A 144,179-nucleotide genomic window follows, 5' to 3' on the forward strand; every position below is an offset into this window, starting at 1 on the left:
AAAATAGAGATTGAATGTGAAAACATAACAATGAGCATAATTAATTGAATGAGGAGAAATCTAGTTCAATTTATTTAGGGTAGTGCTATCCACACATTTATTTTTACTTCTCGCACACTCTGCTTAACTTTCGGTCATCGGATCTAATGAACTGAAGAAGATCAATAGATAAAAATAACAAAGTTGTGTGGAAGGTAAAAATGAGTGTATGAATAGCACTATCCATTAAGGACTACTCTTGTTGTGTGGAAGATAAAAATAGGTGTGTAAGAAGTAAAAATGGTGTGTGAATAGCACTACTCGTGTTTATAATCCCAGTAAGGAAACAATGTTCGCATACAAGTAATGCCGACTCTAAATAAGAAGTAATAAAGAAATAAAAATTGACCGCTACAATAGGATTTGCGGGTATGCTGTCCCCGAATGCCTTTCCCAGAGGGTGTATCCTATCTAATTTTTTGACGGACCATGCATAAACTGTGGTCAGTAAGAACATATAGCACCGGTCCTTTTTTTACTCCCACGCTTGCCATAATTACTTTCATGTCTTTGATAGCAATTTATATAGGACAAGTATACCATTATGATAGGATTACGTTATGATAGGATTACGATATGCATTGCTATGTAAAGAAAAATTTAAACACGAGTTATAGGTAAGGCTTCCATTTCCTTCCTAAGTAGCTTATAAAGGGAGCTTCCCACCAAAGGTTGATTGCTTTTACTATGAATGTTAAATATCTGTATTTCCTATAATTATTGGATGAGTACCTTAATGAAAATATATATTAGGGTTATTGGAATGTAAAATAAGAATACTGTTGCTCCTAAGTAATGTGGAGTAAAAAATAATCTAAAAAATCCAGAAGGCAACACATGGATTTTGACTTGAGAAAGACACGATTGCCCTTATTAAATGGGCATGTCATATTTATATTCCCGTGCCTAGCTAAACATCCTTGGAAGCGTAGGTAGCACACTACGATTGCTCAAGGCTTTCCTACTCGTGGCATGGAAAAGTCAAAGGCATTAAAGATATGATTAATTACTAAATCTTATCTTTAAAACATTCCCAATTGAAAACCAACTATATCAGCAAGGAATCCCTATCACAATCAATTAGTGATATTCCCATCATCATTCTAAGATATTATCTCCTAATTAATATCTTGAAAATTATCCTTTCCTTGCGCATCCTACAGATGACATAACTTGGCCAATAGGAGGCCGCCATGTGTAGGGCAAAATCCTACACCATGGTCGGTCGCTACCTCTTATAAATACCCTCATTACCTCCAGATTTTGGTAAACTTTTCGCTATACAGAAAACCCTAAACATTCACCAGATTTAGAGCTACTAAGTTAGGCATTGGATATACATTGGCCAAACCCCGCCCCCCAAACCACCTTGGCGCATGAGGATTTGGTCTTTGATTAAAGGTGTTGACTGTTTTGTAGGTAATATTTGTCAAGAATGAAGACAGCGAAAATTTGTTACCACAAATTGGTGCTTTTATTGAGAGCTTGATTCCAACACTTGAAAAAGGCTCTCGCATTCAACGTTTCAAATTTTTTGTTTATATGTGCATTTACCCACACGTTCATATTCTTATAATTTGTATTTCAATTTTTTGAATAGCCCTGAGGAAGAAACACGATGACGAGAAGTTCTGAAACCACGACAAACGAAACATCTTACATTCAAGGATTTGGACCAAAAGATGGAGATTGTGACATGGCCCCACGTTGTCACTCCTCGAGGGTCAGCTCGGCAAAAGCAGCAACCTTACCATCACGGGGTGCCACCGTGTGCCAGTAGCGGCAACCGCCACTGCAATGGTGCACGGTGAAGAAACTTAGAGCAGTAAACCCACGGTGCAGGGGTACCAGTCCAGTAAACACATGCCCAGGCAGCTGTAGACTTACGACAACAGTACCTAACGCCTGCCCAAGCCCCAGGCGAGGCCCAAGCCACTGCCCTAGCAGTGCAAGCCCAGCAAAGGCAGCCAAGGCAAAATGTGGCCTAGGCCCAGCTTGGGCCTCGCACCTATGCGGCCATCTCGCTTCTACGACCCACCTGACGCTTCAAATTGGTTCAACCCACACGACTCTAGGTTCTTGGACCAGCTACTGAGCTGGGGGTATTTTCTCCCTTTTTTTTACAGATTTAACCCGTCCAGACTTAAATTTTGCACCCGATATCCATTACATTTCCACTACTCAAGGAAATGGCTACCATCCAAGCTATTCCACCCTGAATGGCGAACAACACTTGTCTCAACATGTTGCAAATTTGACTATCACCCTTGTGCATCAGACAACCTTGGTGAATCAACTCTTGCAACACATCAAGATAGCACACCCCAAACGACATGTCTCGAAGCAAGACAAGGGCAACTGACAACGTTTCTTTCCAACAGTGTCTCGACAAGTAGTATGAAAACCTGTATTTTGAAAATATATTTTAGAAGAAATATTAATTATTTACAAGGATAATTTTGATTTTCAATTATATATTTTATTCCAACTCATGTTTTATTTTGTTTCAACTTAATATCTATTATGTACTTTAGATATATGTGTGTGTGTGTGTGTGTGTATATATATATATGTCCTATACATTTTACACGTATGGTTTCCTTTGCATCCTTATTCCTATCTTTCATTATGTTGTGCTAGAAGTGCCTAATAAGCACTCTAGTTGGTGACTGTTGGGAGCCACTACAAAAAAAAGTAGTCATTACCGACGAAGATTTTCTAACGGCCCTAAAAAACCGTCGTAAAAAGCACATTTTGCGACCATAAAATATGAGTCATCAGTAACATGGTATGAAACAAATTTTTATTACCAACACACATAATGTCATCGGAAAAAGTCTCAAGTTTTGTTGGAAATGCACTTCTGTTTGGCGGGAAGAATTGGTGCCAGTTGTATTAACGACGAGTAAAGTTCATATTAGAAATAGAATGGTTATTTCCCGCTGACCAGTCACTTTTCAGGCTATTTTCCGCCCATCTCCGGCAATCATTGGCTTCCAAATAGGTATAATCTTGTTCTACACTTTCTTATCTTCATTTTGATATATTATGAGTCGAATTTGGTTAAGAATCGATTGAGTTACGAAGCTTTGAAAATTGCCCAAAGAGTTTTTAACGGAATGACCAAAATCATGGATGGTGGACAATCTCAGGAACAATTTCTATTGATTTTCAATCTCAGGAATCATTTCTATTGATAATGCAAATCTCAAGAACCATTTTGTATAATAACCCTTCTTTTTATTTCCACACTTTCCATAATTACTTTCAAGTCTTTGAAACAATTTATATAAAACAAGTTCATCATTATGATAGTATTACATATGTATTGACATGCAATAGAAAAATTTAGTGATAATAAATTATTAAAATGAGATATTATGTGACAGTAAATTCATTTGATACATATGTTAGGAAACGAGTTATGGGAAGGGTTCCATTTCCTTCCAAGTAACTTAAAATATCTTTATTTCCTACAATTATTGGATGAGTACCCTATTGAAAATACTTCGGTTATTGGAATGTAAAATAAAAATATTGTTGCTCCCAATTAAGTAGTACTAGACATAAGTTGGGGCTCTACTTAAAAGGCAATTTGTAATATTAGGAATCATCCAACTTCTTATGAGCACATGCAAAAGATTGATAATTTCTTTTATGTGTGAGATATTTCTTCACATTATTACGGTATTAAGTAGATCATAGGGGCAATACAAAACATTTTACTTTGAATAATATTTAAATTACCTATCAACAAGAGTTGAAAAAAAAAACTGGAAATACATAAGGATTCATACATCCATCAAACCTTCACAATATATTACTTCAATCTTGTTGCTGCAAATCATCAAATCACATTATTTCTACAGCTTAATAATTAATAAATGCCCATGCACATCATGATATCATAACAAAGTACTTCAAAGTTCAAAGGCATTGGTAAAGCTGAAGAGGAAGGCGTGGAGCAAGCAAAACCTCCAGTGGATTTGCTTTAGGCAGCGCAAGCCCCAATCCTTCCTTCATATCCACCGCCCCATCACCAACTCTACTCATATCAAATCCCTGAATCAAACGAGCCAGAACCAATTGCACCACATGCAACCCTAGTGTCATACCAGGGCAAGACCTTCTACCTGCACTAAATGGAATATACTCGAAATTACTTTGACCTTTGAAATCCACGTCAGCATGAGTGGTCATGAACCTCTCAGGTTGAAACTCACAAGGGTTGGTCCACATGCGTGGGTCCCGCTGCAACTTCCAAATGTTAACTAGTAAACGAGTGCCTTTGGGGACGAAGTAACCACCGAGATGACAGTCCTCCATGGCCTCACGGAGGCCTGTGATTGGGCCAGGTGGGTATAGGCGTAGGGTTTCCTTAAGAATGGCTTGGAAGTATCTGAGGTTTGTGAGGTCTGATTCTTGAACCCATCGGTCTCTTCCTACGTGGATGTCCAACTCTTCCTGGGCAGATTTGAGGACTTTTTGGTTGTTGAGGAGTAAGGAGATTGCCCATGTTAGCGTCACAGATGTGCTTTCTGTGCCAGTTATCATTAGCACCTGCGAAAAGAAGGAAAATAGAAAACAAATTAATCCAAGTTTTCCAATCCTAACTTATACGATATAACTGATGCTTATTTATTTGTAACAAAAAAATTGACATGTTATGTGTCATGTCAATTGGTAAAACAAATTAGATAAGAGTTCGTTTATGTAGTATTATACTTGGCACATGTCACTTAGTATTAAATTGTTTATGATCACTGTCAAGTGTAACCTCAGAGTGCATACTAATTAATTATAATTCTACAAGTTCAAACAACCTTAGTAATAACAAAGTTTACAGTGTCTTTGGTGCACCATTTTGTATTTACAGTTAGGTATTAAATATGAACATGTGTTATATTCTAGTGGACTCGTAACACCAAGTAAACCATATGGTTTGTACCATATACATAATTATATATTACACCAATCAAACTTACCAGCGCTGTTGCCTTGATGACATTATCACAGCTATGGCCATAAATTTCATCCTCCTCAAAGTTGGATATCATAACATCCATCAAGTCACTCTCAACCCTATTATTCTTGCTTTCCAATCTCCTTTGTCGATGTTCTTCGAGCCATTTCCCAAGTACGTAGTCCAGTTCCTTAAAACATTTCTTCATGGAACTCACGTGACCAAACAAACCGTCCAGCCACTCAAAACATGGCATAGCATCTGACCAGACAAAAACACCAAAGAGATGCAAAGTCTCTTTTATCGCCTTCTCAAAACGCCAAACGTCCCCGTGTTTCTCATTATACTGGTCAGCCGTCAATCTCTTCCCAGCGATCAACTTCAAGTTTATGTTAAATGTCAAGTGCTCTAATAACTCACTCATATGCACTGATGACGACGATGACGGGGAACTTGGATCCACATTATCTTTTTTGCAAACTAGTGAGTGCAAAGTTTTGATGAAGGAGTCAACTTCTGAGGCCCTGACGTGGCTCGAGGTTTTAACTCTTCGGCTCGAGAGAAGCTCCATGGTGGCCATTTTGCGGACGTTGCGCCAGTAGTCTCCGTACGGAGCAAGGGCGAAGATGGCGTTGTCATAGCCCAAGTACCTGCCGCCGGCTGTATTCGCCCGGGTGGCGAAAACCCTGTCATTTTTGGTGAACAATTCCTGGACTTGTTCCCAAGCGCTGAGAACAAGCAGTTCGTGCTGGCCAAGCTTGAGGGAGTAGATGGGTCCGAGTTGATCAGCCATGGCTCCGAGGATAAGTGCAACTGGGTTTTCATCACGTAGTAGAGGGAGGTGACCTACGAAGGGCCATGCTCCGGAGGGTTGAGGGACTTTAGGCATCATGGTCTTTTTGTTTGTTGTGTTCTTCTTAGTGTTTGCTGTTGCTATGACTCTCAAGGCACCATAGAGAATTAGAGAAGCTAAAATTGCATGAAAGATTTGGAATGGAGAAATTGTTGAATCCATGGTGGTGACTGGTGAGAGAGAGTTAAGTGGTAGTAAGATTGTGTGGAGGATATATAGACTAGTAGATTTTGGGATGTGTTGTAGGAAAAGAGGCGTGCAGCACGTATTCCATGAAAGAATTGAGTTTCACTCAGATAGCATTTAAAATCCACGCACGTGACAAATATTCATTGTACTCTTGCTGAGCCCTTCAAACTAGGCGGGTATAGTTTATATGCGCATAACATATTCATTATATATGTGTTTTTAGTAAAAGACGAAAGAAAAACAGTACTGGGAAGACCCATTTTTTAGGGACTCTGTTACGGTCCATACGTTTGAAGTGTCACACCATGTGGAATACAAATGCATTTTTTGAAGTGTCACACTACATGTGGAAAAGAGGCAAGAGCCACATACTTGATACTTGGCCTTTTCTACTCAAAAACCACATTTTTTTGTTACTCTTTCTTTCGGTACCATGATGGCCATGGCCCACAAGTAGTGGCCTTTTCTACTCAAAAACCACATTTTTTTGTTACTCTTTCTTTCGGTACCATGATGGCCATGGCCCACAAGTAGTGGCCTTTTCTACTCAAAAACCACATTTTTTTGGTTACTCTTTCTTTCGGTACCATGTTTTGCATGACTGATAATAAGTCGATATTATACTATATATTTTATCTTAATTTTAGTTATAATTTAGTGGTTTTTTTTGTGAAAATTTTAATGCTTTGATTTATATTCTTAATGTAGGACATTCGACTTCCTCTGGAGCAAAATATGATGAAGCGGACGATTTTTAGAGTGATTCAAATTGAAGGACGTTCATGTGTCTCTCAACTTGTTCGTATCAAAGTTTCATAATTTTCTATCTAGCGGTTTATTTATGGCAATGAAATATAGGGTTAGGGTGCAGTGTTGTCACAATGATGTTTTGGGCTTATTTGGGCTTTTTGGTGTCTAAGATGATGATGTCTTTTGGGTTCGAGGCCATCTGCAATTATGTTTGGGACATCTGAAGCTTTAATTCTAGAGAGTTTTAACAAAACACTCCCGATACTATTCACTTTTAACAAAAAACCACATTTTTACCTTTTCCTGATACTATTCACTGCACCTTTATTTGTCATTTTTCATTAAAACTAAAGTTTTTTTGGAATTTTCGTTAGTTTTCCTTTAATTCTAGTCATTTGGGCCTACTTTAGAGCCTTGAAAGTTCAAAAAGTGATTGATTTGTGGTTGGACAAATTTCCCATGTTTGATTAAGATTATGTTTCCTAGTTTCTTTTAAGTTATTATGTTTCCTAGTTTTATTCTAAGATCTTTTCTAGGTAGGGTTTTATTTTCTAGTAGTATAAATAATGCTATTTAGCCATTAGAAAGTGAGGGGAAAAAAAGGCGTAGAACACACTACTTTGGAGCTTTTAACAATTCAAGTTTATTTATATTTTGTTTATGATTGTTAGTAACTAATCTCTTTTGCAGGACGAGGCCACGAGTCTTATCAAGAATATGTAGCTTCTTTTCAATTTACTTATGATATTATGCATGTAGATTTGAATTATTAATCATCGGTTTAAACTATCTAATTGTCTTGATGCTTAGCTACCATTAGGATCATTAGAAAAGTAATTTGATGCAATTTTGATCGAAGGTCAGTCCCTGAAATTGACGAAGGCTTCTTGTGGTTAATATGTGGAAGTTCACTTAGGATGAATACCACGTCTTAAGGGTTGCATGTTTTTTCAAAAGGTTTCACAAAACTGAATGAGTCATGTATGTTCAAATTTGATATGAATACCACAGACAGATTGTATGTTTGATATATGCTCTATGTTGGGGGTCCAAGTAGGCATATATTAGGAAAACTTAACCTTCAAATATGCATGCGTAATTCATAAGTGGAAGAACTACATAGGATTGTTAAGGTGACGACGGAACCCTCGTGCTTTCACAATTTAATTTTTAAAAACCATTTTCTTTTAGTTTATTTTATTTTGCCAATTTATTTAATTATTTCTCTTAAATTCGTTTTTATTATTTTAAATCACCAAATCAACCTTTTCTCAAACTTTGTTTTACATAAGTAATTAAGATTTAATTTTGACATAAATATTCATTCAATCCTTGTAGAAAACGACATTGCTAGAGCTACTATACTACGATTACCTTGTACTCTTGCAAGTATTTTAAGTGTTTTTGTACTTTTGCAGGTGGTAAATATCCCATCAAGAAATTGGCGTTGTTGCCAAGGGTTGTTTTAAATAATTTGTGTACATCAATTCTTAGTTAATTATTTTTGTAAATATTTTTTTATTTACTTGATTTTTTTTAGGTAACAATTTGTTGATTTTGGGAGCATTGCAGCAATGGATTGGTTTGGATTCTCACAAGGAGCACCTACAATTTGTGCTCTTTGCAATTTGAATACCCATGATATTATGTATTGTCCTCAAAGCCAGTATTTTCTAGAGTTTGTGCAGCACCATATAAATATGAGGAACAATTTCAGAGGCCTAGGTGCAACTCAAAATTTTCCAATCCATCTTGGCCAGAGCATAAAAATCCTATGTGGGAGTGTATTAAACAGCCTTTTGAACAGCCTCATGCACCAGCAAAAGCTGATTGGGAGGTTGCAGTTGAGAATTTGGCAGACAGTACCCGTACAAGGCTTGATCAAGCCGATCAAGAAATTCATAATATTCATAAATCAATAAAAAAAAATCTGGTGCATCAATGGAAAGAACAGGAGGAAGAGGAGTTTCCTAGTCAACCAATTACTAATCCACAATGTTCAGAGGAATGCTGCATAATTCAACCATCCCAATGTGTGGAGAGCTATTATAATTACATGCTGGGAGATATTGAAATTAAAGAGCCATCAACGTATGACTTGTGCACAATGGAGGAAAAAGCACCTAATGATCCTGAAAGTTCAACAGAATTTGCTCCTACCAAGGTCTGTGTGCCACACATACTATTTCAAAGGGCTGCAATGCAACCCACGAAGTTGCAGGAACACGTTGAAACTGACGGGTTGGACAGTGTTGTTCAAAACTAGTCAAAATTTGATGATTCCCATGATAAGATTTTGAGCTCTAACCATTTGGATACAGGGCAGGCTATTGATAAAAAAAGTTTTGGTTGTTGAATTAAAAAAGCCAACAGTAGAGCCCATAAAAAATGTCAGGGCCAATTTTATAAACAGGCTAAATTCTACAAGGGCAAGCATGAAGAGCTTAGTGACAGCCAAATTCTTCGTCAAGAAATTCAGCCAGTGCAGGAATTGTGAATGTTAAATACAAGGTTTAAGTCAATTCAACGGATACATAAGTCTCATTGTAGGGGATTCTATTTGATTACAAAGATTCATTCACAAAGAAGGCTGAATATGATGGATTCAACCACTCCCTTGAAACACATAATTGACAAACATCTTATTCCGTACCTACTGTTGCCTTACGATGTTGTTAAAACGTGGTTGATCTAAGAGAGCAAGTGACATGATTATCAATTCCTTCCTCTATGTCTAGCTATATACGTTAACTAAAATGCTAATCGGAAGGCAACCCAATTTTTCTAAACTCTTTTTTTTTTAATTTCATTCATTTTATTTTCTTCCTTTTTAGTCTTTTATCACAAAAATAAAAAAAATTATCAGAATATTGAAAAACACAAAAACAACCATTTTTTTAGTTAATCAGTATTTTATTTTGGGTTTTATTCTAATTAGTTTTTTATTGTGTGATCTTTGCAGGTTGCATTGGAAGCAATTCAGCCCTAAAAATCCACTAAGCGCGCACATTCATCTGAATCATGCATTCAGCAGCATTTATACATTCAACTCAGCACTCATCAGCATTCATCATCATTCATCATCAACGAAAAGTGCAGAAAATTAATCGAATGCAGCAATATGCACAGGCAGTGTTCCAAACATACTCACAGTGGGGTGGGTGATGAAGCCCAAAAATCGCAGAAGGAGAGTGAGCACTTTTACCTGCCATGGAGGACAAAGATCCCAGTGATGGCTGTGCTGAGATGTGATCAATCTGGGCTTGCGGCTTTAATTTCCCAAACCCGAAGTTTGGGGGTTGCAGGTTGCATTTCGAACAACAGTTACGGCCTTGGACAAAATGGCTATGGTAGCACGGCTAGAAAGTAGAGATAAGGAGCCCTCACCGCTCTGGGCTCGAGGCTGGAGAGAGAAGCGGCTGAGGGTTTCGACGCTCGAACTAACAAATGGTAAATGAAATGGGGGTGTTCTAGTTTTTATTATGGTGCACGTGTGCACTTGCATGCCGAAGCCCGTTGGGTTGATCCATTTTTCGCTGGATTGGGCTCAGTCTTGGCCCATTGCGTTACCTCATGCTGTTTAGCACATGTCCACAAATCACGGCCCCATGGTTTTCATGCATCAGGACACCATGTCGGGTCCAGGTACCATCTTTCCTTTAAGTTTTGTTTTATTAAGAATTGTATCTCTTGTCTCCTATTATATTCCTCATTTTAGTTTTTACTAGCAACGGTGCCGCGCGTTGCTGAGGGATTGAAAATTATATTTAAGATTATGCAAATTCATTTACTTCATAAGCAATGTTTGAGTCAAGAAATGAGCATTACAAATGGAAAAAAAAAAAAAAAAAAAAAAAAAGTGACAAAGAGGCCTCAATGATCTGGCTCAATTCATCATTCAAGACTTGGTCGAACTGTGATTTGCTCACTCTATCCTTAAACAAAAGAAAACCAAACCAAGTTCAGCAAGAATTATGCACGATCCTTGTGAAACTATATAACGAATGATACAACATTGTTAAACAAACATGGGCTGGAGCTGATCTTAAAATTCATATAAAAGGTAGTGGTTTTCTTGAGAGTTTGTAAGTGTCATCACCCCAATCTTGTACTTGATCATATACCAAGGTGTTGAAGCTAACATTTCTAATCTAAAAGCCTAGAAATCATAAAGCAAAGAACAAATATTTTGTCTTGTAAGCAACCATGCCTATATAATCGAATTTTGCTTACCAAGGTGGTCTAACTAATATTATTCATAGAAAAGAAAAATGAATAAAAAGAAAATAAGATAGACCAAAAACTTTTTTTGGATTGGATAAATTAGAGCAGATTAAATAAAATAGACAACGGGAGTGTAAAAGTCATTACCTTTTGATTTGTCATATCTGTGATTTATAGAGTGGATACCAGAGCTCTCAATCGTTGACAGTTATGGCATTTTGTTGATTGATTTGTCTAATCTGGGATGAACATGTCGAGCGACATTTCTAAGCCAAAAGCTATTGAGGGGCTTCCTAGATCATAAATTGTGTCGAAGATAATATAGAACCAAGGTTAGGAAGCACAACACAGAAGAAGAAAAATGTAAAATCAAAAAGTGGATTTAGTTTTCTTATTTTCCCTATACTAAAGTCCATGATCAACACTACTAAAATTTGGTAAAAAATTTGTTAATCTTGTAATTGTGTGGTTTTAGACAAATTACGTTGGTTGGATTTATTTTTTACACAAATGGAGACATTTTTCAAATAGGCATCAAAGGTTACATTTATTAAGATTGGAACTTCTTGTTTCAATTTTTTTTTTGCTATTTCAATTTTATTTCCTTTCTCTGTTGTTTCAAATTGTAGAGAATCACTAAAAAACCACACAGCTTAATCCAACTATAGACTATACCCTGCAACGAATTATACTAATCTCAACCCAACATCCTTATTTATACAGATGATCTACCACTGTGTTTATCCTCCCTCTGTCTGCTGCTAAATTAAAAAGGTCATGTTTCTGTTTTTGAAAGATGCAATTACATTGCAGAAAATGACATGTTATAAAAATTGAAAAGAAAAAAAAAGAAATCCAAGATTAATACATGCAAACAAAAAGAAAGGAGCAAGGAAATCAAAATATTTGGAAGTAAATCACGAAATCTCCTCAATTTTTTTTTTCCTAGAGTTATAGCAATACATTATATTTGCAATTGCACAACCATGAATAACAAAACAAAACAAAAAATATATAAGAACGGGATCAAGTTCGGATTTTTTTTTTTACACCAAAAAAATCATCATATCAAGTAACTTATTTTTTCATATTTAATTTTGACATAAACCTAATTTATGTCAGTAAACAAACAAAATCCACCATCCCTATTTGTTAATATAATTTCAGCTATATCTGTATCTTCTCCATTTTTCTCAGTAAACAAACAAAATCCATTTTCCTTTTTTCACAGCTATAATTACTGTGACATCCCACATCGTCCAGGGAAGTGATCCTTATATGTATATTCTCATCCCTACTTAGCACGAGGCCTTTTGGGAGCTCACTGGCTTCGGGTTCCATCAGAACTTCGAAGTTAAGCGAGAAGGGGGCTAGAGCAATCCCATGATGGGAGCTCACTGGGAAGTTGCTCGTGAGTTCCCAAAAACAAAACCGTGAGGGAATGACAAGCCCAAAGCAGACAATATCGTGCTACGATGGTGAAGCGGGCCGGGGAAGTGATCCGACCTGGGCCGGGATGTGACAATTACATCATTGGAAACAACATGTAAAAAAACATAGACAAAATTGCGCCCAAGATTAATAAACACAAATGAATCACCAATTAAGAAGTTGAGAAACAAATGACCATACTTTCTTAATTTCCTTCTAAGTTATAGCAATAGACATTGTCAAGGTTTTTCAATTTGCTTTTAAGTTATAACAACAGATTATACCTACAACCACAGACAGCAAAACAATAAATGTAAAAGTAGAATTAACACCACATTTTTCTTCCACCCGAGAAATCATCACATTAAATAATCGATTTGCCTTGATATTCATTTTTAATAGCCAGTTGTTATTCTTTTTAGGAGTTTATTTTCATGTCTTTTGTTTATTTTTCCAAGGACAATGTGATTTAAGTTTGGAGGTGGAAAATAAGATTTTTTAATTTTTTTAATTTTTTTGTGTCAATTAAAATTTTTTCGTTTTTAAGTTAATATTCATAGATTAATTTAAATGTTAGAACAAATTGACAGAGTGAAGATTAATCTCATAATAGAGTTTTTTTATTTATTGTTGCTTAGACACTAATTCATGACTTATACTTTGAAAATTTGCACATCCACACCAATATGGTTTGTGGGGGAGTGAGATTGAAACACTTACTTTTCATCAAGTTAATTATTAATTTTTGTTCTAAGTAAAGTAAAGTTTAGTTCTTGTTATGAATAAAGTAATAATTGTCTCACCCAAGGCATTACTTAATAGCCCAGTCAGTCTTACCTAATCAGTAGTGATTCTCACGTCAAAAGGTAGAGTTTTGGCATCAGGCATGGTGGTTAGTTGGTTTCGTAGCCTTTTCAGCTTGAGTTAGTAAGTCTTTAGGGGTGTTCTACATCTAGTACCCTAAAGTTCATGAATTCTTTTCTAATTGATTCTAAATGGCTTAGACTTTGTAGTGGGTTTGGTTGGAACTTTTGGAAAGATGATCTAATTTTTAACGTTCTCTATGGATTGCGACTCAAAGGTGAAATTATTTGTGTCTTAGTTAACTTTTGTTTAAGTTAGTTAGTTTTTCCTTTTGTATTTTAATTTTATTTTGCTTAAGGACAAGCAAAAAGCTAAATTTGGGGATTTGATGAGTCGATATTATACTATATATTTTACCCTATTTTTAGTTATAATTTAGGGTAAATTACATTTTACTCCCTCAGATTTATGCAATTACAACTTCATACAACATCTTTAACACATTTCAATCTCATACATTACCTATTATTTCATTTCAATTTCATACACCCGTTAGAAAATTTGTTAGGTTAACCGTTAAGTGATGATGTGGCACATATGGAGCCCACATTTTTGCTGATGCGATATGCCATGTAGATAAAAATTAAATTATAAAATAAAGCTTTAATGATTTCCAAGATGAAATTAAATAAAAACAAAAACATAATGAAAAATTTGTGAGCGCAGATGTGCACACCAATGCCCACCTTCACTGCATGTTCTTCTTTTTCTGTCATTGAGCTGTCCCTCGATCTCATATGTCTATCCATCTTCTTCCTCCCATCATCTCTCTTGCTCCCATATCTTCTTCTCCACCTAAAAGGCTTGTTAACTAAAGATGGTGTTACAGAGGTCATTGAAATTGGGGTCCCAATGTTTGAACAAATTGAAGAATGAAAGGTGTTGGCCACGAGGCCATTGTCGAGGACGAATGTGCAGAGGCCGTTAGAGCCTCTGTGGCACTCTAGGATTTCCTTCCATTGGTGGTCTAGGATTTCCTCTCGTCGGTGGTCGAGGATTTCCTCCATCCCGACGGCTTAGAACTCAGCGTTGCGTCGAATTTGAGGGATCTGAATCGGGTAACTCTGCAATTTTAGTTTCCAGAGATGATAAGGGGGTTTGGTCATAGTGGTTCGGGAGAGAAATGAGAAGAGGACTCCGTCGACGAAAAGGTAGAGCTTGAGATGATGGAAAATGACCTAGATGCCACTAGTTTTCACCAGTATCTGGGTTTGTTCCCTCACTTCGATCTGCAGCAACACTCACCCAAAACGAGCATGTAATTTATCAAACACCATCTACACAAGACGACGGTTCAATTTAAGGTAATATCAAGGCTTACCATTATCAAAAACGATGAGAACTTTGCCAAGGGAAGTCGAGTTCGAGCCGAGGCTCTTCAATTGGGTTTGAAATTCACCAAGCACATACTTGTGTTTGTTCCATGAAAAACATTGGCTCATGGTGGTGGTCTGACATCGACAGGGAACGACAATGAACGACGATGAAACGGATGAATTTTGGAGTGATTCAAATTGAATGACGTTCATGTGTCTCTCAACTTGTTCATCAAAGCTTCATAATTTTCTACCGAGTGGTTTATTTATGTCGATGAAATAAAGGATCAGCGCACAATGCTGTCAAAGTGACGTTTTGGGCTTATTTGGGCTTTTTGGTGTCCAAGATGATGTCTTTTGGGTTTGAGGCCATCTGCAATTATGTTTGGGACATCTCAAGCTTTAATTCTAGTCATGTGGGCCTGTTTTGGAGCCCTAATAATTCAAAGTATGCATATATAATATCATAAGTAATATGGTTGCATCTATGTGAACGAATTCTTGTAATCAAAGAGAGTCCCTTCAAGCGAGGCTTGCATCTCCGTTGAACTGACTTAGACCTTGTATTTAACACCCACAATTTTTCCACTGGCTGAATTTCTTAACGAAGAATATGGTTGCCATTAAACTTTTTCTTCATTCCCACGTAGAACTTATCATGTTGGTAGGACTCATCTTGAATTTCTTTGAGTTTAATTGGCTGTGCAGGTGCACCTTCTGTTACAACAGCAAAAATTATTTTATCTTTAGATATTTGCCCTGTATCGAAATTTGGTAGATTTGTCAAGTGCTGGTCATGTGTCGGATCAGATTTTGAATTTGTATGAATAACCCATTCGAACATGTTAGTTTCAATGCCTTCATGCAACTTTGTTGGTTACTTTGCAGCCTCGGGATATTGTATGTGGGGCGTATAGGTCTGGGTAGGAATGGGTTCCAGGGATATGTTAAGATCAGCAGGTTCTATTTCCTCTATTGTGCATGAATCAAGCCTTGATGGCTCTTCAATCTCAATATCTCTCAGCATGTTATTAGAGCTCTCCACATATTCTAATGTACAAGTAGCCCAACCGTCCTTTGAACTTTGCAGCACATTAGGCTGCTCAAAAGGCTGTTGAGTGCCTGCCCATCTAAAACCAAGATGTTTTTACAAATCTAGAGTGTAGAAATCAAAAGTGGATCATTCCAATGCCAATGCGAGTCGTTCCTCATATTAATATGCTCATTCACATAGTCTGGAAAATATTTCTTTTCAGGGCATTGAATTTCATGGGTATTTGAACAACAAAAAGCACAAATTGTAGGATTAAATCCACGGAAACCTTGCTTTGTGAATGAGACCCATAAAGGTGGTCTTTCTAGTGGCGGTAGTTCCCAGCCCACCATTGCCGCTGAAGAATCCCATAAAGTTATGGTCCGGCTGGTGATGGCAGTTCCCACGCCATTGTTGTACTCTTCTCAGAATTAACAAATTGTAACCCACAAAATAAAATAAGCAATTAAATAAAAAAATATGTACAATAATAATTAACTAAGAATATTGTAAACACAAATTATTTAGAACAATCCTCGGCAACGATGCCAATTTCTTGATATTATTTTTACCACTTGCAAAAGTATGGATAAAAACACACAAAATACTTGCAAGAGAACAAGGTAGTTATAGTATAAACGGCTCGAGTAAGGTCGTTTCCACAGGGATTATTTAAAACAATTTATGCAAAACCAAAATCTTAGTTAATTACTTGAAAACAAAGACTAGAAAAGGTTGATTATTTTTTTAAAAATAATAAAAACGAATTTAATTAAAATGATTAAAGAAATTAGCAAAGTAAAGAAAACATTTTGAAAACCAAATTGTAAAAGGCCTAGGGTTCTGCCGTCTCCTTAACAATCCTATGTAGATTTACCAATTATTTATGAATTACCCATGCAACTTTGAAGGCTAGGTTTTCCTCATCCATATTCTACTTGTGGCATTCAAGTTAGAACGTATATCAAACATTCTATCCATATGTGGCATTCAGATCAAATATAAACATGCATGACTCATTACGCTTTGTGAAAACCCCTTGAAAAACCATGCAACCCCTAAGACATGGCATTCACCCTAGGTGAACTTTACAACTATCAATCACAAGAAGCAAAACTCAATCCTCTGATGGCATTCCGACCGAATTGCATCTAATTACTTATCTAAACATCCTAATGGTAGCTAAGCATTAAGGTATAGAGACAGTTTAAACACGGTGATTAATAATTCAAAGTATGCATATATAATATCATAAGTAATTGAATAAAGACTACATATTCATGCTAATGCTCAAGGCATCGCCCTAGCAAACGGAAATTAGATATGAACAACCATTATTAAAGTAGAAAAAGGATAGAAAACACCTTGAAATACAAAACGTCAAAACCTAGCTAAGTTCTCCAAATTGATGCCTCCGGTCTCCTTATTTTAACCCTAATGGCTAAATATCTTTATTTATACTACTACAAAATAAAATCCTACCTAGAAAAGCTTTTCTAAAAACTAGGAAACATAATAGAATAAGATAACTAGGAAATAAAACGTTTCCTATTTAAACTGAAATTCAGACTTCTCAGAAAATCAGACTTTTGACCGACCAAATCAACTTCGATTTGATCCCAATATCCCCAACAAATCCTGAAAAGAGTCTTCCTTAAAATATGCCATCTTGACCTCCAAAATACTCAAAACGTCCAGAAACGTCAATTTGGGAAAGCTGCGCTAGGCCTTTATTTCATTTCCACAGTCAAACGGCTTCATAGAAAAATCTGGAATTTTGACATGAACATCTTGACACACTCACGAACATCCTTCAATTGGAATTACTCCAAAATTCATCTGTTTGATCACTTTTTGCTCCAGAGAAAGTCGAATATCCTACATTGGAAATATATAACAAAGTATCAAAATTATACCAAAATAACTAATAAATTAATACCAAGAATAAGGTAAAATATATAGTATAATATGAACTCAGCACCACACACGCATGATGGAGACTTCTCTGAAAAACATTGGCCCACGTGTAAACAATTTGATCTACCTAACTGAATTATATCCCTTGTGATCAAGGACGGATCCACATAGGGACCAGGGAGGTCCCAGGACCCGTTGGCAATCATAAATCGTTGCTATAAATTTTCCGGGGACCCCTCGTACTCGAGCATGAGGTTTGTGTAGGTTGCAGTGGCTGTCTTCTTCTCGGAGAAGATGACCGCGCACGGAGAAGAAAGAAATAGGGACCCTTCTTGCCTCTCTCTTCCTTGCTTCTGCCATGGTCTCATCCGTCGGTGCCACCCACTTCTCCTCCAACCTTTCTCTGTCGTCTGGCGGGGGCAGTACATGAGCCCAAACTTTCCCAAATTATTTCAACCATCTTAGTAATTTTTCTTATGGGTGAAATTTCCCTCATAAGGTTAGATGGATATGATATGTCATGGGTTGGTGAAATTTGGTGGTGGAGCTACCATGGCTTCGGGAGAATGGGGAGGGAGGCGGTTGGTGGAGGTATGGCAGCTTTGTTCTTAGTGAGAGAGAAGGTGAATATTTGGAAACTAGTAAAAGAGAAAAATGGTGTGTTTGGTTAGAAAGATAGTGGGAGTTTGGGGAGAGTTTTATTTGACCGGTGTTTTAAATTGGGGTGTGCTATCCACACACCCTTTTAATTTGCGGCCGTCGGATCGACTAAATTAAAGAAGATCAAATGACAGAAATAAACAAAGGGTGTGTGAGAAGCAAAAAGGGGTGTGTGAATAGCACACCCCTTTAAATTTAGTGCTTCATATTAGATAATCAATAACTTAGGTACTCCCTAGTAACTTATGAAACCTCGTAATGGACACTTGAATTATGATTTTATAATTTGTAATATTGTTTTGCATATGATTTTTGAATGAAATGTGTTATATTTAAATTTTCAATGTTATTTTTGTCTATAATTTTTTTGATCTTTATAATTGGGACCCCCCGAGTTTAAAATCCTGGATCCGCCACTGCTTGTGATACATATTTTATCATGTCCAATGAACTTTTTGGCCTTGGCGCCCAGAGCTTTCTATCACCTCTGGATTTACATAAGGTCATTGACAAGTAGGATGAATGCTTAGGTTCATTATCCCATTTGTAAAGTGAACTACACTATGTTCAAATGAGGGATGTATGAGTACCAATGAATTTAGAACAATTTAGTTAGAAATGAATACAAAACATTAGAAAGATGAATTTGAATCACACTACAAAATAGTAGAAAGAGGGGTTGAAAGGAGTCATTTGTAAATCTCTTTCAATGCATTGCATACGGTCATTTTAAATTCCTCCGTAATATGTTTTGTGCTACATTTCTAACTCATGCTAAATCCTTTGGCATTTGCAAATCCCTCCATAGATTCATGGATGTTATATGTGCAAATCCCTATATCTCAATTATTTCAAGTAATTGGATCAAAGAATAAAAAATGATGATGGATGAATAGTACCTCACTTTGTTAGAGCACTTCCAACAAACTAAATACATACTTGACAAACTGCCCTAAAACCAGTACTACAAACTAACTATCCACAAATCATTTTTAGGTTTTTTATTTTTTTATTTTTTTCTTACAAATGTGGATATAAATGTTTTTAGTTATCATAAAACGCTTTTAATCGTAGTCATAAAGAAACTCATAGTCTCACACGTAAAATTAGCTCTTTTTAAATTATGAACATAAAGGTTTATGCATGCCTTTCAAACTCTTATTTATATGCAACGAAAAAAGTTTTCAATTTTCCAATAAGAAGTTGCGTATTTTCCAAAAATTTATTCTATTTTGTCATATTTTATTGATCGACTCAAAGGTAATTTTTTTTTTTGTTTTTTTTTGAAAGGAATATGACCTTAAAAATTTATTGTATAGAATCTAACAGTTAATGAGATGCATATAAAGTTAAGGAAGTGATTTCCACATAATTTTTAGCTTCTTACACACTTTTGTTTAATTCTGGATGTTGATTCTATTTGATTCATTCAATCTGATGATTATAAAAAAGAAGAGTGTGGAAAGCTAACAATGCGTGAAAATCACTTATTTAAAGTTAGTTCTATCCTTTAGTGGTGGTCAGAGATTTCACAAAAAATCATGGTATATAAGTATATTCCAAAGGATCAAATGTTAATTAATATGGGACGATCTTGGTATAAGAGTGATGTTAGATGGCATAAGGTTTATATTTTATTATGACTAACACAATTATTAAGGAATCATGGATGCTTAAAGAATCACACACACACACACACACATTAGCAACTGGAATTTAGTCACGTGATAATTATCTAGTTAAAACTAAAAGAAGTTTCAAGTTCGAAGTCATCCTCCTACTATATCTCCAACTATTTTGAAGTAACTTAGGTTGAGGGTCCACGATAGTAATGATAACTTTACCTCCCAAATCTCCCCACCTTTGTCCAATTTCAAACAGGGTTCATGTTTTTTTTTATTTTTTATGCAAGCGATATTGTGTGTGAAGAGTCATTTGTGACCTTGAATACAGGATATGGAGCCAGTTCACTTTGTGACATTCAACCCCATATATATGACTTTGCACGTCTTGTATTAGTGGTTTGGATGCTGCAATGGTTGTAATATGTTTACCTAAGTATTTCTCTGAATATATTAGTAACTGCCTACAAGTTTTGTTGCAATTTCATGTTTCTATTCTCATTTTGAAGGTTTATAGAAGTGTCTTATGTTACTGTAATAGCAGAAAGCAATTATGTTTATGAACCATGACACGGGTTAGATCTCCACTGATCCCCCTCCCCTTTAGCAACTAACAGTGTTACACTAATGCTATCGTTTGTAAAATAAAATAAAATAAGGGAAGTGTTATTGGCACTCCAAAAATCTCATTCTACATTTCTCATAAGTGTATTTTTCTTTCCTAATATAAAAAGTTTGGAATGCTAATAACAATTCCCTAAAATAAAAATAAAAATAAAAGCCCATTTAAACTTGTATGAAGAATTATTGAGTTGGACCAAAACAGCCGGACCTAGCCCATTTGGCCTTTCAACCCATATGTAGTTCGGATCTTGAAAACTTGATTTCGCACCATCCTGCTGCCATTGCCGACTAGTCATCCTGCAAAACCCATGGATCCTCCACATGGAAGCAGGCCATGGAGGCCATGCTTACTCCACCATCCCCACCACCACCTCCACCATCTCCACCACCATCACCACCACCACCCTTTATTCCTCTGCCCTCTCCATCACCGCCACCACCACCAGGTCCACCACTTCCACCATCTCCGCACCAATTTTGCGTCTTTTCCGCAGAACCCAGAACCCCCAGCTGCCGCCGCGACTCCTTTCCCAACCCATTTGAATTCAGAACCTTCTGAGCTCAAAGAAGAGTACTACGACGATCCTACCGCTCAGTAAGTAGCTTCAACTTCTTTGCTTTAAGGTCAAAGCATGATTTTGGTCCTTCTGGTTTCAGTTAATTGTGATGAATGCATTTGGCGTTTTAATGCCGCAAGAAACTCCAATTTAGGTTCACACGTTTGGTCACAAGCTTTTTGAACATTTTCTTTTGATTTTAGTTTTGTTTCACGTTTTGAGCTTCGGCAGTTCAAGAATTTGATTTTTCATCATCTTGTTAACAGGACACTGCCGGAGTACGGTGAGATCGATGATGGTGGGTTGGAAGAGGAAGAGGATGACGAGCCGGTTTTCGTCTTAACAGACGAGTGGATGGAGTTTTTTGCAAAATCTGAAGCTAAGAGAAAACTGGGTACTCTCTTCTCTCTCTCTCTCTCTCTCTCTCTCTCTCTCTCTCTCTCTCTCTCTCTCTCTCTCTCTCTCTGCTCTCTACCCTCTCACTTCCCTTGCATCTCGAGAACACCGACTTCTATGATATGACTCTGTGCTTGATGCGTGTAATTACAGAGAAGCAGCAGGCCAAGAAGAAGGGAAAAGCTAGACAGAGTCAAGAGTGATACGAATTCATACGTTGCCTTCGGTTACGAGTCTGTAACTTGTGAGTGGTTTTTTTTTTTGGTAATATTGGCAGTGATGAAACGTTGGAAGTAATGTCTGTAGAAAAATGTATCAATCAAGCCGGAGAAAACCCTAATGCGGCTCAAAATGTTCATCGAAATGTTGGAAATGATAGATCGATTGATGCACTCAACTTCTTGAAAACCCATAATAAGAATCTTACATGATAGGTTACTTACAACGGAGTCTTTCTGATTTATACAACATTATTGCACTTCCAGGAGGGTGAAACATCCATTGATAGAGTTTTTCATACATCGACCGGCGATGGTTTCTCAGTAGCGTTAGCCTTCTCCGGCCATCTATGATTTGTAGGGAAGCTTATTGAGAGCAGAATTAAACCTCTCATCTGGGATCGTTCGGTGGTTTTCGTAGAAATCTAGTATCTCCATTGATATGTTTTTCACCTGTCAAAATATGCGTTATAATTAATTCCCAGGGTACAAACAGAAAGAAAGCGCTACACTTGTTATTACCAACCCTGGAGTATGGTGATACACTAAATGCAGACGCAAGAACTCTATTCGATCAGAGAAACTTGATTTATAAACAGATCCCTCAAGAGTAGGATGATATGCTAAATGCAGAAACAAATAATCTTTTACCACGTTATACAATAATCTACAAGTGACATTGCCAGTGCGCATGCTGGACCAAACGCAACTATATTTTTTCCCCAGTTTCAAGCCATTTGTACAGAAGTTCCCGATCAATGCTCCAAATATCAAGTAACAAAGGCCAGGAGGGTTTTACTTTAACAAATGCATAGCCAGACGTTGTAAACGAAATCAGCATTTGCAATCGAATGACAAACCCAAGTAGGGTTGCGCCTTAAACAGACAAAAGGTCTTTTTATGTTTTTATAGATAATCATAAGGAAACGATGCAGAAACATCAGGAAGACTCACCACATTCATGTCCACACGGAGCTCTTCAAACCATGCTGTGGTATCTTTATCTCTAAGCACGCTAGCAATGTATATGCAAGCTAAAGCAATCAGGTGTGGAGGATGTACAAGTGCAAGGTCCATCTTGTACGTGTCATTTACAACTCCCCTGTGTATATCAAAAATGTCAAGGTTACCTCACGTTTAAGTTCTAGAGAGCGCGAGAATGTATAAATACAAATACTCATTTATCAGAAACACCAATGAGGCATTTCTGTATTAAAACTCCTTCACAACAAGCAGTGCCCTAGAGACAGAAACCCCTAATAACAAGGTTACGAGTTCCAGGTTTCTGAAGATGATGTATAAATAAATAAATAGCCGCTAAGTAAACATTCAGATACGTATAACAATGTGAGAAAATAAACCACTTGGGAGATTGGGCACTTACCAAGTTAACTGAGTCATACTTATATCGCTTAAGCCTGCATCCTGAAGCAACCTGGAAAGAAATGGAGTGAAATTGTTTTCAAGTAATAATGGAGGGACGAAAGAGAAAATTACTGTACTTAGAGCGTTATCAAGGGGGAACTAAGCGGATAAAGAGATATTCATCTCCGCAATCATCCGTTCATCAACACTGACAGAGAAAGTACTTACTGAGACAATGACCGATACGGATGGTATACAACCAAATAATAGTTGAGAGCTTCTAAAATCTTCATTTCCATTTCAAGTATGTCTTTGATCTCATATCTATACTTATCATCGTTATCTGTAAAAGAAATGTTTCAGATTGTCCGTCAGTGCTTCAATAATAAAGAGTGGTGCTATCCACACACCCACATTTACTTACCACATACCCTTTGTTAATTTTTTCCCTTTGGTCCTCTTCGATTCATTCGATCTGACGGCCGGAAATTAAGAGGGTGTGTGGGAGGTAAAAGAGGTGTGCAGATGGCACCACCCATAATAAATAGAACAACAACAAGTAAATCATAACAAAAATTGGAGAAAGGAATCTGTTGTTTTCAGCAACCAATACTTACAAATCTTTCTTATGTAAAATACTAGAAGTTTAGCTTGCACTGTGCTTTCTTCTGCTTTTGATGCCAGGTACAGGCAGGTTGGAGCTACAAGACGTGGATCATACTCAGACATACTCTTCCTGAAGCAAAACGAGACGTTATGCTTGAAAAGAAAAATCACATCTAAAATTCAAAGTCCTGCAACGATAGACTACTAAACGGCAAGCCCAAAGAAGGGAATGTCAACACTAACTGTATAGTGAATTGAGACAAAGTTACGTTGTGAACCCATAATACAACACATAGGAACAATGCAACCATAATAGAACAAAGATAGAACATCCATATGCATGCATACATTGCACTGAACTTTTTGAGGGAATAAGTACTAGAAATTTGATAATAAGCAGGGTGAACTATATGCAGATGAAAACAAACAAACAACAGGCACGTAAAATCATGATTGACAATCAATAAGTCGAGGATATGCCTAGGTTAGTAGTTATTGTGATAATCAGTTCAGAGGCAAAAAAATGTAGCTTAGCTAAAGAAATGAGAAACTTAACAGATATGAACTCAATTATGAAAGGAAGGATTTGGGGGTTAAGTTTAACAGTCTCAGGACTATCAGAAGAGAACAACCACAAATAAGGAATAAACCATGCTAGTGACTGAGCATTTCTCCTACAATAAGATAATTAGTTAACGTACTTGGTGTACACTCGTCTCATATATGTAACTGCGGTAGCTACAACCCTGAAAACAGTAAATAAGAAATCAGATAGATAGGCAGAAGTGAATTAAGAATTTTCCTGAACATAAAGTAGATGAGCCCGACCTTTGTCTCACTTTTACATGTTGGGCCAATTTTGATATATCTGAAAGAAAGGAAAAGGAAAAAGAGCAAAAAATGAATAATTTATAGTAAAGCAGATATGAAAAACATAGTGAGCGATCAGCAGTATTATGCATGTGTATGTGAGCAACATACATTAATCTTGCAGCAGAAGCTCTATGGCGGAGAGTCCCATCGCATCGAAAGAACCATATGACAAACATTTTAAGGAAATCGCTTCAAGAAAGAAAACACAAGCCAAGAACACCAACGCACCATATGACAACTTCTAAGGGAAATTACTCTAGTAGAGCAACACACACACCACCACGTGACAGAAGAACAATTTTTTTCTTCTATTGTTTGAATTGAGGTAAAAAAGTCCAATGGTAGATTGCATTTCATCATTTAAGAATTATCGATGAATCCTGTTAAAAGTTACAGTCTTTCCAAACATTAACCAGACAATAATTCCCAATTAAGCACGTCCGGAAATCCATAGTACTATTCCGAATTCCTTCTATCATCATGAAACTAGAATCTGTAAATTTAACCACTCGGACGATTTAAGTAGCTCTGTTCATCCCAACGCTCTGAATAACTATAGCTGAAATATTAAATTTTAAATCTTTTGTATCGATTAGTATGCGAAATTCAAATGCAGCTGCCGAGTCATATCTAATGAAGTTCATAAATGGAAGGGCATAAGAAGCTCAAACGAAACCAAGAAAGTTCAACAGAAACGTAACAATTCAGCATCCACCACAAATTAATTCAACAAATAACAAAAACCCAACCTGGAAAACACATTCAAAATCCTCAAAAAACAAGTAAAACAAAAACCCAGTTCATACAAATCAAAAACACAAAATGGGGAGAGAGAGAGAGAGAGAGAGAGAGAGAGAGAGAGAGAGAGAGAGAGAGAGAGGAAATACAGTTAGCCATTTGCATCTTTATGAGCTTGAAATCTTCAAGAGTTATGCCCTTCTCTCTATCAAGCGGGGATACGACATCCACGTCTTCCTGATCCAAAAGCTGTTTGCTGCGTGAAACAAAAAACAGAACCACATGATCAAAACCTACGAAAATCAAGCAAACAACAAAAGACAGAAACATGGGACACAATTTCGGGTTCGAAAAGAGCATACTAGTGGGACGAAGTCCAGAAATTGGCAGCCATGTTTTCTTTCCTGGTAGATTTACAAGTTTCTGAGTTCCCCCAATCGTCAATTACTTAGTCGTTCAGACCTTCGGATTCTGTTTTCCGGGAAAGTACAAGTTGGACTTTGGATTGAGCCCATTTCATTGATCATGGGCCTTGCCACCCATCTCGTTCACTTCAAAGCTTGACTCGCCTGACTAATTTTTCTGTGCGTCGTATTGTTATGTGGTGTTTGGAATTTTGAATATCTTTTTTTTCCGCATTGTTATAATATGTATATCTTTTTCTTCGTAATGTTATAATATGTATATCTTTTTTTCGTCATACACATCAGATTTTTGAAAAACTAAATCCTATCAGATTTTTATTCGTCATAAACATCAAATTTGAAGAATTGTACCATATAAGCTGTTTACTTATTCACATAAATCGGAATAAAAATCAATGTGATTACTAAAATGTCCATATTCTAGTAATTTATTTTATATGCTAATTCTTGTTTATGTATTTATCTTTCGGTGAAATTTTATTTTATTTTAATTTTGTGAGAAAAGTTGTAATTCTTTTAATTTTTTATTTTTTATTTTTTATTTTCCTTTTGAGAGAATATAATTTGTATGAGTCCCATCAAATTTTTTTTATTTCTCAATATTTAGTAGCACTGGAGTAAATGTCGTTTTCCAAATTCAATTTCACTTTTTTATTCCACTAACTCGTAAATAGATGTGACATAAATGTTGCCCCATTCCGGCACTCCCATCTTCATTTGACTATTGTAAGCATTGTCATTGTCAGCTCCTCTGTTTTTCGTTTCTTTACGTACAATTATTTATATGTATTAAGGTAGGGTGTGTCACATCCCCGTCCGGGGCGGATCACTTCACAGGCCTGCTCCACCACCGTAGCACGATATTGTCAGCTTTGGGCTTACCATTCCTTCACAGTTTTGTTTTTTGGGAACTCACGAGCAACTTTCCAGTGGGTCACCCATCATGGGAGTGCTCTCGCGCGCTACTCGCTTAACTTCAGAGTTTCGATAGAACCGGAAGCCAGTGAGCTCCCAAAAGGCCTCGTGCTAGGTAGAGATGAGAATATACATATAAGGATCACTCCCCTGGGCGATATGGGATGTTACAATCCACACCCTTAGAGGCCCGACGTCCTCGTCGGCACACCACGGCCAGGGTTAGGCTCTGATACCAAATTGTCACATCCCGGCTCGGGGCGGATCACTTCTCGGGGCCACTCCACCACCGTAGCATGATATTGTCCGCTTTGGGCTTACCATTCTGGTAGATTGTAACATCTCACATCGCCCAGTGGAGTGATCCTTATATGTATATTCTCATCCCTACCTAGCACGAGGCTTTTTGGGAGCTCACTTACTTCGGGTTCTATCGAAACTCTGAAGTTAAGCGAGTAGCACGCGAGAGCACTCCCATGATGGGTGACCCACTGAGAAGTTGCTCGTGAGTTCCCAAAAAACAAAACCGTGAGGGAATAGTAAGCCCAAAGCAGACAATATCGTGCTACGGTGGTGGAGTGGGCCCGAGAAGTGATCTGCCGCGGACCGGGATGGGACAAGGTGAGAAAGGTATCATCCACCTAACAAATGGTGCATAAAAATGTGGTTAGTAATCTAGGACATATAACATTAGACCTGTTGTAGAACAGTAATTGTCCACTCAAAGAATTAAATAATGGATCCTTCCATTGTCTACTGAAGCTTGTTGCACACTACTCCCATTTTCTATATAAATACAAACCCCACACAACACCAAATTAGAGAGACTCACGACAGAGAGAGAGGAAGGAAGAAGAAGAAAGAGAGAGAGAGAGATGAAGAAAAGAGGAGAAAATAGTGGGAGTTATATTTGTAACCTTATTAAGTCATAGCGTCTCTGCTGGATGACCATGTTTATTCCATAAGACACGCTATCTGATTCGGATATAAACACAATCAGATCAGATGAGTCTTAGAGTTCTTACAATCTAGGAATTTACATGCACTGTAAGTAATAACAACTCCCAAGAGGATGTAATATCTATTTCAAGATATTCTCTAGGACTCTTCCAGCTTAGAACGAGGATTCTATCCTGAACCTGTCTATCTCCCCTGGTATAAGTACATCCATCTACGGTTCATCTAAGGTAACGTAATCTAAAAGCTTGAATTCTCTTACCCACTGCTTAAGTCTAAAATCATTCACAAATTCAATCATCGGAGAGCCTTTGGCTAGCACACCTCCCCCCTCCCCCCCCCCCCCCGAGCGGGTTTTAGGCTTGCTTACAGGTGTTTCACTATTTTGCAGGTTGCTCGGATTTACGCTCAACCATCGTTGACAGAGGTGCGCGAATTTGGTTCCAACAATTGGTGCTTTCGTCGAGAGTGAATTCATATTTCTCTCGACCAGATCACTCTGCTAGTCAACATGTCGGAAAACTCAATTAATCACATCGGCTTCACTGCCTCTCAAAACAGTATCTATTAGGGGTACGACAACGTCGCAGCCATTGACGAGACGTGGGAAAACATCATGGAAATTTGTTTATCTCTAGAAGGTGTTTGATGAAGCTCTCTGGCTAGAGAACCTACCTGACTCACTGACATAAAGGTACACATCAAAAACCTCAAGGAAGCTGTTACTAGCTTAGAAGAATTGGTCGCCCAGAAGATAGAGGTAATTGATTTAACGTCAAAATAATCGTCTCAACGCCCTTTCCCAAAGAGGCGTCCCAGAAAATCCTGAAGGCTTCGAGGTCTCCACCCTATCCAGTGCTCAGGGGAAGAAGCAATGAAGCATCATCTGAGGTAAACTATATATATGGTGAGTAAAAATATCTAAGAATCACCCAAAAAGAAAGAAAGGCAGCTTCCAAGAAACCAAGAATGGTGGCCTACATCAATAAACCACTGGCAATCGATTCCAACATCCTAATGTTCTCAACCAATGATTTAGAAGACATCTCTTCACTTCATGGCAACGCCCTCGTCGTCAAGGTCCAAATCTCCAACGCGTTGGTAAGTCGCATTCTGGCCGACAACAACTTATGAATCAATGTTCCATTCAAGGGTGCTGCCGAAAAGATGGGAATTCTCGACAACATTAACAAAGGGAAAACAACTTTTCATACCACTAATGGGGAACCAATGCAATCCTTGGGAACAATGAAGTTAGCGGTCAGAATTCTATAATCACTTGGTCACTTTCCACGTAATGGATTGCCCGACCCCCCACAACACCATTCTTTGAAGTTGAACATGATTTTTCAAGGCCGAAGTAAGTCTGATCCGAATACTGTTACCTCAGAGGTCGGTCATAGACTCACCAGTTCTGAACGGAGCTGTATCAGACTGAGTAGGGTACCACCATCGCTCTACTCTAGGGCACTAGGTGGAATGCTACAACTCCGTTGGATGACCATGCTTGTTCTATAAGACACGAGATCTAATCCAGATATGGACACAATCAGATCCTAAAATTCTTGAAGTTCTTACAATCTAGGAATTTATGTGCACCGCAAATAATCACAACTCCTAAGAGGATGCAATATCTACTTCTAGATATCCTCTAGGATTCTATCCTAAAAAGGTCTCTCTCCCACGGTATCAATACACTTATCTAGGGTTCATCTATGGTAACACAATCTAAACACTTGAATTCTCTTGCCCACTGCTTGAATCTAAAATCATTCACTAAGTTGACCGTCGGAAAGCCTTTGGTCTGCAAACCCCCTCCCATAGTCTTAGGCTTGCTAAAGGTTGTTTCACTGTTTTGCAGGTTGCTTGAATTTACGCTTGACCACCATTCATGAAGGTGTGGGGAATTTGGTTCCAGCACTCAGTAATCCTTTCAGCAATAATTCTAGCCACCTTTGGAACAGCAAGCTTCGCAGGCTCAAATTCAGCAATCTCATTTTTTACCTTTTGGAGAAGTTAAATCAATGACAAGCCTCTTGGCAGTAGGCAAGCCCCCGCAAGCAACAGAAGAATTCTTCGACATTTTCTTAACCAATGACACTCGAGCAGGTGACGAAGGTTTCTTTTTTCCACCTCCACTGGCAGCAGGCTTTACCACTGTGATCAAATGAGCAATCGCCTCCTCCTTGATCTATTAATCTCTTTTCTCGAAGGCAACCCACCTTTCTCCCAACGAAGAGGGTTAAGCAATCAATGCGATTCATGATGCTTAGCAGGGATGCCTAGGCAATGTGCATCTTCTTCATATCTGGCAAAGTCTTTGGAGTTGAGCCAAATTCTGAATCGATCTACACTAGGCAGTCATCTTATTCACCTCTGATCTCGCCTGGGCCCTTGACAGGCGACGACGTGGCAAACGTCCCCTTCAAGTCCCTAGTTGAAAAATCAATGCGATTTTCATTTGGATTCGTATGATTCAATGGAAAGTTAAGGTCTTAGAAGGGTTTTCAGCTGGGTTTTTGGGTTCTAATGATTTATTGGAAAATTTCACTTTTGGGTTGAGAGTTCTGAGCTTAATTAAAGGATTTGAAGGAATTATTACAAAATTTTGAATCAATTTTTTCTGAGTTTAAAGGATTTGATTTTCTTTTTTCCAGTTTCCACAAGTAAAAGCTTTGCCCTTTTCGTTAGAGCTCACAAACTTTTGTGTGCATGAACTAATTTTTTTGTTTGAGATTTTTAATTTGGTGAATTTGCATCTGGGTTTTGATCATTAAGCAATGAGGGGCGGTTGATCATTCAGTTTTGATTATTATTTTTTTTTTTACTTTGGTTTCTAGATGTAGTTAGATTTTACAAAAAAATTTGTTACATATCATAGGGTTCTTTTTTCCTTTTTATAATTATCATGCTTCTTAGTCTGTTACACATCAAATCTTTCATTAAATTAGTCCAGCTTAATTTTTGAATTAGTCCAATTCAAAATAATCCGATGCAATAACGTACACTATTTACCTTAGTGAAGTGAACTTGCTCTAAGGATTAGTTCCCTTTCCAAACCTACCACCAGAAGGTTTTCATCGTGAGGTGACTTCCTGGGAGCCCCCAAACAATTATATAATATCTTGATTACAGAAGTTCAACATGTTGCCATCATCTTCTTTTCTTTTCTTTTCTTTTTTTCCACCAGAAGGTTGTCATGGTGAGGTGGGTTCCTCTAAGCCACCAAACGATTATACAATATCTTGATCAATGAACTCTTCATCCAACGGTGATAGAGCAATCAGTCAACGAATCCTCGGTCCTCCATAGAACGGTGATCAAATTCATAGTCAACAAGTTTTCTTTCATTGATGACGTGGACAGAGTTGACAAGTCTTCCTTAAATTATGCGGTAAGTATGTTGCATCAACAACTTTCATATGAGGGCAAACATTTTACTTTGAATAATATTTAAATTACCTATCAACAAGAGTTGGAAAAAAAAAAAACTGGAAAAAAAAAAATAATAAGGATTCATACATCCATCAATCCTTCACAATATATATTTCAATGTTACTGCTGCAAATCATTAAATCACATTATTTCTACCGCTTAATAATTAATACGTGCCCATGCACATCATGATATCAAACCAAAGTACTTCAAAGTTCAAAGGCATTGGTAAAGCTGAAGAGGAAGGCGTGGAGCAAGCAAAACCTCCAGTGGATTTGCTTTAGGCAGCGCAAGCCCCAATCCTTCCTTCATATCCACCGTCCCATCACCAACTCTGCTCATATCAAATCCCTGAATCAAACGAGCCAGAACCAATTGCACAACATGCAACCCTATTGTCATACGAGGGCACGACCTTCTACCGGCACTAAATGGAATATACTCGAAATTACTTTGACCTTTGAAATCCACGTCAGCATGAGTGGTCATGAACCTCTCAGGTTGAAACTCACACGGGTTGGCCCACATGCGTGGGTCCCGCTGCAACTTCCAAATGTTGACTAATAAACGAGTGCCTTTGGGGACGAAGTAGCCACCGAGATGACAGTCCTCCGTGGCCTCACGAAGGCCAGTGATTGGGGGGTATAGGCGCAGAGTTTCCTTAAGAATGGCTTGGAGGTATTTGAGGTTTGTGAGGTTTGATTCTTGAACCCGTCGGTCTCTTCCTACGTGGATGTCCAACTCTTCCTGGGCAGATTTGAGGGCTTCTTGGTTGTTGAGGAGTAAGGAGATTGCCCATGTTAGTGCCACTGATGTGCTTTCTGTGCCAGCTGTTATTAGCACTTGCGAAAAGAGGAAAAATAGAAAACAAATTAATCCAGGTTTTCCAATCCCAACTTATATGATATAACTGATGCTGATTTATTTGTAACAAAAATACTGGCATGTTATGTGTGATGTCAATTGGTAAAACAAATTAAATAAGAGTTCGTTTATGTAGTACTATACTTAGCACATGTCATTTAATATTACATTGTTTATGATCACTGTCAAGTGTAACCTCAGTTTGCATACTAATTAAGTATAATTCTACAAGTTGATACAACCTTTGTAATTAATAACAAAGTTTATAATGTCTTGGGTGCACCATTTTGTATTTACAGTTAGGTATTAAAATATGAACATGTATGATATTCTAGTGGACTCATAACACCACATAAAACATATGGTTTGTGCCATATACATATTATATAGGGTTATTATACAAAATGGTCTCTGAGATTTGCATGATCAATAGAAATGGTCCCTGAGATTGCCCATTATCCATGATTTTGGTCCTTCCGTTAAAAACTCTTTGGACATTTTTCAAAGCTTCGTAATTAAATCGATTCTTAACCAAATTCGACCCATAATACATCAAAATAAAGATACGAAAGTGTAGAACAAGATTATATTTATTTGGAAACCGAATGATTGTCCGAGATGGCCGGAAAATAGCCTGAAAGGTGACTGATCCGCGGGAAAACTGCAAAACTTGCCAGAAACTGGGTAAACTTTAAACGTTCATAACTTCTTCAATACTCAACGAAATCAAGTGATTCAAAAACGAAAATCATACTTTGCTGGAATGCATGGAAATGAAGGAATAAGTGCCCTTAGCCCGGTATTCCACCCAAGAAAGAGAAGCGCAGATTCCACCATTGAATCCTCCACGAGACGGCTCAACCATTTAATTATGGTATGATAACTGGAAAACCATTAGATCGTTCCACTTGTTTGCATTCGTTGATGCCTGCGTCTTCGAAAATACAACTCCCACCCAGGGTGAAAGCTTTCTTCTGGTTGTTGGGGCAGAATAAGCTGCTCTCGACGAGAGGAAGAGAATGGTATCTTTATTTACTGCTAAATCGCTGTGGTTTGGCTGGAAAACTACTCGAAAGTGGCCAACTCGAAAATGGTTAGCCACTTTCGAGTTGGTGTCTGACCAAACCACAGCGAGTTAGCCTTCGAAAAAGGTATCATTCTCTTTGTCTCGTCAAGAAGTATTATTTTCATTTTTGAATCACTCAATTTGGTTGAGTATTGAAGAAGTTATGAACGTTTAAAGTTTACCCAGTTTCCGGCGAGTTTTCCAGTTTTCCCGCGGACCATTCACCTTTCAGGCTATTTTCCGGCTATCTATGGCAACCATTGGGCTTTCAAATAGGTATAATCTTATTCTACACTTTCCTATCTTCATTTTGATATATTATGGGTCGAATTTGGTTAAGAAACGATTGAGTTATAAAGCTTTGAAAATTGCCCAAAATCGTTTTTAACGGAATGACCAAAATCATGGATAGTAGACAATCTCAGGGACCATTTCTATTGATTTTCAATCTCAGAGACCATTTCTATTAATCATGCAAATCTCAGGACCATTTTGTATAATAACCCTATTATATATTACACCAAACAAACTTACCAGTGCTGTCGCTTTGATGACATTATCACGGCTATGGCCATAAATTTCATCCTCCTCAAAGCTGGATATCATAACATCCATCAAGTCACTCTCAACCCTATTATTCTTGCTTTCCAATCTCCTTTGTCGATGTTCTTCAAGCCATTTCCCAAGTACGTAGTCCAGTTCCTTAAAACATTTCTTTATGGAACTCACGTGACCAGACAAACCGTCCAACCACTCAAAACATGGCATAGCATCTGACCAGACAAAAACACCAAAGAGATACAAAGTCTCTTTTACCGCCTTCTCAAAACGCCAAACGTCCCCGTGCTTCTCATTATACTGGTCAGCCGTCAAATCTCTTCCCAGCGATCAACTTCACGTTTATGTTAAATGTCAAGTGCTCTAATAACTCACTTATATGCACTGATGACGACAATGACGGGGAACTTGGATCCACATTATCTTTCTTGCAAACTAGTGATTGCAAAGTTTTGATGAAGGAGTCAACTTCTGAGGTCTGACGTGGCTCAAGGTTTTAACTCTTCAGCTCGAGAGAAGCTCCATGGTGGCCATTTTACGAACGTTACGCCAGTAGTCTCCGTACGGAGCAAAGGCGAAGACGGCGTTGTCATAGCCCAAGTACCTGCCAACGGCTGTATTCGGCCGGGTGGCAAAAACTCTGTCATTTTTTGTGAACAATTCCTGGACTTGTTCCCAAGCGCTGAGAACAAGCAGTTCGTGCTGGCCAAGCTTCGTGGAGTAGATGGGTCCGTGTTGATCAGCCATGGCTCCGAGTATAAATGCAGAGGGAGGTGACCTATTAAGGGCCATGCTCCTGAGGGTTGAGGGACTTTAGGCATCGTGGTCTTCTTGTTGGTTATGTTCTTCTTATTGTTTGCTATTGCTATGATTCTCAAGGCACCATAGAGAATTAGAGAAGCTAAAACTATATGAATGATTTGGAATGGAGAAATTGTTGAATCCATGGTGGTGACTGGTGGGAGAGAATCAAGTAGTGGTAAGATTGTGTGGAGGATGAATGGAAAACTGATTGAGGTAGTAGGCATCATAGACATATTAAATTGAAGGAAACTGAGCCACACAGAAATATCATGTGCTTGGCAATTACAATCCACACACGTGTTCCTAGATACGAATATCTTAGATACTATAAAACTGAGCTACACAGAAATATCATACGCTTGGCAATTACAATCCACACACGTGCTCCTAGAGACGAATACGTTAGATACTATAAAACTGAGCTACACAGAAATATCATGCGCTTGGCATAAGGTCTTTGGGCGACGAAAGTAGCTGAGTCGCTCATTAGGTCTTTGCGCGATGCATCTTGCTCTTATTGTCGCGCAATGATTGGTGCGCAATGCAGGTATTCTCGTTACACAAACTAGTGCATGTTAATGAAAAGTGTATGAATGTAAACTGAAAATACATTGAATATATGCTCACTTATAGCGGTTAGGTCGAGGGCACCGATCATTATATTTTAGCATTTGCATATCCAAGGCTCATAGTATAATGTTTTCCTCCAACTCATTTTTGAAACGAACAGCCTGCGTAAAAATGTAGTGCAAGAATAAGCAAGAAAAGGTGCACACGCAACATTAACTGAAAAAAAAAAGAAAAAGAAAAAAAAAGGAAGATGGAAACAATTAGTAATGATCACCTGAACACCACAGATTGCTTTTACAATGTTGACTTGCCATGAGCCACATGGTCATAGTGCTTGAAATGAAAATCTCACAATCCATGAAGCATGCACAACGAGATAAACCGAAAGGTTGGCAAAGAGAGATGGGTTGAAGATACTGATATCAGAAACGTAACTTACCTCCAGCTCCAGGCCATTGTCAAGGAAACCCTACATCTATACCATACAGCCCCACTCTCAGTCCCACATGAAGCAATGGAAGATTGCCAAGTTTCTGGATTTCACGTTCCAAAGTATATATAGAAAAAGGACCAACGTTTTGGAGAATAAGTGTCTTCAGTTTGGCTGAAAGTCTTAATGATATTCTCATCGTATATTGCTGTCTTTATATTTACAAGAGTAGACTTCTGGAGTCCTAATTACAGAAAGTACAATAAATACAAATTAATGATAAGATAAAGTCAATCACTCCTAGAATAATATGGAATCCCTATGAATGAGGAGTTTGGGAATGATCAGTGGCTGTTGAGGACGGTTGCATAATTCCAGGAACTGATGGTTGAGGTGAGATACCATGATTCTCGTCACCCGCCCCCAAGCAAGGCAAAACCTAGTGGAGTTTCAGCTTGGGAACAAGAGAAGAAAATATCTCACTAGAAAGCCCCTTAGTGAACACATCTACAAGCTGATAAATTGCTGGAACATAGTGATAGAAGCATATTCATGCGACTTAAATGGCTTGTTCTCGTACATTTACGTTATGTTTCTTTAGTTATTTTAGTCTTTTATGCTTCTTTTGTGTGTTTTCAGGTTCTAAGGGCTTAAGGAGCAAAGAAGTGCATTTAGGGGCCTTTTGGAGCACTATTGGGCTAAGGATGCATAGCTTATGCTTGGAGCCAAAGTGTTGGATGAAATTGAAGGTCTTGTATGCACTTGAGGACACAAAACAATGGCCCTAACACAATTACACAACTTTGCCATGGGCTTAACCATATTTCCCTTCCCTTGCCATGCAAACCACCCTATTTTAGGCCCATTCTATGTACTTAAACCCTAGTCCTTTAACCTTGCAGCCCTATTATGATTTATTCACTTCCATATTCTTCTTTAATCCACATGCATTCATCATCATTCACCCTACCTTGCATTTCCACAAAACACATTCTATGCCGTGCACCTCCCTTGCAATTTCAGCTATCACACTTCATCATTGCAGCCACCATTCACCCTAGTTGTCACTCACATGCATTCCCATTCTATATTTCAGCCACATGCACCCATAATTACACCAAACACATCATTGTCGTGCCTATCCCTTGCATTTCCAGCATTCCCATTTGCATTTTCAGCTTTCCACCAACCAATCTAGTTGTCATTCCACATGCATTCCTTTCTTTAATCATTCCTAGCTGCCATTCACATGCTCTCCCATCCATTCTCTCCCTATAAAACCATGCAATGCATTCATACAAACCATTCCATTCACCACAAAACAAACACACAACACACAAACACAAAATCCCCATTTTGTGCCGTGCATCCCCTTCCATTTCCTGCACTTTTTCTCCTCCATTGCAGCCACTCCAACCACTCCCCATCCCTCCAAAACACTTCACACCACCCCAAAACCTATCCTTAGACCTTGTGCCGCAACAAAGAGGAAGAGAAGAGGGCCTAAACGTTCATACAATTCAAGTTTGAGTTGTTGGAATGTTTAGGTGTTTCTTTGATTTCAATGTTTAATTTCAATTCTCTTTGTTTTGTACGTATGAGGAACTAAACCCCCTTTAGCTAGGGGGTGATTCGAAACCATGTTTATGCTTGCAATATGAATTGATTACCTTTGGTTGGAATTTCATAAGTTGTGGATTCAATTTGTTTAACCGTTTCATTGATAACTTATTTATGTATGTTTATTGAGAGTGCACGCTTAATTTTCATGCATGAATATGACGCTAGAATATAAGTGAGTTTCACCTAATAGTTATGAACTTATATTCACAAGTAGTGGAGGTTGCTTATAAACAATCGCGTTAAATGAATTCTTGGCACTAGTTTCATGCTCATCATAGTAACGAAGGCCTCGTCAACACTTATAGTTTTCATGATGCTTAATGATCTTTGATTGTATCTTTATTGTGCTTTTCACGTAAAGGACTTTTGGAGAATGTTGTGAATTGCGTTGCGCAAACCCATCCAATTCATTAACTTAAAGGAGAACTTGACGGTTAATTTAAGCGGACCTAATTAACCCGGGGTGTTGAGTTTCATAATTTATCGAAAGACCAACTGAAAATCAATCTTGTATGCAAGTGTAACATGTATGGAGAATAACCTCTTAGCTATTCCATCATCCATATTTTTCATCACATTCATATTTACATTTTGCCCTTAATTATAATCTGTCCATTTAATTTAATCTCGTCCAAACACAATCCCCCCATATTCTGTTGAGTCGTAATCATTCGTATTTGTTTTATTTTGTGTCTTTAAGCATTTGGAGTCATAAACACTTTCAAATTCGTCCAAATTAAGTTCTAGTTTTTGTTTGAGTCAATTTGATTGTTTTAGGCAGTTTGAGTGTTTCAAAGCTGTTCTGAGTCATAGTAGTCTTGTTAAGAGTCTTTACGTTTAGTTTTTATGTTTTTGAGTCAATTCAAATTAGATTAGCACCCCTAGTTAATCCCCGGTTAGAACGATCCCTACTTACATCATTACTACAATTGTCAAAAAGAGGGTTTAATTTGTGTGCGTTTAATTCTCGCATCAAATTTTGGCGCCGTTGCCGGGGATTGGCAAAGTTGCTAATCCTTTGTCTTGAGTCTTGTTTAAATTGTTAGTCTCTGTTTTGTTTTAATTTTTGCACCGTGTGTATGTGTTTTGTTTTTGTGCCGTGTGTGGCAACTTGTTTTCTTACTTGTGCCGAGTCTATTAAGTTGGTTACTTATCTTGTTTACTCTTGTGTGTAGATACTAGTTTATGACCCGTAGCTCACAACCTGTTTGTGAGCATATCTCCGACTTTGACGGTGATTTCGAGAGGACTTTGAGAAGGAAAAAGAAATCACAAGCGTCTAATCCTCCTAATCCCGAACCTGAATTTAAAGAGGAAGTACCAACCATGGCAGTGGACAATCAGACCATCAAGGAGCTTTCTGCCTCGGGTTTGGCCAATGCAGCCCCTCTTTGCATCCAATACCCCAATGCAGCCCCTGAGAAGACCGATGAGTTTGAACTTAAGTCTAGTTTATTACATCATATTTCTAAATTCCATGGGTTGTCCATGGAAGATCCTAACAAACATCTTAAGGAATTTGAAGTAGTTTGCTCAAGTATGACACCCATCAACGTTGATGGGAGTATTTTGAAGATGAAGGCCTTTCCATTCTCACTTATGGACAAGGCCAAAGATTGGTTGTTTGAATTGTCCCCTGGAACTGTCAATTCTTAGGAAAGTATGAAACGTGCATTCTTAGAGAAATTCTTTCCCACTGCAAAGATCATTCTCTTGAGGAAACGAATTAGTGGCATCCAACAAAATCAAGGTGAGTCGTTTCCATCTTATTATGAACGTTTTAAATCACTTGTTGCTTCATGTCCACAGCACCAAATGAAGGAGGAGCTGCTCATTCAATATTTCTACGAGGGACTCCTTCCCATGGAACGTCAAATGCTAGATGCTTCGGCGGGTGGTCCATTAGTGGACAAGACTCTAGTGGATGCCAAAGCTCTAATTGCCAACCGAGCACACAACGCTCAACAATATGAAGGTGTTGGACAAAGAGAGGGGCCACGACAACAAAGTGTGAATGAGGTAAGTGCAATTTCTGATATTCAATCACAATTGGCTAATCTTACTTCTCTCGTGTCTCAGATTGTCAAGGGGTCAAAACCACAAGAAAACCAAGTGTGTGGCGTGTGTTCAATGCAAGGGCATCCATTCGAGACATGCCCTCAGTTGATAGAGAATGGAGGATGGGAATCTGCCAATGCCGTGGGTTATGGGAATCAAAACCAACCGAGGAATGATCCATATTCTAACACATATAATCCAGGTTGGAGAGACCATCCAAATTTCAAATGGCTGGATCCTCAACAACCCCAACAACAAGGAGGATTTAGGCAGCAACCACCGGGCTTTTATACAAAGCCATTCATCCCTAATCAAAACCAAGTGCAATCTGCCCCAACAACCTCAGGTATGTCTTTGGATAATGATCAAGTTGTTAAGTTACTTACTACTTTGACGCAGGAAGTACAAACTCAAAATAAGGAGAGACAATTCCAAGACAAACGGGTGGATAATTTGGAGAAGCAAATGGGTCAAATTGCCGAGTTTATGGGGCAAATTAGAGAACAAGGCAGATTGCCTAGTTCAACCGTTATGAACCCGAAGGGAGGATTTGAAACCGCTAAGGCCATCATGTTGAGAAGTGGTAAACAGGTTGGAACGGACTCAAATACATCCAAATCAAGTCAAGATGAGGAGGACAAGTTGCTGCAAGAAGAAGCACAGGGAGCGAAGCCCACGGCCAAGGATGACCAAACCTTGCCGAATTCATCTAGTCCTCCTAAGCCGTCCCAAACCACCAAGATAAGTCCCAATTCGACTTTTTCTAGTTCTACTCCACTAAATGTGCCCTTTCCTGGCAGGTTTAGGCAATCAAAGAAGGAAGAAGCCGAGAAGGACATTCTAGAGACCTTTCGGAAAGTTCAAGTCAATATCCCGCTCCTTGATGCAATTAAGCAAGTCTCGAGGTATGCTAAGTTTTTAAAAGAACTTTGTACAACAAGGAGAAGGATTTCAAACAAAGAGGTGGTTCAAGTAAGTGAAAATGTCTCTGCTGTGTTACAAAGGAAATTACCCCCTAAATGCAAAGATCCGGGTAGTTTTACAATTCCGTGCGTTATTGGTAATACTAAGTTTGAACAATGCATGTTAGACTTAGGGCATTCGATTAACGTTATGCCATACTCTATTTATGCATCTATGAACTTAGGTGAGCTTAAAAATGATGGTGTGATAATTCAATTAGCCGATCGTTCTAATGCATATCCAAATGGTGTTTTGGAAGATGTTTTGGTACAGGTTGGTAACTTGATTTTTCCAGCGGATTTCTACGTGCTTGACATGGAGGATTCACCCCATTCCACCCCATTGCCGATTCTATTAGGGAGGCCCTTCATGAAAACAGCCCGCACCAAGATAGATGTGTTTAAAGGAACTTTAACGATGGAATTTGATGGGGAAGTCATTGATTTCAATCTTTCTGAAAGTATTAAATTTCCTAAGGACGATCATTCTTGCTTTTCTATTGATATAATTGATGATTTGGCGCAGGAATTTCTCGATTCTTTGGGGAGGGATACACTTGAAACAACAATTGCACAAGGAATTGGGCAAAAATCTGGTTTAGCCGTGCCTAGAAGTGTGGAGGAGGCCGAGATAGTGGCTGCCCTTGAGTCACTACCTCAACACCATGGTAAGCCTTCTAACCCAATTTCAATTTCAGTTTTCACTAATAAGTTGTTACCCTCAGTGATTCAAGCACCCTTACTTGAGCTTAAACCGTTGCCCGATCATTTAAAGTACGTCTATCTGGGAGACAACGAGACATTGCCCGTCATTGTCTCCTCATCACTCACGGCCATAGAGGAGGAGAAGTTGATCCGAGTGTTGAAAGAGCACGCCACTACCCTAAAAACATCCAATATGGCCGTGCCTTGTGCTAAAATTGGCGAGATGGTGACTGCCCTTGGGGCATTGCCACAACATCCTAGTAAGTCTCCAATTCCAATTCCGATTCCCATTTCAACTAATAGGTTGTTACCTTCTTTAGTGCAGGTACCCAATCAATTTCAAGGTGATGGGAGCATGTACATGGACGTTCAGAAACAAAACATCACCATCAGGGAGGATCGTTATCCCCGCCCATTCAGTAAGCCATATTATGAAAGTATTCAAGGAGCATACCGTGGAGGACATACCCCTCCATACCGTGGGCTCTAAGTAAGAAATGAAGGTTTCGTCCGGCTGCAAGACGTAAAAGAAAACGCTACTTGGGAGGCAACCCATGCATTCAACAAAGGAAGACCTAGAAAGCACTCCAATTCCAGATTTGCATTCCTAAACTCTTCTCTTTGTTGCTATTTCGTTTCTGCCATGTTAGGTTGTTTAGTTGTTGTTTTGTTTGTTTGTTTGTTAATTGTGTGAGTCCATGATTGGAACATTGAGGACAATGTTTGATTTATTGATAGGCACGGCTAGAAAAATACAAGCAAAGAAAGATGGAGCCTTCACAAAGGTTGTTTACTTGAAGCCCCACTACTTGGCAAAACTACAGAAGCGGGAGGCATCAAAGAATAAGCCTCAATACTTGGTGGAACGCTAGATGAGCCAGGAAAAATGTGCCTCTGGAAGAAAGCCGCAAGCCTTTGACGGTCAATTTGAATTCGACCATTGGATTCTTGCAGCTCATCAAGCTTCCTCTTCATGCCCGTCGAATAGTTATTTGCAAGCACATGCAAACTTCTATTCTCGTGCTTAAGCTGTTTGATCTCTTACTTAAGAGTTTCCACCTCCGCCATCAATGATTCCACTTGGCGGGATCGAGCAAGTAGGCGTTGGCCCATGTTGGACACAGAGTCTGCGCACTGAACACTGAGAGCTAGGGACTCTTGAACGGCCAACTCATCGGACCGTTCTGAAAGCAGCCTACTATCTTTTGGAATGAGGAGGTTCCTAGCTACTATCGTAGCTGTTGTTGCGTCCTTCATCACAGAGTCTTCACCTGTTAAATGGCCATTAGAAGATAAGAAAGAAGGGCATCATACATTTACCTGATGCGGCGCACTCGGATCACTGCTGAGACTCAAGTCTAAGCAAATGTTAGATGGGTTAGCCATTGTCAAAGGGTTAAAAGAGAAGGGTGGATGTAGTAAAATCTCAAAGGGCCGGAGACGATTTTCAAGAATGGGCAATCTTCAAAGTGTGCATGTTGGAGGTGATCGATACCTCTATAAAAAGCCAAGGCGACACGACCACCGATTCAAAAAGCCGGATTTTCCTGCGTGAAGTTCGGCGACGCTCTCTCGGCTTTTCAGAAAACGTGTTCAACTTTGTCAAAAGATCTCTGACAAAGTTGAAAACACGTGGAGGTCATCATCGCAACTACACATTTTTGCCGACAAGCGTAAAGTTCGGCGACGCTTTCTCTGCTTTTCAGAAAACGCGTGCAACTTTGTCAAAAGATCTCTGACAGAGCCGCTTCCGCACTACTACTTGCCGTTCAGAAATCGAAGAGGCGTTTGTTCAGAAATCGAAGAGGCGCTAGCTCAGAAATCAAAGAAGCGTTCGTTCAGAAATCGAAGAGTCATCACTCTTTGTCAAAAAGCCTGATTTGCTGGATCAAAACTTTTGTCGACAATGGTAAAAGAACAGTACCACCACTTGCTATTGGGAAATCCCTATATATGTCGACCTTCATCTTTTATGGCAAGGCAGACCTGAAGAAAATGCCCTACTCTTCTTCACCTCCGAGGGCGCACTCCCAGCAAAGCCTCTTGAATTACTCAATTTTTTCTCCTCCAAAGAAGATACCAGATACCTGGAGTACAGATGAGGCAGGAGGAAACGGTAGATCGAAGCATGTGGAGACAACCACAACAAATACATGTGCTGATTCATTCGCCGCTTCTTCAAAAGCAAAGGTATCTCATATCATCAAGGTCAAAAGCAAAAGTATCTCATATCATGCTCTTTCCCTGTCTTTTCCTTTGTCCTTGTTCTTACTCGCATAGCAAAGTGAAAGAAAGCAATCAGCCGGCACTTGGAGTCAGTCTTCCGATCTGGAACCGATTGCCTGGAATCTATTCCCTGGTTGCTTACCTAGCGTTGCTCTCGAGTAGTCATCTTCAACGGTTGATACACTTCCAAAGAAGGGACCACTTCTACAAGGGGAGCAAGTAAGGCAAGTGAAAATGATACATTGAAGCATGTGGAGACAAACGCAACAACTGCATAGGCTGAGTTATCCTCTAACCCTCTTCAATACGAATTGGAAAGATTGAACAAAGAAACAGATAAAAGGGGTAAGCTCAGACCTTAGGGGGAGACCAAAAGAATCCTCCAGCCCAGTTTAAGAATAAGCCTGTGGAATCACCAAGATCAAGCCTCAATGCAATCACCAAAGAGAAGATGGAATTTACACTCCATAACCAGATTTGCGTCCCTAAACTCTTCTTTTTGTTAGTTACATTCTGCCATGTTTAGTATGTTTAGTTGCTGTTTTTATGTTTACTTTTGTTTGGTGTGATTTTTAAGCTTAAAACATTGAGGACAATGTTTGATTCAAGTGTGGGGGGGTAACTAATGTTGTTGATACAAATTCGTGAGATTTTATCACCCATAACTTCCAATGTTGTTCCTTGCTGTTTTTAAGTGTTTTTAAGCCATTTCAGAATGTTTGAGAGTGTGTTGACTTATAACTCCGAAAAGCACATAAAAATTTGAAAAACATGTTTTGAAAAACCTAAAAAGAGTGTTTTGAGTCGTTTTTGTGTGTTTGTGTCTTAGAGTACCTTCCAACACAATGATGAGGATTTGGTTTGTAATTGCATGGCTGTTAAAAAGAGTTATAAACATGGATGAAAGTTTGATTTACTCTTGGTATATGCTTGGTTATGGTTATAATGTATGACTTCACATGCAATCATAAAAGAAAAATTCGTTTTTGTAACATGCTTGAAGGAAGGAACTCAAACAAACGCTACAACCTTGTGAGACTTGAGCCTAAACGTTCTTTGGAGAGTTATAATATGTGATTCTTTGTTTTCTAAAGTTGTTGCATGATCTCATTATTCCTTGCTTGGTTGCTACTTAGAATGCAATTGTATCATGATAGAACTAAATGCTAGAACTTATATCCGTTTCATTCAAAGCATGACATTGAATTGCATAACATATATCAAGATGAAGTTGTGTAGTTGCCACCATAGCCAAATAGCCTTACTTCCCATATTTCGTATATGTTGTAAGTTTAAACCCCGTTGAGCTTTGTTTAGCCTTTATTCTTTGTTAACCCACATTATCCTCACCTAGCCTAGTTTAGGACAATCCACACCCTTGTTCTTAAAAAGATAGTGAGCATGACTTAAATGAATTCCTTTTGAGTTACATAATGCAAGAAAATGAGTGTGGGGGAGTAAAAGTTTGTTCTTAAGTTTATATGTATGTTTTGAGATTCAAAAGAAAAAGAAGAAGAAAAGAAAGAAAAGGAGTGAAAATAAGTGAGAATGAACTCACAAGCGTTGATGGTTGAAGAAAGGGTCCAAAAAGTTGAATATGGCCCTAAGTTTTGTGTGATTCCCCCTTGGGTGATCAAAGTTGACTTCTGCATTCTAAAGGGAATTCTAAGTGCCTAATTCAAATACTTTGCTCACTATTGCTTTAAGAACCTTTGTTTTCCATATCCCTTCTTTGTTAGCCAATACCCCAAGCCTCTTTACAACCCTTGACTTCTATCTTGAGTGTTATGTATTTCAATTGTGGAGTTTGAACTTGGTATGAGCATATGGTGTCACTGGTTCTCGCATCTAAGTAGTAGCATTCCATTCATGAGATCATACCTAAACATGCTTATTAACTCCAGAAATTGCTTTCTTTATGATACATATATGTGAGTGTTCGTTTTCATGTTTACATCAATCTTCTCACATGTAACTAGTTTAGGGTGTGTAGTCAGAAAATCTGAGTGAAAATTGAGTGCATATCTTGTAGGGAATTGAGCAAATTCTCTAAGGCATGTTACTACATTCAAAACATGGTTTTAAGTGCTTAATTGTGAACTAGTATGTGGTGACTATGATTAAGTATGTACTTAAGTATAAGGATGACTAAAATCTATATGAGTAATGTTCTTTTAACATGTCATGTGCATTAAGAATCCCTGAGACCATTGTTGGAAGGTTTAAGATTGTCTTTGGTTTGTTTTGTTTCGTTTCGTTTTGTTTTGTTTTTCTGTTTTGCTCGAGGACTAGCAAAAGCTAAGTGTGGGGGAATTTGATAGGAGCATATTCATGCGACTTAAATGGCTTGTTCTCGTACATTTACGTTATGTTTCTTTAGTTATTTTAGTCATTTATGCTTCTTTTGTGTGTTTTCAGGTTCTAAGGGCTTAAGGAGCAAAGAAGTGCATTTAGGGGCCTTTTGGAGCACTATTGGGCTAAGGATGGATAGCTTATGCTTGGAGCCAAAGTGTTGGATGAAATTGAAGGCCTTGTATGCACTTGAGGACACAAAACAATGGCCCTAACCCAATTACACAACCTTGCCATGGGCTTAACCATATTTCCCTTCCCTTGCCATGCAAACCACCCTATTTTAGGCCCATTCTATGTACTTAAACCCTAGTCCTTTAACCTTGCAGCCCTATTATGATTTATTCACTTCCATATTCTTCTTTAATCCACATGCATTCATCATCATTCACCCTACCTTGCATTTCCACAAAACACATTCTATGCCGTGCACCTCCCTTGCAATTTCAGCCATCACACTTCATCATTGCAGCCACCATTCACCCTAGTTGTCACTCACATGCATTCCCATTTTATATTTCAGCCACATGCACCCATAATTACACCAAACACATCATTGCCGTGCCTATCCCTTGCATTTCCAGCATTCCCATTTGCATTTTCAGCTTTCCACCAACCAATCTAGTTGTCATTCCACATGCATTCCCTTCTTTAATCATTCCTAGCTGCCATTCACATGCTCTCCCATCCATTCTCTCCCTATAAAACCATGCAATGCATTCATACAAACCATTTCATTCACCACAAAACAAACACACAACACACAAACACAAAATCCCCATTTTGTGCCGTGCATCCCCTTCCATTTCCTGCACTTTTTCTCCTCCATTGCAGCCACTCCAACCACTCCCTATCCCTCCAAAACACTTCACACCACCCCAAAACCTATCCTTAGACCTTGTGCCGCAACAAAGAGGAAGAGAAGAGGGCCTAAACGTTCATACAATTCAAGTTTGAGTTGTTGGAATGTTTAGGTGTTTCTTTGATTTCAATGTTTAATTTCAATTCTCTTTGTTTTGTACGTATGAGGAACTAAACCCCCTTTAGCTAGGGGGTGATTCGAAACCATGTTTATGCTTGCAATATGAATTGATTACCTTTGGTTGGAATTTCATAAGTTGTGGATTCAATTTGTTTAACCGTTTGATTGATAACTTATTTATGTATGTTTATTGAGAGTGCACGCTTAATTTTCATGCATGAATATGACGCTAGAATATAAGTGAGTTTCACCTAATAGTTATGAACTTATATTCACAAGTAGTGGAGGTTGCTTATAAACAATCGCGTTAAATGAATTCTTGGCACTAGTTTCATGCTCATCATAGTAACGAAGGCCTCGTCAACACTTATAGTTTTCATGATGCTTAATGATCTTTGATTGTATCTTTATTGTGCTTTTCACGTAAAGGACTTTTGGAGAATGTTGTGAATTGCGTTGCGCAAACCCATCCAATTCATTAACTTAAAGGAGAACTTGACGGTTAATTTAAGCGGACCTAATTAACCCGGGGTGTTGAGTTTCATAATTTATCGAAAGACCAACTGAAAATCAATCTTGTATGCAAGTGTAACATGTGTGGAGAAGAACCTCTTAGCTATTCCATCATCCATATTTTTCATCACATTCATATTTACATTTTGCCCTTAATTATAATCTGTCCATTTAATTTAATCTCGTCCAAACACAATCCCCCCATATTCTGTTGAGTCGTAATCATTCGTATTTGTTTTATTTTGTGTCTTTAAGCATTTGGAGTCATAAACACTTTCAAATTCGTCCAAATCAAGTTCTAGTTTCTGTTTGAGTCAATTTGATTGTTTTAGGCAGTTTGAGTGTTTCAAAGCTGTTCTAAGTCATAGTAGTCTTGTTAAGAGTCTTTACGTTTAGTTTTTATGTTTTTGAGTCAATTCAAATTAGATTAGCACCCCTAGTTAATCCCCGGTTAGAACGATCCCTACTTACATCATTACTACAATTGTCAAAAAGAGGGTTTAATTTGTGTGCGTTTAATTCTCACATCACATAGCAAGTGCGAAGGACACCTTGGGTGAGCAATTCACGAACAAAATGATAGTCAATTTCAATATGGCGTGTTCGAGCATGAAAGATGGAGTTAGCGGCAATATGGAGAGCAGAAACGTTATCAACAAAAATGCACGAAGGGATGCGTAAAGGTACTCCAAGTTCTCGAAACAAATAGCAAAACCACCGAATCTCAGCCATTGTAGTAGCTAACGCACGATACTCAGCCTCAGTGCTAGATCGAGACACGGCTGATTGCTTTTTAGCTTTCCAAGTGAGGATGTTAGGACAAAGAAAAATACATGCACCAGTGGTGGAGCGCCTATCATCAACAGAACCAGCCCAATCGGAGTCGGAGAAGCCATGCTCAAGGGTTCCCCTTATATGCCGAAAAATTCGCTTAATCGTTTGAAGGTGAGTGGTGCGTGGAGCATGCATAAATTGTCACACCTGGTTGACCATATATGCGATGTATGTTGGAGAACAATTCAGAAATAAATAAAAATAATAAAATTTGAAATATTAATTCTTTATTAATGAAAAATACTTGCAGTATAGAATGAAATAATAGAGATAATTACATGAAATAAAATGATCCTAACTTGATTGAGTCGTAGATAGAGGCTAGTGCAAAAGCTATGTCTTTCGAACAATATTTTCGTCCCACTCTCTTATGCTTGTGGTTTGATGACGTCTGCCCCACCAGAATACAACTATCTAATCCTACAATCCGCATTGGATTATAAAACTCTGTCAAATTGTTTTGTGTGTTTACTCTCTGTAGGTTTTGTATAGGAGAAATAGAAAGGAAAAATGATGATTTACGTTGGAACTGAATCTTCAGTTATATAGGCTATTTCATACCCTTTCAAGTATCTTTTGGATGTATTTTCACCCTTTTAATCAAAACGTTTTTAATATTATTAAAAAACTTAATTCGAAATTATTAATTTTAACTTCCTACGCCCCAAGTGCCCAAGGTCCTTGTCTTGATTAATTAATATTATATAAATTACATATTAATGAAACCTTTTTGTCAACCAAAAAAGGGTGAAAATATATTTTTGTTTTCTATCACAACAAAAAAGTTAAGGACAACAACGTAATTTCCCAAAGTAAAAAATTTTTGTTTTTTGTTTAAGCCTCACCTACAGGTGATTTTATCATCTCTAATTTAAAAAATAATAAAAATAAATAAATAAATCTCTCTCCCTCTCTCCCCATTCCCACCTTCTCTCTCACTCACTCTCTCTATCCTTCAATTTAAAAAACAAAAGTAAAAACTTTCACACACTTTGTGTATAGGCATATACTAGTATTAATATTATGGTACAATCATCACAAGCCTAATCCACACAACCGGTGACCCAAACCTCAATTCTCATTTCAAATAGTCGAATTTCTAATCACTACTAAAGGTGACTAAACTAATATAAAAGGCTTGTAAGGAACTTGAGTTTCGCGATGTGGGACAATGGAGGCTTAAAACTCTTAACAATGTCAGGACGAGAAAGTGTGAGGTATTGCAAACCACCAACCATACTTCGATAAGTAGACGGATCAGATAATGGGTCAGCACCCAAACAAGAAAGCCTAGTAGAGGAACTCAAGGGTGTAGGGCTCGGTTTGCAAGACTCCATGTTGTACTTTTTGAGAAGGTTGAGCACATGGTGAGTTTGGGTGAGTGAGACAGTTGTGGATGTGCGCTGAATTTTCATGCCAAGGCAAAAACCGAGATCACCCATCTTGCGACTATCAAATTTGGAGCATAAATTATCAATGAAAGATGAAATCTTCTTGGTATCATGACCAGTAACAATGATGTCATCCACATATATAAGTACAAAGATTAAAAAGTGAGAACCCATGATGGATAAATAATGAAGCATCTGAACGACTGTGGAAAAATGAACCCAAGTTGTTGCTTCATGTACAAAGATTGAGGCCATATAACGCCTTATGGAGCTTGCAAACATACTTAGGCCGAAGAGGATCAATGAACCCAGGTGGTTGCTTCATGTAAACTTCTTCTTGAAGAATTCCATTCAAAAAGGCGTTGCGCACATTGAGTTGTTGAAGAGGCCAGCCCATAGATATAGCCAAAGAAAGGACAATGCGGATTGTGGCAGGTTTGACAATGGACTAAAGGTCTCTTCATAGTCTAAACCTTATTGTTGATTAAATCTTTTCGCCTCCAAACATGCTTTGTGTCGATCAAGAGATCCATCGGCCTTTCTCTTGACTATTGAATACCCATTCACAATCCACAATGTTCATGGATGAGGAGTATGGAACAAGGGACTAGGTTTGGTTATTCAGCAAAGCATCGTATTCCTCTCACGTAGCATGTCGCCAATGATCATGTTTGGTGGCTTGTGAATAGCTTGTACGTTCACAAAATAGTGGATAGGAAATAGCGGTAACTATTACATCAGACTTTTTAACCAGTGGGTAAAACCACACATTACGTGAATAATCATCAACAATAGAGAAATAAAATCCGTAACCAAAGTTAGATACAACCGGTGCAGGTCCCCAAAGATCAAGATGCAGTGATTCTAATGGTGCTCGAGCATGTGATTCACGACTGTGTGGTTCCCTGGTTTAAGATGTTTAAACAATATAATTCATTGGACTGAAACAAGTAAAACAGAAAATGAAAAAACAATCTTCAAGGAAATTACTTATTATTACCTCAAAAAAATCCCGGATTCACTAATTGTGGTTGAGGGCCACATTCCGCTAAACGAAATCAACTTTATTTTGAAGGATAATGATAATTTTCAGACCCTTAATTACAATATATAGCAGCCAGATACTCGGACGTTTGCGATTGGGGACATATTACTGCTCATTAACGTATGTAGGCACACACACAAGTCCATTGCAAAGATATTCTGACAATGGAGCAAGCTGGGTTAGGTTTTACGTTCCAGTATTACATCACGTGAACCTAGCATTATGTGCACAACATACAAGTCCTAACAACAAACTTAGACACAAGCTAGCACCGAACTCTGAATCCAAAGCGAACGTAAACCGGTGCATGTGAACATACACATGAAGCTAGTTCTTGGCCCATGACAGTACAATTAACTAATAAACATTGTGCAAACTAGTAACAATGAGTAGATATAATAAATAAAGATGTCATGCCACATTTTTATACTCGCAATTAATAAAAATATAAAATGTAGAAAATCTAATAATAAAATAAACATAGCATGTCACATCGATTAATATGTAGAGAAACAGTTATTCGAAAAATCACATATGTATGTATATTAACCTCTTTCGTCACCATAGAATTTTTTTTTTTTTTTTTTGGTCAAACGATAGATTTGTTATTCGAAAAATCACATATGTATGTATATTAACCTCTTTCGTCACCATAGAATTTTTTTTTTTTTTTTTTTTGGTCAAACGATAGATTTGTTATATTTGATGTTCGATTAGGGACCTGACGGGCTTCGAACCCACGCCGATGTGCAAGGACAACACTCCTCTCCAACACTATGGTAGAGGGCCATTTGCACCACCGTAGCAATTAAGAAAATGAACTGCATAATAGAAATCCTAACTACAAAATCTAATTTAATATGGTATTCATACTGGTAAAAAAAAAAAAAAAAAAAAATCACTCAACCAAAGGCAGTTTCTATTTTTGTTTTGCTATGATATGCAAGAGGTAATTACCTTTCTTTTCCAGATTTTGCAGCTATGCCGGGAGGAGGAAGATAGGGTATTGATTGAAGATTCCAATAAATAAGAGGAGATTAAACAAAGAGTACATGGTAACTTTATTTTTCTTTTCTCCAAAATAAATAATTAAATGCATACATATAACCTTGATTAATTAAATAGACACGAAACACAATTTTAAAAGGGAATAATAAATAATTACTTTGATTTGGGGGGTGAGAAAAAAGAGACTGAATTTACTAACTCAAAATTTTCTGAACAACTGAAGTTGTGCAATTAAAACAATATAATAAAAAAGAAAAGTATTTCTATTTCTTGAAAAGAAAGTATAATTTTAAAAGTAAAAATAACTTTTATGGTCTTATTCTCTAAATTAAAAAAAAAAATTCGATATTACCTACACAAAGATAGAGGGGGCTGAGTTGAGCATCACAATGGGATAGCAATAATATGATTCAAATTTGCATTTGACGAGAATCAAACATAAGATCTCTCACATAAGAATATACTTTTTTTTTAATGAAACGATAGTTGAAATATATTCATGAGCAAAAGATCATTACAAAGGCCAATCATGGGAGAGGAGCATCCTCAATAAGGACATCCAAAATTAAGCCCGGAGGGGATACATTCCAAATACATTCATGATTAACCATAAGACCACATGATTAACCATAAGACCAAATCGTGCATGTCTCTGAACAGCTTCATTGGCTTGGCGGCGAGAATAGGTAAAAAAAGCTTCAGTTATTGATTGGAGAAACACCTTGATATCCTCAATAATTTGACCGATTGAAGAAATATTGGTTAAGGAGTTTCTAAGCGCGTCCACAATCTGAAGCGAATTGGACTCATATACAGTATGGTGAAAACCCCTCGAAATAACCCAAACTAAAGCCCAACGACAGGCCGAAGCTCTGCCTGAAGGCGGAAAAGGTATTAGTAATGTTAGGGGGTTACGGAAGTTAGCATAATCAAGGGTCTTCAAGGATAATACATTATTGTTTTAGCTGTTATGTTGTTATTAGCTTTTATTATGATATAATTGATTTTCAGTTTCATTGTAACCACTAAGAAGATATCTCATAATCTATGTATAAATATAGGTTGTAATACCTCAAATGATTATTATTGAATATACAGTTTCTACAAGTAAAATCACCAACTTTGGCAACCACAAAGCTGCCAGAATCGTGGCTGACGATCAGACCGAAGCCGCCCAGCTTCCACGAGGGGGCGCTGACCATCTATAATCATCTTAAGAATATAATTTTTATATTTAAGAAGGTGACCAAAACGGTCAATTACAAGGATTTAATACCCAAATCCATAGCCCCTAAAAGGCAAGCCACTAAATTCGGGATCCAACCTAAATTCTGCCTTCGCAAAAACGTATATTCCACGTGTCCATTCCTCGTTGGTCCTCCAAATGCATGCCCAATCCCCCTTCAAAACGCTCACTCTTTACCTCCAACACCGCGCACAAAAAAACACAACATAAATTCTGTGTCTTTTTGTCTCCGCCGATTTCTCTTCTTTCTCTATAAGGAATCGATCGGGCGGGCGGAAGTCCCACCCGATTTACGATGGGGAGGAGGAGGAGCTCGCCGGTGAACGTGCTGTTTCAATGGGTGAGGAGGCAGTCAATGAAAGTCAAGGTTTTTCTGGGTAGCCTGCTGGCATTGTGTGCTTTAGTGGCACTGAGGTTTTGGGTGAAGAATCATAACTACTTTGTCATTGCCTCTGAAGCCGTGCATGTCGCCGGGATCGTCGTCCTCATTTACAAGCTCACTACCCAGAAGACTTGCTCCGGTATCTATGACCTTCCTATTCCTTCACAATTTTTTTTTAATTGGGATATTATTTGATTTCTTGGGTTTTATTAATTTGATTTGTCATGATTTCTGCTGGTTTGGAATCGGTTGGTTTTTGTATCCAATTTAATGTCACTAGAGTCGTATGCCTCATAATGTGGGTGTAACGCGTAACTAAAAAAATTTGAGGTTCCACCGTAAAAAAAAAAAAAAAAAAAAAAAAAAAAAAAAAATCAATTTGCAATATATGGAGTAACTCAATTACTTATGAGCACGTGTAAGATCCGTTATTTCTCCGATGTAGATGTGGAATTCACTCTCAACAGTAACACGTTAAGCCCTACTGAGAGCATAAGGTTATGGTGTCACGCCCTGAAATCCCAAGCATGTGACAGAGACACATACCTTGAGATTTTGGGGCGGGGCTTGACATTTGATAGTGGCCCTATATTAATTGTGATGCCATGAAACTCATGACAAAATGGGTACAATTTATGAAGAGGGTATAATTTATAGTTTTGATAAAATAATCATTTAGGATCAGTTGGGGACTCGGTATTTTAGTTGATTATGCTTAGGGATGAACTTCTGTTGAAACAGGTCCAAGAAAAAGAGGGGATTACAGAAAATTGACCAATTACAAAATTAATGAACTCGGTAATTTTATAAAGCCGTTGGGATGATGTTATCAGCACTCTAGGATTATCATCATGTACTCTTTTCTATACAAATTTTCTCAATGTTTAATAAAATTGAAGTGCATGATGACGTTTTTGAAGTGTCAATCTTAATCGTTATTGTGGTAAATAAATCGAAGGGAAGTACGGCTTATGATTTTGCAGTACAATCTGACCTCTAATCTGATGTCCAGTAGTTAAATTCAAGTTTAATCTGACCTCTCATTTGATCAGGTAGTTAAATTCAAGTTTAATCAATATTAGTTGCTATATCTTCGTAATTTCAGAGTAATACATTTGATAATTATCAGCTTTAGTACATAAATTACTTTCAAATAAGCTTTTTGTTAATCAGTTGGTTTCTATTACATGTTCAGGTCTTTCCCTGAAGACTCAGGAACTCACAGCTCTCTTTCTAGCAGTAAGATTATTTTGTGGTACCATGATGGAGGCGGACATTCATACTGTGCTCGATTTTTCTACTCTCGTTTCAACAGCGTGGGTCATGTACATGATACGGTTTAAATTGAAGTCAACCTACATCAAGGAACTCGACAATTTTCGCTTATACTTTGTGGTAAATCTTTAATCTGCTCCCTTTGGCTTAAGTCTTTGTGTATGCATATCCGCATATGAGTATAGTTTTAAGAGAAAATGCGCGCGCACACACACACATGTACATGTGCGTATGTTTCTAATGTTGATTCATCCGTACCGCATACATAGAAAATATTGAAAGACTGGTGCTATTAACAAGCAAACATATGCACCAGCCTCTATAGAGCTTCATTAGAGATTAAAAAATTTCGAGCGAGACTAAATGGATGTAAACATTGAAAATTGCTTGTTATTTGTACTTTCTTTTCCCTACTAAGCATCTCCCTGGCATGATCTTTGCCATTGCGCTTTGCACTATTCTAAAACTTCCTGCCCAGACTGTTGCCACCGCTCCGATTAATGCCTAAGCATTTGAAAATTAAGAAAGCACGCTTAGACCTGCTGAGGCACCTGCCTAGATCGCCTAGCCTGACCAGACCCGCTTATGTCGTGATTCACTTAGACAAAAAATAGATAACTTTCATTTTGCATTGTTGTATACTTAAATGAACACACATTATATTATTGTTCCTCATGTTTTCATTATGTTTCAATACTTCATAATATATATGCTATTTTATTTTGTAGTTTATGATAAAATTATATATATTTTAAGTATAAGCTAACACTTATTTACATAAAATATAATAGATTTACTTAAATCTGCTTAGTCCGCCTAGCCACCCGACCTAGCGTCTTTTAGAACTTTTGTAATAAAACCAAATGACGTCTCCTTGCAAACCGTACGTAGAAAAAGAAAATTAGGCTTCCGATTTGAGAAGATTGAAGCTGCTTCCATATGCATGAGTTACTTTAAATCTGGCCACCCTCGATCCATTGTTCATAGTTAATACCCCTCACTGACAATGTGTTATGATCTTGAATGTACGTGTTTGCTCTGCTTCAACTTTGAAGTACAGAAGTTGGAATTTACAGTGTAACTTTGGAAAAGGTGCAAGATTATTATTTTACCACAAAAACCGCAACGTACGTAATTTCATTTGAATTGCAGGTGGTGCCTGCTGCTATCCTCGGAGTGCTTGTCCACCCATATACACTATATAACCCCATCGGTCGAATCCTATGGGCATTTGGTGGATACATGGAAACCGTTTCAGTACTGCCTCAACTCCGTTTAATGAAGAATGCAAAGGTTCAGATTACTTGAGATTAAAGCTCTTTACCACTCATTTACAAGATTTGCTGATCTTTGTTGTCTTCTGATGATGATTTGCTTTCAGATGATCGAACCATTTACCTCGCATTACGTATTTGCATTGGGCATTTCGAGGTTCTTGGCGTGCGCTCATTGGATTATTCGGGTTGGGCATGACTTGTTAGGTTCGAATAACAGTACATACATAACGTAATGTGTATCGGGCTAATACTTTGCCATTCTCTTCCAGATCTACGAGACTAGAGGAAGATATATATTTTTAGTCGGGAGTGGATATTTCTGGATTTTGGCAGCTTTCCTTTCTGAGATGGTTCAAACATTCATCTTAGCTGACTTTTGTTACTACTACATAAAGAGGTAAGCTGCGGAAAACATCATCTCCTATTCGACCTCTCTGACGTTCAACCCCTCAGATAATGTGATCAATTTTGTTAGCGGAGTCTTGTATACAACGGTCGCATGCAAGAATATCTTATGAACTGCGTACCTTGGGTTACACTCTTATTACCAACCGATTCCCAAGTTCGCGTAACCCTTTAACAATGACTGTGTGTGTTTGCAGTAAAATGGAAGGGCAGCTGATAATGAGGATGCCTCCGGTGTAGAACTAGGGGGCCGTTTTCGGATGACTATAAAAATATCATGTGACATGAGGAAGCGAATGAAGAAATCAAACTACGTGTAATGGCATCTTTTTCTTTCTCCTTTGTTTTTGCTTTTGGGTGTAGTCGTAAGACATGATTACTACTTTTGAGACGTGAACTCTATATCACATATGCGTGTTAGCAATTGACAATCGTAGCTACATCGGCCCCACAATATAAATACCTATGAATTTAGCTAAGATCAATTGTTCACGCACATTTGACCATTGATGATATCTAAACCTCACATGCATATTGCATAGACATTTAGAGATAACTCACATACGCGTTGATAGGATAAGTTGATAGGGTAAGTTGCTTACATACATCTGAATGTTGCCGAGATGTGTACCCGTCATGCGTTAGTGGTAAGAAATTGGTTAGGTCCAAAATGTATAAACAAAATTGCTTAAGCACATATACGAAGCTCAATTCAAACACCTATTTCATACCTATCGAATTTTCTCAAGCAACCAGTAATGTGTAGACCAACTTTTAGACTATATTTGTAAATTATATGATATATTACCAATAGCAAACAAAAATATTAATCAACATTTAAATCACAAAATTTAATTAAAATAGTTAATTTTTCTAATATTACACTTTACACGTGACAGAAACTATTTGGTCTGCCAGAATATAAAAAGCAAACAAATTAGATTGGGCCACGGCGCAACTTAAGATTTCCCCATTAATCGACACGTGGCAACCATGCATCAGTCGTACGCATTTCAAACCAGGTCTATGCGCCACATTCCCTAGCTTTCCCTTTTCGAAACTAACTCACCTCCCGAGACGCCACCACGTGTCCACTGCCATACGTAGACAACCGACCCCAGCCATTCATCTTCCCCCACGTGTTAACATCATCGTACATGAACAGCCTGGACACGTCAACGTCACTCTCCGTGAAATGTGCAGACCAACTTGACCTTGCTGAGCTGCGCCACTCACCATGCGCGCCACGTTTACCCTCTGAATCCGTTGCTCCAGAGGACACGGCATCCAGACTGACACGCCCCCCCGACGACATGTGTCAACGAAGAAACCTGCCACGCAGACTTTTCCTTCTTGGGATTCGTGGAGTGAAAGGGACGGTTGAGATTTGCGAGTAACAGCGAAACCTCGCTCCGCGCGTCCGTACCCCACTGCCAGGCTGACAGATAATAGGCTATCCGTTGTTAGTTTCACGGGAGCCGGGGGCTTACACGTGTCCGTCTCAATCTCTTCATGCAGGTATGCCACGTGGCCCCTCCGAACCTTCGAGCGTGCGCCGTAGCTCCCATTACACTTGAGAAGGGTTTGTTTTCCGCTAAATTAACGTATTAACAGGCAAAACATGATTAATTTTAGCACTAAATCAGGATTAGTGGCTAATCCTATTCACTAAATATATCCAAAATATCCTACGTGTCAACCCACCGTCTCTGTTTCCTTGTGTTTCCCGCACGTGGCCCCCTCTCTCGCTTCCGTCCCATCTATTTCCCCCTTCCCCCTTTTCTCTCCCTCAGAAAATCTGAACCCAAAAAACCCTAGAGATTTTCAGAGCAAAAAAAAAAAAAAAAAAAAGACTTGAAGTTTGAAGTTTGAGTTCTGTAAAAATGGTGAAGGTTTCCGAATCGGTATCGAAAGAGGAGGAGGTTGAACTGGATTTGGGGCTGTCGATCGGCGGCAGCTTCCGAAAACCGGAGAACTCGAAGCTGGCCAAAGGGTTCGACGTAGATCCGAGAAAGGATGAGCACCAAATACTGCCATCCCAACCGAACGCACCATCTCCGTCGCCGTTGGAGTCTTCGGAGCCGGAGAGCGCGCTTCTGGATCCGCATACGAAACGGGAGATGCAGGCGTTGAGAAGGCAGGAAGCGAAGAGGAAGCGGGAGCAGAAGAAAGGCCGGGGACAGAACGATCCCCTAGTGGAGGAGCACCCGGCGGTGAAGAAAGAGAGAACGGAGACGAATGTGAATGTGAATGTGAATCTGAATCTGAGCAACGGACAAACGGAGCTGCGCTGCCCGGTTCAACAACCAGGTCAGTACCCGTACCCGCCGGTCCAGTTTGTTCCGTACATGAACGGGTTCTCGTATCCTTGCGTGATGCCTTGCTGGGCCCCCAGCAGCGGAGGCGGATTCCGGCCCTTTCAGTCGCATAAGGATACGGGGAAGAAGAAGAACGGGTGTGAGACGGAGCAGAATAGTGGGTCGGGTAAAACGGCGCCGGTGAATGGTGGGTTGGGTAAGAAACCGGCGTCAAATGTTTCACCAATGTGTAGTTCCTCCACCGTGTCAGATCATCAAAGCGCAGCTTCTCAAGACGGTATGTTAGGTGGTGGAAGCAGCGAGAGCAAAAGCCATTCAAGCCAGAGCATACAAGAAAACACAGAGCCGGTTTCAAATTCCTTGGAACCCAATTCGGAAGGGAATGAACAAAAACTGAATCCAAAAACAGAACCGAAATCAGAAACCGCAGAAGCATCTCCAACCCCAAAACCCATCTCACCTAAAAAAGAATATTCCCCTCCAATCCCTCCACTGAAGGACGTTACCAAAACGGACCCAATTGCCAAGCCTCCAAAACCCCAGATCAGCAAAAATGGCAGCAGCACCGTTTCCCTTCCCCAAATGCCTTATGTCTCGACGACCGGGACGGGCCCTAATGGGAAAACGGTTCATGGGTTCTTGTACAGATACACGAATTCGGAGATTACCATCATATGCGTCTGCCATGGAACCACATTCTCGCCGGCTGAATTCGTGCAGCATGCCGGAGGCACCGATGTTTCGCAGCCGCTGAGGCACATAACGGTGATCCCTTCTGCTTTTGGATGATGAACTGAAAGATGATCAAGTTATCGACAGACCCTTTTCATTTCTTCTAATCTGCTAGCTAGTTCTCTCTTCTTTTGTTTTTTAATTGTGGTCGATGTGAATTGCTGGGTACGCTGAAAGCGATGAAGGGATACTGGGGGTTTGGGCGGTGTTGATGGAAAATTAATGAGACAAGCTTACTTTTCGCATTATTTGTGTGCAAAGTTGCTAATCTAACTGTGATTGACGTAAAGTTAACATTTTAAGTAGTGTTAGGAAGATTAATTTTTTAAATTAAATTTACAAACTAAATGATGTGATTGTAGATTATTAAATTAATAATTAAGTACCCATTAACGTGTTTATTTTTTTATTAATAATACATAATTTATTTTAAAAAATTTAATCTTCGTAGTATTATTTTAACATTTTTAAGATCAGGCATGCTTGTTTTAGTTCTTTTCAAGATTTTCCTCATCAACCCAATAGAGCATTAAAGTTGTAAAGTATAGATTCCAGCTTATGAAAGTTGGCAAAGTCCGAGTCTGATTCATTTGTCTGTGTTTATGGAGGAATTTTTCAGAGTGCCGGGTACACCAAAAAATTTTGGTGTACCCTCACTCATAATGGTGGACCCCACCTCACTTATTTTTCAATAAAAAAATAAAATCAAATTTTTATGAGTGAGGGTACACCAAAATTTTTTGGTGTACCCGGCACTCCTAAAAATTTTTCGTGTTTATGAACCATTAATGGAGAGGGAATGAACAAGAAGTGACTGAGTACGGAGATGTCACTGAAATTATAAGCATATGAAAAGGGAAAGTGATCTTTACACACTATTATTTTAGTTTTTCATACATTTTTTATTATTATTTATGGTTATAGAATTGAATAAGTTAAACAAAATCAATGATCATGATTAAATATGGATATGTAAGACGTTAAAAAATATGAGTGAAATTACTTCTCTTTTGGAAAATTAATTTGAAAGGAGGACAATCTAAGAAGGAATTTCCCTCAAAGTTTTTTCTTGCAACGAAAAAGGATGGTTACTTTGTTTAGAATGATGTTATTTTTTTAGTACATCGATATTTTTACATTAGGAGGAGGGGGAGTTCAGCTAAACCACATAATAGGCAACCGAATTTGGTATCGAATTCGCCATCCACGAGATTCAAACCTAAGACCTCTCACTTCTAAGCAAAGATGAATACCACCAAACTATAGTATTGTATGACTGTTTTGAATGATGTTTTAACTTAACAAGATGATTGCACCTATAAACACTATGAGAGATTTTTTTCATGTGCTCATACAAGCCTATGAATCGGTATCATGTGTAATAATATTAGCGGAGAGAAATTTATATATTTTTTAGTGTTTTTCTACTTGTATTATGATATTTTGGATGCCGGTTCATGTTCCGAGTACGCTGCAAAATACCTCCAAAACTCTCTTCGCGGAGATATTGTTATAGATGTGAAAATTGTGGGGAAAAATCGGTTGTTGATGTTAAAGCTCCTCATGCTCCTCATGTTAAAGTCCGTACTTTTTGTGTGCGGCATTTGAGTTGGAGAGTATTCGTGCTGCCTTGCAGGAGTATCACGTCTCCGAGCCTGGGATTGCAGTGTCCAAGGAAGTTGATGAACAGGAAGTAAACAAACCCTCCGAGGATGGTTCTCTCTTTCTATTTCTCAAGGAGGAATTATGAGAGCGTGAGAGCGTCGTTTATTTTAGAATTAGCCGGCTCATTATCAGAATCCTGTTAAAAAAAAAAAAAAAAAAAAAGATATCGATTTCCTTTTCGTGATACATAAATAACTTTTTTAAAGCGTTAATAATATTTTACAAATATAAAATGACATCTATCACACGAACATTCAAGAGAGGCTACATGGCACTGATGGAGGGCCCAAAGATAGATTGATTGGGTACCCCAGCTAATGATGTTTTTGGGCTCACACAATAATAGAGTAGCATATTTGCTGAGGGCTCAAGGTGTGTAACGAGATAATTTTTAAATCTTAAGGAGTAACGTGAGCAAAATTAATATCTCGTAATTCATTTTGAAAATTACTCAAAACATGAAAGGTGTGAAATGTAATTAGCTTCCAAAATTTGATGCTTAGATATTAATTTTCTACTCTCGAGTTTAGAATACTTTATTTTTTTTTTTTTTTTTTATACAATGATATATTTACACTAATAGAGTTGGAAAATAAATTGGTATGAAACTTATGATCAAATGAGACGCGAATAAAAAATCTCTCCCTTAGAAGTGACCATAGTATTAAGTGACATATTTCATTAAAATTTACACTTTAACCCCAACAATCAGGGACGGAGCTAGAATTTTCTTCTAGTGGGGGCAATCCAAAAAACAATTAAGAAAACCTTATTGTAGTATGGTTTATACCTATATGATAATAAGGATAATTTCAAATGATGTTGTATCATAATTCCAATATTAAAAAAATTTCAATATAGTAGTGGAAAGTGACAAAGTGATGAGAAAAATATTAATACATGATAGGCAAGAGAGGGGTTTTTTTTCGGTTTAAATGATAGAACAACAACATTTTTGCTCATATATAATTTTGGATATGTAGTATAAGTATTATGAATAGATTTTGGATATTAGATACATCTATTGTTTTCAAAGATAACGCATTAATATTATATAACTGTAGTCTGCAACCAAACAAACGAACTATTTGAGTGGGAGCATCTGCCCTAGTAAGCCTTAATTGGCTCCGTTTGTGCCAACAATTTTCATCCTAAGATAATCAAAATGATTTGAAGAATGAAATAAATAAATGAATAAAAATAAACCTTATTGATCAATCGATTCAAAGAGTTAGCAGATTGGTTGGCGTAACCGAAGAATTCCATCTCTCAAGCTCAAAAAATATACTTATGACGTATTTATTTATTTATCATAAATGAATACGCAAGATATTAGTATTATTTTAAATTTTAACCGACCATGAAATTAGATATTTTATATATAAACAATTAGATATCATATCATCCAAGGACTAAACAGTATATCATTCGATTTATGACGTTTCAATTTCAAGGAAGTAACATGCCCTTATATATTTAAAGTACCCTAATTAAGGAGTTACTGTTTGTCTGTATGCTTGAAACAACAATCATCACAATCATGATTCACTTTTCTTTTATCCAATGAGGATTAGGTTAAAAAAATTGCACTTAGGACTCCACCTTTGTTTTATTTTCTGTCCTCAAATTTTTCTGGTTGGGTATTTCAACACATGTTCTTGGTCGTGGACACTCAAGGACAAGCTGAACTTTTATTTAATTATTTTTTTTAAACAAATGATATTATCTACATTATGAATGAATTAACAATAATATAGTTCAAAATCATCATTATGCGAAAATTGAACCTAAAATCTCTCACGTATAAGTGAAAAGGAATATCACTACTCGTAGTACAAGCTCATCTTTTTATTATTTCTTAGTCCCAATATAATTGAAATTAGATAATAAAAATATATAAATTTATACAAGAGAAACAAAAAATAATTAAAATTTTCCATTTCCCACTCTCATATAAATACCCGAAAACCCTTTTTCTCAATTCCTCTCCCTCTCCCTCCTGTACCAACGCTCTCGCGCCTCTTGGAGATCCACCCAAAACCCTAGAAACCGCCAAACCCCGCCGAGGAGGTGAGAGAAGTCGCTGAGCTCCGCCTACCTTTTCTTCTTCTCTCACCTCACTTCCGCCGATCCGCGCTCAGGTAGCTCTCTCTCCCCTCAAATCTCACATATTTCATTACGCTTTTCACATTTTCAACTGTGTTTTTGTTGAATTTTGCTCGCTTTAGATCTCCATTTGTTTCGTACAAATCTGAACTCGTATGCTTTAGCTGGTAGTGAAGTGATTAGAGCTTCAAAGTTTTTTTATTTAATTTAATTTAATTTATTGCTTAAATGTTTTAGTGTACGAACTTGAGCTGAATTTCACTTAATATTTATTTAGGAAAATATGTATTTAAATTGAGGAATATATTTATATATATACGTATATGTTAATATGTTTTCAGTTAAATTGACGAAAATATGTTTGATTTATTTTTTTACTTGTATTTTTTTAAAGAACAAAGTGTAATTCTTTTGGTGCTGGTAAATTTTTGTATCTCTGTTCTCAAGATCTAGTTCAATTTTTAGGGTTCTACATGTAATGTTTTTGTTTTTGTTTGGTTTCTGGAGGTTGATCAGAGATGGCAACGATGGTGCAGCAAGCCCCAGCTGCAAGCCTCACTCCTACTGCCGATGTTGTATGTATTGATGTTGTACATGAATAGTTGTGAATGAATTATTACCTTATTGATTCTGATGGATGCTAACTGATTTTGAACGGTACATTTTGTTAAATATAGGTCGGTAATGCCTTTGTTCTTCAGTACTACAATATCTTGGAACAATCCCCAGAGCTTGTTCATCGATTTTACCAAGATATTAGTAAGCTTGGTCGTCCGGGAGATGGTGGGATCATGAGCATTACAACCACCATGGAGGTAAGCTCCTTCCAAGACCCTACCTTTAAGATAACTTTGTGTTTACGTCAGATCATATTCATAATTGTTACTAAAGTACAGTATTTGGGGCCTAGATGCCTATGCTGTGGGTATCTTTAAATTTTGTCCACTGAATATGGTGAGAATCTGATTCCTTTGTTCTTTTTTATTACATTTTATTGGGCAGGAAATCAACAAGAAGATACTTGATTACGGAGAGCTCAGTGCAAATATCAAGACTGTGGATGCTCAGGAATCTTACAATGGAGGAGTATTTGTTCTTGTCACTGGGTATTTGACTGGAAAGGACCTTGTAAGGAAGAAATTTACTCAAAGTTTTTTCTTGGCACCACAAGACGTAGGCTACTTTGTTTTGAACGATGTCTTTAGATATGTTGAAGATTCCACCCCTGAAAATGAGGACAATGGATTGGTTGTTGATGTTGAAGTTGAACCTCCTATTACCCCCAAACATGGTATGGCTTAAAATGATTCTTATTTAAATCTTTAAGTGCGTAGTTTTGGTTCAATCTATTTGAGTTTGAGAGTACTCTTTTTGCAGATGCTCCTGCTTTGCAGGACAATCATGTCCCAGAGCCTGTGATTGCAGTGTCTGAGGATGTTGCCAAGGAGGAAGTAATCAAACCTTCTGAAAATGGAGTAGTTTCAGTTGAAGAGGAAGCAGTACCAGAACCTGAAGTTGTCAATGAAATTCCTGATGATTTGCAATTGGTGGTTAAAGTCGAAGCTGAATCTTACTCAAAAGTTGAAGATGAATCCAACCCCAAAGTTGAGGCTGAGTTCAACTCCAAAGTTGAAGCTGAATCTAACTCTAAAGTTGAAGCACCGAAGAAGTCTTATGCCTCAATTGTAAGCAGCTGTTTTGCAAGATCTCATGCTTCTAGATCTTTACATCTGTTATATATGTTTTTTTGGTTGTAGTACTACATTTCTCATTAGTTTGTAATAAATTTGTGCAAAAAGAGTACTTTTCTACTTTCTTTGTTATTGTTCATACTCATCCAGGGTCTTAAACCACTTGTTCCAGCTTAAGAGCATGAAGGAGGGTACTGTCCCATTTTCTACTCCGGCACCCATGAGGTTTGTCCCAAAGAAGCAGGAGCACCAAGTGACTGCTGCTCCAATATCTGCTCCAGTTTCAGAAATAGTATCCAGCCCCAATGCCAGAGAAAATGGGAATTTAGAGCCCGAAGGTGAGAAGTTCATTGTATTAGAGCATCTCCAACAATACTGCTACGTTTTTGTTATTTTAGCTAGTCCAATGACCCAAATGTTAATTTGGCTAGCCACCACTTCCAACAATACCAGCCATTTTAGGTTAAGTTAAAATATTTTAATATTATTTTTTCCTAAACTTAACACCCCAAGCCCTTTTTCTTCTATTGAAGCCTCCAAACAATACACTTTTATAGTTTTTAATGTTTGGCAAAAACTTAACTCTATCTCCTAGCTAAATCTAGCTAGTGACTGTTCACAAAGTTAAGATAGCTGATCATTTAGCTAACTCGTTGAAGCTTGATTTTTCTGCATTTTTTTTGTTAAAGTAGCCAAAAAGCCTTATTTGGCTAGGTTGTTGCAGACGTACTTTCTGTTACACATCTCGTATGTTTGCATTAGTTGATACAATTGTAAATTTTGTTTTCTTGAACAGCTGAAGGTTACTCTATCTACATTAAAGGTCTGCCAATGGATTGTACAAATACTGTAATTGAGAATGAGTTTAAGAAATTTGGACAGATCAAGAAGAATGGTGTGCAAGTTAGAATTTTAAGGGTTTGTGATTTATCAACTCAAGTTTCTCTGTTGTTTGATGTTGGCAATCCTTCTGTGAATGATAAACTTAACGTTCTCTTCATCATTTCAACAGGGGTTCTGTTTTGGCTTCGTGGAATTTGAGGCTGCAAGTTCTGTGCAAAGTGCGATGGAGGTATTTAACAGACATTGACCCACTATCCTTTTTATGATTCGCTATCTTGGACGCTTGAACATATCTATTGCTGTATTTCTTTGAACCCTACGGAATAGCAAATGACACAAGAAATTTGCTTGTGAATTCTGAATGCGTTTATATTTAATCCTTTGATATAACAAGTCTTTATGTTCTTGTATATTTGAAGTTATTGTGCTAATAATATTTTTGCGTTGGTGTTTTTAGGCTTCACCCATCGTGATTGGTGGACGCCAAGTTTTTGTTGAGGAAAAGCGATCAACTCGAGGTGAGTTGAATTTTGTGTTCAACATTATGTGTCTATTTCTAGCTTTCATGTTTCTAATTGTTTATGCTCGTCCCTTTATTTATGCAGGGAGGGGACGGTTTTCCGGAAGGGGAAATGGGAACGGGTACAGGACTGAGGGACCAAGAGGACGTGGAGGCTATGGAGGTGGTAGGGCTTATGGTCGTGGCGATTTCAATGGTGGTCGTGGCGATTTCAAGTCTGATTATGGAAGTAGGAGTAGCAATAGGGGAGGATCATCGGGCCGTGGAGGAGATGGATATCAGAGGTCTGACAATGGTGCTCGTGTGAATCGTTCTGGTGGGGTAGCGGTTAATGCAGCAGCGAAAAGCACAGTACCACAGGTGTCTGCCTCAGCTTGAGAACGCCTCAACTTTTGAAGTTTGGTCGCAAACGGAGAGCGATTAAATTCTATTCCTTTTTGTCAATGGTGAAGTAATTGGGTAGGCACTGAGAGGGCCGTTTCTGATCGTTTTGTGGATGAACCAACCACCTAGGATATTTCCCTAGGATTTTCTTGACCTTTTTTTTTTTTTTTTTTTTCTTTTTCTTTTCGGGTTTTTATATCGGAGCTATTTTGGAGGCGATAGAGGTGTTAGATTTTGTGCTTAGTATATTTTGGATAAAGTACTTGTAGCGCCATTGGTCTTTATGCGGATGGAAATGGAAATGACAATAGGGGTTCAAAATTTCAAAGTGCTTATATTTTGTTGTAATGGCTGTCCCATCCCATGTTGTATGTTTCCGTGATTGCTATGTGGCCATAATATTTGCGGATGATTTTGATCTCTGTCATTGATTTTATAGCTTTCTATGGTTTTGTAGATCAAAATTAAATGAATTTAATGACCGCTTCCTAGAATTAAAGTCAAAAGAATAACCGATTAGATTGCATCAGGAGGAGAACAACTTATATGGAGGGTTTGCTGCTTCTTCGTACGTTCTCTTCTTGGGTTCTACTCGGATAACAGGATGCTGAACACATCTATTTCCATTTCGCATTCTCTGGTTTGATCCGTTGGTGGAGAATCGTAACTATGCCTTGACTTGTCGGTGGCGAATCAGAAGGTGGTGGCGGTGGATCCGATGGTGGTTAAGCCTGTACATCGGCCAACTTTGAGTTTTCAGTTTTCTTTAAAGCTTATATATGGGCCAAATTTTTTTCGTTTGTATGACTGCACTTTCAGGCTTTTTGAATAATAAATCACTCCAGGTAGCAAACGTTTGAGCATCAAAATCAGATGAACGATTCCGATGACTTTCCTCGGCGATAATTCGTTTCCAGTGTCGACGAGAATTTGTCTCCAGTCTCGTGCCGAAAAGAAATGTAAGGGATTTCTATTCACATAAAGCTAAACAATTTTAACAATTTGTACGCACTGGTAATCCAGACCAGGAGATTCTTATGATTTCACTAAATTTGGGGAAATTGGTAAGCATTTAGTAGTAAGTAGTAGCCGCACCTGCAGTGTTATGACAAAGTAGCAATTATGCCATTGTTAGACGAGACATCATATAGCCGATGAAGATAAATATAATTTTCGGATACTTCGTTTAATAGACGAATGTCACAATGATATGACAAGAAATGGACGAACAAGAAGCGACGTATTTTGCAGTTTACCGTAAATGTCCACCAACTTCAGTAATTATCATCTTCCAAGTGAACTTTAAGTTGTATGAAACAATAAAAAGAAGACCTAGATTAACATGGAAAACAGGTATGCTACACTTAGATTGATGCATATCGTCCCTATACTATGAATAATTAGTAAACGTGCAACGAGCAACAATGGAATCCAAAAGAGGGATAGCTTACGAGCTGTAGGACTAGCATTGGCAGATCCTCCAACTAGAGCTTCAACAAACCCGATTCATTTAGAGGCCAAAATTGCAGGCCTGAACAAACTCCATATCATAATCGACGTGTTTTTCCCAGAGTGGCTTGAACTGGCTCATGGCAATATCAAGCCAAGGCTTCATATTCCCGTTGAAGTGCACCACTGCAGCATTGCGAATCTCGTCCATGCTGATGCTCGGATTATAGCCAAGTCCCAGAACGTGCCATGACTTGTCTAGTGGCTTTGTTGTCGAGTAAAATGTGATTAAACCTGGGGGAAGTGTCCCCAATTTCCACAGACTACGGTTCTCGTTCTGCAATGAGATCATCATCCCTAGTCAGTGCTACTTAATAGATAGGAAAAAACACACACAATTAATGGAGATATCGCAAAACAGAATAATTCATAAGAATGACATGATAGCATCTAATAAGCATTATGAGTACGTTTCCCTTCTCCTTTCACTGCAGCTGGAGGTACATTCTTTACCATGGATCCCCTAAAGATACCAGTACGGCAACTAAAAGCTGCAGATTCGAAACAACAAAAACTACAAAATGCACAGTATGCACAATCAAACAGTTTTTACAAGATCTGCATATATACAATATGAGATACCACAATATTGATTTCAAAATGTAAAAGTTCTAGACACAAATTTGACCAAAAGAAAAGTAATCTCTTACCAGATTTTGCCAGTAATGATACTCAGCAGTACAATTTTGCTTTCTCCAAGCATCCAAATCAAAGAAGTTCATTCCATAAGCCCACGCGCATGCCTTGGGATTAAACTTCTCCTTAATCAAAGGATGTGAGAAATTCATGTACTGTGCGTACCGATGAAATGACCCAAAACATGTCTCAACCGCCCCATTCACCTTCCCATCCATATCAATCCTCCAGAGACCAGTTAAATCCTTCTGAACCACTATATCGTCATCCAAGAATAGAATCCTGTGCAATTTTGGGTACATTTCCGGCAAATAAAACCTCAAATGGTTCAATATGGACAAATACTTGGGGTTCCTGAACTTCATGTTTGTTGCGTCTTTGGTTGCATTCTCGAGCTTATTTTCAAAGTAAAATGACTGCAACTTCGCATTCTCTAATTGCTTTAGCACCGGCACATATGAAGAATTCAAAAACTTGTAATCCTCCACAGCCTTCACTTCAACATGTGACCCATTATAGTCCTTGCTCTTAAACATAACCTGCATTGCTCCGAGGTTCATCTTATCAGTCACGACATGGAACACATGTTTCCATGGCTCCTTGGCATTCTTCACTGCCGAATTCACCACCACTGATGCTGCAATCACATTATCCGAAAATATAGCATAATGATATAGATTGGGATCCTCAATTTCCGGCGGGATTGGCTTCCCTTCATCAGTGTACTTCTCCGGATGCGCAATTCGCTCCTCCATTAGCCGCATTGCCACACAATGCAAGCTCTTGGGGATCGATTTCGCGGCAATCAAGCTCGAGAAAGCCCCTTGCTTCTTAGCCTTCGTCAGCTGCTCGTTCACTTGGAAAATGGTGTCCTTCAGCTTCTGAATCTTGAGCTGGTTATCAAAAGACTCTTTCGCTTCAGCAATTATTTGTCTGGTTACTTTGATTCGCTCCTTCACTTCCTTCTCGAACTGCCGCAACACCGATTCGTCGATGTTGAGAGCGTCGGATTCGAACAGAGCGCGATAGGCGGGCTTGTTCATGAGATCCGAGTAGTTTCGTGAGAGATCGGCGAAGACCCGAACCAGCTTCGAGTTCTCGAGCTTCAGCTTCCGCGCATAGCTCGCGTACGCTAGGGCTAGGGTCCGATGATCGTCCGCCTGCTTCCGGATCTGGTCCAGCCGGGGTTTCAGTGGATCCGATTTCAGAGCCAGCACGGTCCTTCTCGTCGATCCAAATCCACCAAATGAACCGGAATCGAAACCCTAATTCACAATTACCATCAATACATCAAACATTGCTGTGATTTAAATAAAAATTATGGTACTAATCCAGTTCCAGCTCGGGAACGAAAACCGAAAATCGAAACGATTGGATCCGGAAACAAAAATCGGGAACTTAAAACTCCAATGAAGCAGAGAAGCAGTGAAAGTGCGAATGATGAGTAGTAGAGATACACTTACCGAGTCGCCGAGATCGGAGGAGTCGGTTCGGGAAGTGAAGACAAAGGAGAGTGAGAAGACGAAGACAACGGCGACTGCAATGGCCATGGCAAGCACTCTGAACGACACGACGGAGCTCCGCGCGGCTGCTCCTCTACTGCTGCCGGAGAATCGAAGGTTCGCCATTTTTCGATCTGCGGCTTCTCTGTGAGAATCTCACTCAGACTCAGTGTCGGACACGGGGTCTGACATTAATTTTTTATTTTTGATTTATTTTTTTTGGTTTCTGTTAATTATTAACTGTAAAACGCGGATCGGCGAGTGCGACTTGGCGGTGCTTATTAAAATCTAATGATGTGGGGCCCATGTAACTCCTGTGATTTTGACTTTTCACTTGTTGGTTAGTGGGATTTGGGTGTTTATTAATTAGTTAACTACGCATTATCTCTCAAGTGGAATTTTCCTAATTTTCTACCTTCCTTTATTAATCTGCCACACAGTAATCAGTTTAATTAATTGTTAATTAACCTCAGTTATTGCTAAAGAGAAAAGAAAACATAGTCAATTAACAAGTAATCACTAGTCATTGAACATAAATTGCTATGTTGTTTGGATTTGATTTTGCATCCACTCAATTCATATACTATAAATTGTTGGATGAGAGAAATATTCAGGATCATGATTAATGTTTGGATAAATGTTCAATTAATTGCATAATCAATTTAGGTTTAGAATCCTAGTCTAAGATGGCGAAGACTTAACGCCAATAGAGTCTCGGCCGAGAATACTTCCGAATATATTAAGAATATGTTGAAGAATTGAAATATTATTAGAATTTTACAACTTGGCAGACTTAGGCATCAAGGAAATTTGTTCCTATAAATATAGGAGGTTTAGCTAGGCCAAAACCCCTGCTCTATGCGAAATTTGTTCCTTTGTTCTTATATACATTGTAAACAATAACAAATATCATGTGACATTTTATAACCCAAGGGAACTCCATCATTAAAAGAGCATTCATTAAAAGAGCATCCTCCTAACTCCATTATTAGAGAACCAAGGACTTTACCGTGAGGGGCCTTCCTCTTTTTACCAAGAAAATTATCAAAGCACCTCTATGCACTCACTATATGTGCTAGATGTATGCACAATGATAAATGATGGATCCAAGCCATTAAAATAAAAACCACTCGATAAAGGTGTGGGGGAATGACTTGACTTCTTAATAAACTTTATATAGAAATAAAATTGGTAACTAGAAAACTTGATAAAAAAGGATGAGATGAGAAAGAGATGATGGAAACAGAGGAACAAACTTATTTTATAGTTAATTTAAGCATTAGATCATGAACACACAAAACATATTTACTTGTGATACTCTTACCCATGTACACACAAAAATTACCACTTGAATTTAGCATTAACCAAAGTAACTCCAAAAATCTAATTTTTCTTTTTTATAAGACGACTTATATTCTAAACTGCTCTAATTTATAAGTTAGAAGGGAGATACGAACTTAAAAACAAGAGAGACGAGTGCAACACCGTTCTAGGCTACTCGGTTCAGTGATGCCCCTTCTTGCCATGCTTGGTGACATGGTGCAACCATCCAAACCCTTTTAGGGCCTTGGAAAACTTGACCAGATTAGGCCTCCCCATTCCCAAATTCATCTTCCCAGCTGAGAGTTTCAATGCTTGCATGCAGCACAACTGCCCATCAAACTCTCCCTCTTCCTCTTCATCATTGCTCTCAACTTTCCCATTTTTCCCCTTCTTTGACTTGCTTTTTTTACCTTTCACCACTTTTAATGATTCTGTCTCATCATATGTCTCCCAAAGCATGTCCATCCCCTCTCCTCCTTCTCCTCCATCCACATTTTGATGCCTTTCCTCAAAAAGCTTGCATGCCAGTGTCCTCCTCCACTCCTTCTCTTTCCTCATTGATCCAAAACTTCCCAGATTTGGACTCGTGTTGAAGTAACATTCTCCAACATTTGATCCTAGGGTTTGGGGATTTAACCTGGATTCCCCAAGATTTGATCCTAGGGTTTGAGAATTTACCATGGATAGTTTGGAATTTAACTCACCTCCATCACCCAAATAATCCTTGGATTCTCTTCTTCTCACAGGCCTCTTTTCTTTTCCTTCTTGTTCTTCAACTTTCTTGGATTCTGTGCTTGGTGGTGGCCTGATCACTTCTTCTTCCTCTTCCTTTGTGCACAAGTTTTCTGACCAATTCTCTTCTTCTTGTACGAATGCCTCAGCTGGGATTTCGAACTTGTCTTCGAAAACATCACTTGCAGCATCAAAAACATCAGAAGCACCATCAGCTTCATGACTTGACACATCTTCAACTTGTGCTTCAAAGACTTGTGAGCAATTTTCTTCAACTGGGGTCTCGTTGCTTTCGAACGTCGGTGTGTCAAACACGATTTTATAGACTTCGAGCTCCACAGAAGACCGAAATTCTTCGTGATCATGATCACGATCACCACCATCACTATCATCAACTTTAGACTTCTGCAACCCTTCCAAAACAGTTTGGTAGGCGGTGACAAGACAACCCAGTTTAAATTTCGACGAATCGGAATTAGCAACATCGTTTTGGACAGTGAGATAAGCCAACACAAGAAGAGCTGTGGTGACAAAGAGAGGAGATAGAAAAGAAAGGAGCTTGAGGAGGTACGGTGAGAAAAAAATGAAGTAGGAGACGTAAAGTGGGTGTGACAAAATGCAGAAACAAAGACTGAACAAGTCAGCGAGAAGACTGGAGATTTTGGTTTCCTTGGACGTGTTTGGTTGGAAAGAAAATTTTGACATTATGTTAAGAGAGGAAAGAAAATTTGAGAAGGATCGATGGATGAATGGATATTGATTTGGTGTTTTGTTTGAGTAAGAGAGAGGAGAGAGTGTGAAATTGCAAGTGACAGCGGCGTGAATAAAGGAAATAGACTGGAAATTAATATCCTAAGGGTTGGTTTGGTATTGCTGTGCTTTGAAAAAAAACTGTTTCTGTTGTGCTGTGAAAATAAGTAGTTGTGAAATAAAGTAGCAGAGTGTTTGGTAAACTTTTTTGTAAAAGTGCTTTTGAAAAAAAAAACGGTATTATAGTGTTTGGTAAACTTTTATGTAAAACAAATGTGAAAAAAGCCAGTTTTTCAAAGCTAGGTTTTGCAGCTTCTTGTTTTTGGCTTTTTTTCACCCCAAACTGTGAAAAAAGGCTGAAGCTGAATGTTTACCAAACACAAAAACAGCTCTCAGCTTTTTTTGATACCATCTTTTTTCAGAATCACCTTAGTACCAAACCAGGCTTAAGGGCTGGTTTGGTATTGCTGGATAAGCAGTTGTGAAATAAAGCAGCAAAGTGTTTGGTAAACTTTTTTGTAAAAGTGCTTTTGAAAAAAAAAAAAAAAAAAAAGCAGTATTATAGTGTTTGGTAAACTTTTATGTAAAACATGTGAAAAAAAACCGGTTTTTCAAAGTTGGGTTTTGCAGCTTCTTGTTTTTTACTTTTTTTTCCACCCAAAACTGTGAAAAAATGCTGAAGCTGAATATTTACCAAACACAAAAACAACTCCCAGCTTTTTTTGACACCAGTTTTTTTCAAAATTACCTCAGTACCAAACCAGGCCTAAGACCATCTCCAATCCTTGGAGTAAAATATAAAATTTTTAACCCATAAAATTTAAGTTTTAACCTAGAAACAACTTCTATACTCCAGCTTTTTTGGCTTAAATTTTTTAACCCGAGGTTATTAAAGAATAAATTTAGGCTAATTTCTTTTTCCGAAGTAAAATTTAAAAAAAAAAAAAAAATTATGTATACTATCTTAATTTAATTTTGTGAATATTTTAATCTAAAAATATTTAGATTCCAATAAATATTGAAGATTCAATAATTTTATAGAGTTTTTGAGTGAATTTTTATTTAAATAATTTTTTAAATCGTTTTAGCCATTAGATTTAATTTGTGGCTGTTAGATCTTTTTTTTTTTTACCATTACACTACTACAAAATGGACTTATTGTGGAAATTTCCATACAAGGGTTGGTGTGGAAGACTCCTTTTCATGAATCATTACCATTGCCTACTGAGTTCGTTAATAACTTAATTATGTCAATACCGACGACGACCTAACACATGATGACTTGGAATAAATATATTAATTATTTTATGTATTTTAAGTATTAATTAAACTATGTTTCAATTAGTATGTGATGATATTTTATAATAAATTATATTTCTGTTTTCTATTACATTTTATTCAAGTTAAATTTTATTTATTAAAATCTTAAAGTGTTATATGAGATAACACAAAAACAAAGAGCTGGTTATTTTTTTTCTTTGAGTTAATTTGAAATATTCGGTGGGAAATTTCCCGCTTATTTTGCACAAGGAAATGGATTAAGAGACTTAGGGTGTGTTTGTTTGCCCTTTCTAGCTTTCACTAGACTAGACTAGATTAAGTTTTTGTGTAAGCCTGTGTTTGGTTTCAGCAGAGACTAACTTTAATGGGACAAAGTGGGACTCGCATGGACTAACGGGTTCGCTAAAGGGTCTTAGCGAGACCCCCCAATTTTGGGCGGACTGCTAAGACCAATGAGCTTCACTTCGTCTCTCACCGCTTCGCCTGTTCTGTCTTCTTCTTCCTCACTTGCTCAACCATTTTCAAAACTAGATAGCGCAGTCTGAAACCCAGAATTTGACCCAAAATTCGAAACAGCCTAGAATTTGAAACCCATTTTCAAAAATTCAACGAAGAATTCAAAACAAAAAACAAAAGCAAATTTACAGAATTGTTGTGCATCTATCGTTCCATCAGTTGCACATTAGTTGTTCCAATACCACCAAAATCCAAATCGCGCCATGGGATCTGTTGTTTTTTTTTATTTGTTCATTTTGCTTAGCTGTGAGAGGGGGAGTTTTTGTTGACGACGAGTGGCACCAATACCTCTGTTCTAAAAGGGAGAAAGAGGAAGTGAAGATGTGAGAGAAAGTAAAGAGGGAGAGGGGTGTCGTTTGCAAAGTTGTGAGAACGAGGAAAGGGGGAAACGGTTGTGAGAGAGAAAGGGTAAGCTCCTCCCAGAAAAGAGTAGATTGAAGCTGCAGAATATTAAAAAAAAAAATCTAATGCAGAAGATATTTTTATAATTTAAAAATGAATTAAAAATAATAAAAAAAATTAAGAGTTTTAAATTTTTTTTATTTTAGTCCGACACTGCACCAAACGCTTCACTAAGTTAGTCCAACTTAGTCTAGTCTAAGCCAGTCCAGCTTAATCCCTGAAGTTAGTCTAGTCTGCAACAAACGCACCCTTAGTGTCAGTTTTAACCGGCACTATCATCTTTTAATTCGATGCAAGTTTTATTAAACCGACACTATGTGAATTTCAAAAAGTGTGTCAGAAGTTGGTGTCGGTTACGACCGACACCAACTTTAATTTAAATCGATGCCGTATTTTCAATAAAGAGTGTTAGAAAGTGTGTCAAGTTTGCGTCGGTTTTAACTGACGCTATGTACATTTAATTCGACACCATGTACTTTTAATTCGACGTCAGTCAATCAATGTCGGTTTAAATCGATGCAAACTAAGTACCCATATTTAAACCCCTCTCTTTCCCATTTCATCCATGCTTTCATTTCTCCCCCAATTTCAATCTTTCTTCTTCTCCTTCCCCATTTCATATGTGCGTCCCTTTCTTCTTCCTTTTCAGTTTTTCCTCTTCTCCTTCCCCATTTGAAGATCAACATTCTGAGGAACTCCAATTCAAAGAGGAAGAGCTCGAAGGTGGTTCATTTTTAAATTATTATGTTTATTAATTTTAGTTTTTGTTTTGTATTCTAACTAGTTTTATGCTTAAATTGAAATTTTATTTTTGTTTCTTGGTTTTTAATTGTTTTTTCTGTATTTATAAAGATCAACTCAACGAAGACACGGACCCTCAATTCTGAATTGGAAAGAACAGCCTTGTTCATTTGATTCGTCTGGAAAATGCATTAGTGATAATTCTAGTGCGTTTTGGAAACATGTAGCGGCAGAGGTTAGAGATTACAGAAATATTCCGATGGTGGCATATTGGAATAAAGAAAAAACAAAGGTAAACGTTTCATGATTTCTTTTATTATACCTTGAAATTTGTCTAATAAATTCTTTTATTTTTTAGGAGATTGCCGAAAAAAATAAGCATAACCGGCAGTTGAAAACTATGAACCACACAACCGGTTCAAAATCTTTTGCAAGAGTTCGAAAAAAATTTGTATGGGTTGTACATTTTTAAGAATTGTAGTTAATTTTAAATTTAATAAAAAGTTGGTAGAAATTTTATTTTTAATATGAAGTTTGCTTAAAATTATTTATATTTTCATTGAGATATGGTGGGAATTATTTTTATATAATTTTTTTAATTATTATTAATTAAAAACTGACACAGATTTTTTTTTTATATTATTAATATATTTGGTGTCGCTTATGGACAACAGCAGGTTTGATATTTTAATTCTTTAATTGTTGCTTGATGTCGGTTAGGACCGTCATCATGTCAGAATTCAACGTCGCTTCTAACCGACGTAAGTTTAGATGTCACTTTTAACCGACGTTGTTGCTCTTTTTTATTTTATATTACTTTGCTTCTTGGTGGCGAATTAAGGGGGCTAAGCGACGTCATTACCCTTTTGGTGACGGTAGTATTAGTGTCGGTTTGTCTATCCAACATTGCACGATTTAATGTCGGATTTTTACCAAAAATCCGACAGTAATTGGTCTTTCTTGTCGGTTTTACACCGCCAGTAATATCCCCTTTTGTAGTAGTATTAGATTTGATTATATTTGATCTTAGTCGTTGGATTCAATGAATTTTTTTATAAAAATAATTTGAATATGGACCGTTATCCAACGGTCCAATGAAACCAACCGTAAGATTAAAAATAGAGTCGTTGGGCTCATGATGGTGGCTGACAGCTGCCCTGACAGTGGGCCCCAACCCCTCCATGTTGGGCGTTGAAGGCTGAAAAACGCTTGTGGCATGTTGTGTGCGTTGGTGGGCTTTCGGCCTACCTTTTTCTAGTGCGTCCATGCGCACAACTGGGCTCCACCACTCACTTTGGGCTAAATCTTGGCTGGTATTTGGGTTTGTTTTGAGTTCTAGCACTTAATCTAATTTTAGAACAAGGGTTGGAATGAAATTTGGGAGGGGGAATAGAAGGGAAAATTTAGAACTTTAGAACTTACTCCAAGGGTTAGAGTTGGTCTAAGGATATGAGAGTGAGGGACACATTAGGTTGAAATTTTGAGGGATCTTAATTTTTTAAACAAATTTAGGAGTATTTAATCAATATTTTAAGTAATTTTTTTTTAATTTCTACGTGTATTTAATCAAGATTTTAAGATAATTTATTAGAAATCTCGCGTATTCAATTAAGATTTTTAAAAAAGTATAATATTTCAAGTGTATTCAATTAAGAATTTATTTTAAAGAATTTTAAAAAGTTGAGGAATTTGAGATAATTGAGGAGATTTCATAGTATATTTTAAGCGTTTGAAAAAAAGAAGTATATTTTAAACATTTACAAATCTCACTTCTCTCCTAGAGATTTCGAGAATTGAATCTAAATTTTACATGTAATATTTACAAATGAATTAAACTTCATCAAAATTCATAAATTTACAATCTATTAAATTTTAAATCCCTCCAAATCTTAGCTGAATCCACCCCTATGTAGCAACTAGCATTAACAAATAATCAATTAAAAAGTAACTTTAGGTTAATCAAAAGTAGTAAAGAAAAAAGAACATGTTTGGAAACTTTCTTGCTTTTATTTCCCATCCACAACCACCGAATTATGTATGCCATTTTTAATAAGGTTTGACTAACCAACCATCTCTTCTTAATACATTAATGAGATCCCATCAATGAAAGTTTATTACTAATTATTCGCACATGCATAGTAGTTGTTTAGGTATTCATATTTATCGAGCAAATTAATAGTTTTGGTAATACTGCTCAATTTTTTTTTTTATGCATATTGACGACTTAAGAATTTCCAACTTGATCGAATTTTTTTTATTACAGATAATATTTAGGTAATGATTAAGAAAATTTACGAATACGCTTATGACTTTTGTACGATGAAAACGAATTAATAGTGAACAAGAACATGCACTCATTCAAAGGGTGGAGGCAAGTATCCTCCGGAATGTCGGATAGCATTTGAGTTTTGTAGAAATTTACCTAGCCACTATAGCTACTCCTTTAAGCTATGGAGGTCCAGTAATAATTTTGGCAATGAAAACCTGGTGGATCTCATCTTAAACATGGAGCAGTAAGACCATCTCCAACCGATGGCTGATTCAGATGACTCGTTTTAGCTCTCTGGCTCTCCAAGATTCTCTAAGATATTAATATTTTAATGAACAGTATATGACTATATTTACCTCCATCTCCAACAGAGGGCCAAAGGCCCATAGGGCTCGTTTTAGCCTTGTCACGAAAAACTGTCTCCAACCGAGGGACAAACATAAATTATTATTTAAATTTAAAAACTACAACAACTTAAATTCAAATTCAACAATTTAAATTTAAAAACTACAATGATAACTGGCCCAAAAAACCAAAAAAATTAGGATTTAAATTTAATGAATGGTTTAGGTATTTATAGGAAAAAAAAAGTTAGAATTTTTAAGAATTAAAAAAAAAAAAAAAATTGGCCCAAAAAACCAAAAAAAAAAAAAAAAAAAAAAAATTTGAATACAACAGCTAGCTGACTAGCCGTTGTATTCAAAATTTTTTTTAAGCAATCATGTCGGTTATAACCGACAAGAATACATTTAATTTTTAATATAAATATATTCCTGTCGGTTATAACCGACAAGAATGCTCTATTTTCTGGCCAGCCCCAAGTTGGCTGGCTGGCTCCAGCCCTCTCCGATTCCATGGGATCCTCTCAGATTCCACAGCTCTCTAGCCTAGCCTTCGGTTGGAGACGGTTTTTGAGCTATTTTCGACCTTCTGGCCATCTGGACCCTTCGATTGGAGATGGCCTAACATAGCATATTCAGTTAAGATCATGAATGGATGCAACAGATCGAATGGTCCATGGCTAAATTAACCTACTAAGAACATCTTCAGTGGAAGCTAAAATACGCGTACTAATCCGTTTGAACTCCGCTTTGACCCTATGGATAAAAAAAATTAAAAAAAGGGAGATTCTCCCACTTCAAGGCGTGTAAACTTACTCATTTTATTAGCAACTCCGCGCTCCCTGGGGACATCGATTAGTTATCAAACGGTCGAATGTATTAACAAATTAAGGCTAATTAATCATTGTACAGCATAACTAGTATCCTATGTATTATGTACGACTTCCCACTTCTCCACAAATCGCACCACCTATCATCTCCAACTTTTTTTTCTTTTTTTTTCTTTGAAACCAAGTCACTGAAGAAGTCAATGACGAGGCCTACATTGCAAATAAAAGATCATGAAAAAATGGTGTGGGTGCAAAATTAACATCTAGTAAAGGAAATCAATGATATGTTACAAGTACATTGTTGATATAGCGTTTTGCATTCAGAATATAATTTCGTGTGATATAAACTGGCCACACGATGTACAATGAACAAACAAAATTTGAAGATCTTTAAAATCCTTACAAAGAAGACTCATAAAGTATTCTCATTCAATTAGGTGGGATTTGGATCATCTCCGGAGCTAATGGAGAGGATCCTCCTGACCCATCATTAAGCCTTTGGATTTTTATCCAACGGTTACAAACAGGGAATCCCTTTAAAGTTATAATAATTGTAACCGTTGAACAAAAATCTAATGATCCACGATGATGGATCAGGAGGATCCTCTCTATTAGCTCTCAGAAGAGGTCCCAATTAGGTGCACATGGGAGGTCCCATCATTGTCACTCAAGTACATGACCATGCATTTGCATCCTTGTCCTGGCTTTTTCACCTCTCTATGGGACCCATCTAATTGTCTCTTGTCACTCTCCTAGCTGAATCATGAATCAAAGGGCACCGACAGTCATTTGGCAGATCTATTCTTTCGCATGTTTGGCTACTGAATAAATGTCAAAAAAGTATAGTATTTAAAACGAAAAATGTGTGGCGCTTTAGGTGGCGTTTGTTAGAGAGAATGACATGAAATCGTAGTAGAGAATCGTAAGTTAGAATGTCGTTCTTATGTGAGAATGATTTTCATATCATTGACACTATTTTTGCATCATCTTAGCTATATCTCAATTGGTTTTAATATTGTCTTAAGTGAGAGGGAGATCATTCGTATCATCTTAAGTGAAATGAAATCGTACGAGAGAAACAACTTATGTCCTGAGGGATGAAATTGTACGAGTGAAATGAAATCCGAACCTTACCACTTCTCTCCCTGTGCCACCTAAAGACACAGATCAGCAGCACAATCATCACTGCCAATCCATGTTAGCTGCACAGTCAGCTTTATAACAGCTCACAGTGTAACTAGTTTGTTATTAACATAGTTGTAACTAATTGTAGTTTAATATTAATTAGTTACATTTGATTAGACAGCTAATCATTTATTAAGAAATGTATAAATACCCCGATGTAACATTTCATTTCATTCAATGAAAACAAACACATTCCATGTGTATCATCCCTCTTAGTTTCGCAGCTTCGATCATACGCTTCCTACGATTTTTGAATTTCTTGATCTTCTTGTGATCTCTGTAAAATTGTGAAATTTTTTCTCGCGACGACGTGATCTTCAATCTTGATTCAATGGCTTCTTCTAGTTCTTCACATCTGAAACCAGAAATCATCGTCCCCAATTCTTTTTAAATGAACCCTAATTTCACTTTGATTTCTTCTGCTCCTTCGATTTCTTCGATTACAGTTCCAAATATCAGCTGTATGGTTCCTACGAAGCTTAAGAGAGACAATTATATTTTTTCGAAGGCATTATTTGCCCTAATTTTTCATCACTAAAACTTGGCTGGAATAGTTGATGGCATCGAGACTTGTCCACCGCAATTTCTTCATGATGCTTTTAGCCGCAACCGCAACATTGAAGTTCCTAATCCAGAATTCGATCTCTAGTATGAAAAGGATCAAAACACCTTATCTGGCTTAATTCTACATTTTCTGAAGATTTGATTCCATTCACTGTTGGTGTGACCTCTGCTCGAGAACTCTGCAAAGATTTGGTGGAATTTCCGCTGCTCACATACATCAACTTCGATCACGTCTTCATTCTACGCAACGCCTGTATCTGATAGTGATCTCATTGCTGTAACTCTCAATGGTCTCTCTGATGATTATGAGTCCTTTATTGATTCTATAATGCTTCTTATTTTATGAACAACACTAGTTGAACTTCATGGCCTATTATTGAACAAGGAAATGTTCATGAATCGAAAGAAAAAGGCTCCAATTTCCTATGCTAGTGAGCCATTTCAGGCTTTTGCCACTGAATACCAGAATTCATAGTCTCTATTGCTTTCTATGCCACAAGCTTATGCAGCACAATCAGGAAATTTCAACTCTGGAAATTGTCATGGCAATAATCATGGGAAAGGAAATTATAGTGGTAGTAACTTTGGTGGCAACAATTGTCGTGGCAATAACTATTGAGGCAACTACAACAATTCTGGTAATTACAGAGGGAACTCAAGAAATTACAATCGTAATAACTCTGGATGGCAAGTTCCATGTCAGATTTGTCACTCCTAAGAACATGAAGCCATTGATTGCCTTGAAAGAATGAATCATGCTTTTGCTGGAAAGATTCCTCCTGCAAAACTGCATGCTATTTGTGTGCATACAGCTCCTAAGTCTTCTCCTCCTACATGGCTCATGGACTCAGTGCTACTTCACACATAACAAATGATATCTCAGCTATTCAGTCTCCAATTCCTTACAATGGTCAAGACAAGGTCTACATTGGTGATGGACAAGGTATGCCCATCCATCATATTGGTAACTCTGTCATTCATGCTCTTACTGCCATATTTCGTTTGAATCATGTACTTCATGTTCCTAAAATGAAGTTCAATCTCCTTTCTGCCTATCAATTTTTAAAGGATATCATTGCAAATTAACACTTGATTGTGATGGATCCAAAATCAAGGATCGTTCTTCCGGGAGGATGCTTTTTCGGGGGCTTGGTAGTCATGGATTTTATCCTTTCTATGGCTCACCCTCAGCATTCAACTCTCCCTCAGCTTTTGTTACCACCAAAACATCTTTGCAGCTCTGGCACAATTGGTCACCATTCTTTAGCCATTCTCAAAAAAGTTTTAAATACAAATAAGATTGTATGCAATGATAGGCAATCTAGTTCATTTTTCGGTCCTGATTGTGCACTTGGCAAGAATCATAAACTGCCATTTACTTCCAATACTAGTACTGTCCTACTAGCTTAGCTCTTATACACTGTGATGTTTGGGGTCCCGTTCCCATTTCTTTTGTAAGTGGCTATAGGTTTTATGTGCTCTTTCTTATTTTCCAAACCCATTTACCTACCTAATTCACAATTTCCGTTATACGGACATCTGCCACAACTTTATGCATTACAATTGGAAAATACAAAACTCAATATATGTGAGATCAAGTTCATTTGAAATTATGGAAAAGGAAATCAATTAAAATATGAACTATGATTTTTCGACTACAGATGAGTCATGAGTCTTCTTGAAGCATAAGTCCAAGCCATGATGCCCTCTTTGGCATATGCCCAAACCTTCACACATTGAAACTTTTAGTTTATAAACAACATATAATGCGATGTATCCAAAAAAAAAAAAAAAAAAAAAAAAAAAAAAAATCTAAGAGCATAACTGTGATGATGTCAAATTGATCTAGGAAAGCTGAATGATTTTGATGATGAAATCTAATGAAAGCAGAAAAAGAAAGAGTAATTTCTTACTACAATTACACAATGTTAAACAAAAGAGAGTCATTCTCACCCAAAATCAACTACATATATTTGCAGAGAAAAATGAAGTCAATACCAAAATGGAGGGAGGAAACCAACTGCACCCACGCAATAAGCAACAAGATAAAAGATGGAGTTGATAGGGTTTGTGGCTTCAGAGTATAATGTCTAGTATTTTTCTTGACATGTATCTTACACTTTTCCATTCCACCTGAACTACTTTATCAATTTAATGCCGCGCCACAACATTAATACTTCTTTCCATAGCTGCAAAGGAGTGTATGAATGAGTATACTATTAGTATGCAGTGTGTTTGAATGAGTATAGATGTAGTAATTAAAATGTACATACATTGGCAAAAAGGAAGAAAAAATATTTATATCTATCTAATTAGAGTGAATTCAGAAGCTCAATCAAATGTAAAACCCCCTTACTTCGCATTTTGTTGCCATGTGGAGCTGTTTAAATTTGCTTTTGTACCAAAATCTAAACAATAGAAAGTTCAAACCATATTACCCATACCTCCATGTCTCTATCCAGCATTAATCTGTTGATGCCTCGTATCTTAATGCTGTTGATGCCTCATATCCAATGTAAAATGCATCACTTGTAGCTTCTCCATTGTATTACGTGATAAGAGATGATGCAGCTTCAACTAACTTTTATTAGATATTCTGTACAAAGGAGAAAGGGTTCAAATAGATCAAACTACTAAACTAAATTTTACAAAGACGATTAGCAGGCACCAAAATTATTCTTTACACAATGTTATATTGACTTGCATCATATAAGTTAACATAACATAAAGTCTACATGTTAACTTGCATCTTATAAAGACGATTAGCAGGCACCGTATGCACGTTCTCGTCCTTCTTCATAAATCTGCAACTGCAAGAAACAAAGACATACCTTCCACTATCTGTGAACGTTAAACTGTTTGATCCAATGAAAGAAAGGAAAAAGAAAAAAAGTCGGTGATTGGAACCACCACTTATTTTGAAAGCGGAGTGCTCCAACTGCACGATTGGGAGAACCGAAACAACAATCCAAAGCAAACCTGGAAGTCAAGAATTAATCCAAATCAAACAGATATCAGTACCATGTAAATGATCTTCCAAATCAAACAGATATCCACGGATTCACATACCTTTGCAGAAGTTCGATATATGGGAGGGGCAGTGATGGGCGTCATTCTCTCATGATCGCATGTAGTCGAGTTTCCGAGACACACACCCGACGTAAGTTCTGTACCCATCCTTGATAGAAGAAAGGCGGTTTTTTTGTCCATGTAAGCGCATCGTGTTGTTGCGAACGCTCAAACGTGGAGGAAATATAGGGACGTGCACTTTCTGTGCACTTTCTCAAACCAAAAAGCTCTGGTTTTTTTACCATACTGTCCTTATAATAAGCTTTTTAAATTTCGATCTCTTATAAACAAAAGGCAAGTTTTGTGTTATCGAGAGGGGCAGTTTTGGGGTTTTTGAATGTTATATAGATATAGATAAATACCCCCAATGTAACATTTCATTTCATTCAATGAAAACAAACACTTTCTATAGTACCCACCAGCTCATTTGATTGCGAAAACCTGGCGGCCTTCTTCCGTCCCTCACACTCTGGAGTAAGATAGCTTGCACGTCCTGGTGAATAAGCTAAAGCAGGATAACAAGCTGGTGAATGCTGAACGTGATGCTGCCAAGGCGGAATCTGAGGATATGGCCAGTGCGCTCAAAGCTGAGAAGGACAAGGTTGCTTTCTTGGAGAATAAAATGTATGAGCTTCTGGAACAGATTCTGGCACTGATGAGAGTGCTGGAGAAGTAGCTGTTGATGAGGAACTCTTTCCTAAGCAGGTGCCGGTGGAGATCGAGGTGTGCTATGTTATTCCATTCACTCAAGAAGGACTTGCATTCACTCGGGTGTGCTATGTTATTCCATTCATTTGGTATTAACGTATTTTTACCATATAAATCATAATCGTAATTGTTGTTCCTTTTCTTCATCATCATTTTAAGATTACCTTTACAGAATAAATAATTAAAACACGGATCCTTTAATAATCTATATTTATAAAATAAATGAATAGTTATATAAGATTATTTGATAACGATATTGACTATTTGTTAGACACATGAAAGACTTAAAGATATTCGATTTAATTTATTTTACACGTTTTTGCCAGACCTAGATCATCTCCAACAAGAAAATATCCAAAACAAAAATGTTGGATGCTTAATGTATGAGATACACTGATACATTTGACGGTTTAATTCACATGACTGCTTTTGACATCTCAATCTAATGGTTAAAACAATGCCGCACAAATTGGAAAGTAAGAAGAAAAATGAAATGAAAAAGGAGGCAGAGACATAAATAAGTAGTCTATTTCTATTTAGTCTGCTCACCCACATTACGCTTCCTTAAACCCCAAGCTCACTAGCTCTGGCTCCCGGCCTTCTCTCCGCCTTCCCACAGCCGTCCACCACCGCCTTCTCCGCCTCGTCAGGTACAATTTCTCTTTCTAATTGGTTCTCTTTCATTATATTTATCTTTTACTTAGTTTTGCTCTTACTCTTAGTCCTAACTGGTTTTCTGAGTTCTTGGTTTTGGTCGTTTTTGGGTTTATGAGCTCAAAGTTGCTGATTTTCCTCTTGATTTCTGTAGATTCCATGTTTAATACTATATATTTTACTTAAACTTTCCATAAAAAATTTGCTCTTATTCAGATGTTCCGTGATTCTTCTTCATTTTCTTTTGTATTGCAACTTCAACATTACCAAGATTGTTGTCGCAATGCACCATTTACAGAAATTCTTGATATCTTTGTTATGGATGAATTTCGTTGGCCTTTCTTGATTTCTTTGTATTCTAATTCTGTTTTCTCTCGACCGGATTGAAATCTCCGTTTTAATGAGGCCACAATGTGCACTAGCGTCAGGACCGTTTCAGATTGTACAAGCATCAAACCATTGTTTCTCTGGTCGATTTAGTCAAACGCACAAAAGGGTTTTAATTTCGGTAACTATCTGCAGAAGCTTTTGTTAAAATCTTTAATCTTCCCTTCCCTTCTTTTCTTTCTGTTTTTTTTTTTTGGTAAAAAAAAAGTCGAAATGTGCTTCACAAATCACAAGTTAATAACTGATTGTTTTTTGGTTGTGTAATCTTCAGCTGTCAGTGAGTGCTTTGAGATAAATCCTCAGTTTTAGTGACTTAAGAATAGATCCAAAGGGTTTTTGCTTATCCCTAGGTGATACTGTAGACATCGAAATTTCGGTGAAATGAATGTTAACCAATAATTAAAATTTCAACGCTCACGTGTCACATAAATTTTACATGTAGCGTGTGACTCAACGAAAAATCGAAATAAATTGGAAAGGTCATCAAATAGGACACGTGTCAATATCTGGCAGAAATGATTTATTTCATCTGATTATTTAAATCCAAAAATCAAGTTTTGGAATTCTATAAATAGGAGGCCAAGGCATTCATTTCGAAGAGGAGGGAGGAAGAAGGAAAAGGAAGAAAGAAAGAAAGAAGGGAATTTACATCACACCAAAACCTTGAAGCCTCGAAACTCTAAAGCTCTCAAGCAAATCCCGAAGGATCAAGAAAACACTCTTCGTTCTTCGTCAAACCCTCCTTCAAGGTCAAGCCGCAACGGCCCTTGAAGAACTTCCGCCGACTCAAGATCAAGCCCCGACGGCCCCTTGAAGAAAGCGTTCATCATCCGTTCGTCCTAAGATCAAGCCCCAACGGCCCTTTGGATCAACAACCTCAACAAATCCACACATCCAATCGTTCTTCAAGATTAAGCCCAAAAGCCTTGAAGATCCGCTCATCCATCAACCTTCAAGATCAAGCCCAAAAGCCCCTTGAAGAAATCCACACAACCAATTCAAGATCAAGCCCCGACGGCCCTTGAAGAAAGTGTTCATCGTTCATCATCCGTTCATTCAAGATCAAGCCCAAAAGCCCTTGAAGAAATCCACACAACCATTATTCAAGATCAAGCCCCGACGGCCCTTGAAGAAAGTGTTCATCGTTCATCTTAAGATCAAGCCCCAACGGCCCTTTGGATCAACAACCTCAACAAACTCATACACCCATTCTTCAAGATCAAGCCCAACGCCCCTTGAAGATCCATTCATCAACTGTTCATCCTTAGATCAAGCCCCGACGACCTTTTGGATCAACAGCTCATCCACAAACCCACACCCTACGAAGATAGAATCAGAGGATCAAATTACAAAGAGATTGTAACCCCAAAATCATTAAACACAAAAATATATTTTGTGCACGTATTCTTGTTTCTTGTTTCAGGAATTTTTCGTGTTTACAAATTTGGCACGCCCAGTGGGACCATCTCTACCTCTCATCTCTGTCTCCGTTCAAGATATTCAAGCACAGTCCATGGCTTCAAACAAAGAACAAGTCACGACTATCGGCACTACCTCCATTGAAAGACAGCTGGTTCAGATGAAGGAAACAATTGCAAGGCTGATAAAGACTGCAGAGGAGAAAAACTTGCAAACCGCCAGACTCATCAAACGTCTGGAGGCACAGCATGGCGTCAAAGTGAAACCAAGCTCTCTTCCAACTAAGAGGACCGAAGAAGGCTTCAACCCAAATGCCTACGAACTCATGTCAAAAGTTAGGCATGACTTTGCTTCCTCTTCAAATCTTGGAAAGAAGGTTTCAAACACCGTCAACAACAAAGATCGCGACCTCACCGAGACTCAAAAGAAGTTGAAGGAGCATGATTATGGAGTTGACAACAACAAGGCTGGACTTGGCTACACACCAAATGCACCCGTGAAGATTTCAAGCAAAGTGAAGAAAACTAGCGCTCAACACATCAGCGTGAGCATTGAACAAGACCAAGAAGAGCCTAAACCCTCCCCTCGGACGTCGGTCTTCAATAGGATGAGCCATTCAAGCTCCAGAACTTCAGTGCTTAATCGCATTGGTGGTCAAGACCGAACCTCTGTCTTCAAGAGGCTTAACGTGCCGACATCCCAAAGCTCTGTTTTTGAAAGGTTGTTAAAGCCTAAGAAACAAAGCAACACAGCTATCTCTCCTCTGCGACGATCAGCTTCAGAAATATTTGAAGATAATGGTAAGCCTTTTGGAAAGAGGAAGACAACCCCAAAGGGAGAAAAGCTCGATGGGTTAGGAGAAAAAGACGACGCTCGAAGCTTGATTCCTTCAAGGATGGAGCGCCAATCAATCCTAGAGGTCGACACAAAAGGACCACTGAAGGTAAGGAGGCGCATCATCGTCCACACTGGCAAATCTTCATGCCAACAAACTCAAGAGAACGGCACTGAAGAGGAGATCCAAGATGTTTTCTACATCACGGTTCAAGAAGGTAAAGAAGACGAAAGCCCGAGGAAATACTCAGAGTCCCTACTCTCCGACGCTGATTCGAGCGGCAGTACAACCATGCAAGTCATGACCACTGGAGCAACTTCAATCGAGGAGCAGTTAGCTCAGATGAATGAAGCAATCGCAAAGCTCACACTGACTGTGGAAGAGAAGGACTTGCAGATTGCCGCACTTGTCAACCAACTAGATGCGCTGCCCGACGTGAAAGTCGACCCAAATATTGGCCTATTAAAGAAAGAAGACGACGAAGAAGAGGAGCCACCAGTGGAGAAAGTTGAAGAGAAGCCGAAGCTAGACCAAGCAACGGCATTCATGAGATCTCTCTCTATCCAGCAGCTACAGGAGATGATCGCAAGCACTGTCAAGACACAGTACGAAGGAAGCTCGCATGACTCCGTACTGTACTCAAAGCCTTACTCCAAGAAGATTGATGCTTTGAAGATGCCAAGGGGTTATCAGCCCCCAAAATTCATGCAGTTCGATGGAAAAGGCAACCCGAAGCAACATGTCGCCCATTTCATTGAAACTTGCAACAATGCTGGGACAGAGGGAGACTACCTCGTCAAACAGTTCGTGCGTTCGCTGAAAAGTAACGCTTTTGACTGGTACACTGACCTCGAACCTGAGTCTATCAACAGTTGGGACCAGCTAGAAAGGGAATTCCTCAATCGTTTCTACAGCACTCGTCGTACTGTAAGCATGCTAGAGCTGACCAGTACGAAACAGTGGAGAGATGAACCTGTCATCAACTACATAAATAGATGGCGCTCCTTAAGTCTGGATTGTAAAGATCGGCTTTCTGAAACCTCTGCCATTGAGATGTGCGTTCAAGGCATGCAGTGGGGACTACACTATATCCTTCAAGGCATCAAACCACGAACATTTGAGGAGTTAGCCACCCGCGCCCATGATATGGAGTTAAGCATCACCCGTCATGGGAAGAAAGAACAGATCGCCGACTACAAGAATGACAAAGTTTTGGGGCCAAAGGTGGATAAGGCTGCGTGGAAACCCACCAAGGAAGCAATGACGCTCAACACAACTCCAGTCAAAACCCATACACGAGGCAAGGCGATTCAAACCGAAGCTTTTAGTGATCAAGAGATACGTAGACGCACTTTGAAGGAGCTTGAGGAGAAGACTTATCCATTCCCCGACTCTGACGTGGTTGCCATGTTAGATGACTTGCTAAAAAAAAAGGTGATCAACCTACCTGAGTGTAAACGGCCGGAAGAGATGAACCGTACTGACAGTCCAAGGTACTGTAAATTCCACCGCTTCATTAGTCATCCGACGGAAAAGTGCTTTGTGCTAAAAGATCTCATCATGAAGTTGGCTCAGAAAGGGATCATCGAGCTAGATCTTAATGATGTGGTGAAGTCAGACTATACCACCATCACTTCTGGCTCTTTGAACTCAAAATCTTCACCTCAACCGCTGGGGGCATGCTCCAAAACCATGTCAGTCAAGTCAAGTGAAGTTGAAGGATGGACTTATGTCACTCCAAAGAAAATGCACAAGAAACATAGGTCTCCTCCACAAGTTCACCAATCGGAAAGGGGGCAAAACAGCTACCGTCAACCTTCAAAGCTACATGAAAGTGTTGAGGATGATGAAGTTATGACACAAAGATCGTCCGTTGCCATCACGATGCGCGATTTCTTCCCCAAAGACTTCTTCAATCACTCAGTCAAGACTCCTTGCTATGAAGATTGCAAGGAATGCCTCTCTAAGATCGTTTGACAAATTCAAAAAGCTCCTCGTTCGCACGAGCCTAAAAGGCGACAACCAAAGCTCCTGGCCCGCAAGAGCATAAACTGTGTACGGCAAAATCATCATCAAAACCATCACTCATTTGAACTACGTTATGACTTGATCTCTTCTTTGGAAGAGTACGTAGGCAACTTGAAACTTCAAAACTTCAAGTACAGTCACATCAAAATAAATAAATATTTCATTAAAGAAAGTCAATTTTATTACAAAAGAAAAGAAAAGAAAAAAAAAATACATATGTTACTATGTATTAGAAAAAATATATATATATTCTCTATCCAAAAAAAAAAAAGCAGAAGGGGGAGCTTCCTAATCACCCAATGCTCCAATGACCCCCAAAATAAAATATTCAGAGAAAAGCTCGGATCTTTAACTGCAGTATTGCAATTCTAGTTGCAATTCGACAGATCTAAAAAAAAAAGCTCCAGCTTCCTCTCTCTCCCTCTTTCTCTCTCTTCGCAGTCACCTATCACCCTCCCCTGTCCGTCGCCGCAGATCGCCCTCACCTGTGCGACGTCGCAGGTCGCCCTCTCCTTTGCGACGTTGCAGATCTCGCTCACCTGTGCATCGCAGATCACCCTCACCTGTACGACGGTCTTATCGAAGATCCCCATTGAATACACGGGATCGGTATGTGTCTCCCTTGCAGCATAGGTCACCAGTTCGTAGCAGGAGGTCACCAACTCCTCTGCATAGGTCTCCATCTCCGCATGATCGAAGTTCATCTCCTATTCAGCATGATTCCCCTTCGCCAATCAGGGGAACATCAAAGCTTCGAAGATCTCACTCACTGTCTACTCCCGATCTCCCTCCTCCGGCCAGGTCACCTGGAGCTACTACAAAATAATGGTACCATTGGGATATATTGCAACCATCAATCCAGTGGTGATGAGGGAAAATCCAACGGAGAAGTACATCCAGATTGTGACGATCGACGACCATGATTTCTGGTTTATGGGTTTTATTAATTACGAAAAGGCGTCGAGGCATTTGACCCAAAGTATGTCAACATTTGTGGCATCTGGAGTTGTCGTCAAACCAATCGCAGCCGCACAGCAGACGCAGCAAATTGGCGGTGGAAATTTGTCGAGATCAGGCTTGATTGGGCAGAGTGGTCACCTGCCCATGTTGTCAGGCACTGCTGCTATTGCAGCTGCGCAATTCAATCTGCAGCCGCAGCTGTTGGGCTCGCCGAGACAAAAAGGCGGTCTGGTCCAAGGTTCCCAATTTCATCAAGAGAGTGAATCAGGGGCAGGGCCAACTTAGGCAACAATCGGCCCAACAAAATTCACTCACCTCTGCACAGGTTCAGAGCTTGCCGAGAACGTCTTCACTGGCATTTATGAACCCTCAGCTATCTGCGGTGTCTCAGAATGGACAGCCAGCAATGATGGAGAATTCTTTCTCACAACAGTAGCTCAAAAAAAAAAAAAAAAAAAAAAAAAAAAAATCGAAACACGGTAAAAGGGGGGTTCACGGCAAAGCGAGCAAAAGTACTAGGTATAAATTTATTGTTTATAATTTGTTCTTTGTCTTGGTGTTGCTTCAGCTTTTTGCAGAGGAAGAGAAAGAAGACTTGGCTCTTCTTATTTTCACAAAAGCAAAGAAAAAGGTGAAAGTTCCACCATCGCAGCCATCAGAAGACACGGCTACTGCAGCAATCACTACCGCCAGTGTTAACCTCCCCAGGGACAATGCAACAATCCACACTTGCAACCGCGGCGAAGCAACATTGGGTATCAAGCATGTAGTAAGGGACAACGAGGACGATGCCAAAGAAACAGTTGCAGAAGGGGAGAAGGCAGCGGAACACGAAGCCAAAGGTGCGGTTGGCGAGCAGAGAAGGAAAACGCAGAGAAGGAAGAGAGACGCTCTCCGCTCCCTGCCGCTGTCAACTCCCCAAGGTCCAGACGGCTGCTCCTTGTTCCTCTCTGCCCAGCGAGACTGCCATCCGTGAGCCCAGAGACCACAACGTGCACCCTCGTCTCGGCCGATAACAACGGAAAGGCAGTAGCAAAGTGGTGACATTCGGAGACCACAGTTCTCTCTCTACTTCTCTTGGACTCTCCTTCAACGCACACTGCAGCCCTTCCTTCCTCTCATATTGCTGCAACAATCGCCGACGTCAGACAGAAGCCCAAACGGAGGTAGAAGCCGTGCCATGTCTCCAGCCGTCGTCTCCGGTTGTCTTGCAGAAAGAGCCCATGCACTCTGTGACTTGAAGGAGATGGATTTGGTGATGCAGTGTCGCACAAAGCTAGAAGAGACCGAAGAAAGCCGAGAATTTGAGGAAAGCAGAGAGGACGACGGACATGGTTAAAGAGGAAAGAGAAATGGCTGGTAGTGCTTGACGTAGTTCTCTATGCCGTTTACATGCTCAGCATCTTCGACATCTACTTCAAGTCCTTCATTGTCCACAGCATGGATCCCGTCACCTTTCGCTTCTCAAGTCACCTTCTCCTCTCGCCAACAACAGCTCATCACCTAGCGCCGCTGCAATTCCTCCAGCTTCTCCTTTCCCTCTGACAGGAAGCCCGCTGCGGTGAACTGGATCGAAGGTCGTGGAAAATCGGTGGTCTGTGAGGCTGTGCTCAATGGTGATGGTGGAGCTTCTTCCTCTGTCTCCTCACGTCGCCAACAAACCTCAAGCTCCTCACTCCGGCCACCATGATCAAAATCAACGAAGAGCTTCATTGACCGCTATCAAACGACTAGCCGGTCTTCAAACTCGACGCCTTACACTCTGCCTCAAGATCTGGCTGCTTCTGCACCTCCGCCATGGCTGCTGCCTTTGAATGTGATCAACAAAATCAAAGTTTGTCAACTCACACCCAAAGATCTCATCCGTCTGCTTACCTCTGCTGCTGCCTTTGAATGTGATTGACAAAATCAAAGTTTGTCAACTCACATCCAAAGATCTCATCCGTCTGCTTGCCTCTGCTGCTGCCTTTGAATGTGATTGACAAAATCAAAGTTTGTCAATTCACACCCAAAGATCTCCTCCGTCTTCTCTCGAACTCGGCCTGGGTTTTCACCCACAAACTCAGCCTTGCAGATCACCATATAAAGAAAAAAAAAAAAAAAAAAAAATGATGGAATCTGGATGGACAGCACTATCCCAAAAAAAATAAAAAAAAAAAATATATATATATATATATATATATATATATATATATATATATATATATAAAATAAAAACAATGATGGTGCTTCTGGAACCATGTGCAAAAAGAAAAAAAAAAAATATATATATATATAATAAAAAGAAAGAAAAAAAACAATGATGGTGCTTCTGGCACCATCTGAAATATATATATATAAATGAATGATGGATCAGTGCCACCGAAAGCAAAGAAAAGTAAAAAAAAAAAAAAAAAAAAAAAAATAATAATAATAATAAAAAAATAAAATAAAAAGGAATGATGATGGACGGTAATGTATATGTTTTATCTGTATTTAGCATAATACACTGAATAAAATAAAGCATGTCCATTAATCTCCAAGAAATTACAAGTGTGTACAAAAAAAAAAAAAAAAAAAAAAAAAAAAAAAAAGATGGAGCTTTCACAAAGGATGTTCACGTGAAGCCCCATTACTTGGCAAAACTCTAGAAGCGGAAGGCATCGGAGCAGAAGGCATCGGAGCGGGAGGCGTTGAAGCTAGAGCATTCCAGGCCTCAATACTTGGCCAAACGCTGGAAGACCCAGGAAAAAGGTGCCTCTGGAGGAAAGACGAAAACCTTTGACGGTCACTTTGAATCCGACCTTCAGACTCTTGCAGCTCATCAAGCTTCCTCTTCATGCCCGTCGAATAGTTGTTTGCAAGCACGTGCAAGCTTCTATTCTCATACTTCAGCTGCTTGATCTCTTGCTTGAGACTTTCCACCTCTGCCATCAACGATTCAACCTGACGGGAGCGAGCAAGTAGGCGTTGGCCCATGTTGGACACAGAGCCTGCACACTGAACGCTGAGAGCGAGGGACTCTTGAACGGCCAACTCATCGGACCGTCCTGAAAGCAGCCTACTATCCTTAGGAGTGAGGAGGTTTCTAGCTACTATCGTAGCTGTTGTTGCATCCGTCATCATGGAGTCTTCACCTGTAAGAGGACCATTAGAAGATAAAAAAGAAGGGCGCCATACATTACCTTGACAGGGTGCAACCGGATCGCTGCTGAGACTCAAATCTAAGCAAATGTTCGATGAGTTAGTCATTTTTTCAAAGGTGTTCAAAGAGAAGGGGTGGATGGAGCTAATTCTCAAAGGGCCGGAGACGATTTTCACAAATGGGCAGTCTTCAAAGTGTGATTGTTGGAGGTGATCGATACCTCTATAAAAAGCCAAGCGACACGACCACCGATTCAAAAATCCGGATTTTCCAGCGTGAAGTTCGGCGACGCGTTCGCGGCTTTTCAGAAAACGCGTTCAACTTTGTCAAAAGATATCTGACAAAGTCAAAAACACGTGGAGGCCATCATCGCAACTACACGTCTTTAGCCGACAAGCGCAAAGTTCGGCAACGCTTTCTCTGCCTTTCAGAAAACGCGTGCAACTTTGTCAAAAGTGGCGCTCGTTCAGAAATCGAAGAGGCGTCGTTCAGAAATCGAAGAGGCGTCGTTCAGATATCGAAGAGACGTTTGTCGACAAGGGTAAAAGAACAAGACCACCACTTGCTATTAAGAAATCCCTATATGTGTCGACCTTCGTCTCTTATGGCAAGGTAGACCTGAAGAAAATGCCCAACTCTTCCTCACCTCTGAGGGCGCACTCCCAGCAAAGCCTCTCGAAATACTCAATTCTTCTTCTTCCCTTGAGAAAACCTATTCAACCTTTGAAGATACCAGATGCCTGGAGTACAGATGACCCATGAGGAAACGATAGATTGAAGCATGTGCTGATTCATTCACCGCTTCTTCAAAAGCAAATGTATCTCATATCATCAAGGGCGAAAGCAAAGGTATCTCATATCATGCTTTTTCCCTATCTTTTCCTTTGCCCTTGTTCTCACCTGCCAAGACAAGGACAGAGAAAGCAATATGTCAGAACCTCCACTCAAACCAGTTGCCACCAAGAAGTGAAGCACCATTTAAATGCAAAGGTTGCATTCAACTCCTGCATCGGAGGACAAATACTACAAGAGAAGATGCTAAACCTGCATAAGGAAATACCACTTCTGCAAAGGGGAGCAAGTAAGGCAAGTGAAAATGATACATCGAAGCATGTGGAGATAAGCGCAACAAATATATGTGCTGATTCATTCGCTGCTTCTTCGAAAGCAAAGGTATCTCATATCATGCTTTTTCCCTGTCTTTTCCTTTGTCTTTGTTATTACTCACATGGCAAAGTGAAAGAGAGCAGTCAGCGGCACTTGGAGTCAGTCTTCCGATCTGGAACCGACTACCTGGAATCTATTCCTGATTGCTTACCTAGTATTGCTCTCGAGTAGTCATCTTCAACGGTTGATACACTGCCAGAGAAGGGACAAGGAAACTTCAATCTTTCCAATTCGTATTGAATACGAATTGGAAAGATTGAACAAAGAAACAGGTCAGCACCTCCACCTCGTACTTGCCTGCCATATCCTGAAACCGCTCGTAGACCTTCGGGGGGAGACCAAAAGAATCCTGCTGCCCAGTTCAAGAGTAGCACAAAGGAAAATCAACGAGCGGAGGAGACCAGAAGAATCCTCCAGCCCAGTTCAAGATCAAGCCTCAATGGCCCTTGAAGAAATCACAAGTCCGATTCAAAATCAAGTGTTCACCACCCTTGAATCAAATTCAACTCCAGATAAAAGGAGTAAGTTCAGACCTTCGGAGGAGACCAAAAGAATCTTCCAGCCCAGTTCAAGATTAAGCTTGCGGAAAATCAACGATTGGAGGAAACCAGAAAATCTTCCAGTCGAACTCAAGATCAAGCCTCGATGGCCCTTGAAGAAATTTCCAGCTCAATTCAAGATCAAGCCTCGACGGCCCTTGGGTTGACATCTACATTAAGGGACTTCAAAACGCATCTTCTACACGTGACAAGCACATGTCAACGACGCGCCTTGAAGTGGGGGCATTTGTAGACATCGAAATTTCGGTGAAATGAATGTTAACCAATAATTAAAATTTCAACGCTCACGTGTCACATAAATTTTACATGTAGCGTGTGACTCAACGAAAAATCGAAATAAATTGGAAAGGTCATCAAATAGGACACGTGTCAATATCTGGCAGAAATGATTTATTTCATCTGATTATTTAAATCCAAAAATCAAGTTTTGGAATTCTATAAATAGGAGGCCAAGGCATTCATTTCGAAGAGGAGGGAGGAAGAAGGAAAAGGAAGAAAGAAAGAAAGAAGGGAATTTACATCACACCAAAAAATTGAAGCCTCGAAACTCTAAAGCTCTCAAGCAAATCCCGAAGGATCAAGAAAACACTCTTCGTTCTTCGTCAAACCCTCCTTCAAGGTCAAGCCACAACGGCCCTTGAAGAACTTCCGCCGACTCAAGATCAAGCCCCGACGGCCCCTTGAAGAAAGCGTTCATCATCCGTTCGTCCTAAGATCAAGCCCCAACGGCCCTTTGGATCAACAACCTCAACAAATCCACACATCCAATCGTTCTTCAAGATTAAGCCCAAAAGCCTTGAAGATCCGCTCATCCATCAACTTTCAAGATCAAGCCCAAAAGCCCCTTGAAGAAATCCACACAACCAATTCAAGATCAAGCCCCGACGGCCCTTGAAGAAAGTGTTCATCGTTCATCATCCGTTCATTCAAGATCAAGCCCAAAAGCCCTTGAAGAAATCCACACAACCATTATTCAAGATCAAGCCCCGACGGCCCTTGAAGAAAGTGTTCATCGTTCATCTTAAGATCAAGCTCCAACGGCCCTTTGGATCAACAACCTCAACAAACTCATACACCCATTCTTCAAGATCAAGCCCAACGCCCCTTGAAGATCCATTCATCAACTGTTCATCCTTAGATCAAGCCCCGACGACCTTTTGGATCAACAGCTCATCCACAAACCCACACCCTACGAAGATAGAATCAGAGGATCAAATTACAAAGAGATTGTAACCCCAAAATCATTAAACACAAAAATATATTTTGTGCACGTATTCTTGTTTCTTGTTTCAGGAATTTTTCGTGTTTACAGATACATTGTTCACAAAATTGTTGGTTTTTGCAGAAAGAAGTTATGTTTTAGCTCCAGTTTTGGTTTTTTGGGACGACAGAGGGGGTAAGGAATGGATTACTGAAACCAGTACAGATTAGAATACCGCATGCATCAGATGGGCTGTTTGAGTTTTAGTTCTTTTGACGTTATTTTCTTTGAAGGTTTGTTAATGTGTAAAATACCTATTGAAGTTTGTACTTCTTCAGAATATGATTGATGATACAAGTGCTTCTCCCTAGATTATCGCTATGTTGAGAAAGCCTGGTGTTGGAGAGAGATTGTTCCTAGGCCAAGTTGGCCCTGCTCATACAAGGATTACGCAGCCATATGATGATGGTGTTCTGCAGCAGAATGTAGCCTACCACACTTTTGCTGTAAGCGATTGTCCTCGAACTTTCATTGCTTTTAATTACCATTTTGTGTTGGTTTGAATAATGCTGTAATGTTTTTTTATAATTTCGGGTCCTCAAGGATCGCATCGAAGCCAGAGCACGCGTTGCAGAGCTGGAGGAAGTAATTAATAACTTTGAGGAGTGTGCTGCCAAGCTCAAGGCAGAAATTGAGATTTTGAAGCTTCGGGTCAGAGAATATGAGTCGAAGATGAATGACATGTTGACAGATCGTGATCAGATGAGGCAGAAGGCAAAGGCGCACGAGAGGAGGTGGATGGAGAAGGAGACCTTGCCTCGGGAGAAGGCTAAGGGGCACGACCGGAGGTGGATGGAGAAGGAGACCTTACCTTGGGAGAAGACTAGGGCGCGCGAAAGGAGGTGGATGGAGAAGGAGACCTTGCCTCGGGAAAAGGTTAGGGCGTGTGAGAGGAGGCGGATGGAGAAGGAGACCTTGCCTCGGGAGATGGTTAGGGCGCGCGAGAGGAGGTGAGTGTCTCAGGGTTTATATAAATCATAATCTCCTATGCAGGAATTGTCGCAATGGTTTTTGGGCTTTAGAAAAGGCTCCACCTCCAGCTGCTAATGTTGACTTGAGTTTTAAATTGTAAATATTCTAGGTAGGAGTAGGATTTGAATTGATTGTAATTAGTTTCCTTTTGTAATCAGTCTCCAGCAACATCAGAGTCCAAGACAGAATGTTACTACTGATAACTCGATGAATCTTGGAAGTCAAGTAACTGCTAGCATTAATCCCCATATGCAGGTGTGGTCCCCGAGCCTGAAAAGCGAGATGTGGCAGGAGAGGGCTCCGACGATGCATGGGAGGAAGAAGGAATGGGGTTTAATTAGTCAGCTAGCAAAAGGTAGAGGAAAGAAGACACATCCTTTGCAGACTTGGAAGGTTTTCTTGCCCTTATTGTACATGAGATCTCTGATCGGCACAGATATACCAACCACAGTACAATGAAAATCAATTACTAATTATGACTTTCTTTGTATGAGAGTAGGATCATATTTTGGTTTGTGGATGTATTTAGGTCCTACAAGATTACAACGAGGTCGACTAAAATTGAAGTGTTTGCGAATCTCTTCTGGTTTGTGAAACCCATCAAGTTTTAAAATTCAAGAGGTTTTACTATGTTAGGCTGTTTTGAAGGGATTGCTTTGTTAAACTCCTCCCAACTCCCAACTCACCCCAACACCCAACAACACACCCCCCCCCCCCCAAAAAAAAAAAAAAAAAAAAAAAAAAAAAAACAACTTGAGATTCCATTATCCGATATAAAGACTTAAGTAAAAATGCTTTAAGGTTTGTTTGAGGTTCCTTTATCAATAGTCGTTCTATTTTCCCTCACCGTCCATTTGTTTAAAGGAAAACTAATGAAAAGAACTTGAAAACTTTGAGTTTTAATGATAATGACAAAATAAAGGGTAAAGTGAATAATATCATAATTGACTTTTTAGTGTAAAAATGTGGTTTTTTGTTAAAATGAACAGTACCATGGGCTTTTCGTTAAAACTCCCTTTGTTTAATGAGATGCGCTGTTGTTTAGACAATTAGATTAAGACTATTAAAATTCAATCATGCAAATTCATATGTTCATAAATTTACCTTTTTTTTTTTAAAAAAAAAAGGGTAAAGTACAAAAAAATACCGCAACTATTGGTGTCACGACACTTTCATACCTCATCTTTTAAAATTGACAATGTCATACCTCATCTTATGAATTTGTGCTAATGTTATATCTTCCGTTAGTCTGCCGTTAATTTGTCAGTTAAATGTTGACGTGGCTTGATCCAAACCCCATTTTCTATTAAAAAAATAATAGAATATTTAAAAAACTAAAATAAAAAAAAATCATTTAATATTTTTAAATATTAAAATAATAAAGAAAAGTTAAAAAACAAAAAAAATAAAAATAAAAAAAAAACAAAAAAAAAAAACAAAACCTTTCATCCCTTCCACCCCCTCCCCCCTTCTGTCTCTCCCCATCTTTCTTCTTCCCTGTTTAATCTTCAACCAAAAAAATAAAAAATAAATTTTTTTGAAAGCCCATCAACCCCAAACACCCCCCCCCCCGGGGGAAGAAGAAGGAGAAGAAGAAGAAGAAGAAGAAGAAGGAGAAGAAAAAAAAAAAAACCCAACCTAGTTCGTCCCCCCCCCCCCCCCCCAAAAACAAATCCAACCCCCTGCAATCCAGAAAGAAGAAGAAGGAGGAGGAAGAAGAAGAAGAAAAAAAAAAAAAACCCAGATCTCGTTCGCTAGGCCGATTCCGCGGATGGAGAACCTGGGCGCGGAGAAAATGGGGGGAATGGGTGTGGATTTAAGGAGTGGGGTGTGTAGAGGAGGGAAGAGGGTGGGTGCGGGGGAAGACAATTGGTTTTTTTTTTTTTTTTTTTTTTTTTTTTTCTGGGTTACAGCAAATAAGGGGAAAAAGAGGAAAGAAGATGAAGATGGGGGAGAAGAGAGAGGGCCCGGGGTGGGGGAGGGGAAGTGACAAAGTTTTGTGTATTTGTTTTTTCCTTTCTTTTTCCTGGGTTGCAACAGGTAGGAAGAAGAGGAAAGGAGATGAAGATGGGGGAGAAGGGGGAGCGGACAAAGTTTTGTTTTGTTTTTTTGTTTTCTTTTTCTTCTGGGTTGCAGCATGTAGGAAGAAGAGGAAGGGAGATGAAGATGGGGGAGAAGAGAGAGGGCGCCGGGGGGGGGGGGGGGGTGGGGAAGGGACAAAGTTTTGTTTTGTTTTGTTTTTCTTTTTTCTGGGTTGCAGCATGTAGGAAGAAGAGGTGGAAGGGAGATGAAGATGGGGGAGAAGAGAGAGGGCGCGAAGGGGAAGTTTTGTTTGGCTTTTTTTTTTTTTTTTAAATTTTCTTCATTATTTTAATATTTTTAAAATATTAAATGATTTTTTTAGTTTTTAATAGAAAGTGGGTTCCGAATCAAGGCACGTCAACATTTAACTGAGAAATTAACAGAAAAACTGATGGCGGTATAACATTGGCACAAATTCATAAGATGAGGTATGACATTGTCATTTTAGAAAGGATAAGGTATGAAAGTGTCGTGAGACTAATAGTTGAGGTAGTTTTTTGTACTTTACCCAAAAAAAAAAAAAACTGAAAGGCCTACATGAGGAATAGAGAGGGGCCAGAGCCCAAAACAAGAACAGAAGGGCCAGAGTTCCCAAAAATAAAACCAGCCCAAAACTTTTTCTGTTGCAGAAATACTTCCCTTCTCTAAAATCCCCAAAACCCTTTGCTTTTTCCAGGGTTTTTACCAAACTCACTCTCCATTTCCACAACCCACCTTCTCTGCCTCCTCCCCAGGCTCAGGTACACGCAAAATGTGGTCAAAGAGCATTTCAATCCTGCACTCAGAGTCCCGATTTCGATTCCCCTTCCCCAATGTCACTTGTATAATTAACACTACAATTTTTGTTTACTGAATTTCTAGTCATGGGCAATTTTGTGTTCATTTTGTTTTGCTTCCTTCTGTTTTCTGCCATAATGTATGAAATCAATTTGAGTATAATATTTGGTCATATATTTTTGGTATTGCTTGCTGCAGTTCCTCCGCTGCCATGAAGTCGAAAGAGAGGAAAAGACGGATGGCATGGACACAGCGTGAGGACGAGGCTCCCCACGTCACTGAACACGGCCCTGAAAACTGGCCCTCGCACGCGGCACGGATGAGGGCGGAGGGGTTCGACCGCGAGTCCGCGACAGAACCAGCTGTTGGAGTCCGTGGAAGAACCACCTGGACCCACACTTCTATGAAAGGAGTGCCCTTATCTGCGGAGGAGGAAGCTCTCGTGGTTCGCCTCCACAGCATCCACCATAACATCTGGACGTTAATTGCCTCCAAGGTATATAATGTTCAGTTCTTGGCAATTAATTAATAATTAATGTTTTGTTTGATTAAGCTGTTAGCTATCCCACACCAGTGGGCTAAAAGAAAATTAAGGATTTTAAGGTGCAGTTTGGTTTGCCTTTTTTTTTATTTTTCACCAAAAATTATCTCATTTTAAAGTTAAGCAGTAAAAAAGTGTTTGTTAAAAATAAATTTATTGCTTATTTTAAAGGTAATGGTCACCAAATAGCAGTTTTTAAAAATAGCTTGTACATTGCTTTTAAAAACCGCTTTAATAAAAAGTGGAGTTTAGCCTTTAGAATTATTTGAATTCTTGTAATAAGCTCATTAGTTTTAAACAGTGACATTAGTTATCCTTTTAGACATTGCGTTTTCAATGTTTTTCATATTCACAATACTTTTAAAAATACAGTTTATCAAACGCTCAATTGCTTCATTTTCAGCTGATTATTCTTTAAGCACACTAAAAACAATTTATTAAAAAAGCACAGCGATCCTAAACTAGCCATAAATATGATTACCCATTGTAATTAATATTGAGGTATTTTTGTGATAGAACTTTACACCTGGCGGATTTAGCTGGTAATAATTATCAAGTTGGGAACTAAACAACTAAAAACATATTAATACTTAGGTCATTCGTAAATCTCCCAGGCCTTCCACTAGCTTCACATCTGTGCTCATTGCTTCGTCAAGGATGAGTACCAAGCAAGTAATATTAACTAATTAAAATCAGTTCGTATCATCTTAATTCTTAAGTGAAATGAAATCGTAGGACAGAATGAGATCATCTTAAGTATCACCATGAAATCGTAAGATATTTTAGTAACACCATGTCGTTCTTACATGAGAATAATTTTTGTATCGTTCTTGCGGTTTTCATATCATCTTATGTGAAATGAAATACATTATGTCTTGAGGGATGGATGATGATAAGAATTGAGTCTACTCATCGATGTTTGCTTTTCTGTTTTCAGTTGCCAGGTAGAAGCCCGCCAAGTCCAGTACTTTTGGCGCAACAGGACACACAGGCAGCTGTCAAAGATATGCCACTCATCACCAGCTCGTTCCCCAGCCCAAACCTTCCCCCCGACTTCTCTCCCTTCGCCCTCTACGTCCCACTCATCATCTCGTTCCACAACCCAAACCTTAACCCTTACTGCTCTCCCATCGCCATCAGCCTGCCACTCACCAGCTCATTCCAAATCCCAAACCTTACCCCCGACTTCTCTCCCTCCGCCCTTAGCATGCCCACTCACCAGCTCGTTCCACAGCCCAAACATTACCCTTTACTTCTCTCCCCTTCCCCTCTACGTGCCACCCACCAGCTCATCATTTCACAGCACAAACCCCTCCGCCTTCTGTAGTTTGCATGCCCTGGTGAATAAGCTAAAGGAGGATAACAAGCTGCTAAGTGCTGAACGTGATGCTGCCAAGGCGGAATCTGAGGATACGGCCAATGCGCTCAAAGCTGAGAAGGACAAGGTTGCTTTCTTGGAGAAGAAAATGTACGAGCTTCTGGAACAGATTCTGGCACTGATGAAAGTGCTTGAGAAGTAGCTGAAGTTTCTTTTGTTGGCCTCTCCTAGAAATCCCTTTTGTGATAAGAAGTTAGTGGGGATCAGCACTGGTATACAACTAATATTTAAGTACATATTATCGATGAAGGAATCAAGTACTAGTTATATTATTCTAGCAATCGAATTATTCTGGCAATTGAATCCAATGCCTCCGATGCAGTAATTGTCGCAAAGCTTTTGGGGCTAGAGAAAAAGCTCCACCTTCCGAAGCTAAGTCATCCACTAGCTCTTCGCTCCAGCAACATCATAGTTGAAGACAAGATTGTGCTGGTGGTAACTGAATGAATCTTGGAAGTCAAGTAACTGCTAGCGGTAATCCTCCATATGTTGGAATGGTCTCCAGGAAAGATTACGGAGGAAGCTGAAGGCCGGGATGGGGATGGAGAGGGCTCCGACGATGCATTGGAGGATGAAGGAGTGGAGTTTAGTCGGTTAGGAAAAGAGAGAGGAAAGGAAACACATCCTTTATCTGATTCAAGACTTGAGTAAAAATGCCTTGTAACTCGTTTGAGATTCCTTTCGTAGGAAGCATTTGTGCTTATAAATGCTTTTAATTTAAACATTTATTTATTTTTTATTAAAATCCAAGTGCTTCATGAAAAAAGCACTTTAAAGTGTGTTTCTTTATGAAGCAATTTTGCGACCCAAAAACATTTTAAGTTGTAAGAAACATAGCTAGAAACACTTTTGATCGTCATAAAAAATATATTATCTTTTATAAAAGCATTTACAAACACGTCCTAAATTGGAAAGAGAAAAATGAAATGAAAAGGGAACAAATCCACAAAAAAAAAAAAAAAAATATATATATATATATAATACTTGCTCTATTTTCTTCGCCCTACATCCCTTCAATGATATGCACTAGTATTTAGACAGTTAGATTGAGATTATTAAAATTCAATCATGCAAATTTAGTTGTCCAATACACTGATAAAGGCATGTATGCACCTAACTTTCAACAATTAGAATGAGACTATTAAATACAGTCATGACATATTCAACTCACCAATATATCACATATACTAATGCATTGTAGAATTTTCCTTCCTGAATGCACAAAAAGAGAGTACTCGAAAATGTAAAACGTTAATAAAAGAAAGAAAAAGAATATTTCTATTGCAAAGCAGAAGGTCTTGGGTGTGGCCACCATTGATGGTGGACCCCTCCGTATTCTGTAAGAGGATAGTGGAACACAATGAGACCGGATGAACAAGTAAAAAATCCGGAGATATAAAGTAGGGATGATTTTGTGTGCGTGGGCCCGTATGGCCACCTGGTCTGATCCTCGGACCTAAGATTTTCTCGTTGGAAAGGCCTACAAGAGGAACAGAAAGAGGGGCCAGAACCCAAATAATAACAATTAGCGGTTGAATCTTTGAGGTTGGTTGCTTGGGGTCCAAGAGAGGAAATTGGAAGCGCACATGAGGACCTAAGTATAACTTTTTTTAATCTTAATGATGTTGTAGCATTTCATCACTTAAATAGGGAACAACTTTTGTATTCCACTTTTTAATTTTGTCCGTTGATCCTCTAACGAATCACTAGTAAAAATAAATTATTTCTCATTATTTTTCGAATAAAATTTTGGGTGTAATGAGAAATGATTAAGACTTAAACCCTAAGTAATGGATAATACATTTTTATTTTTCTCTCTTTTGCTTGACCAAGATCATCTTCAACAAGTGGATGACGCTTTACTACAATGGCAAAATGCAATAAGATTTTTGCACTCTGACGTGGGTTCAAGTCCACCGATCCTCCTCCCTCTAATATTTAACAAGTTAATCCACTAACATTATCGTTTGTCAAAAAAAAAAAAAAAAAAAAATCATCTTCAGCAAAACAATCTCCAAAAGTGAAAATTCTACAACGCACTGATGTATATGACGCATCACATGATTGAAGAGAAACTTACATGAAATAAGCTCACCGCCACCGTGACATCTCAATCTAATAATGCATTGTCATGTCTTATGTGATAGTGAACTTGTTTCATATATATGTTCTTTACTTGGTTTTGACATCGAAATTTAGCCGTTTAAATACCATGTGCAAAAAACCATTCCATGCAATGCCATACAAATTGAAAAATGGAGAAAAAAATGAAATGAAAATGAGGTGGAACATAGAAAAAATGGTAGCACTATCCATATACCTCTTGTCTTTCACACATCTCTCAATTCTCATCCGTTTGATCGAATAAATTAAAAATAATTCAATGACAAAATGTATGGGAAATCAAAAAATGTCTTTGAATGGCATCACCCAAAAAAAAGGGTCTCTCTATTTCTTCTGCTCACCCACATTCCGCCTTGTTTGCCTTCCTTTGGTTTTACTTCGACCTCCCTTCTAGGAAACATAATTAAATGATAAAACAGAAAATAAAAGGTTTCCTATTTGAACTAGAATTCGGAATTCTCAGGGATTGCTAGACAACTGAAATAATCCTCAGCCTGCAAAGTCTTGTTTGGCAAACTGCCTGAAACTTTGAACTACTTGTGGAACCCGAAAAGGATTTTATGAGGATGGATGAAATAGGTTTTGAATTATTATCTATTTTGCGCACTTTTGACTTGGTTGAGGGATGATTGCCCACTGTTCGCGTGTAGGAATCTCGGTGTGCCTTGAGGGTAATTTTCTTCATTTACCCAAAAATCCACGTGTCGCCTTGTGATTATTTTTTTGCTCCACATACATGTTTGAGATATGGGTAAGAATCAGTGCTTAAGAGGAGGATGTGATGTATGAGTACCCTGATACAGATTATTGGTGTATATTTTGCGCATTCGGAGCCAGAATTCGAGCCGCTGTTGGGGAGAAAGATAAAACATGTTGAAATTTGAGTAAGTATCATACAATCCCAAAGGTCATAAAACTGGTTTGTAGTTTAGCTATGGATAATCATATGCATATTTTCCCCAACGAATTGGTAATGGATAATCAAACCTACCAATGGTGGTTTGGGATGCCAATCAACAAAACTTATGCTGTCAAAAAAGCAAATCTCATAGCAAAGTAGGAAAGCGACAAGGAGTGTACCTTGAACCTAGCTCACTTTGAATCATGCCTCATTTTTTTTTTTTCATACTCTTATTTTATATCTTTAAAATTTCTCCCTTCATCATATTCTCAGCACAATAAAGGGGAAAAAAAAAACAAAAGGTTTCTATTATCCTCCTAAATCTAATCTAATGTGCCTCTAATTCTTACGATTGTGGAAATAGTTAGTAGATTGGATTGAAAAGTTTTCTAATTTCACTAGCTTATTAGGTGAAAACTATATTAAGTGTCTAGAGAATTAGGAAGGTATGATTGTATATTTTCGTCGCATGCCTCAGTTTGCATTGAGACGACTCTATCTTTGTTAAGAGTATAAATCTCACATTAAAAAAATGAGAGACACTGCTTGTGTTTATAAAGAGTTGGGTTATTCATCATATTGCCAATTGGTTTTATGGTGGAATCTCAACTTTCTTTGCTCTATTAGAGCAAGTTAGTTTACGTGTCAAATCTCAAAAGCTAACTACACAGGTTTCACGCCACCCAATTTAGATAGTTTTACTCACTTGCACTTTTGTCTTCACGAATGAACGATTGATATTTAGCTAACTAATTATTATTTTTTTTCACTTGTTGAGATTTAACTAAATGAACGTGTGAACGGGCGAGATTTAATTTGTGAAGAAAATTTGCAGGCAAGAATTTCCAAATTGAAGTTTAGGGTAAAAATAATTCGTGTAATAAAATTAGCAATTAAAATTTAAACCATATATATATATATATATATATAAATATGGATTACAACAAGCCTACAAAAGAAAAGAGATGATCATAAACATGACTTGATCATATTCCCCCACTAAATTATCATTAGGATTGTACGTATTTCAAAACAAAACTACATGTATAAAATTTTATTGTATTATTATTAAACAACCATATTAGAATAGCACAACTCTCTGGTTTTTATTCCATTAAGCACACAGTTCAGACGATTAAAGAGATGCCTTCGTCTCTATAGGAATTTTGTCTGTGACTTCTAGTATCATCTCAAACGCATTTTTCAAGCATGACTTGAACTTTTGAGGATCAATAAAGCCCTTCTGAGTTCCAAAGGAAATCCTCAACTCTCCCATATAACTGACTATTGTTATGATAATGTCCTGCAAAACCATTGAAATCTCGAAACATTTAATACGATGTGTTAACTTACAGAGAGGAGCACACTGCTCTAACTAACTTGATCTTAATTAATTATATATGCTCAAAATCGGACACATCAACGTACTATAAATATATACTTAACGACATACCTGAGGTATACCTAAAACCATAAAGTATACACCCTTGATTGGATGATCAGCCAAAGCTGCTTTCTCGACAGGCCCTATCATATTTGATATCATGAGGCTCGACTTCATCAGTCTATTGTGCATGTATCTTGATGCTGCCTGCAACATCAATACCATTTCAAGGAGGATTACTTTAATTATACTATATATATGGTTGATATTGTTTGCAACATCGACCATAAATACAATATGTCTACGCATATTATAACACGTGAATTAATGAAACCATATAACAACATGGGCCGTCCTCGTACTGAAAGTGTATTGAGAGATGATTACCCACCTCATGGCCTCTAAGCTTGCTCACAATTTCAAATAGCTTGTTATAGAAAGAAACGGAAAAAGAACTCCTCTTCCTTTTAATACGTTTTTGTGCTTCGAAGACGAAGTCCAGCGGGTTCAAGATTTCAGTTAACTTGGGCATGGAAATCGGCATGAAAGCAATTCGGTTCCCCCACGGCATCTCAGAATTGGGTCCGATCATCTGCTTCACCGGCTTGTAATCACCATGAGTGATCCTAGTATTGACCAACACCAGCGCTCGGCAGCTTGATTTTTGGTTATTATTAATCATCTCTTGCATGTACAGTCTAGTACGTAGCAAAGAACACTATTCCACATATCACATCATTTATCGTCTGCCACAACAAGAAAAGAAAAAATTTCGATCACACAAAATGATATATATGAACAAAAAAATATAGCGATCTAGCTAATTATAATCATATATAGTATCTTACCACGTTGAGCTTGTTCTTGATTAGTTTGATTTCATCAAGGGAGAATATCAAGCTTGATATATCCATTGGCAGAAACTCAACTCCAGAATTCCCAGATCTTATCGGTGTTCGATCATCTTCAACGAAAGCGTTCCAACCCAAATCCTTCACGGCATAAAAAGCTGAGGCCAAATTCTGAGACACCCACCTCAAAGCACTCTTATAATAATCGTCACGTCCCTTTCTCTCGGAAACTTGGCGCGACGGAAAAGTTAGAGGGCGAGAAGGATCGTCAGCTCTTTGCAGACAAGAAAGAAGAGCACTCATGAAGGAGTAGCCATCGCCAAGTGCATGGTGAAGCTTGAATATTAGGTTACCAGCGGCAGTGGAAGTTGGATATTTGACTATGTGAACTTCCCACAGTGGTTTGTCTTCTGGGTATTTTTCCAGTACTACTTTTGATATGTAGTCACCGAGATAAAGGTCGTAAGACCCAGGTGACAATATTCCAGAGGGAAAAATAGGGACGTGAACATGATCCGTGAGCTTGACATCAACCTTCTTCCATTGTTTCTCTCCGTCGACGTCAACCTGCGGAGGATTTTTCAAATTTAATATTAAATTAATTTCCTAATTGTAATCATTACCATGATAGGAAAAAGCGTTTTCTAACGTTCAAAAGCAATTATAACTATTTTTTGCAAAAAGAACTTCAAAGCACTTAAATTTTTAATAAAAGTTCGACCGTACATTTCTAATAAAAGCATTTATACATATGTTAAAAGCGTCTTTTAGATAAGCAGTTACAAATAGATCTTTAATTTAATTTGACTAATTATTTAGTGTAAAGACTCTAAGTCTCTATCTTGAGTTTCTACTCATACGTCTCGAGTTCAAAAAGCATGACTTCTCTCTTTGTTAACAAGTATAAAGTTAAAAAAAAAAAAAAAAAAAAATTTGATAATTGAAATGTTTATGACTAACTTTCAACATCTCAAATAAAAGCATATGAACAAAATTGAGAGAGAGAGAGAGAGAGAGAGAGAGAGAGAGAGAGAGTACCATGATGGAGCAGAAGCGTGGGTTGATGTGGAGGAAGACATCCTGAAGGAATGACATGATCTTTGATTCATCGATTGGAACCTCAGATTCTAAAACACCAAGAACTGACATGGATAACACCGAGGTGTTGAGGCATTGCCCAGTAGGACTCACCGGCTCATTGTAATAATCTCCATCATCAACCTTAATAAACTCCATCTTTTTTCTCTCTCTGTCTACGTTAACAACAAATTGTAGTGGTTTAGTTCATTTGGGGTTGCTGCATGCATCTTAATTTATAGGCCATCTCTTACGCAAGAATGTGAGTAAAATGGTCATTTGATACAATTATGAAAAACGACAATATTGAGGGACCCATTGTTAGTCTAGTCGCTTCATAACCCTCTAAGAAATTAAGAACGCGATATAGTAGGTGGTCAATGTTTAAAATGTTTTAATTACTAAAAATTTGCTATGCATTTTTATCCTTGCTCAGACACGCTGCCTAGCCGATGAGAAAGACTTATATGGAATAGATACATTGTTACGACACGTGGTGTTTTGTGTAATACAAGAACATGCTATAATTTTTTTTTTAACATTATTGTATTGATCACGCGAGGAGAATGACTTGTATAACACAGGTACACGTAAAGTTTTGTACTAATAATATAAGGATGTGTGTTTATTTATTTATTTATTTTTCATACTTATATGTTATTAGCACAAGACGTCACCATAACAATCAACCAGTGCCATATGTAAGTCTTCCCTTAGGCGAGGCGACCCACTAACTAATTAATATATGGGACAACCTGTTTGCAATATATGGGACAACCTGTTTGCTCCATGATTCAAACTCAAATATAGTTTCCATATACCTTACGATCATTAATGTATTCAGGCAAGCGAAATTTTCAACTAAAAGCATTGGCTCCTTAAGGACTGAGGAAGTACTACTCTCCTCAAGACACGTCATAGCCAATTCATATAACTCTATGTTTGTAATCAAAACCGTTTATATTATAGTTCACTATGTAAAGATTATCTTTACAAAAAATTAAAAAAATATGTGATCATTTGGACATCGAACTGTATAAGAACAAATGATTTGCATTAGTAAAAATATTATGAACCTTCTATCTATTTACTATTATGAATGACTAAATGACAATAATTTTAATTGATTTTTTACAGAACTAATATGTACATAGTGACTTATAATATGAATGGTTTTTATAATAAACACGAAGTTCTGCAACTTGGTCACAAACAGTGGCAGAGCTAGAATTTACGTGAAGATATGCCTCATATAAATGTTAAAAAATAAAATAAATAGTTACAAGAGAGTAGAAGTCGTGAGGTAAATAAATATTTTAGGTGCTAAATGTTTTTTTTCTTTTCTTTTTCATGTTGAATTAACCTTCCAATATTAAGTCGATATAGAGAGTAATTCAAGATTCAAGAGGATCAAGAGAAATTAACCTTTCAATATCAACTCAATGAAAAATGGTAGGGAGATCATATTTATATAATATATTTGGAGATTACATAATGCGGCGGATGATGATTGGATTCCTTCTTTAAATAATTAAAGAAGGACTTGTATGGAATGGATACATTGTTACGTGGGGGTCCGTGCAATATAAGAAAATGTGTTAGGTTTTTTTTTTTTTTTTTTTTTCCCACACTATACTAACCAAGTGAGGAAAATGACTTGTATGTTACAAGTACTCACGTGGCGTCATGTACCAATAATACAAGAGCATACGAGTTTTTTTTTTCACATATTTTTATGTTATTGGCATAGAATGCCATGGTAACAACGAACCAATGCTATAAACAAGTCAACCATTGCCATATATACAAGTCTTCTCTTAGGCGAGGAGACCCCCTTACTAAATAATATATGGGACAACCCGTTTGGTCCATGATTCAAACTCGAATATAGTTCACGTAGTAAAACCTTACGATCATTAATGTTTTTAGGCAAGCAAAATTATCAAGAAAATGACTTGGCTGCTTAAGGATTGAGGAAGAACTCCTCAGGATACTTTGTAGCCAATTCATAAAACTTCATGCTTGTAATCGAAATCATTTATAGTATAAATCACTATGTAAATATTATCTTTCCAAAAAATTGAAAAAATATGAGATATTTTGGTCATCGAACGGTATAAAAATAAATGATCAGTATCAATAAAGGTATTATGAACCGTCCATCTATTTACTATTGTTGAATGACTAAACAATATAATTTTAATTGATTTTTTACAGAACTGATCTTTACATAGTGACTATAATATGAATGGTTCCGATAATAAACACGAAGTTCCACAAATCAATCACAAACAGTAGTGGAGTCAGAATTTTACGTGAGGATATGCCTCACATAAATGTTAAAAAAAATAAAAAAAATAGATAGCGTTTACAAGAGAGTATAATACATGCTTGGAGTTGTGAGCTAATTAAATTTTGAGGTGCTAATTTTTTTTTTATATGTTGAAATTAACCTTCCAATATCAAGTCAATATAGAGAGTAATTAATAAAAAAAATTAAAGAAGATTAAGAGAAATTGACTCTCCAATATCAAGTCAAAGAAAAATTCTAGGGAGACCTTGTTTTTAGATCATATTTTGGAGACTACGTGATGCGGCGGTTGATGATTGGATTCCTTATTTAATGATTAAAGAAGTAGTCCAAACATTAACTGTCACATTATGTGATATCAAAACATAGTTCAAGTAGTATCACCCCAACACAATATAGAATATTTAAGAAATTTTCAACGGAAAAAAAATGAGAAGAATGGATTGGAAAGTTGGAGAACAACATATATATGAAATTTTAAAATTAGTAAAAAGTTATAGAAAACGGAGAGATTTACAAACCTTAATTAATATTGTTGTGGGTTGGTTTGGAGGACAAAATATATGAAATTTTCAAGAAGAGGAGGAAAAGCTCAAAGTGTATATTCTTTGGTTGGACAATGTGAAAGACTATTTTTTTTCTACGAAACTAAACCAGAATTTAGATTTAATTTTAAGAGTTATTGATTTGCTTCCTACTTTTGTGGGCAGGAACAAGAAACAAACCTTTTCGTTCATCAAAGAAAGAGTTATTAAACGACCTAGTGGATGGGAGGGAAAGTTACTAGTGCGGGAAGAGAACTTCTCATCAAGGCGGTTGCTCAAAATCTTCCTGCTTATGCAATGAACGGTTTCTTATTGCCGAAGACTTTTTGCGATTACCCGAATACCCTAAAAATACACTGGTGGTCAAGGGAGAAATTATGTAAACCTAAGAGGAGGGGAGGTATGTGTTCAGAGATTTGTATGCTTTAATTTGGCAGTCTTGGTTAAACAAGGGTGGTGTTTAATCCACCAACCAGATTCCTTGGGTGCTAAATTGTTTAAACCTATACACAATCCCACGTCATCTTTTCGGGATGCAACCAACCCATTCTATAGCTCCTATGGTTGGATTAGTATTCTGAAGGCGCGTGAGGTGCTTAAGGTGGGGTTCTAAGTGGAATGTGGACAATGAAGAGGCTATACAAGTGTGGCATAATCGGTCGCTTCCACCGCCGAATACATTTGAAGTGTTATCAGTGGCACCAGTACTCCCTCGCGAACATATGAAGGTTCAAGAACTTCTTGATCTGGTAAGCAAATCTTGGCGGCTCAAGGTGATATCAGATTTATTTTCGAAGGAAGAGGTGAAACTTGTTAGAAATTTAATATTAGAATATTAGCTATTATTAATATTTAAATATTAAATATTTTAAGTGAATGAAAATTAAAGTGGAAAAACTTAGTCGGTCTTGATTGCCAATTTGGGTAGTCTACGCAACGGTTCGATTTAATTTTGTGTTGTCATGAAAGTTGTTATGGGATGGATTAGACCGGTTACTCTTGTTTGAATTTAAAATAAGAGTATAACTGTCTATCTAAAAGGACACACGAGTTAAACTAAAGGCATGATACATGTGATGTATCATTCGTTCCCTTTTGTTTGAACCACTTGAATACATGAATGGTTTTCTCCAACCATTTCATGTAGTTGGGCTATAACTGTTGAACAAAGGGATGCATCCTTTGTCCTTTAAAAAACAAACGCCTCCTTTAAAAGAAGGCATGTGAATGCCTATAAATAGATTAGTAAGTCAGCCATTGTAGAAATAGTTTTGCATCCAGAAATCAAATAGAAATTAGAGTAGTTTAGTGTCTGAGAAAGAGAGAGTTTAAACACTTTTGGTTTGCTGTTCTTTGTGGATTGGAGTGCTACTTCCGCAAAGAGAAAGATCAATGTATCCTAGGAGACACTTACCAGCGTAAACCTTGAGGCACCAGTGAGGGGCAATCTTGTCTTAAGGCTATAAAATCAAATTCTAGCCTCGATCTCTTTGTAAATGTAACAACAATGGTGGAAAACTATATCCTTGCGGAAGAAGAAAGAGTGCTCGAAGGAGAAAAAGAGAGAGAGAGAGAGAGAGAGAGGAAGTTTTTCATTAACTATTTTTCCTTAACAGATTACAATGACAGTTATCAAAGGTATATATACCTTCCAAGGTTGCTTACTCCTTAAGCTATTACAAGGTTTACAAGATGCTTACACTTGTCACAATTACAACCATAAGATCACAAGCTGTTAAGCTTGATACACTGCTAACATCCCCCCTCAATCGGCGGATGAGGTTTAGTCAGCTTGAGATTGGAACAGTGTATCTGAAACAAAGGAGTAGACCAACCCTTGGTAAAGATGACAACAAATTGTTCATTCGAGGAACTTCTTGGCAACCTTCTCTCGGACAATGTATATCAACTTCAATGTGCTTCATCCTTTGATGCCAAACTAGATTGTAAGCTAATGCTATGGCAGAGAGATTGTCACATAACTGAGTAGTTGGACAAGGCACAAAAACTTCGAGAAATAGCAGAAGTTGCTTGATCCAGTCAATCTCTGCAACTGTGAAGGATAGAGCACGATATTCAGCTTCAGTTGAAGATTTGGAGACTGTATTTTGTTTCATGGAAGACCAAGATATGGGATTAGAGCCTAAGTAGACCACCAAACCTGTTGTAGACTTTTTGTATTCGAATCCCTAGCCCAGTCAGCATCACTGAATGCATGTAAATCTAAATCTCATTTGCTGAATTGAATACCATAGTCCATTGTATCCTTCAAATATCTAAAAATTATCTTCATAGCTATAAAATGGGATTCCATGGGACAGTGCATAAACTAACATACCTAATGAATTGAGAAAGCAACATCAGGTCTTGTAAAAGTAAGATATTGCAAAGCAACCACCACACTTCTATAGAGTGCTGGATTATGAAAAGGTTTGCCATAATCTTTAAGTAACCTATTATAAGGTTGACATAGAGTGTGACATGATTTGGAGAGGGCCATATCAGTCTTATTTAGCAAGTCTGTAACATACTTGGACTGTGAGAGAAATAAACTAATGGCATTGTGAGTGATTTGTATCCTTAGAAAATAGTGTAAGGGCCTCAAATCTTTAATATCAAATTCCTGAGCTAAAGATTGGATGACATCTGTAATATTTGTAGTATCATTGTCTGTGATGATTATATCATCTACATACAATAAGAGAATCACCACAGAAGTCCCAATATGCTTCACAAACAAGAAGGAATCAGAATAAGTAGTGAGAAATCCCAGAGTAGGTAAGAAATTAGTGAACCTCTCATTCGAGGCCCTTGGGGCTTGTTTTAAACCATCTAGAGATTTGTGTAGCTTGCAAACATGAGATGGTTGTTGAGAGTTCACAAACCCTGAGGGTTGAGATGTGTATACCTCTTATTGTAAAATTCCATGAAGAAAAGCATTCTTGATATCAAGCTACCTTAAAGTCCAACCAAACTGTGTAGCTAAAGCCAAGATTAGTCTAATAGTTGTAGGTTTAACAACTGGACTAAAAGTCACCCCATAGTTAATCCCTTCTTCTTGGTTGAAGCTCTTTTCAACAAGTCTAGCTTTATACCTGGATATAGTCCTATATGCATTTCTTTTAATTTTAAAGACCTACTTACACCCTACCAAATTCTTATTTGCAGGAAGATGAACCAAAGACCAAGTGCCCTGAGAATGCAAGGCTGAGAGTTCTTCTTTCATAGTTGCACACCACACTGAGGATTTAAGAGCTGACTTGTATGTTGATGGTTCCGTCTGAGTTAAATCAATTGAGTTCTCGTATGCAAATGTTGAGAGAAATACTTTGGGCTTGAAGATCCCACTCTTGGATTTGGTTTGCATAGCATGTGAATTTATAGGTGGGATAGAGAGAATAACTTCTAAACTCTCAGGTTGAAACTCAGAGGATATCTCAGTGCTGGCATGAGAGTTAGATCCAGAAGACAAATTTGTAGCCACAGGGAAAGTGAGAGGAACAGATTGTGTTGAAGTTGTGGTAATGGATTTAGAAACTGGATTTATAGGGCCATGTGAATGTGGTAGTATAGTAGGTGACACAGGAACAGACATAGCAGATGACCTAGTGGATGTAGTGGATATGGGAACAACCAGATTATCATGTGTAACAGATGGCATGAGAGCAAAAGAAGACATTTGATAGGAATGAGAAGAAGACCGAGATAAGTATTTGGAAGAAAACATGACATAAGGAAACTCACTTTCATCAAAGATGACTTGCCTAGATATATAAACTTTTTGTTGAGTCACTTCATAGCATATGTAGCCTTTATATTTGGAAGCATAGCCTAAAAAGACACCTTTTGTGGTTTGAGGTTGTAACTTGGTACTATTATAAGGTTTTAATAATGGGAAACAAGAACAACCAAAGATCCTGAGATGATTGGTGTCTGGAATATGGTTGAATAACAACTCAAATGGTGATTTGTCATTCAGTGCTGGAGATGGTATTTTGTTTATGAAATAGACAGCAACTTGACAAGAAAAAGACTAGAACTGAGGAGGCAATTAAGCAGTTTGCAAGAGGGTGATAGTTGTTTCAACAATGTGTCTATGCTTCCTTTCAGCTAAACCATTTTGTTCAGGGGTATATAGGCATGAAAGTTGATGTTTAATACCCTTATTCAAAAGAAATTGTTGAAATGGCTTGCTAATATATTCACCTCCTTTATTACTTTGTAATGTTTTAACAGAAATGGCAAAGTGATTCAAAACAAAGTTATAAAAGGCAATAAAGGTTGAACAAACATCACTTTTATTGATTATAGGAAAGATCCAACAATATCTAGTGAATTCATCAATGAATGTCACATAATATTTAAACTCTGATAGGAGCATATTCATGCGACTTAAATGGCTTGTTCTCGTGCATTTACGTTATGTTTCTTTAGTTATTTTAGTACTTTAAGCTATTTTCGTGTGTTTATAGGTCCAAAGGGCTAAAGGAGCAAAAAGATGCATTTTGGAGACTTTTGGAGCACTTTTGGGCTAAGGATGGATAGCTTATGCTTGGAGCCAAAGTGTTGGACGAAATTGAAGACCTAATTGAAGACCAAAGTGTTGGAACCTTGTTCTCTTTAGCTTTAGGACATTTAAAACCTTTCCTAATCCCAATCATGCCATGCATAACACACATCCATTCTAACACATTGTCATTGCACATGCATTTCCTTCATTAGTTAATTCACATGCTCCATACTTATCATCACCACTCATTACTTATCACATATCATCACCACTTATCACTTATCATTCACCACTTATCATATCATACATTCATTTATCACTTATCATAATCATTCACTTATCACTTAACATATCATACACTTATCATCTATCACTCATAATCACCTACAACATCCACCTAATTCACCTACAACATCCACCTACTTCACCTACAACATCCACCTACTTCACCTACAACATCCACCTAATTCACCTACAACATCCACCTACTTCACCTACAACATCCACCTAATTCACCTACAACATCCACCTACTTCACCTACAACATCCACCTACTTCACCTACAAATGACATAGCCATATGTTCCCTCCACTACTCCTATAAATACCCTTGCATTCATTCATCCAACATCTCATTTTTCATACACAACACACCACAAACACTTCCATTCCTTCCCTAGCCGTGAGTTTCTTTCCATTTTCTATCTTTCCTCATCCATTTTCCATAATCCCCCAAACCTCACCTTAGACCTTGTGCTACAACAACGAGGAAGAAAAGAGTGCCTAAACGTTCATACAATTCAAGTTTGAGTTGTTGGAATGTTTAGGTGTTTCTTTGATTTCAAAGTTTAAATTTAATTCTCTTTGTTTTGTACGTATAAGAGTGGAAGAGAAGAGTGCCTAAACGTTCATACAATTCACGTTTGAGTTGTTGGAATGTTTAGGGGTTTCTTTGATTTCAAACTTATGAGGAACTAAACCCCCTTTAGCTAGGGGGTGATTCGAAACTATGTTTATATTTGCAATATGAATTGATTACTTTTGGTTGGAATTTCATAAGTTGTGGATTCAATTCGTTTAACTGTTTGATTGATAACGTATTTATGTATGTTCATTGAGATTGCAAGCTTAATTTTCATGCATGAATATGACGCTTATAAACAATCGCGTTAAACGAATTCTTGGCATAAGTTTCATGCGTATTCCATAGTAACGAATGCCTCGTCAATGTTTATGATTTCCGTTGGACTTAATGATCTTTGTTGAATGTCTCTATCATGCGTATTCCATAGTTAGGGACTTTGATTAAGAATAATTTGGTTGTAATGCGTATTCCATTCAATCCAATGAATCTAAGGAAATCTGAGAGTTAATTTAAGCGAACCTAATTAACTTGGAGCATTGAGTTTCATAATTTATCGAAAGACCAACCGAAAATCAATCTTGTATTGCAAGTGTAACATGTGTGGAGAAGAACCCCTTGGCTATTCCATCATCCATATTTTCATCACATTCATATTTACGTTTATTCGTTTTACAATTTGCTTAGTTTATTAACTTGTTTTGTTATTTCAATTTTCGTCAAATCAAACTTCCCCCCCCCTTATTTTGTTAAGTCTTAATCATTTGATTTGTCTTATTTTATGTTTTTAAAGTATTTGGAGTCTTTTGAACTTGTTTTGAGTCTTTTAAGTTTGTCTTAGTGTTTTAAAAGTTAGTTTTATTTATTTAAGTCAAGTGTTTAGCATCCCTAGTTAATCCCCGGTTAGAACGATCCCTACTTACATCATTACTACAATTGTCACAAATAGGGTTTAATTTGTATGCGTATAATGCTCGCATCAAATTTTGGCGCCGTTGCCGGGGATTGGCAAAATTGCTAATCCCTTGTCTTGAGTCTTGTTTAAATTGTTTAGTTTCTATTTTGTTTTAATTTTTTTTTTTTTTTGCACCGTGTGTATGTGTTTTGTTTTTGTGCCGTGTGTGGCAACTTGTTTTCTTACTTGTGCCAAGTCTATTAAGTTGGTTATTTATCTTGTTTACTTTTGTGTGTAGGTGCTAGTTTATGACCCGTAGCTCACAACCTGTTCGTGAGCATATCTCCGACTTTGACGGTGATTTCGAGAGAACTTTGAGAAGGAACAAGAAATTGCAAGAGTCTAATCCTCCTAGTCCCGAACCTGAAGTAGAAGAGGAAGCCCCAGATTGGGTTAAAGAAGAAGTACCAACCATGGCCATGGACAATCGAACCATCAAAGAGCTTTCTGCCTCGGGTTTGGCCAATGCAGCCCCTCTTTACATTCAATACCCCGAGGCTGCCCAAGGCAAGACTGATGAATTCGAGTTGAAGTCAAGCTTGTTGCACCACATTCCGAAATACCATGGGCTTTCCATGGAAGATCCCAACAAGCATCTCAAGGAGTTCGAGGTTGTTTGTTCGAGCATGACACCCATAAATGTTGATGGGAACATTCTGATGATAAAGGCTTTTCCATTCTCTCTTGTGGAAAAGGCTAAGGATTGGCTTTATGAATTAGCACCCGGGACCGTTACTTCTTGGGAGAGCATGAAGAGAGCGTTCTTAGAGAAGTTCTTCCCTACTTCAAAAGTCATTCTCTTAAGGAAGAAAATTAGCGGAATCCAACAAAGTCAAGGAGAATCTTTTCCGGCATACTACGAGCGTTTTAAAGCCCTTGTTGCATCATGTCCTCAACATCAAATGAAGGAGGAGCTTCTCCTTCAATACTTCTATGAGGGCCTTCTTCCCATTGAAAGGCAAATGCTCGACGCTTCGGCGGGAGGTGCATTGGTGGACAAAACACCTATGGCAGCCAAGACCCTAATTGCAAACCGTGCTCTAAATGCACAACAATATGAAGGTGTTGGGCAGAGAGACGCCCCACGGCCACATCATGTAAATGAGGTAAGTTCTATTTCCGAATTACAATCCCAAATGGCTAACCTTCAATCTATGTTGTCGCAGTTTGTGGAGGGCCCCAAAGCGCAAGGAGCTACAATCTGTGGTGTATGCTCCATTCAAGGGCATCCATCCGAGACATGCCCTCAATTAATTGAGAACGGAGGGTGGGAATCTGCCAATGCCATGGGCTATGGGAATCAAAACCAACCAAGGAACGACCCATATTCTAACACATATAATCCAGGTTGGAGAGATCACCCAAATTTCAGATGGAGAGATGCACAACAACCTGCCCAACAAAGTGGATTCCGACAACCTCCGGGTTTCTTTCCAAGGCCAATGGCACCACAACCACCTCCTCAAGCACAATCATCCCAAACCAACTCAGGTACGTCTATGAATGATGATAAAACATATCAATTATTAACCACAATGGCGCAGGGAATGCAGACCCAAGCAAAGGAGGTGAATGAACTAAAGAAACAAATGGGACAAATGGCCGAATTTTTGGGACAATTTCGTGAGAATGGTAAGTTACCAAGCACTACGGAGGTCAATCCAAAGGGTGGCTTCGAATCTGCAAAAGCTATCACCCTAAGAAGTGGAAAAGAAGCGGGAAGCAAAGCACATGAATCTGCCCAAAACAAGGAAGATGAGCAATCCGACCCCACGGCGAGTGTAGCACCACCCAAGCCGCAACCATCTAAACCTTCCCATCCGTCCATCTCAGGTAATGTTGTCCCAAATGTTGTGATTTCGAACACTAATCTGCCCAATGTTCCTTTCCCTCGCAGATTTGCACAATCAAAGAAGGAAGAAGCCGAGAAGGACATTCTAGAGACCTTTCGGAAAGTTCAAGTCAATATTCCGCTCCTAGATGCCATAAAGCAAGTGCCCAAATACGCTAAGTTCTTGAAGGAATTATGCACTACAAGGAAGAGGGCGTCACATAAAGAGGTAGTAAGGGTAAGTGAGAACGTTTCCGCTGTTTTACAAAGAAAGTTACCACCAAAGTGCAAAGATCCAGGTAGCTTTACAATCCCTTGTATTATTGGTCAAACTAAGTTCGAACATGCTATGTTAGACTTAGGAGCTTCAATTAACGTCATGCCACACTCTATTTATGCTTCAATGAACCTTGGTGAATTGAAAAATGATGGTGTTATTATTCAGTTGGCCGATAGATCTAATGCCTATCCAAAGGGCGTATTGGAAGATGTCTTAGTGCAGGTGAATGATTTGATCTTCCCGGCGGATTTCTATGTCCTTGAAATGGAGGAAACCACCCATGCTTCATCCTTGCCGATTCTTCTTGGGAGGCCATTCATGAAGACGGCCCGAACTAAGATAGACGTGTTTAAAGGCACTTTAACAATGGAATTCGATGGGGAAGTGATTGATTTTAATATTTCTGAAACTATGAGATATCCCGTTGATGACCATTCTTGTTTTTCCATTGATGTTATCGATTCTTTGGCGCAGGTATACCTTGAAGAATTGAACGATGACGCCCTGGAAACAACCATCACTAAGGCCATAGAGCGCAAAAATGAAGGATTTTGGCCAATGCAAGGCCACGGCAAGGAGGAGGAATTCTTTGCCATGGGTTCTAGTGAAGAAATAATTGAGGTTGTGGCAGCCCTTGAGTCATTGCCACAACAATATGGTAAGGTTCCACTCTCACTTTCAAATTCAGTTTCCACTAAGATGCTACCTTCTGTTGTTCAGGCACCATCGCTTGAACTTAAGCCGTTGCCGGACCATTTGAAGTATGTGTTTTTGGGAGAAGGCGAAACATTGCCCGTCATCATTTCATCAAGTCTCACGGCAATGGAGGAGGAGAAGCTTGTGAGGGTGCTGCGAGAGCACAAAACGGCCATAGGGTGGACTTTGGCCGACATTAAAGGAATAAGCCCTACCACATGCATGCACCGTATACTTCTTGAGGAGGGGACTAAGCCATCCCGAGAGGCTCAACGCCGTCTCAACCCTCCGATGATGGAAGTGGTGAAGAAGGAAATAATCAAGCTTTTGGATTGCGGAGTGATCTACCCTATCTCCGATAGCCGTTGGGTCTCTCCAGTTCAAGTCGTTCCCAAGAAGTCCGGAGTAACTGTTATCAAGAATGATGAGAATGAGCTCGTGCCTACACGCATTCAGACTGGATGGCGGGTATGTATCGATTACCGGAAGCTAAATGCCATGACTAGGAAAGATCACTTTCCTTTGCCATTCATCGACCAGATGCTCGAAAGGTTAGCCGGTCATGCTTTTTACTGTTTTCTTGATGGATACTCTGGATATAACCAAATTGTGATAGCCCCGGATGATCAAGAGAAGACCACATTCACATGTCCCTTTGGAACATTTGCTTATCGTCGCATGCCATTTGGCTTATGCAACGCACCGGCCACTTTCCAAAGGTGTATGGTAAGTATATTTTCCGATTTTGTTGAAAAGATCATTGAGGTTTTCATGGATGATTTCAGTGTATTTGGGAGTTCATTTGATAATTGCTTGGATAATCTGACCTTAATTTTGAAACGATGTGTTGAAACTAACCTTGTCTTGAATTGGGAGAAATGTCATTTTATGGTGAAACAAGGTATAGTTTTAGGACATATTGTTTCAGAAAAAGGAATTGAAGTAGATAAATCAAAAATAGACCTTGTACGTCACTTACCCTCTCCTACTTCGGTTAGAGAGGTACGTTCGTTTCTTGGCCATGCAGGGTTCTATAGGCGTTTTATCAAGGACTTCTCCAAGATGTCCAACCCTCTTTGCCGATTGCTTCAAAAAGATGTGCCATTCAAGTTTGATGAAGAGTGTAATTCGGCATTTAACCAACTCAAGGAGAAGCTAGTCTCGGCCCCCATTATTGTACCTCCAGATTGGAGCCTTCCGTTCGAGCTCATGTGCGATGCATCCGACTATGCATTAGGAGCTGTTCTAGGACAAAGAAGAGACAAGCGGCCGCATGTCATATACTATGCCTCTCGGACTCTCAATGATGCCCAATTGAACTACTCCACGACGGAAAAAGAACTTCTAGCTGTGGTTTTTGCTTTAGATAAATTCCGTTCATATTTAATTGGTACTAAAGTAATCGTTTATTCTGATCATGCAGCTTTGAGGTACTTGCTCACGAAAAAGGAAGCAAAGCCGAGGCTTATCCGTTGGATTCTTCTTCTTCAAGAATTTGATATTGAAATCCGGGATAAGAAAGGAAGCGAGAATGTAGTGGCTGACCATTTAAGCCGAATGATCCACGAGGAGCATGAACATGCCGTACCTATCCCTGAAACTTTCCCCGATGAGCAGCTGCTATCCATTGAGGTAAGTGAACCATGGTATGCAGATTTAGTGAATTACTTGGTGGCTAAACAATTTCCAAATGAACTAAACAAGCACCAACGTGATAAGCTTAAAAATGATGCACGTTTCTATGTTTGGGATGACCCTTATTTGTGGAAGTATTGCTCAGATCAAATTGTACGTAGATGTGTGCATGATTCTGAATTTCACTCAATTCTAAGCTTTTGTCACACATATGCATGTGGTGGTCATTTTGGCACACAACGCACTGCCCTCAAGGTTCTAGAGTGTGGTTTTTATTGGCCGACTATATTTAAGGATGCTAGAACCTTTTGTATGTCTTGTGATCGTTGCCAACGAATGGGTAACATAGGTACCAAGGACCAAATGCCGCAAACCCCTGTCTTTAATGTTGAAATTTTTGATGTTTGGGGCATTGATTTCATGGGCCCTTTCCCTCCATCTTATGGTTTCACTTATATCTTGCTAGCCGTTGATTATGTTTCTAAATGGGTGGAAGCAAAAGCCACCCGTACTAACGATTCTAAGGTGGTTGCAGATTTCGTGAAAACTAACATTTTTGCTAGGTTTGGAATGCCGAGGGTAATCATAAGTGATGGAGGGTCTCACTTTTGCAATCGGACCATTGAGGCGTTGCTAAGAAAGTACCATGTCAACCATAAGGTCTCCACACCTTACCATCCTCAAACAAATGGCCAAGCCGAGGTGTCTAACCGAGAAATCAAACAAATTTTGGAGAAGACCGTTGGACCAACAAGGAGGGATTGGAGCTTACGTTTAGATGATGCACTGTGGGCATATCGTACGGCATACAAAACACCCATTGGGATGTCACATTTTCGGCTCGTCTATGGTAAGCCATGTCATTTGCCCGTAGAGTTAGAACACAAGGCACATTGGGCCGTGAAGACTTTCAACATGGACATAGATGCAGCGGGAGTTCATAGGAAGCTCCAATTGAATGAACTTGAGGAGATTCGGAATGAAGCCTATGAGAATGCCCGGGTGTACAAAGCCAAGACCAAAGCATTCCATGATAAAATGATTCGAACCAAGACCTTCACAGTTGGGCAGAAAGTGTTACTTTTCAACTCTCGCCTACGTTTGTTTCCTGGTAAGTTGCGTTCTAAATGGATTGGCCCGTTTGTTGTTACTAACGTTTTACCTTATGGTGCAGTACAAATCAAAAGTTCAAGGACGCAGCAAGAATTCAAAGTGAATGGGCATCGATTGAAGCCCTATTACGAGACGTTTGAGGAGCATGTCGTGGAGGAGGTACCCCTCCATGCCATGGAACCTAGTCAAGCTTAAACGGAGGTACCGTCCGGCTGCAAGACGTAAAAGAAAGCGCTACTTGGGAGGCAACCCATGCATTCAACAAAGGAAGACTTAGAAAGCACTCCAATTCCAGATTCCTAAAAACTCTTCTCTTTGTTGATATTTCGTTTCTGCCTTGTTAGGTTGTTTAGTTGTTATTGTTTGTTTGTTTATTAATTGTGTGAGTCTATGATTGTAACATTAAGAAAATGTTTTGTTTATTGATAGGCACTGCTAAACAAAGAAAGATGGAGCCTTCACAAAGGGCGTTTACTTGAAGCCCCACTACTGGGAAAAACTCTCGGAGCGGAAGGCGTCGGAGCGGAAGGCATCGGAGCGGAAGGCATCGGAGCGGGAGCATTCCAGGCCCCAATACTTGGCCAAACGCTGGACGAGCCAGGAAAAATGTGCCTCTGGAAGTAAGCCGAAAGCCTTTGACGGTCACTTTGACGGTCACTTTGCATTCGAACATTGGATTCTTGCAGCTCATCAAGCTTCATCTTCATGCCCGTCGAATAGTTGTTTGCAAGCACATGCAAACTTCTATTCTCATACTTCAGCTGCTTGATCTCTTGCTTGAGACTTTCCACCTCAGCCATCAATGATTCCACCTGACGGGAGCGGGCAAGCAGGCGTTGGCCCATATTGGACACAGAGCTCGCACACTGAACACTAAGTGCGAGGGACTCTTGAACGGCCAACTCATCGGACCGTCCTGACAGCAGCCTACTATCTTTTGGAGTGAGGAGGTTCCTAGCTACTATTGTAGCTGTTGTGGCGTCCTGCATCACGGAGTCTTCACCTGTGAGAGGACCGTTAGAAGAAAAGAAAGAAGGGCGCCATACGTTACCTTGACGCGGCGCGCCCGTATCACTGCTAAGGCTCAATTCCAAGCTAAGGTTCGATGAGTTTGCCATTTTTCAAAAGTGTTCAAAGAGAAGGGATGGAGTTAAATTTCAAAGGGCCGGAGTCGATTATCAAGAATGGGAAATCTTCAGAGTGTGTTTGTTGTGGTGATCGATAGCTCAATAAAAAAGCCAAGGCGACGCGTCCACCAATTCAAAAAGCCGGAATTTTCGGCGTAATTTAGGCGACGCTTTCTCAGCTTTTCAGAAGACGTGTTCAACTTTGTCAAAAGAGTTCTTCTTTTCAGACAACACGTGGAGGCCATCATCGCAACTACACATCTTTAGCCGACAAGCGCAAAGTTCGGCGACGCTTTCTCAGCTTTTCAGAAGACGCGTGCAGCTTTGTCAAAAGGAGCCGCATCTGCACTACCACGTGTCGTTCAGAAAGCGAAGGGGCGTCGTTCAGAAAACGAAGGGGCGTCGTTCAGAAATCGAAGCGGCGCCTGCTCAGAAATCGAAGAGGCGTGTTCAGAGATCGAAGAGGCGCCATTATTTCAAAAAGCCGGATTTGCGGGATCAAAACGTTTGTCGACAAAGGTAAAAAGTACCACCACTTGATATTATCTCTATATATGTCGACCTTCGTCTTTTATGGCAGGGCAAACCTGAAGAAAATGCCCAACTCTCCCTCACCTCTGAGGGCGCACTCCCAGCAAAGCCTTTCGAATTACTCAATTTTTTCTTCTTCCCCAAAGATGATACCAGATGTCTGGAGTACATATGACCCAGGAGGAAACAGCACAACAAATACATGTGCTGATTCATTCACCGCTTCTTCAAAAGCAAAGGTATCTCATATCATCAAGGTCAAAAGCAAAAGTATCTCATATCATGCTCTTTCCCTGTCTTTTTCTTTGTCCTTGTTCTTACTCGCATGGCAAGGTAAAAGAAGCAATCAGCCGGCACTTGGAACCAGTCTTCCGATCTGGAGCCAACTGCCTGGAATCTATTCCTGATTGCTTACCTAGCGTTGCTCTCGAGTAGTCATCTTCAACGGTTGATACACTTCCAGAGAAGGGACCACTCCTGCAAAGATTGAACAAAGAAACAGATAAAAGGGGAAAGCTCAGACCTCCGGGGGAGACCAAAAGAATCCTGCTGCCCAGTTCAAGAGTAGCACAAAGGAAAATCAACGATGGGAGGAACCCCTGTGGAATCAACAACATCAAGCCTCAATGAAATCAACAAGGAGAAGATGGAATTTACATTCCACAACCAGATTTGCGTCTCTAAACTCTTCTCTTTGTTATTTACATTCTGCCATGTTTAGTATGTTTAGTTGCTGTTTTTATATTTACTTTTGTTTGGTGTGATTTTAAGCTTAAAACATTGAGGACAATGTTTGATTTAAGTGTGGGGGGGGTAACTAATGTTGTTGATACAAATTCGTGAGATTTTATCACCCATAACTTCAAATGTTGTTCCTTACTGTTTTAAGGCGTTTTTAAGTTGTTTTAGAGTATTTTAGTATGTTTTGTTTTTATAACTCCGAAAATACCATAAAAATTTGAAAAAAAAAATTGTTTTGAAAAGCCTAAAAAGAGTGTTTTGAGTCGTTTTTGCGTGTTTGTGTCTTAGGATACCTTCCAACACAATGACAAGGATTTGGTTTATAATTGCATGACGGTTAGAAAGAGTTATAAACATAGAGAAAAGTATGATTTACTCTTGGTATATGCTTGGTTATGGTTATAATGTATGACTTCACATGCAATCATAAAAGAAGAAAAAAATTCGTTTTTGTAACATGCTTGAAGGAAGGAACTCAAACAAACGCTACAACCCTGAGAGACTTGAGCCTATAACGTTCTTTGGAGAGTTTAATCTGTGATTTCTTGTTTTCTAAAGTCGTTGCATGATCTCATTATTCTTTGCTTGGTTACTACTTAGAAGGCGTTTCATCATATAGTTCCAAATGCTAGAACTCATGCCCATTTCATTCAAAGCATGTTATTGATTTGCATAACACATATTCAAGAAGAAGTTGTGTAGTGACCACCACCATAGCCAAATAGCCTTACTTCCCATACTTCGTATATGTTGTAAGTTTTAACCCCGTTGAGCCTTGTTTAGCCTTTATTCTTTGTTTACCCACATTTTCCTCACCTAGCCTAGTTTAGGACAATCCCCACCCTTGTTCTTAAAAGATAGTGAGCATGACTTAATTGAATTCCTTTTGAGTTACATTATGAAAAAAAATAAGTGTGGGGGAGAGAATGTTTAAGTGTTGATGTTTTGAGATTCAAAAGAGGAAAAAAAAAAAAAAAAAAAAAAAAAAAAAAAAAAAAAAAAAAAAAAAAAGAGAAAAGAAAAAAAATGAAAGAATAAGTGATTGAAGAAAGGTTCCAAAACACCAATTCTGGGTGTAAATTGTCTAAACTCTCCCTTTTTGTTCAAAAGTTGAGTTTTCATTCAAAAGTGAATTCTAAGTTGATTCAAATGCTTTGCTCACTATTTCTTTAAAAACCTTTGTTTTCCATATCCCTTCTTTGTTATCCACATACCCCAAGCCCCGTTACAACCCTTGACTTCTATCTTGAGTGTTGTGTATTTCAATTTGTGGAGTTTGAACTTGGTATGGGCTTATGGTGTCACTGGTTCTCGCGTCTAAGTAGTAGCATTCCATTCATGAGATCATATCTAAACATGCTTATTAACTCCAGAAAATGCTTTCCTTATTATAACATATGTGAGTGTTCGTCTACATGTTTACATCAATCTTCTCACATATACCTAGTGTAGGGTGTGTAGTCAGAAAATCTGTGTGAAAAACGAGAGTACATCTAGTAAGAAATTGAGGGAATTCTCTAAGGCATGTTACTACATTCAAAACATGGTTTTAAATGCTTAATTGTGAACTAGTATGTGGTGACTATGAGTAAGAATGTACTTAAGTGTAAAGATGGCTCAAATCTGTGAGAATAATGATTTTTAATTTGTCATGTGCATTGGAAGTCCCTGATACGATTGTTGGAAGGTGTAGGTTGTGTTTTGTTCGTTTTGTCTAGTTTCGTGTTCTTTTGTTGTTTTGTTTTGCTCGAGGACTAGCAAAAGATAAGTGTGGGGGTATTTGATAGGAGCATATTCATGCGACTTAAATGGCTTGTTCTCGTGCATTTACGTTATGTTTCTTTAGTTATTTTAGTACTTTAAGCTATTTTCGTGTGTTTATAGGTCCAAAGGGCTAAAGGAGCAAAAAGATGCATTTTGGAGACTTTTGGAGCACTTTTGGGCTAAGGATGGATAGCTTATGCTTGGAGCCAAAGTGTTGGACGAAATTGAAGACCTAATTGAAGACCAAAGTGTTGGAACCTTGTTCTCTTTAGCTTTAGGACATTTAAAACCTTTCCTAATCCCAATCATGCCATGCATAACACACATCCATTCTAACACATTGTCATTGCACATGCATTTCCTTCATTAGTTAATTCACATGCTCCATACTTATCATCACCACTCATTACTTATCACATATCATCACCACTTATCACTTATCATTCACCACTTATCATATCATACATTCATTTATCACTTATCATAATCATTCACTTATCACTTAACATATCATACACTTATCATCTATCACTCATAATCACCTACAACATCCACCTAATTCACCTACAACATCCACCTACTTCACCTACAACATCCACCTACTTCACCTACAACATCCACCTAATTCACCTACAACATCCACCTACTTCACCTACAACATCCACCTAATTCACCTACAACATCCACCTACTTCACCTACAACATCCACCTACTTCACCTACAAATGACATAGCCATATGTTCCCTCCACTACTCCTATAAATACCCTTGCATTCATTCATCCAACATCTCATTTTTCATACACAACACACCACAAACACTTCCATTCCTTCCCTAGCCGTGAGTTTCTTTCCATTTTCTATCTTTCCTCATCCATTTTCCATAATCCCCCAAACCTCACCTTAGACCTTGTGCTACAACAACGAGGAAGAAAAGAGTGCCTAAACGTTCATACAATTCAAGTTTGAGTTGTTGGAATGTTTAGGTGTTTCTTTGATTTCAAAGTTTAAATTTAATTCTCTTTGTTTTGTACGTATAAGAGTGGAAGAGAAGAGTGCCTAAACGTTCATACAATTCACGTTTGAGTTGTTGGAATGTTTAGGGGTTTCTTTGATTTCAAACTTATGAGGAACTAAACCCCCTTTAGCTAGGGGGTGATTCGAAACTATGTTTATATTTGCAATATGAATTGATTACTTTTGGTTGGAATTTCATAAGTTGTGGATTCAATTCGTTTAACTGTTTGATTGATAACGTATTTATGTATGTTCATTGAGATTGCAAGCTTAATTTTCATGCATGAATATGACGCTTATAAACAATCGCGTTAAACGAATTCTTGGCATAAGTTTCATGCGTATTCCATAGTAACGAATGCCTCGTCAATGTTTATGATTTCCGTTGGACTTAATGATCTTTGTTGAATGTCTCTATCATGCGTATTCCATAGTTAGGGACTTTGATTAAGAATAATTTGGTTGTAATGCGTATTCCATTCAATCCAATGAATCTAAGGAAATCTGAGAGTTAATTTAAGCGAACCTAATTAACTTGGAGCATTGAGTTTCATAATTTATCGAAAGACCAACCGAAAATCAATCTTGTATTGCAAGTGTAACATGTGTGGAGAAGAACCCCTTGGCTATTCCATCATCCATATTTTCATCACATTCATATTTACGTTTATTCGTTTTACAATTTGCTTAGTTTATTAACTTGTTTTGTTATTTCAATTTTCGTCAAATCAAACTTCCCCCCCCTTATTTTGTTAAGTCTTAATCATTTGATTTGTCTTATTTTATGTTTTTAAAGTATTTGGAGTCTTTTGAACTTGTTTTGAGTCTTTTAAGTTTGTCTTAGTGTTTTAAAAGTTAGTTTTATTTATTTAAGTCAAGTGTTTAGCATCCCTAGTTAATCCCCGGTTAGAACGATCCCTACTTACATCATTACTACAATTGTCACAAATAGGGTTTAATTTGTATGCGTATAATGCTCGCATCAAACTCCTCTACAAAATTACATGGAGAAGGACCCCATACATCAATGTGAACCATATCAAAAGGATGCAGTGACTTAGAAGCAGAAGGAACAAATGCAATTTACAAAATTTTCCCTCTAGACATGCATAACACATCACAGACTTATCATCAGGTTTAACAAAAACATTTCACTTTCTCAACATTGTAGAAACTATAGAATTGAATGGGTGGCCTAATCTACAATGCCATAGACTAGAAGATACTTGTTGTCCAAGAAAAACATCTTGTACTTTGGGTTGGAATGAATGTTTTGAGGCTGGGAGAAGAATATGATATAATTCATTACTGCAAAGTCCCTTGAACAGAATCATCCTTGTGGCTTTGTCCTGGATCCAAAAACAGAAAGCATCATAGATTAACCAGCAATTATTATCCAAGTACAGTCTATGCACATATAAGAGATTCTGAGTTAATCTAGGAACATGTAGAACAAAATTAAGTCTCAGTGATTTAATAGGTGTATGGAGCATGGAGGAACCAATGTGGGAGATTGATAAACCTGCACCACCATCAACTGTTTGAATTGTTTCATTTGAAGGAAATGGAGAGGCCAGTGATAAATTGTGAAGATTTGCAGTCACATAAGATGTTGCCCCATAATCAGTAAGCCACATCTGTTAAGGATGAGCACTACGAGAAAGAGACAGAGCAGTAACATGCATAGCTGATACTTGCTGAGATTGAATGTTTGCATTTCGAAAGTGACAAAATAGGGCACTGATTCCTTTTCCCACAAATTTGATAGCCTTATGTGATAGGATTTTAAGTATTTCTGAATCTGTAAGTAACAGGTAGATGTTCATATTTATCATATGTTTGACATGGAGTCTGGAAAAACCCTTGTGATCTTGGTAGAGAGGCACCAAGAATATTAGAAGTATTGTTACTGAAGTTACCACACTTTGCATTGCCAAATCAAGACTGAGAATTATAGTAATGATTGCATTTACCCTTGTTTTTGTTGTAACTGGACTTATAGACAAAACCTTTAGACTGATAAAAACCTCCTGGAGAACCATATGAACGTCCTTTTGAGGAATTACCAGGTTTAAAAGAACTCTTATTTGAGGAATTACTGGCTACCATTGCAAAAAGGAAATGAGTGATAGGAACATTGGCTATCATTGCTTCTTCAGCAAGCAACTGTGAGTGAAGATCCTTCATAGAAATAACATTCTCCCTACCCCTAATAATAGTGCTCAGTGTATTATATTCAGGAGATAGACCATTAAGAGTCAAGATCACAATATTATCATCATCAAATAGAACCTCAGCAGTAGCCAAGTAATCATGGGCTTCTTTAATCCGTTGCAAATACAAAGAAATGGAATATGTACCTTTCTTAATGATCTGCAACTTAGATTTCATTTGAAAGATTGTGGCTCGAGTGACAATTGAGAACTGTTTTTTAAGACGAACCCACAAATCTCGAACACTAGTACTACTTATAGCATAAGAAATTGCAGAAGGAGACAATATGGTAGTAATAAGTTGCTTGAGCGCCAGATCATGCATCTTCCAAATCTTGTACTCATCACTGTCAATTCTTGGAGTAGAATCACTGGAGGATATATTGGAGTCACTCGTATGTTGTGAACAAAATCTCGGATGACAAGTTTTGGAATGTATTGTCTCAGTTTGATACCATGTAAATGTAATAGCAATGGTGGAAAACTATGTCTTTGCAGAAGAAGAAAGAGTGTTCGAATGTGAGAGAGAGAGAAAGAAAGAGAGAAACAAAGTTTTTCATTAACTATTTTTCCTTAACATATTACATCAAAGGTATATATACCTAACAAGGTTGCTTACTCCTTAAGCTATTACAAGGATTACAAGATGCTTACACTTGTCACAATTACAACCATAAGATCACAAGTTGTTAAGCTCGATACATTGTTAACGTCTACAACAGGTTTGGTTGGGCTTTAAGGCAGCTTGATGTGAAGAATGCCTTTCTTCATGGAATTTTACAAGGAGAGGTCTACATGTCTCAACCCCCAGGGTTTGTGAACTCTCAACAACCCTCTCATGTCTGCAAGCTGCACAAATCTCTATATGGTTTAAAACAAGCCCCAAAGGCCTCGAATAAGAGGTTCGCTAATTTCTTACCTACTCTGGGATTTCTCACTACTTATTCTAATTCCTCCTTGTTTGTGAAGCATATTGGGACTTCTGTGGTGATTCTCTTGTTGTATGTAGATGATATAATCATCACAGGCAATGATACTGCAACTATTACAGATGTCATCTAGTCTTTAGCTCAGGAATTTGATATTAAAGATTTGGGGCCCTTACACTATTTTATAGGGATACAAATCACTCACAATGCCACTGGTTTATTTCTCTTATAGTCCAAGTATGTTACAGACTTGCTAAATAAGACTGATATGGCTCTCTCCAAATCGTGTCACACTCCATGTTTACCTTATAATAGGTTACTTAAAGATGATGGCAAACCTTTTCATAATCCAGCACTCTATAGAAGTGTGGTGGGTGCTTTGCAATATCTTACTTTTACAAGACCTGATATTGCTTTCTCAGTTCATCAGGTATGTCAGTTTATGCATTGTCCCATGGAATCCCATTTTATAGCTGTGAAGAGAATTCTCAGATATTTGAAGGGTACAATGGACTATAGTATTCAATTCAGCAAAGGAGATTTAGATTTACATGCATTCAGTGATGATGATTGGGTTGGGGATCCAAATGACAGAGGGATTACAACAGGTTTGGTGGTCTACTTAGGCTTTAATCCCATATCTTGGCCCTTCAAGAAACAAAATACAGTCTCCAAATCTTCAACTGAAGTTGAATATGAAGCTATATCCTCCACAGCTACAGAGATTGACTGGATCAAGCAACTTCTGCTATTTCTCAGAGTTGACGTGCCTTGTTTAGCTACTCTATTCTATGACAGTCTCTCTGACTTAGCATTAGCTTACAATCCAGCTATGCATCAAAGGAAGAAGCACATTGAAGTTGATATACATTTTGTTCGAGAGAAGGTTGCCAAGAAGTTACTTCAAGTGCATTTTGTTTCCTCGAATGAACAAAATAATATGTTAAATTTAGTTTAAAGATAAGTCTTGTTGGAACTGAAAAGAAAAACATTCCTCTTTTTTAACTAATGGTGAGTAGAATTTAAGAACTTTGTGTAAACTAAAAGAAGTAATACTAAGTTACCAAAAAAAAAGTATAATACTAAATTATTTAGAAAAGGGTGAAAGATTGAGGGTAGGCTTGGCCTCCTAGGCCTATGCTGGCCCTATAGTGCCTCCGCTGCTGGTCACAAAGTATCTTGACGATGAACTCCTAACGAACCAAGCTTTTCTCAGTTATCAATCTAGTAATATTACTTCTATACCAGTACGAGAACTAGGTGTTGAAAGAGACGGAGCTAGGATTTAAAAATGGACAGGGGTACATGTGCTAGATTATTTTACTTTAGTATAACAATTAGAAAATTCGATGGTGGCTTTCATGTTCTCGCTTTTTCACAGGCAGTAGCTTTCTTAATTAGGTGTTGAGTTTAAGTTGGAAAGGGGTGGGCAGTGTTTTAGAATTTGGAAAATGAAAGACACCATCGAGTTCAAAAAGAGTTTTACATCACCTCTCATCTAAATTTACCATTGTATGAAAAATGACATATTACTTAAAACATAAGATGATATTTCCATCTACACATGGACCACAAATCCTTATTTGGTCCTAAACCAAAAAAAGAAACTTCCATCGTTCATAGTCGCATACCACTTACGTTCTTACTTTTCTTCGAACTCTTCATTTAATCCAGATTAGGATGGTCAGGCCGTGTCATTCATAATAATTTCGAGGTATGTGGACTGGTGCTTTTTTTTTTTTTCAAGTTCTCATCAACGCGGAGAAACTCAGGTCGTCCAACGTTTAATACATCGGTTGCTCAATCCCATTTCAAATAGGATACGCCTCCTATGTATAATCTCTCTGTAACATCAATTTCCATAGGTTCAGTGTATATAATATTAGATATAATGGTCCATTGCTATTTTCTAAAGAGAAAACAAAAAGCAACTTTTCCATGATTTCAGAAAGACGTTTCAAATGCAAATAGCTAAACATGACAAAAACCAATGCTTATACAGAGACAGTGTGAATAAGAAAGGTCAACTAGCAAAGCCAACTCATACAACTAAGGGAGAAATCAAAGTGATTAACAATATGGGTCGTTTAACGATTTCGTTTTGAGTTTTTGGTTTATGATTTTCAATTGTCATTGAAAACGAAAATCGAAATATTGTTTAGTAATTACTTTCATTTTTATTTAAGATTTTATTTTCTTGAAAATTGAAAATTGATGGTGAATACTTTCAGTTTTCAATTTTTATTGAAAACGAAATAGTTATCAAACAACCTCTAAATAAATAAAGAATGAGCATGACTTAGGTTGATAGACGGAGAAGATCGGATACATTAATAATTACACCTCTATGTATATAAATGGGACCATCGGATTATTTGGGATTTATTGGGTTTTACGAAAGTGTTCTGTATGGGCACAACTAGTTTTTGTGTTTATAAAGATTTTATGAATCTGATGCACCTGCCTTTAATATGAGATTATTTGATTACTTTGAACGAGGATTTTCTTCGGATTTTTTTGGTGAGGATTTCAGGAATCCTTTAATTTTGTTCATTTATCGTATACCATGCGATCATTAATTATTTTAAAATTTTTATTTAAAATTGAACATAAATAGTACATAATAAAAACTGATCCCACGATTTACGATGAATGATTACGATTAAATGATTCTCTGATCCTCACAAAGAAGATCTGGAGAGGATCTCATTTGATTACTTCATGTATGTTATCAGTATATATGTTGTTTCATTATGTTATGAAGTGACAACCGTACATTCAATATCGTACCCATCGTAAGATCCAGCTATTAGGAAGTTTTTACTAGACATTTTATTACCCCACATTGATCATCCCTAAAATGATCTCTCATTTTATAAGACTTTATCCTTATTAAAAAGTAATTGAAGTGATAGACCATAAAAAAACAAATCTGAGCTCAACCTTAGAATTAAGTTTTAAAATATGATAATTAATTACTTATTAATATATATATATATATATATATATTTAATTATCAAAAAATGAGCCTCGGGCTCGGGCTGAGAGCATATGAAAAGGTCGTAAGACTCAGGTGACAACACTCCAGAGAGAAAAATAGGGACGTGAACATGATCTGTGAACTTCACTTCAACCTTCTTCCATTGTTTCTCTCCGTCAATGTCAACCTGCGGAGGATTTTTCAAATTAATATTTAATTAGTTTCCTAACTATAATCATACCATGATGGGAAAAAAGTGCTTTCTAACGTTCAAAATCAATTATAACTATTTTTGACAAAATGAATTTCAAAGCACTTAAAAATTATAATAAAAATTCCACCATACATTTCTAATAAAAGCATTTACACATGTTAGAAAGTGTCTTTTAGATAACCAGTTTCAAATAGACTTTTAATTTAATGTGACTAATTATTTTATGTAAAGACTCTCGGTCCTTATTTTAGATTTTTATTCATACGTCTTGCGTTTGAAAAAGTCTCATTTCAGCTTCCATTAATAATAATAATAATAATAAAAATAAAAAAGTTTGATAATCGAGATGTTTAAATTTCAACATCTCAAATAAAACCATATGAACAAAATTGAGTGAGAGAGAGAGTACCACGACGGAGTGGAAGCGTGGGTTGATGTGGAGGAAGACATCCTGGAGTAATGACATGATCTTTGATTCATTGATTGGAACCTCCACTACCGGGGCCAAGTACAAGGCTCTTCTTAGGCTATAACATAGGGAGAGTTTTGGTTTTTAAGCTTAAAAATATTAATCTTTTGAACTATTTTATGATTTTTTAATTGTCATATTCCACTTAGTAAGTAAAAACAAGAGCTAAATAATGTTAAATAAATTCATAACTTTAACCAATATTACAATTTAATAATAATAAATTAAAACTAAGTTTTGAAGGCTAGAAGCCTAGAAAACATAATATACCTTTCTTGCTTCAAATTATTACTTTCAGGTTTACTATTATAGTGACTTATAATATGAATGATTTTGATAATAAACACGCACAAGGTTCTGCAAATTAGTCACAAACCGTGGCAGAGCCAGAATGTTACTTGAGAATATGCCTCACATAAATGTTAAAAAAATAAAATAAATAGTTATAAGAGAGTAGAAGTTGTGAGCTAAATAAATATTTTAGCACTACATGTTTGTTTTCATGTTGAATTAACCTTCCAATATCAAGTCGATATAGAGAGTAATTAATCAAAAATTAAAGAGGATTAAGAGAAATTAAACTCCAATATCAACTCAATGAAAAATGGTAGGGATGTCACATCCTGGCCCGGGGCGGATCACTTCCCGGGCCCGCTCCACCACCATAGCACGATATTGTCCGCTTTGGGCCCACCACGCCCTCACGGTTTTGTTTTTGGGAACTCACAAGCAACTTCCCAGTGGGTCACCCATCATGGGATTGCTCTAGCCCTCTTCTCGCTTAACTTCGGAGTTCCTACGAAACCCGAAGCCAGTGAGCTCCCAAAAGGCCTCGTGCTAGGTAGAGATGGGAATATACATTTAAGGATCGCTCCCCTAGGCGATGTGGGATGTCACAAGGGAGACCATGTTTATAAACTATATTTGGAGATTACATGATGCAGCGGTTGATGATTAGATTTCTTCTTTAAAGCATTAAAGAATGACTTGTATGGAACGGAGACATCGTTACATAGGATCTCATGCAATAGTGTTAGTTTTTTTTTTTCACACTATACTGACCAAGCAAGGAGAAGGATGTATACGTCACAAATACTCTTCCACGCAACGTCCTGTACCAATAGTACAAGAACATGTGTTAGTTTTTTTTTCACATATTTTTATGTTATTAGCAGGGAACACCATGATAACAACAAACCAATGCCATATACAAATCAATCAATGCCATATATATACAAGTATCCTCTTAGGCGACGAGACCCACTAACTAATTAATATATGGGACAACCTGTTTGCTCCATGATTCAAACTCAAATATAGTTCATGTAGTAAAACCTTACGATCATTAATGTTTTTAGGCAAGTAAAATTATCAAGAAAATGACTTGGCTGCTTAAGGATTGAGGAAGGACTCCTCCACAAGACGCCTTGTAGCCAATTTATAAATCTTTATGCTTATAATCAAAATCATTTATAGTATATATCATTGTGTAAAGATAATCTTTCTAAAAATTTGAAAAAAATATGAGATTATTTGGTCATCGAACTACATAAAAACAAATGGTCAATATCATTAAAAATATCATGAACCGTCTATCTATGTACTATTGTTGAATGACTAAACGATATAATTTTAATTGATTTTTTGCATAACTGAGCTTTACAGAGTGACTTATAATATGAACAGTTCCGATAATAAACACAAAGTTCCGCAAATCAATCAAAACATTGGCGAAGTCAGAATTTTATGTGAGGATAGGCCTCACATAAATTTAAAAAAAAAATAAAAAATAAATAGATAGTATTTACAAGAGTAGAAGTTGTGAGCTAAATAAATTTTTGAGGCACTAAATGTTTTTTTTCAAGTTGATATTAACCTCTCAATAAGAAGTCAATAGAGAGAGTAATTAATCAAAAATTAAAGAGGATCAAGTAAAATTAACCTTCCAATATCAAGTCAATGAAAAATGTTAGGAAGACCATATTTTAAAGATTACATAATGTGGAGGTTGATGATTGGGTTCCTTCTTGAATGATTTAAAGGACCTGTATGGATCGGATACATTGTTACATGGGGTCCCGTGCAATGTAAGGACATGTGCTAGGTTTTTTTTTGGGTACTCCTCCATGTGGCGTTTTGTGTCAATAATACAAGAACATTTGTTAATTTTTTTCACATATTTTTGTGTTATTGGCATGGGAGGCTGTCGGAACAATGAACCAGTGCCATATACAAGTCTTCTCCTAGGCGAGGAGACCCACTAACTTATTAATATATGGGACAACTGCTTGCTCCATGATTCAAACTCAAATATAGTTCAGACCTTACGATCATCAATGTTCTTAGGCAAGCAAATTATCAAGAAAAATACTTGGCTCCTTAAAGATTGATCGAAGAACTCCTCCCTAAGACACCTCGTAGTCAATTCATAGAACTTCATATTTATGATCGAAATTGTTTATATTATGAATCACTACATAAAGATTACCACTCCAAAAAATTAGAAAAAAATATGAGATCATTTGGCCATCAAACTATATAAAGACAAATGGTTGGTATCAGTAAAAGAATTATAAACCGTCTATCTATTTACTAATGTTGAATTACTAAACGACATATTTTTAATTGATTTTTTACAAAACTGATCTTTATAAAGTGACTTATAATATGAATGATTCAAATAATAAACACGAATTTCCAGAAATCGATCACAATCACAAAATATCTTGAAGATTGACTCCTAAAGAGCCAAGCTTTTTAATTATCAGTCTAGTAATATTACCTCTATACCAGTACGAGAATGAGGTGTTGAAAGCAACGGAGCTAGGATTTAGAAATGAACAGGGGTGCATGGGCTAGATTATATATCTTACTTTAGTATACCATGCAATTAGAAAACTCGATGATGACTTTCATGATCTTACTTGTTCACAGGCAATAGCTTTCTTAATTAGGTGTTGAGTTCAAAAAGAGTTCAACACCACCTCTCATCTAAGTTCACCTCGCTATTTAAATTTACTTTGTTTAAATTTTCAAGTGTACGAAAAGACAACTTGTATCTACACATGCACCACACACTACTACAAATTTTTACATACATGACGCATTTTATGGGTCATGTTAAAAGTTTAATGACGCAAGGGTTTAGCGTCATCTTTGTGGGTGTCATTAAAGATATTTTTTATGACGTTGAAAGAGTGTCATGTATTACTTTTAAGGACGCCCAATAAGCGTCATTAAATTAAGAACTTGTGTCATCTATTACCACTTAAGACACGGAATAAGTGTCATAAACATAGGTATGAGCATCATGGTATACTAATCATGACATACGCACAGTGTCATGTATAGCTTTTAGAGACACCTAACAAGCATCATTGAATTAAAAAAGTGTGTCATCTATTTCAATTGGAGACGCGGAATATGTGTCATAAACAGAGGAATAAGCGTCATGGTACAATAAACATGACATTTGTATAGCGTCATGTACTATAGCACTCCAAGTCATTGAATATTAGCAACGACACACAAAGCGTCATGTCCTGAAATATGTATGATGACATATATAAAAAGACTTAACATAATTCATCCAAGAAGTAAGATATTAAATTAAACAGTATTGCTTCATAAATTTGTAATTCATCCAGTACCGAAGTATTACAAAAGACAATATAATGTGTAGAGTTTCCTACTAAAATAAAACTATAAGTTCACTTAATTTAAAATTTCACAAACTAGCTAATCTAGTGTTTCATCTATTGGGATGAAGTCATCAACATACTCAGCCCACTCTATTCTTAATGCATCAATTTCCTATTGAGTGTATGTAGCTTTTTCTTTGAACTGCAACAAATCACAACCGAAGAGAACATGTTACAACAAAAAACTAATTTCAATCATTAACTAATAAGGAAGTGGTCAATTAGCATCAACTAGCCCAGAAAGAACAAGGGCTCTCTACTCGTATTTTTCGCTAATGCGTTTTTTTTTTTTTTTTTTTTCACTCGATATAGAGCTAATAAAACGTCAAGCGAATACACCCGCTTCAGTGCTCTTTGTAATAGTAGTACTAACCTTGGTAATAATTGAGCAGTTCGGATCATCAATGATTTCCTTCATGTATTTCATCACATAATATCCACATTCTACAGTTCCTTCTTGCAAAGGGCACTGCATATAAAAATAAAAAAGTATAAAATGTAAGTTAGTCAGATTAATTTAAAGCAATCTCCACAACACACACACACACGCATAGTAGAAATGCAAAAATAAAAACATATAAACAAAGAACTTTAAAAGGATGTAAGATATCATGACCTTAGCAATTCAAATAATCATTTCCACATATCGTTTGGCGTAACATATCCGTTTTTGTGCTCCTAGATACAAAACACAAATAATTGTCGGCAACTTATCCATACATATAGTCTGGTCCTTAACTTTAGCCATTTAAAGATTACCTTTCTCCTAGCCATTTAGAGGATGTTCTATCACCACATATAGGGCATCCAGAGTATCCTTTCACACTGCACCCACATAAGTTTCCGTAAGCAGGAAAGTCATTGATGGTCCATAATAACACAACCTTTAACATAAAGTTCTCCTAATTGTATGCATCATAAGTTTCAACACCAACCTCCCATAGAGTTTTTAAGTCATCAATAAATGGTGCCATATAAACGTCGATATCATTACCTGGTTACTTAGGGCCAGATATCAACAGTATTAACATCATAAATTTCCGCTTCATGCATAACCATGGTGGAAGGTTGTAAGTGACCATAATCACTGGCCAACAACTATATCTACTGCTTAAAGCGCTATGGGGATTAATCCCATCTGTTGAAATTGCTAGTCGGAGATTTCTTGGGTCACCACCAAATTCTGGCCACATGTCGTCAACAAGCTTCCATGAGGGAGAGTCAGCCAGATGACGCAACTTACCATCAACTTCTCTATCTTGAGCATGCCATATCAAATTCTTTGCTGTCTTTGCTATCTTGGGCATTGGACAAGCTCAACCAATCTCCACCAATCATATTAATTACTTGTATATATATGCATGGGGGCGGGGGTTTCTTTATTCTATATAAACAACGTTAGACACACACACAAACACACACACACACACATGCGCGCACATATATATGTATATAAAATACATATACATATACCTAGCTTCAATCTAAATAAAAATAAAAAATAAAAACAATGATCATGGCTCAACTACAATTTGTTCAGAAACTACTTTAGCAAATGACAAGGCTAAACTAAAGTCTATCCAGCCACATAGCTCAGACTAATCAATACAACTTCACAAAACAGATTAATATAGAAATTATTTTCTAGAAAACCCATAATCATTCCAACAAACTTACCTTACACAATTAGGTTTTGAGTGAAATTTGGGGAAAACAATCAATCTGGTTGATGAAGACTGTGGGCGTCCCAGAGAGACAGAGAGAGCGAGAGAGAAAGAGAGGGAGAGAAAGAATGACAATGAGTCTTCCTAAATCCAAGCGACCTGTTGTTCTTCTAGAAAAATCCAGAAACCCTACATTCCCAAATTGAAATTAAAACCAGAACAAAACAGAAATCACACCAGAAACAAAGGCGAGAAACTAAGAAATCAAAAGCGGAGCAAAGAAATTACCAGAAGTGGAGGACACGACGGGAGGAGGGCGAGGAGGAGCGGAGGGAATCGGGGTTGGACTGCGAAGCGAGAGAGAAAGAGAGGGAGAGACAGAAAGAGAGGAGAAGGAGAGCTTTGATCTTTCATTCTCTATCTGGGAGTTGGCTGAGGGTGACACACCCCGATCGAGATCAGGGCATGCTGGCCGTCACGTGGAAGTGACGTAACCATGTGCACAGTGCGGAAGCTAATAAAATAATAATGGAAATAGTAATATTAATAAATAAAAACTGGTTTACATAAAGTAATAACAAGTGCGAGCATAAGTGTGACGTTAAGTTCAGAGCATAAAGCCTAAAGCAGTCCAAAAGAAAATGACGCAACAAAGTACACCCGAAGGTGGTCCTACGCTGGTGATCGTCTGTCAGAAATGCCGGAAAAGTCCTCTGGGAAACCACCAACCTGCTAATCAACTAGAACCTGGAGGGGCGCAAAACAAAAGCGTGAGTGGGCAAAAACAAAGCTTTTCGAAAACCATTTAGTAAATACGTTCTAACCCCTCGCCATAAAACATGTATACTTCCCAGAAAATAGATATATATATATATATATATATATACATATACTAATCATGCTCAAGAATATGCCATGCCAACCTCAAAATAAAATGCAAGTGCTCAGGTATAATCATATCGCTAACATATAATCTGGCAGCCGGAGTCACCTAACGTGACCTGTACGGCTGAATCTAGAGCTCAAATCTCAATCTCACTAACTAGACCTGCACACGAGTCGGAACCACCTAAAGTGGTCTGTACGACAGGCATGGGTGTAACATATATATACGCTCAAGTGCTACGATCACGTGAAGGCTGGGCGAATAATCGCGGGTCACCTACGAGTCGGAACCACCTAAAGTGGTCTGTACGACAAGACTGTGCACCTAACTTGGATCCAAGCTGAGCGTGTGGTGCGGGAGGTGAACATCACGTGAAAGACTGTGCCCTACTCTGGGCGGGAGCACTAACACCGGGGGTGCAGGTTATGAGCTCTCTAAGCATCTCGAATCACTACTGAATGTAAACATGAATAACACCTACCTGGCACTTACCTGTGCGTCCGCAGCACCAATACATACACATATATAAATGCAACTAACCATGCATAACAAATGGCAATATAATATATGGCATATAACTAATAACGTTTAAATCAATTTCTGGGAAAAATATAAGTATATAGGTATATACGGAAAACCAAAAGCCCACTCACTGGTAAGTGGAAGGGTCGTAACCCCCCTGCCTCGAGTGACCACGCTCGTCCTCGGGATAAGTATCACCTATATGCGAAACAACTACAAAAACGTTAATTTTAAAGCACATAACCAACCTTTAGAAATAACTTCTCATACAATGCTCAAATGGGGTGTATGAATACACCAACATGATCTACTCGACCTCAGGAACATCCCCATATTTTTAAAAGAATTTTTCACCGTCGCACGCGCCCCCACGCGCCGGCCACGCGCAGGCACGTGCCTGGTACGCTGACGGCGTCAGTTGACGCCGTTAGGAATATTCCGTTATCCCTAACAGATTTCGTCAACGGCGTCAGGAATATTCCGTCAGATTTGACGGAATATTCCGTCGTCTTCTCCGGCGAGCCTCCGGTGCCGGAAAATCAGGAAATCTTTAAACCTTTGTAACTTCTTCGTTTTTCACCCAAATTTCACAAAATTGGTACCAAAATGAAGCTTACAACGAGAGGAACACAATCATACTACTTTCAAGTGCTAAAATCCACAAAATCTCACCTGAAAAATCACCCCAACTCCGGCCAACCTCGAAACTCGTGATCCGGACGTCCAAAACCTTCAAACGAACCACCCCGAGCCTCCTAGGGACCTCACCAAGCTTCTTACAAGCTTGAAATTCCCAAAATCGTGAGAAATCACGTGTGGATGAACAGTACCCAAAATCGGGCATCGTGAGTTCGACGTGAAAACGAAGGTATTCTTACCTGAAATGGGTATGGTTGGACTCCTACAAGCCTCACGAGCCTGAATATGTGCTTGGTTTCTTCGATCTGTGGAGGTTTGATGGGTGTGTGGGTGTGTCCGTACGTTTCAAGGAGAATGGGAAAGGAATGGGAACTCGGGGCAGGTGCAGGGAAAGGGAGAAAAGAGTGTGGAGTGTGGGAGTGTGTGTGTGGCCCAAAACATGCCAACAAAACCCAAGACATAACACAAAACGTAAAGAAATCGAACTAGGGGCAAAACCGTCTTTTCACGCGTACGTTTTTTAAAATTTCCGGACGGGCTGTCACAGAGGGGGGGTTGGGTAGTGGAGTGAATGAGTCGTGAGGATTTAGGAAGTTGTGAGAAAGTTGCGGGATCTTCGCTCTTCTTTTTTATAAATCCTTCCCGTTGATTTTTTTTAAGTTGCGTCATCCATTTATTTTAATAACGTTTTTAATAAAAAAAATGTCATTAAAAATTTTAATAAGTGTCATGAAAGCTCTATTTTGTAGTAGTGACAAACCCTTATTTTTGCTCGCTAAAGAAAACTTCTATCGTTCATCTTCCCATACTACTTTAAGTTCATACTTTTCTTTGAATTCTTCATTTAATCCAGATTAGGATGGTTAGGCTGTGTCTTTCATAATAATTTCAAAATATTTGGTCTTGTGCTTTTATTCTAAGTCCACGTCCAGGTTGTTAAACTCAGGTTATGTGCTTTTTTTCTAAGTCCACGTCCACGCTGATAAACTCAGGTCGTCCAACGAATGTCTGTTGCCTCTTCCTTGTCTAAAACACATCTGCAGACTGCTGCTCAATCCCATTTCAAATAGGATACGCCTCCAATGATATGTAATTCTTGTAGAACTCTATATCACTACAAGAAAACATGGATTAGGTGACGAAATTTTTTGTGGCGCGCAAAAATTTATCATATTTGGGTAAAATAAGTGACGTTTTTTTAGAAACGGTCACATAATAATTTTCACTAGACACCAAAACACTTTGCGTCACATAAACTTTTGAATTTGCCACAAACTATTGGGTGGGAAATTTTACCGCCGAATGAAATGTTAATATGTGACGAAACTTTAAAATTCATCACATAACAAAAAAGAAGGCCACGTTGTGCCATTCGTCACATATAGTATTAAAATAAAATATA

General features: G+C 38.1%; 10 protein-coding genes, 2 long non-coding RNA genes and 1 pseudogene across 13 annotated transcripts; 6 read left to right on the plus strand and 7 right to left on the minus strand.

Moving 5' to 3' along the window:
• Positions 1–3,837: 3,837 nt before the first annotated feature.
• On the minus strand, positions 3,838–6,197 carry LOC137728742 (dimethylnonatriene synthase). Its single transcript, XM_088677947.1, has 2 exons — positions 5,025–6,197; positions 3,838–4,599 (listed from the first exon to the last, which is right to left on the minus strand). Exons 1-2 carry the CDS (start codon positions 6,015–6,017, stop codon positions 3,967–3,969), a joined length of 1,626 nt encoding a protein of 541 aa, XP_088534073.1. The 5' UTR covers positions 6,018–6,197; the 3' UTR covers positions 3,838–3,966.
• Positions 6,198–20,758: 14,561 nt separating this feature from the next.
• Positions 20,759–21,830, plus strand: LOC137729025 (uncharacterized). Its single transcript, XM_068467842.2, has 3 exons — positions 20,759–21,080; positions 21,309–21,436; positions 21,592–21,830. Exons 1-3 carry the CDS (start codon positions 20,794–20,796, stop codon positions 21,639–21,641), a joined length of 465 nt encoding a protein of 154 aa, XP_068323943.2. The 5' UTR covers positions 20,759–20,793; the 3' UTR covers positions 21,642–21,830.
• Positions 21,803–25,760, minus strand: LOC137729024 (cyclin-C1-2). Its single transcript, XM_068467841.2, has 9 exons — positions 25,601–25,760; positions 25,388–25,494; positions 24,456–24,495; positions 24,329–24,373; positions 23,639–23,757; positions 23,250–23,364; positions 23,041–23,091; positions 22,611–22,758; positions 21,803–22,109 (listed from the first exon to the last, which is right to left on the minus strand). Exons 1-9 carry the CDS (start codon positions 25,630–25,632, stop codon positions 22,005–22,007), a joined length of 762 nt encoding a protein of 253 aa, XP_068323942.2. The 5' UTR covers positions 25,633–25,760; the 3' UTR covers positions 21,803–22,004.
• A 5,339-nt stretch (positions 25,761–31,099) lies between these two features.
• On the minus strand, positions 31,100–34,426 carry LOC148693697 (dimethylnonatriene synthase-like; annotated as a pseudogene).
• A 1,651-nt stretch (positions 34,427–36,077) lies between these two features.
• Positions 36,078–52,169, plus strand: LOC148693698 (uncharacterized). The gene is made up of 2 exons (XM_088678093.1): positions 36,078–40,501; positions 52,060–52,169. The coding sequence occupies exons 1-2, from the start codon at positions 38,548–38,550 to the stop codon at positions 52,167–52,169; spliced, it is 2,064 nt and encodes a 687-aa protein (XP_088534219.1). The 5' UTR covers positions 36,078–38,547.
• Positions 52,170–52,426: 257 nt separating this feature from the next.
• Positions 52,427–55,982, plus strand: LOC137727335 (uncharacterized). Its single transcript, XM_068466202.2, has 6 exons — positions 52,427–52,728; positions 53,785–53,984; positions 55,017–55,157; positions 55,246–55,326; positions 55,411–55,538; positions 55,744–55,982. Exons 1-6 carry the CDS (start codon positions 52,503–52,505, stop codon positions 55,784–55,786), a joined length of 819 nt encoding a protein of 272 aa, XP_068322303.2. The 5' UTR covers positions 52,427–52,502; the 3' UTR covers positions 55,787–55,982.
• Positions 55,983–57,305: 1,323 nt separating this feature from the next.
• Positions 57,306–58,844, plus strand: LOC137727322 (uncharacterized). The gene has a single exon (XM_068466187.2). It carries the CDS (start codon positions 57,430–57,432, stop codon positions 58,651–58,653), a length of 1,224 nt encoding a protein of 407 aa, XP_068322288.2. The 5' UTR covers positions 57,306–57,429; the 3' UTR covers positions 58,654–58,844.
• A 3,360-nt stretch (positions 58,845–62,204) lies between these two features.
• On the plus strand, positions 62,205–66,227 carry LOC137727572 (nuclear transport factor 2). Its single transcript, XM_068466412.2, has 10 exons — positions 62,205–62,402; positions 62,875–62,942; positions 63,045–63,182; positions 63,370–63,658; positions 63,745–64,052; positions 64,231–64,396; positions 64,855–64,976; positions 65,071–65,130; positions 65,359–65,419; positions 65,507–66,227. The coding sequence occupies exons 2-10, from the start codon at positions 62,886–62,888 to the stop codon at positions 65,797–65,799; spliced, it is 1,494 nt and encodes a 497-aa protein (XP_068322513.2). The 5' UTR covers positions 62,205–62,402; positions 62,875–62,885; the 3' UTR covers positions 65,800–66,227.
• A 739-nt stretch (positions 66,228–66,966) lies between these two features.
• On the minus strand, positions 66,967–69,706 carry LOC137727571 (galacturonosyltransferase 8). 2 transcript variants are annotated; one of them, XM_068466411.2, is made up of 3 exons: positions 69,414–69,706; positions 67,965–69,215; positions 66,967–67,591 (listed from the first exon to the last, which is right to left on the minus strand). In XM_068466411.2, the coding sequence occupies exons 1-3, from the start codon at positions 69,576–69,578 to the stop codon at positions 67,316–67,318; spliced, it is 1,692 nt and encodes a 563-aa protein (XP_068322512.2). In that variant the 5' UTR covers positions 69,579–69,706; the 3' UTR covers positions 66,967–67,315. The 2 variants fall into 2 exon arrangements, with proteins under 2 accessions (XP_068322512.2, XP_068322511.2); XM_068466410.2 differs by having other exon boundaries at positions 69,408–69,704.
• Positions 69,707–70,689: 983 nt separating this feature from the next.
• Positions 70,690–72,322, minus strand: LOC137727349 (uncharacterized). Its single transcript, XM_068466215.2, has one exon. The coding sequence runs from the start codon at positions 72,210–72,212 to the stop codon at positions 70,956–70,958; it is 1,257 nt and encodes a 418-aa protein (XP_068322316.2). The 5' UTR covers positions 72,213–72,322; the 3' UTR covers positions 70,690–70,955.
• Positions 72,323–80,025: 7,703 nt separating this feature from the next.
• LOC148693699 (uncharacterized) lies at positions 80,026–82,746 on the plus strand. The gene is made up of 2 exons (XR_015952646.1): positions 80,026–81,329; positions 82,366–82,746. It is a non-coding gene; the product is annotated as an uncharacterized LOC148693699 (long non-coding RNA).
• Positions 82,747–106,295: 23,549 nt separating this feature from the next.
• LOC137727258 (wax ester synthase/diacylglycerol acyltransferase 11) lies at positions 106,296–108,867 on the minus strand. The gene is given in 6 exon segments (XM_068466111.2): positions 106,296–106,636; positions 106,787–106,924; positions 107,109–107,420; positions 107,422–107,463; positions 107,566–108,135; positions 108,607–108,867. Coding segments are annotated over 6 exon segments (1,428 nt in total). The 5' UTR covers positions 108,805–108,867; the 3' UTR covers positions 106,296–106,468.
• Positions 108,868–139,038: 30,171 nt separating this feature from the next.
• Positions 139,039–140,914, minus strand: LOC148693700 (uncharacterized). The gene is made up of 3 exons (XR_015952229.1): positions 140,744–140,914; positions 139,440–139,535; positions 139,039–139,208 (listed from the first exon to the last, which is right to left on the minus strand). It is a non-coding gene; the product is annotated as an uncharacterized LOC148693700 (long non-coding RNA).
• Positions 140,915–144,179: the final 3,265 nt, after the last annotated feature.

The sequence above is a fragment of the Pyrus communis genome, chromosome 10 (genome assembly GCF_041283825.1).
Source record: "Pyrus communis isolate YQ-2024b chromosome 10, ASM4128382v1, whole genome shotgun sequence".
Classification (NCBI taxonomy): Eukaryota; Viridiplantae; Streptophyta; class Magnoliopsida; order Rosales; family Rosaceae; genus Pyrus; species Pyrus communis.

Excerpts from the sequence above, each read along its gene's own strand:
- LOC137728742 (XM_088677947.1), bottom strand. The coding sequence starts at position 6,017 with ATGGATTCAACAATTTCTCCATTCCAAATCTTTCATGCAATTTTAGCT. Across the intron at positions 4,600-5,024 it reads TCATCAAGGCAACAGCGCTG|GTGCTAATGATAACTGGCAC; the intron begins GTAAGTTTGATT and ends TTCTTTTCGCAG.
- LOC137729025 (XM_068467842.2), top strand. The coding sequence starts at position 20,794 with ATGGATCCTCCACATGGAAGCAGGCCATGGAGGCCATGCTTACTCCAC. Across the intron at positions 21,081-21,308 it reads TACGACGATCCTACCGCTCA|GACACTGCCGGAGTACGGTG; the intron begins GTAAGTAGCTTC and ends TCTTGTTAACAG. Across the intron at positions 21,437-21,591 it reads TGAAGCTAAGAGAAAACTGG|AGAAGCAGCAGGCCAAGAAG; the intron begins GTACTCTCTTCT and ends GTGTAATTACAG.
- LOC137729024 (XM_068467841.2), bottom strand. The coding sequence starts at position 25,632 with ATGGCTGCCAATTTCTGGACTTCGTCCCACTA. Across the intron at positions 22,759-23,040 it reads AGTATGACTCAGTTAACTTG|GGGAGTTGTAAATGACACGT; the intron begins GTAAGTGCCCAA and ends TGATATACACAG. Across the intron at positions 22,110-22,610 it reads TCCGTGTGGACATGAATGTG|GTGAAAAACATATCAATGGA; the intron begins GTGAGTCTTCCT and ends ATATTTTGACAG.
- LOC148693698 (XM_088678093.1), top strand. The coding sequence starts at position 38,548 with ATGAAACGTGCATTCTTAGAGAAATTCTTTCCCACTGCAAAGATCATT. Across the intron at positions 40,502-52,059 it reads AGGAATTGGGCAAAAATCTG|TTTCTACAAGTAAAATCACC; the intron begins GTTTAGCCGTGC and ends TTGAATATACAG.
- LOC137727335 (XM_068466202.2), top strand. The coding sequence starts at position 52,503 with ATGGGGAGGAGGAGGAGCTCGCCGGTGAACGTGCTGTTTCAATGGGTG. Across the intron at positions 52,729-53,784 it reads TACCCAGAAGACTTGCTCCG|GTCTTTCCCTGAAGACTCAG; the intron begins GTATCTATGACC and ends TTACATGTTCAG. Across the intron at positions 53,985-55,016 it reads ATTTTCGCTTATACTTTGTG|GTGGTGCCTGCTGCTATCCT; the intron begins GTAAATCTTTAA and ends TTTGAATTGCAG.
- LOC137727322 (XM_068466187.2), top strand. The coding sequence starts at position 57,430 with ATGGTGAAGGTTTCCGAATCGGTATCGAAAGAGGAGGAGGTTGAACTG.
- LOC137727572 (XM_068466412.2), top strand. The coding sequence starts at position 62,886 with ATGGCAACGATGGTGCAGCAAGCCCCAGCTGCAAGCCTCACTCCTACT. Across the intron at positions 62,943-63,044 it reads TCACTCCTACTGCCGATGTT|GTCGGTAATGCCTTTGTTCT; the intron begins GTATGTATTGAT and ends TGTTAAATATAG. Across the intron at positions 63,659-63,744 it reads TCCTATTACCCCCAAACATG|ATGCTCCTGCTTTGCAGGAC; the intron begins GTATGGCTTAAA and ends CTCTTTTTGCAG.
- LOC137727571 (XM_068466410.2), bottom strand. The coding sequence starts at position 69,578 with ATGGCGAACCTTCGATTCTCCGGCAGCAGTAGAGGAGCAGCCGCGCGG. Across the intron at positions 69,216-69,407 it reads ATCTCGGCGACTCGGTAAGT|GGTTTCGATTCCGGTTCATT; the intron begins GTATCTCTACTA and ends ATTGTGAATTAG. Across the intron at positions 67,592-67,964 it reads ATCATTACTGGCAAAATCTG|AACGAGAACCGTAGTCTGTG; the intron begins GTAAGAGATTAC and ends ATCTCATTGCAG.
- LOC137727349 (XM_068466215.2), bottom strand. The coding sequence starts at position 72,212 with ATGTCAAAATTTTCTTTCCAACCAAACACGTCCAAGGAAACCAAAATC.